Source organism: Limanda limanda, chromosome 1 (assembly GCF_963576545.1).
Source record: "Limanda limanda chromosome 1, fLimLim1.1, whole genome shotgun sequence".
Classification (NCBI taxonomy): domain Eukaryota; kingdom Metazoa; phylum Chordata; class Actinopteri; order Pleuronectiformes; family Pleuronectidae; genus Limanda; species Limanda limanda.
Genome location: NC_083636.1, coordinates 21,151,701 through 21,291,215, shown reverse-complemented (window position 1 = coordinate 21,291,215; position 139,515 = coordinate 21,151,701). Strand labels below are relative to the sequence as shown.

The 139,515-nt window shown below is 43.4% G+C and overlaps 5 protein-coding genes across 8 annotated transcripts in view; 2 read left to right on the top strand and 3 right to left on the bottom strand.

Moving 5' to 3' along the window:
- Positions 1–1,286: 1,286 nt before the first annotated feature.
- Positions 1,287–5,186, bottom strand: slc35e3 (solute carrier family 35 member E3). The gene is made up of 8 exons (XM_061087745.1): positions 4,974–5,186; positions 3,676–4,135; positions 3,450–3,560; positions 3,289–3,348; positions 2,938–3,036; positions 2,770–2,852; positions 2,493–2,577; positions 1,287–2,403 (listed from the first exon to the last, which is right to left on the bottom strand). Exons 2-8 carry the CDS (start codon positions 4,075–4,077, stop codon positions 2,302–2,304), a joined length of 942 nt encoding a protein of 313 aa, XP_060943728.1. The 5' UTR covers positions 4,078–4,135; positions 4,974–5,186; the 3' UTR covers positions 1,287–2,301.
- Positions 5,187–5,606: 420 nt separating this feature from the next.
- Positions 5,607–11,880, bottom strand: nup107 (nucleoporin 107). The gene is made up of 27 exons (XM_061070389.1): positions 11,813–11,880; positions 11,182–11,264; positions 10,938–11,030; positions 10,748–10,842; positions 10,508–10,643; positions 10,316–10,419; positions 10,045–10,160; positions 9,909–9,957; positions 9,676–9,747; positions 9,511–9,599; positions 9,326–9,401; positions 9,127–9,240; positions 8,947–9,037; positions 8,757–8,836; positions 8,602–8,661; positions 8,353–8,498; positions 8,159–8,207; positions 7,993–8,062; positions 7,779–7,894; positions 7,494–7,683; positions 7,318–7,424; positions 7,107–7,209; positions 6,719–6,876; positions 6,466–6,591; positions 6,223–6,336; positions 5,940–6,107; positions 5,607–5,819 (listed from the first exon to the last, which is right to left on the bottom strand). Exons 1-27 carry the CDS (start codon positions 11,818–11,820, stop codon positions 5,706–5,708), a joined length of 2,727 nt encoding a protein of 908 aa, XP_060926372.1. The 5' UTR covers positions 11,821–11,880; the 3' UTR covers positions 5,607–5,705.
- An 810-nt stretch (positions 11,881–12,690) lies between these two features.
- Positions 12,691–20,713, top strand: mdm2 (MDM2 proto-oncogene). Its single transcript, XM_061087844.1, has 13 exons — positions 12,691–12,794; positions 15,077–15,118; positions 15,920–15,987; positions 16,100–16,174; positions 16,359–16,492; positions 16,604–16,653; positions 16,789–16,847; positions 17,101–17,197; positions 17,283–17,476; positions 17,564–17,695; positions 17,830–17,901; positions 17,983–18,169; positions 18,279–20,713. Exons 3-13 carry the CDS (start codon positions 15,937–15,939, stop codon positions 18,728–18,730), a joined length of 1,503 nt encoding a protein of 500 aa, XP_060943827.1. The 5' UTR covers positions 12,691–12,794; positions 15,077–15,118; positions 15,920–15,936; the 3' UTR covers positions 18,731–20,713.
- A 3,048-nt stretch (positions 20,714–23,761) lies between these two features.
- LOC133006852 (plexin-B2-like) lies at positions 23,762–120,042 on the bottom strand. 3 transcript variants are annotated; one of them, XM_061075693.1, is made up of 43 exons: positions 119,839–120,042; positions 86,331–86,371; positions 75,737–75,789; positions 46,093–46,613; positions 45,675–46,001; positions 45,251–45,383; positions 44,115–44,254; positions 43,861–44,040; positions 42,521–42,655; positions 41,736–41,836; positions 41,318–41,444; positions 39,397–39,559; positions 38,483–38,594; positions 38,279–38,390; positions 37,847–37,948; positions 37,652–37,747; positions 36,908–36,995; positions 36,618–36,781; positions 35,882–36,030; positions 35,041–35,176; positions 32,435–32,571; positions 32,168–32,350; positions 31,909–32,017; positions 31,367–31,576; positions 31,208–31,291; positions 30,996–31,091; positions 30,575–30,711; positions 30,364–30,464; positions 30,028–30,257; positions 29,760–29,941; positions 29,475–29,541; positions 28,819–28,965; positions 28,651–28,728; positions 28,325–28,403; positions 28,100–28,200; positions 27,435–27,516; positions 27,132–27,283; positions 26,884–27,044; positions 26,062–26,209; positions 25,816–25,880; positions 25,440–25,515; positions 25,242–25,316; positions 23,762–25,132 (listed from the first exon to the last, which is right to left on the bottom strand). In XM_061075693.1, the coding sequence occupies exons 4-43, from the start codon at positions 46,609–46,611 to the stop codon at positions 25,028–25,030; spliced, it is 5,589 nt and encodes a 1,862-aa protein (XP_060931676.1). In that variant the 5' UTR covers positions 46,612–46,613; positions 75,737–75,789; positions 86,331–86,371; positions 119,839–120,042; the 3' UTR covers positions 23,762–25,027. The 3 variants fall into 3 exon arrangements, with proteins under 3 accessions (XP_060931676.1, XP_060931678.1, XP_060931677.1); XM_061075695.1 differs by lacking the exon at positions 119,839–120,042 and adding an exon at positions 119,257–119,274; XM_061075694.1 differs by lacking the exon at positions 75,737–75,789.
- Positions 120,043–130,898: 10,856 nt separating this feature from the next.
- Positions 130,899–139,515, top strand: part of abcc9 (ATP-binding cassette, sub-family C (CFTR/MRP), member 9) — a 28,823-nt gene continuing 20,206 nt past the window's right edge. The window contains exons 1-15 of one of the 2 annotated variants that reach the window (XM_061080382.1): positions 130,899–131,001; positions 133,596–133,764; positions 134,581–134,722; positions 134,884–135,005; positions 135,085–135,251; positions 135,359–135,460; positions 135,656–135,796; positions 135,873–136,055; positions 137,185–137,349; positions 137,471–137,626; positions 137,706–137,840; positions 138,147–138,309; positions 138,407–138,447; positions 138,540–138,682; positions 139,023–139,131. In XM_061080382.1, coding sequence (XP_060936365.1) covers positions 133,599–133,764; positions 134,581–134,722; positions 134,884–135,005; positions 135,085–135,251; positions 135,359–135,460; positions 135,656–135,796; positions 135,873–136,055; positions 137,185–137,349; positions 137,471–137,626; positions 137,706–137,840; positions 138,147–138,309; positions 138,407–138,447; positions 138,540–138,682; positions 139,023–139,131 — 1,935 coding nt within the window. In that variant the 5' untranslated portion in view covers positions 130,899–131,001; positions 133,596–133,598. Of the gene's footprint in view, positions 131,002–132,834; positions 132,899–133,595; positions 133,765–134,580; positions 134,723–134,883; positions 135,006–135,084; positions 135,252–135,358; positions 135,461–135,655; positions 135,797–135,872; positions 136,056–137,184; positions 137,350–137,470; positions 137,627–137,705; positions 137,841–138,146; positions 138,310–138,406; positions 138,448–138,539; positions 138,683–139,022; positions 139,132–139,515 lie in introns of those variants that run through there. The other variant, XM_061080383.1, reaches the window with a different exon arrangement.

The following is a 139,515-nucleotide window of genomic DNA, read 5'->3' as shown; positions in this document are numbered from 1 at the left end:
GCACGAGTTTTAATAATCAAAGTAACTATAGTACTTTGAAGTTCCTTTGATAATAATGTGTGATCCTTACACTGTAATATAGCATTTTTAAACGTAGCATATTTACTTGTAAGAGAGTATTTTTACTCAATAGCAAGCTATTGAGTTTATCTATTGGTATAGGATTTTAAATCAGAGGATTGTTGGTTTTGGGGTTTGTAACTTTAATCAATAAACGAGGCAGCTGCACTGATTTAATTTGTTAAAGCTGTATATTAAAACCAAAGCAAACCTGTGTAGTTGAACTGAAAACAGTTTGACCTTCAGTAGAAACAACAGACTCTTTGTGCGTTTTACAGCAGCTCTCACATTTTCCATCTGAGACGACAGACACGCTCTGTTTCTAAACTCATACATTCAGCTGAAAGGTTCGCAGCCCAGCCGCTCTCCTGAGATCTTGTGGGTGTGTGTGTGTGTGTGTGTGTGTGTGTGTGTGTGTGTGTGTGTGTGTGTGTGTGTGTGTGTGTGTTAAAGTGCACCAGTGTTGCTGCAGGAGCTATGTTGACACAAGGTGGGTGGTGGCAGTTCAGAGCTCTGAGCCACAGAGAAGCTGCTGTTCACAGGAAAATATTTTATATTTAAGGTGCATGAATATAATGAATCGATCTGATTTACTGATGTGTTTCTGCTGCAGTTTATCTCAAAGTTAAGATCCTGTTGTCATTCGCTGCCACTCAACTGCTCTATTTGCTCTATTTTTCTTGAGCTTGAGCTGTATAAATATATTTTTTAGATATATACATTTTATTTTCTATTTTAAATTTTTGATATTCTATTTTATACTATTTCTATTTTTTTTGGTTGTAATTACCTGAGCATTGCTGGAAGAGAGCCTGTGACTCAAGCATTTCATTGCCAGCGTCTGCTTAATGTTATTGTTGTGCATTTGATAATAAAAATCTTGAATCTTGAACTCCTAAGTACCTGCTGTATTACCTCTTGTCACTAGTTACTTTACAAACTTGTAAATGATTAATGATCAAATACATTGCCTGAGATTAAACAAGTGGTTTGTTGTTTTAGCTATTGATTATTAACATGATTAACTGATAGCTGACCAGAAATTATGAAACATCTCTGGTGAAGTCTACAACCCAAACATATTAAATAGGACTAGAAAAACCACTTCATTTACCAAATGAAAACCTGAAACCAGATGATGAAAGAAACTTTAGTGTTATTAGTATTTAAAATAACTGTATGAGGCCCAAAGAGCTAAAACTCTAATAAACCATTGGAAACAGCTGTAAAGTCACTAAATCAGTTTTATTCAGCAGACAGAACAATTGCAACACATGAGAAATAAAAAACAGTGAATCTGTCATGATTCAATCAGACAATCATGACAAGGCAGCGTTACATCACAGAGACATTGTCCAGACAATATAAAGACACTTCTTGTAATGATTATCACTGTTGAAGCAGAATAGTTGAGTTTTAATTCAGAAGTAAAATCACTGACTTGAGTCAACCCTTTTTAAATATTAAATACACAACAGACGTCAAACTTGTGATCGGAGGTCGACGCTTGCATCTGAAATGTTTTCACCAGAGGAAAAAAGTAGAAATCTGTCTGTCACAGTAAAGTGTGTGAAGAAGCTCATCACAATAAAATTTAATACTATAGATTCTAAAAAAAAATTATACAAAATACTGAAAAATTTAAATAAATTAACTAACACTGAATGAGACTAAGAGCAGAAAACAAAACTAGAATCTGAAATTCAGTTGAGAATTAACACTTAGTTTAAAATAAGACTTGAATGCGACTGGATGTGGTTTCTGTTCCTGCTGCTTCATAAAGGCTCGGTTTAAAAAGGCTTAGTCATCTTCTCAAATGTAAAATGTTGCAATAAAATCAGTCGACTCATGAGAGTGAAGAAGTGAGAAGATGATTCATGTGATTTCAACCTTTAGGGACAAACACAAGAAAATGTCTTCTGGACAAATTTTTAAAAAGCAGGAGAAATGACAATAGTTATTTGACTCATATCATTAACATGATTATAATATTGTTTTCATGGCGGTGCCTGTCTCCAGAAGCAGATGAAGGTTTGATGCCTTGCTCGACGGGTCTTTCCCAATTCTTTCACTCAGCCCACCTAAAGTGTCGTCGTGCACATTTACTCCCATCTGGGAACCACCATGATGTTACTTACTCTCTTGAAAAAATACTCATAATAAAATATTTGTATATAAAAAGGAGCCTCTGCCCCCAGCCAATGGCAGGAGGCTGTGCACTTGATTGACAGGTAAATCCCCCTATGGTCTTTGAGCCAGGCGGCTTTTCCCCTCCTCCTGTTCGGCCAGCTTGAAGTGAGTGTAAGACAGGATTCCTGCCAGCGTGCACAGGATCCCTAAAGCCTGAGGGGGGGGGAAGAGAGACGGGCAGAGAAAACAGGTTTTAGAGAAAATAAAAGGTTTGAATCCCAAAGCAGCACTGTGAGACTCACCTGGTTGAGTGACAGCGGGTCGTTGAAGAGCAGGTATCCTCCAATCAGGGTGATGCAGAATTTAAAATGACCAAACATGTTGTAGCTGAGAACGAGATTAAGGAAAACAATGACCGATCGATAGGCTGGGCCCTGCAACTCTCCCACAAACAGGAACAGAGAAGAGCTCCTAACAAGCTCCTTAAACCTGGAACTTTACAGACTAGAAATCTGATAAACACTCCAAAACCCTTCAGACCCTCCATGGCCTTTTTGAGCCCCTGTTATTTAAGGATACGTGACAGCTGAAGTATTTCCAATGATCCAGTAGATGGACAGGTTGACCAGGAATGCCACCACACCTGAGAACAGCACGGTCATCTATAAAGGAAACAGACGACACTGTTACCTGAATATTCAGTGTGAGGGAGTTTTGTGAGTCTGTGTCTTTTGTGTTGAGTTTTACCAGAGCAGGCAGAGACCAGGGTCCAAAAATTCCTCCATCTCCAACCACCGGCTCAAAAAAAGGAACGACACAGAGCAGGAAGCCTGACGACAGAGGAGCCTGACAGGATAGAGATCAGAGGTCAGAGATGATACCATATCATGTTTCCTTCTCAATCAAGAATCCTGGACTTTGCTCATCAGCCAATACGACTGTCCAAGGTTAAGGCCTTGGACAATAAACCAGTTCCTCAAGGCAGTGTACAGGCAGTTACTGTTATAGTCACAGTGTTAGTATTCTAATAAATTGTTGTTCAACATCAAACTACAAAGTGGTACCACTAGTGTTTGTGTCTCTGGAGAGGAGTTTTACCTGATGGTACAGAAGCTGCATGGAATTCACCTGCAGCTCATGTTGTTTAGCTCCGACCCACTGACAACACAAGAGACAGGGAGAGAGTTTAACAGTCATTCATTTTATTTCTGACAATTTGACAAAAAACAAAAGTTTCATTTCAGTGTATATTTACTCACAACTTGGTAAAGCGATGTCACCAGAACTCCAAGTGATGCAAACACTGTCCCCAGCAGGTTGAACCGCACATCGTAATAAGAGTTCAGTATCACCCCCAACGTGATGGGAACCTGGAGACAGACAGGGGAGGAACCAGACAGGAAGGAGTTCAAAACAGACTGTGGTCACTGCTTCAGCCTCATGTCAAATGAATGTTAAGATGGGATGAACTCAAGCTCTCCTCACCAGTGTGAGTTTGATCTTGGTGGAGAAGGTCTTCTTGTAGTAGGTGGTCTGGATGAGGATGATGACGGGCGTGGTCATTGTTTTAGCCAGCTGGTACGTTCCTATGGAGTTGTTCTGCAGGGAGAGGTTGGTGAAGGCCACAAACCCACAGAAGCTCAGGGCCAGCCACACAATCCTGCGAACCGGGAGGCTCTTTGGACAGAACATGTCCATTTGGTGGCAGATGAAGAGTCCGAGCCACGTGACCACAAAGTGAACCAGGGTCAAGGTCATGTTGGGGAAGCCGTAGGTTACGTAGATCCACTTGTTGATAAAGACGATGCAGATGGATGACAGCAGGTTGACCAGCAGCCCGGCAATCAGGCGCCTGTTGGCGAATAATCCAAACAGCATCTCTGCCATGGTTCCAGATATTCCTGAGCTGAGCTGCGACTTGACTTCACTGAGGTCGAGGTTCACACTGGAGACAAAACAGAGAAGCTGAACGTTAGAAAGTCTGAGATCTCAGAGAACAGATGATTCTATTCACAGACAGGATTAGTGTATAGTGAATAAACTGACCATGCATCTTTAGATTCTATGTAAAACTAATTCTTGATTGAAGGCAATTTGAAGCACAATATATTTGGTTGTATTTGTGTTTTCTTTTATTTATAGTTATTTCTTATAAAATTCATAGTTAAATTGTAAATTATCAAAACAAATTACATTTAAAACGAGGTGGAACAATGTAGCCTAAAATAAAACTGTAATAACCAAGTAAAGTATCCCAAATTAATACTTCTATAAAATGTATTTGATTACTTTAATCACTGTTTTCACAATTAAGTCAAAACAAATCAACACCCATCATTTAACCTGCAATTCACTGTTGATCTAATTATTTGAAGTCATTTGAAAAATCCACTTCCTGTCACTCTAACCTGTGCGTTTTGACTTCAATTAGTTTTAGAAATCAATTAGTGACTCAAGGTCTGTGCTTCAGTCCTCAATGGAGTAACTGTAATCGATTACTCTCCTCCACTACTATCAGCATTAAAGGAAATTTACATATAAAAATAAGCGTTTTTTAAAATAAAGTTTGGCCTGATTCTCTGATTATTGACTTAAAACCTCAATGATGCAAGTTTAACATTAATGATTAAATGACATGTGTTGTTATTTAACATGCAACAGATTTAAGATGAAGCTTTACATGTCACTACCTGCCTTAGTGTGTCTGTGTGTGTAATTGTGTGTCTGTGTGTGTGTGCATGTTTGTAGTTGTGTGTTTGTGCCACGCGTGTAGAAAACTTTACCTGTGGTCTCCATCTGTTCTGTCCCACTCTTCTTCTCTCACTTGAGCCACAGCTTCCGGCCTGTGTCCGCTCCTCTCCCCGGCTGTCAGGCCTCCTCACTCGGCCTCACCACTGACGAAGCTCCGCTGCGGCTGCACAGGGAGGATTTTTCCTTTGGGCAGATTTTTCTTCCACAGGTTCGATTCCTGCTGAATTAAAACCCGCCCCGCGTTTCCGGTTTCCTCCAAGTCTATCGACGGGTGGTGGGAAAGAGCGACCCCTAACGGACTGGAGGAGGAACAGGAAATCTCAATAATACAAATAATGAAAAAATAAATAAATGGAGCCCGTTGCTGCAAGTGGGTGTATTAAATAAATATATATTTAGCAAAATCCACACACACTATCTCAAGGCACTTTATGGTATTTTAAATATATGAGGGAAAGAAGGAAAAAATAACTGACCTTGTTACTGTATATTATATTAGAATCACTGAAGCTGCAACTTGGTTGAAGTTATTTTATCATAAGACTAAATGAATTTCTCTTTCTGTATGTAATAAAAGAATATAAAACTAGTAGATTACATGACTAAACCTGCAAACATGACCCACATCAATTGGCAGCTCAAATAAAGTTTACACAACAACAGTACAAGAAACAGGCTTTTATTTTGCAAAAACAAGATGAACAGAGCTCAAAAAGACAACAATTCAAACTGTGTGAGTGTGTGTGTGTGTATGTGTATGTGTATTAAGTTGATGGCTGTAACTCGTAGCCCAGCGGGTCCAGTCCTCGGTCCAACAGAGAGAGAGACGACTCCCTCAGCTTCTGCAGGAACCTCCTCAGCTCCTCTTTGGAGAAGACCTGCATTTGAGGAGAGAAACAGAATAAGAAGAGAATTTTTCAGTATTTTAACTTGAAAAAATATTAAATATAATATTGATCTATTTAGGCAGCCTGTGTTCGTTTTTCTACGGTCTTTACCTGGTAGAGACGGTGCTGGTCAGACGAGATGATGTCAGCTAGACGCAGCGCCTCCTGGTGTCTGGTGGAGTTCTGCAGCACGCTGAGCAACAGGAAGCTGAGACGAGGAAGACACAGAGAACGCAACACCACCATCTGGTGACTGCGTTCCGAGTCCTGCTCTGAATCCTGAAAACACACAACAACAATAAGCTGGAAGGACTTTTCAAGAACAACTTTAAGATCAGAGTTAGTTTGTAAAGTTTCCTAAATGAACAATTCATAGATCCTCGTTAACAGTTACCTGTCTGTTGTCAACCATCCATCCTCCATCGACGAACAGCAGCACATTGTAGATTCTTTCTTTCACGTCTTCAGTCAGGACGTCCAGGCGACAGGACCAGGAGGAGAAAGACGACTGGAAGACACAAAATGACAAATGACGTGGATGTAAATCCTGAATCAAGAGCATTTAGTTGGATGAGCATTTTCACACTGACCGTGGAGGGTTTGTTTTAAAGTAACAGTCTATAGAAGGTGTGTGTACCTCGTACTCCTTCTCTCTCATCTCATTGGCGACCCTCTCTGTGAATTTGGCCTCTGGCACTGGTGCCGGCTTCTGGGGGGCGGAGCTGCTGTGAGTGAACCAGTCAGTGAACGCCTCATGAGCTTCCTGTGAGACAATAAGAAGATCAAGATCAGATCATTCAACCTTATTGATCATACAATCAATATTAAATCACAGATACGTCCAAATCAGTCTTGATATTTAAACATTGAAACGGAGACTGGAAACACACCAGGTAGGCTCTGATACACAAGTGTTCTCTGATGGCGTTCTCATCCTCGGCGGGTAAGGTGGCCTGACCGATGCCCGCCCACTGGCAACAGATCTCCTTCATCGAGTCCTCTGGAACTTTAGAGAACACGGCCTTCGCTGCATCGTGTTTCTGCAAAGCTGAGAGAGAGAGAGACAGAGAATAACTGCATCATGGTCCTCACTGGCGGCAAATTGTTACAGGGAAAACCTAAAGCCATTATTTAGTTATTTGTGTCTTGTTGATTTCAATGTTCGCAATAAAAAACGACTGTTGAAATAAACAATAATAGAAATCTCCCTCTAATTATTTCTTATAGTAGTTAGTCAGTTATTGGATAAATAAATAACACATAACAAAAAAAATGTACCCAGAAACTTCCTCATGATGGCGTTGGACTGTTTAAGGGCTTCGGCTCGATGGGCGGGGTCAAACAGCAGCCAATCGATGACTTCGATCTTCCTTTGGTCCTCCTATCAAATCACAGTATTAACATAACTCCACTCAGTTTAATTTTTTTTACTTTTCATTCATGCATCTAAACAAACATTGTTTTGTACAGTTAGATTAGTCCTCTATACCTTTGTAGTTGCCGTCTCCAGCGTCTGGCTGTGATGTGTAAACACTGTGTCGTCTCTCTCCCTCACAGTTTCCACCACCAGCTTAGTGATCGCAGCGACGTCCAGGCCTACAAACACAATCATTCAGATTACTCTCAGTGATAATGTTTTTTTACGTTTCAGTTTTTCCTTCTCACCTGCTTCAGTGGCGAGCTCCAGACAGCGTGGGCGGAGCTCCGCCTGGGTGACGGTCTCCAAGAAGGCGGCGTAGTGAACTGTGCCGAGCTCGGCCGGGAGCTGGCCGACGTAACTCGCCACAAGGTCGTTCTGCTGATCCTGAATCAGAAGTGAAACGTACGCCTTCAACACGTCCACACACAGCTCCTCCTAAGAGAGAAAGGGGGCGAGGGGGGGCAAACAGGTCAGCAACTTCATCATGATGAATCTCAAAACTACAAATAAAGTGAAATAATAAGAATTACCTTCAGTGCCAAACCAAGAGAGCGGAAAAACAGCAGGAGGTGAGACATGAACCGCAGCAGGTGGGAGGGGAGGGGCCTAGAGGACTTCAGCCAATCAGAAAACTCCTCCAACAGACCTGAGAGAGACACGAAGAGGTTGAGAGTCATGTTTTAGATTAAGAATAATATATTCTATCTTGAAATGAAGGTGTTGCGGGGGGGGGGGGGGGGTTACCGTCCAGGTCTCCCAGGATAGCAAACTTCTGGATGACGTGGTAATGCTCTCCCGTCTCCTCCAACACCCGCTGCACGCACAAACAACAAGCAGCTTGGATTATACTCCATCCAGTCATGTGACGTTAACATTCACCGATCACATCGAGTCTGTTTGAGAGTCTCACCTTCGATTCGGAGGCTTGAAGCTCCTCAAACACCTTTTCCATTGTCCAGCTGAGGAAACGCACACAAACATTACTCACAATGAAGGTGTTTCAATGAAAAACAGCCACAGTGACACATTAAATATGATTATATGTGTATTATATTCAGGCTAATATGGTATTTCTCTGTGTGTACGTGCTCGTGTGGGTCATACTTCGCCTCCAGGTATTCTCGCGGCAGTGACTCCACTTCCTGGTGGGCCATACCCGATGACATCAGATCCTTTTCCACCAGCGAGTCAACCATCACCCTGAAGTACGCCCACACGCAGTCCTCCCATGACTCACACACTGCCAGGAGCTGACACACACACACAAACGATCAACAGCTGGATCTCTACATGCAAATTCGCAGGCCGATTATTTAATTCGTATTATTGCAACCTATGAACATATGATTGTACCGGTTTGAGGTTTCCACTCAGGCTGGCGTAGATCGCTCTCTCATATCTGTTTAACTGCTCCTGAAATACACAAAGCAGGTTTAACATTGTGGGATGTCCTGAGACTATTATCATGACCCGACAGGGATCAGCTCTCCACTGAGTGTTTGTCATACCTCCTCAGCCATTCTCCAACAGCAGGCCTTCCAGATTCCTCTCTGAGGGTTTCCTTCCACGGGCTGCAGCTCGATACCGCCTGCAGACAATGGAGGAACAGACGGAGAGTGAGAAGTCTTCAGAGCCGTAGCGATGAGAAAGTGACAATTATAAATTACAAAATTAATTCAGTCTTTAGTAAGATTTTACCTGAGGTCATGTTGGGATCGTGGTAAAGTTTCCATCCTTCCAGAGTTGCTGCTCTCCAGGCCTGACCACAGCGTTTACACAGCCTCTGAGCCTGAACACACACACACACCATAACTTTAAATACAGTATGAACCAAACATAGTGTTGTCTCTCTCTCTCCCTGTCTGAATGTCTCTTCACCTCCTCCGTCATCCCCGCTCTGATCAGGGTGAACAGATTCTTCAGCAGCCGGGCGTCGTCCTCTCTGTCCAGATCAGCCAGGGGGCGCTGCTGCCGGAGAGGAGCGTCTGGGTCCTGGACACAAAAACACACTTAATATATGTGTATCTAGTAACACCAGAATTGAGGATGTGTGTGTTGTCATGGCAACAGGCCTCACCAGCTCAGTGACCAGAGGAACCGTGAAGGCAGCGCCGCTCTTCCTCCTCATCTTCAGCGCATGAAGAGTGTTCTCCCTGAGACAGACAGACACACACTTAACAGAGGCACTCCCAGGATCCCACTTGTTATTAACACATGATTCTGGACATGACAATTAAAAAAAAGAGACAGACATGAACTCACCAGCAGACATTTTTGGCATAATATTCTATATTATCAGAAAAATCTCCGATCTGATCCTTGGCAATGCACTCGAGCCAATCGACAACCAGCTGCAACACAGTAACCAGACAGTGAATGAATAGCAGTGAGTCGGGTTTGCTTCCTGCTTGTGTGTGAGGTTGTTACCTGACTCTGTCGAATAACAGCATCTCGCTGAAAGAGCTGCTCCACCACAACCTTCTCACTCTCACTTGGAACCTACAAACACAAAGAGGCAAACAGAATTAGATCTGGACCAGTCTCTACAAGTCTGTGTTTTGTGCTTCTGTGTATTCATCAAGGCTGAGGATTAATGTGTGTGTGTTTTGTTTTGAAAGAAACCAAAATGAAAATCAGTTTGTGTCCACACTGTTACTTACAGTGTCCGACATGGTGATGTCATTTTCCAGAGCCAACTGGACCCGATCCCTGCAGAGAGAGAAGTGATCGATGAGATACAAGCAGACAGACAGATAACGGCCAGACACACAGACAGTCCTCCAAGACGACAGTTACCTGTAGAGTGAGGTGATGAGTCTCCAGGAGCTGCTCTCCTGCAGCAGCAGCCAGCGGACTCCTGCTGTTTTACTGTTCTGACCTGCTCTGAGGACCACGGACTGCAGCACGTCCACCTTGATCATGGTGCGGGAGGGAAAGTGAGTAATTCAGCTGCAGCAGTCATAGTAATTCAGCGTTAGAATTCAAACTACTATAATAAACTCCTGCAGTTGGTCTGCTTTACTTTCACACCACAAACAGATTAGATAAGCACACAAACAGAACCTACTTTCTCCTGGCAGAGTGTCTGATAATCCTCCAACAGCTCAAACACTGCAGAGGAAGAGTGTTTCAGGAAAGATGCAAAGAACTCTGGGAAAAGACTGGCAGCCGCTGAAAAGATGAAAAACAGCAGCATTAAGACATAAAAGTGTTTTAAACTATCAATGCTGAGTAACTGGGGTGCGATTGTTTCACTCACCGGCTTCTCCTGGGTCGTCCTCCTTTAGCAGGGCTGAGCTGAGGTTGCCGAAGTCCTCTGTGAAAAAGCTGGTGTTCTCCAGACCGGTAAGAGGGGACGTGAACATGCTGTGGGTCCAGTCACTGTCATCCAGATTCTAGATACATATACACACACCATCAGTATTCATGGATTATTGTGTCGCTATGCTAGTGAGTGTTGGAGTCCCTCTATGGAGGAACCAGTGTTATTATGTCCTACCTGACTGCCGAGTGTGTTTCTGGGCGTGTGTGTGTATCGAGGAGTTCGACCCCCTGGAGCCAAAATGGAGGAAACATCTGGAACCCTGGGAGTTACTGAGACAGAGATGAGGCAGATGAAAGAAATGGTATAAGGTTAGACGATCGTCGGTGTGGAATCAGGCTTAATAGCGGCAGTGTCTGTTTCTTACCAGTCTGTCTGAACAGGGAAGCAGGAGTGTTCCGCAGGGAGCGGGCTGGTGTTACCGCGGAAAAGACGGGGCTGCCTCCGCCGGGTGACGGGACTGAGAACAACAGTTAAGACAACAACACTGACAAATCTGACATTATGAAATATACTAGTGATAGAGCAGCATTTTTTTTTTTCCACTAAAACCATGACTGAGCACCAGGTCTGCCTGACGCCGGGCCCACCAGTGACACATGGGAGGATACAGGCCACCTTCTTTCTTCTCCTGCGGGCAGCGACCGTCACCTCGTCATCTCGCACCACAGGAGACGGTAGCTCACTCTGACCCCTGGAGGAAAACACAATACAAACATATGTTCACTGACACGACCCAAGAGGGAATGAGGTTTTGGTGCAGCTCCAGATCCGGGAGCAGATATTCACTTTCTTTACATTGCAACATAGGGCCGCCGTGATTAAAGGACTGATAGAGTAAAGACTAATGCAATTACATTATAGTGAAATCTATTTCACTATAACCTTCATGTCCACTTCATTTCCAGACTTTTGCATTATAACTACCGCTACTTCAGTCTGAGGCAGATGCAGCTAATGAATAAGAGTATAAAGCACTTTAATATTAACAGGAGACAGTTTACTGCACTAAGTATTTATTCCTGACATTTACTTCGTTACTATGTCGAGAGCCAACATGTCAACATTAGCCTGTTAGCACCATCAGAGTGTTAGCATGGTTAGCCTCAGCTAGCTCGGTGCACTCAGAGCAGCGGGCTAAACAACCAGCTGACGTCGAGATGCGCGTTTGAAGATCAGAACTAATAATAAAGAGACTTAAAGGTTATAAAGTGTTTAAAGATGTGAGAGAGTGAAAGTTACCAGTTCATGTTTGCGAGCTGTCAACTCCCGCTTCACGAGGTTCAACCGCGGCGTCTTCTTCGTGGGCCTTACTCCTCTTCTTCGTTTGTTTGACTTTCAGGCAGATTGGATGCGTGGATGCGCACTGCTGCCCCCTGTGGCTCAGTTTGACATTGGATTTTTACTTTTACTGGTTCGGTTCTAACGTTTTGTAAATATAGATTCATCAAGACTTAATTTTAAACTTTTAAGAAATAATGAAGAGTTACCATTGTGAATAAATAGTCAAGCCCAACATTATTTGTATGAAAAAACCCTGAGTTGTTTTAAACTGGCTTAAAATACATAAACAGTTTCTATTTGTAATCAGAGGGTAGACAAAGACAGTGACACATGGTTTTTAATCATTTTGTCATCTCATTTATGTCACTTTATATATATTAACATACATGTTATCACTCTGTTTCTATGTAACAATTAATTGTAGTTGTTTTATATATCTGGTAAGTAAAATTTTCCATCTTTTTTAAATCTTTAACTTTACAAGAAAAAATGACTGACAACAGAAAAGAAAGAAAGTGATATGAATTATAATAGGGTACGCGTTCGATCTAGTGAAAGGCTGAAGTAAAGAGAAAAGTTTTATGTTTTCCTTTGAAGACTTTTACTGAACTAAAACTTCTTTGGTCTTTTCCACAACTTAATTTACAGAAGCTGCATCTCCCATTTCTTTCAGCTGTTGTTGGTTCATGAAAAATAATAAATGATATGAAATAATGACATAATAACAATAACATGTTATTTAAATGTTTACTGTAAGTCAGTCACAGTTCATTATGTCCACAGTGCAGTGTCGGTGCTGCTCCATCAGGGGCGCTGCACCTGTGACCCTCGCACCAGTATAGTAAACACACCGATGCTCCGGTAGCATCGCTAGTTCTTCGCTTACCCGCTGGATTGACGTCTCTGTGGGACTTTATAACAACTAAACTAACTGGAAGAGGTAAGTTAGTAATGGTTAAACTCAACTGGGGTAAAGTTTGGTGCGGTAACCAGCAGGTTAGCGCGTGTTAGCAGGTGGTTAGCATTGTGTTAGCAGAGAGTTAGCATCGTGCTAGCAGGCCGCGGAGCCTCGGGGTTTCCTGGCTGAGCCACGCCGCCTGGCGGGTCTTGTCGGCCGGATTCATGCTGAACGAGATGATTAAAAACGTTTCATTAAAGCCGTGATAACTTTAAACTGTCGCTGTTTAGCTTTTCACCACAGCTCGGTTATCGTTTAAGTGTTAGTCCGTTTCTTTGCTAACATTTCAAAGAGGAAGTGAAGTTTCTGTTAGCATCCAGCGGCTAATGCTAACGGTTGTAAACACTCAGATTTTGCACGTAGCGAGAGGTGATGGTGACTTTACACGTTTTCGTGCATGTGTTTGGTGAATTAACGCTAAAACGTGCACGTGGCTGTTTTTATCGTGATGACTTACTAATTAGTATTTGGAGAATCGACAGCTGCCACGTGCATTGAGCAGAAATGTGAAGCGAACACAACTCAATGTGCAAACTACACAATTCACCCTTATTTTATTGTTTTAATGTTAGTGAACTCAGGTGTTGTGTTGTTGTGTCCTGGTCCTGCAGGGGTTCTGTGCGTCTGTGACTGTGTTATTGTGACGTGTCTGTGATGTTGTCTGTGAGCTGGGACATGTCCGGGCATATCTCCTCTGCACGCGTGTTGTTAGGGGAACAGCTGACTCATGTTGTGTGTCAGCTGCTGGTGGACTGTCCGGACACATCAACCCACTGTTCCCAGCAAGGTGAACATGTGTGGGCAGGTTTCACGTGTCTACTGCTGCGCTAATGAGGCTTTCAGCGTTAATTATTCACTATTGGATTAATTGTTAAACATCATTTGTACCAGAGAACTGTTTTAAAAAAACCAATCACAGTTTAAATTAACATTTGAATTTGACTAATGTCAAAACATTACATTTGAGAAACTTAAACAAGACAATATTTGGAATTTTATTACTTTTTAATGATTTAAATCATCTGTTGTCCGCAGTACCTTTTCTGTGGAGGAATTTATTGGTGAGAAAAATTCAAATTCACGTAGTTTCGGATATTATTTATATCAACACTTATTTCATCTTATTTTGTTATCTATACTTGTCTACTTTAATCTTAATATTCATGGTTTTATTAGAACTTGGTTTCAGTTTTGTTTTTACTCTTCAGACCTGTCGTTTAATCTTATCAGGTGAACTCGTGTGTTATGAGGAGTTATGAGCTGCTGTTTTAGTCGTAAACAGTAAAATGATAAAACAGCCTCTTTCATTAGATGTGATAATAATAATCCAAGATAAACTCTAAACTAAATGATTTTATAATAATCTAATCATCCATTTGATTAGATTACGGCTGCATTTAACATTTTAATTATAGATTTAAACCTTTGATGAGTTTCTTGATTAATTGATTTTATATGAAATCTCGACCTCTGACCTCTATAAATTAAGATAATCGATTTGTTTTTTCACTAACTGTTCAAAAACCTAAATTATTTCATTTAATATCAGATGAGACCAAAAAGTGAGCGGAAGATCTGTTTGAGAAGCTTTGACAAGCAACATGTAAATATTATATTTAGATCAGGTTGAAGTATTTCCCTTTTTGATATTATACAATTAAAACAAATTTTCGTGATTTTGACTCTTGACGTCTGATCCCTGCTGCAGACAAAAACAGTACATTATGTACAAGTACAAATTATTCGAGGAGGACGGTGGTAAATTGAGTTTCATATGTGAAAATGATGCCAGACTGAAGTTTTATCCTCTTCCACTTGATTCCCCAGTGAACCAGTAGACTGGGACTGGGGAAACCCACTCAGGCCACTGTCATGTTAATGTTAGATCCCTGATGACCCTGGTCACCACTGGTTACCCGGGTCACCACTGGTTAGCCTGGTTAGTCTAGTTACTGCTGGTTAGCCTGGTTAAGGTTAGCCTGGTTAGCATGTTCCTCTGAGGGATGAGTCATCCTGGACTAGTCTCAGCATGTCTCCATCAAGCTGTGAGTGAATCAGCTGGTAGAGTCAGTTAGAACATGAACATACAACACACGCTGCTGCAGCTGACTCAGCCCTGATAGGCCCTGGATGGCCCTGATAGGCCCCAGTCAGGCTAGACCAGGCCACTGGGGCTGGTCTAGTCCTGACATGTCTGAGCTGCTTTATAAGAGGCTGCAGCTTGGCTCTGTTCTCACTGCACTTTATCTGCTCTACTTGCACAGGATGGACAGCTGCTGACACTCCCCCCCCCTCTGTATATACAGGTAAGACTTTCCTTCACATCTGATTAACATGCTGTTTATATTCTCAATTATTCATCTAACAATTTGGTCTGTAAGGTTTCTTACATCTGACAAATGGTAAGAAATATATATAAATATGTATTATTATTTTTTTACCTGTATCATGATTTCAATTTCAGTTGTATCGTCCCATGTAAAACTGTTCAGACAATATTTGGTAAAACTGAAATACTTAGAATTAATTTCAATGACCAACTGAATATTACCTGAGTATCTGAATAAGTGTTGATGCTGTCAGAGGATTTCTCCTGTAGAGTTAAAGTAAGTCGTGGTTACAAAAGGATAAACTGACAGCTGACAACCAAAGTTTGATTTGCTCTGGTTCAGGATTGAGTCACATCTTGTTTAAACACCTTTAGTCCTCACACACACATTATAGATCAGGAAATACGGACTTGTGTGAACAGATGTTCAGAACAGAAGTCCGGTTACATTTCTAACTCGTCCCAGTTTGTGCTTTCACGTATGAGCAGAAATTCAAGTTACTGAGCCAGTCACAGTTTTCTCTAAAAGATAATAAAGTGTTGATGTGAGGAGCTGTAGCCTCCTCCCACTGACCAGTCACATGCAGCTATTCAGAAATCAGACATAAAGGTCCATCAGTTCCTGCTGTTATTTCATTGGGTCACAACAATCAATGATCAATGTCTCAGCTGATTAGACTTCTCATCGATCAACAACTGATCCAAACTTGTCTTATACTCATCTATATCTTGATCATTTACTTGATAAATGTTAAGCTGGATCTGTGTTTATGTGCAGGAACGTTCAGCTTCACGATGTCGGCTGACGGTGAGCTCAGCACCGACACCAGTGACGACAACAAACTGGTGAGAGCTGACTCCTTCACTGACTGTTCCCTCCTCACTGGCTTTATTTCCTGTGACTTAACAATTTCCTGTGTGTATATTTGTTGTGTGTTGTGTGTGTCTGTGTGTTTAGGTCAGACCAAAAGTAGAGTTCCGCTCTCTGCTGCAACATGCAGGAGCCACAAAAGATGTTTTCACAATGAAGGAGGTAAAACATGTCTCCTATTTTAGAACTGAGAGGAAGAAACTGTAGTTGTAGTGAAACTAGCTACTTAAGATGCATTCTGACTCATTACACATGACCGGGTTTAGAACTACTTCTGCATAATGATTGGAAAGAACAACTAAATCCTTTTGAAAGCCTCATTTATCCTGTGATGTCGGTCCTGCAGGTGATGTTCTACCTGGGTCAGTACATCATCCAGAACCAGCTGTACGACCAGAAGCAGCAGCACATCGTCCACTGCTCCCATGATGCATTGGGGCGTGTGCTGGGAGTCGACAGCTTCTCCGTGAAAGAGCCACGGTGAGAAAAGAAGAGAGATGAAGGTTTATTCTTTAGATTCCGTTTGTCAGTTAAAGTGTTGAATGCAAATAAAATGTTGCAGTGAGGTAATAAAACGTTTTCATGTTTCAGAGTTCTGTTTGCAATGATCACCAAGAACCTGTTGGCTGTGAAGAATCAAGGTACGTTTTCATCTTCTTATGTTTCACCTTCATCGGGCTCTTAACCATCACATCTGTAAAATGATTGATTGTGACCCGTGTAATTAGAAAGAAACTGTAATGTATTAATATTCCTTGTTTCTCTCTGTTTCTCAGATTCTCCCCCCAGCGAGAACGAACCAAACGGCAACAGTCCGACAGACCGAGGGACAGAGGTGAGACACGCAGCTGGTTACACACATGTTCTTTATCATAACTCACAGCCTACTTGATGGTTCTGACAGATTATAGCTTCTTTAGTAATAATCACAACACAGAGAATTTCATTTTCAATCTTACTTTGATGCTGAATTTATGAGAAACCAATAAAACATGAGAACATGTAGCAGCTGGTTCTTATGGGCTTTTATAAAGGTGGAGAACGAGTTTGGTTACAAGTTCTAAATCAACATGTGTTTGTGTCACTAGGAGGCAGAATCAGAAAGCCGCTCTTCATCACCAGACAGGAGGAAGAGGAAAAGAAGGAGGAGGAGGAGAAGGAGGAGCTGCAGGAGTAATGAACCAGGTGAGTAACTCCTGAGGCAACACCATCTACCTGGTGCTCACACACGTCATGTGACCTAACGCTCCCACCACCTTGTTCTCCTCAGGCCCCTCCCACAGTGCCGAGGAAGATGAAGACGAGGAGGAGTCAGAGGGGGAGGAGGAAGAAGAGGGGGCGAAGAGGAGGAGGTCTGACAGCTTCTCCCTCACCTTCGATGACAGCTTGTCCTGGTGTGTGATTGGTGGACTGGGAGGCAGGCGGGACAGACACAGCAGCCAATCATCAGAATCGCACAGCACAGTGAGTATCACACACAAACACACACAGGCTTTGTGTGTAGAGTTGTTGTATTGGTTTCTAACACTGACTCTGTGTGTGTGTGTTTAGTCTGGGAGGTCAGAGGTCACGGTTCCAGCCTCAGACTCAGAAAGCGACAACTTCAGCGTCGAGTTCGAGGTCGAGTCGGCAGATTCAGACGATTACAACGAAGACGACGCTTCTCTGTCGGCCGACGACCAGGTAAACATACGGTTACATACGGCACGGCGGCCATTAATGAGTTCTGATGCAGTTAATGTCTTGAACACCTGGAAATCCATTGGTCAGAATTCAAACCATAACCCCGCCCCTGCCATGTGTGTGTGTGTGACCAGGTGTACGAGGTCACCATCTTTGAGAAAGAAGAAGAAGACTCCTTCGACGAAGACACAGAAATCTCTGAAGCTGTGAGTCTTCACACAAACACACACATGAAACACACACTTTGTCATGTCCGTCTCACAGTGTGTGTGTGTTTTCTCTCTCAGGATTACTGGCGCTGTGTGAAGTGTGACGAGTTGAACCCCCCCCTCCCAAGAAACTGCCTCCGCTGTTGGACGATGCGACACGATTGGCTGCCGGACGAGTCCCTCAATGCTGCTAACTCCTCCCCCTCCAGTCCTAAAGCTCTGCCCAAAAAGCCAACCGACCAATCGGCAGCCAAAGAACCTTCAGGTAACTCTGAGTTTCAGGTCACATGGTCCATCAGTAGTTTGGAGAGGGAGTTTGTTTTAGTTTTAAAAAGAAAATGGATTTAACCTCTGTTGGATTTTGTCTCCTGAAGGTTCTGATGTCGAGGAAAACGAAGGAGTCGATGTTCCAGATGGGAAACGGGCGAAAACTCTTGTTCTGTCGCAGTGTCTCTCCGACTGCACCTCCTCTGCTACCGAGTCCCAGGAACTCATCTCCTCCTCCCAGCCCTCCTCCTCCTACTCCTCCTCCCTGGACTCCCAGGAGCTTCTTCAGTCCTCCCTCACTTCTTCACCTGCACCTCCTCCTGGTCCCGCGGTCCCGGAGCTGGAACGCAGCTTGTCGGAGGAGTGGCGTTTGCCCGAGTCGTGCCTCGACCCTTGCCTCATCTGTCAGTCCCGGCCCAAGAACGGCTGCATCGTCCACGGACGAACGGGACACCTGATGTCCTGCTACGTCTGCGCCAGGAAGCTGAAGAAGAGGAACAAGCTGTGTCCCGTCTGCAGGCTGCCCATCCAGTCTGTGGTCCTCACCTACCTCAGCTGAGACTCCCGTCCGTCCCGTCCCGTCTCCTGTGCTCACCTACCTCAGCTGAGACTCCCGTCCCCTGTCCTCACCAACATCAACTGAGACTCATCCTCTTTCCTCACCTCACTCTATGCTTAGCCACCATGTCTCACCCCCTCTGTCCTCACCCTCTTCACATTTAGGCCTTTGCCACCACAGGCACTTAAAGACACGTATGTTCAGGTGTTGCTCTCGTCATAGCTGGAATCTTATAACATGTTCAGTAGTGAGTGATTTGTCTTCACTTAGTCAGTTATTCATCAACTATTTGTGATAATCTATAGCTCGTCTTCATCGTCCTCTGGTTGCAGCTTCTCTTCATCATTGGTTGGTGAAATAAAACAAAAAACATCCAGATATGACATCTTGGGCTTTGGTAAATTAACACTAGAATAATTCCCTCTTAATTTCCTGACCTTCTGAATCTTTAGTTCAGTGCGATCGAACATCACATCCTCCACTTCTTCCATTTATTGAATTAATTTAGTTATGTAAATGTCAGATTATCAGTCACATCATAAATGTTCTGATTGGTTGATCACATTTGAAAATAAGACAACCTAGAACGTTATGGTTTCTTCTTAGTTCAGGTTCTACGTCATTAAGTACCTTTTAGTAGAAAAGAAGTCAACGCATCACAAGAGTAAACAAAGATCTTAACAAATCATCTTCAAACGTCTGGTTTTGTCAGAATAACTTTAAAACTCAACGAAGAATTTCCATTCACAGAATATTTAAATGATTGATTTCATTGTGTTTTTCTTTCAATGATCTCAAACACTTCCTGGACACAGGAAGACGCTCGTCAGACAAACAGGTTACACTTAACTTCACATTTTGTATTATATGGACACTTCAAATTTTTTCAAAGATAAAAAAATCTTATCTGCAGTATTTATTTGGAAAGAGGAAACTATCGAAAGTTTGGCATTCTTTCCTTTTTGGAACAATTGTTTAAACAGTTCCTAGATATTTAAAAAAAATCTAAAGTAAGAGGAGAAACTGGTGCATTTACTGGAAACTATTTCACAATGTAATGCAGTAATATCATTCTATTTATGGCAGTAGGAGGATGTACCTACTAACAGAGTTTTAGTACATTCGTCACCAAACTCGTCTTTTTAAAAATACACTTAAACATCAACATGATTTCATTCTCCTTCATCTGCTTGTGTCCTGATCCCTTGTTGTCACTCGCCTCAGCTGATCCCTCTGACGCTTTAAACAAACTCTCCTTCTTACACAGTCAGCTCGATGTCGGGTTTGATTCCCTTTCGAGTGGAACCTGCTCTGTTGCTGCATCTGATTTGTTTCTTCAACATTTTATTTTACTGGTCTATAATTCCCTGGAAAGAATTCTGTCGTTTGCATAGAAATTAATATTTATTTACTGTCCAGTTATTGTAAATTTTCCTCCAGAGACAGAAAATTTGACAAAAACTTCTCTAGTTTACAGCTGCATTTATTTTTCGATATAAATTACAATTGCATGGTTCTTTCTGGGGAAACTTTATTGTAAATAATTAGCAAATAGTTTTTTAATATTATGCACCAGTGAAATAAATGTCATCTTCTCATCGTAAGTTTCCTGGAAAGACGTTTAATATTTTCCTGAGAGGAAAACTTCATTTGACTTCTTCACAGATTCATAACTTTAGACAGTGAAACTTTATTCCATTGTTTAGTTTTTTGCTGTCCCGGCTGCGCACTGACTCTTAAAGCCGCTGGTAACCATCACTGCACCAGTTCAATCGTTCTTTCCAGGAAACTTGAAACATGAGGAAAGATGTGGCTCCATTATAAAAAGTGTTGATAACATCCCTGATATTTATTTGTGTATTTAAGATGCTTGGAAGTTTATTTTAACAGACACTTTTCTATGAGCTCTTTAAATAATAAGATGAATCTAGTGAGATGTTTAATTTCTGTGAACTGAATAAAGTTTAACTTGTCTGATCAAAAGTCTGTTTTCTGAATCAACACCTAATACACTGAACTTCTAATGGAGGAATTCTTCGGCAGATCTTTAATGACAATAAACCAGTTTATTTTATTTTGCTTGTGTGAGTCCCGGTTTTGTTGTGTTGGTTTGTGATTGATTTATGACGTCATCGATATAAAACAACTGGGAAACATGAAATAAATGTCAATTATTAATGAATTAATTTCTTTTTAAACATTAAACCTAGTCCCAACATTCATGAATCAGTGATGAATAAAATGAACCTAAAGATATTAATATGTAAAGTATTAATGACTCGTCTTACTTTTATAGATACTCAATTATTTACTACTGAAGTGTTTACAAGTGTAGTTCTTCCTTTAAACCACAGAGGGGCAGTGTGCTCATGTTTTTATCTACATTTTTTATTACCTGCATCATAATCAGAGCAAGACTTAAAAAACATCAGATTTGATTATTGTTATTGTCAAGATTTACTGGGTCTAGAAAATCTAGAAATTAGTACATAAAGCATTAAGTAGTCAAAAGGCACTTCTGGCAAGAGTGTTATAATATGGGAAATATATTTAAGTGTGTATTTACAGACGTCAGTATTCATGATTGAAAATCAACAATTACTAAATATTATATCACCCCAATATTAACAGCTATGTACCACTTCAGATTGTCCAAACTGATATTTTGATTTAACATTTATGTTATGAGAGATTTGTGCAGAATTTGTATTCTACTAATCGTCCCATTTGTGTTATTTTAATGTTTAAGGTCGGCACCAGAAATGGACACAGGAAATATGCAGCTGTTTTGTTGTGATGTATATTAATAATAATAATAATAATAATAATAATGAACAATAAGAATACTTTAACCAAAATGTACCAGGAGATATTTGGTGAACATCTTCCCACATTCGTCTGGTGAAAGTTCTGCAGAAACAACGAACAGTAAAATCAGAGTCACTGTTTGAAAAGTTTCAACAAACAGTCGTTTGACTTTCTCCTGAAGATTGAACTCTACCTCCGCTTCCAGCTCTGAGCGACAGAGAGAGAAGAAGTGAAGAAGTGAGATCCTCTCCTGAATCCTGAGCAGGAGGCTCAGTGTCCTTGCCTCAGGCGGCCGGAGGTGTTCAGTTAGTTAAACACACTTTGAAAACATGAGCTGAATATTTGCTTCACACCTTCTACACGCTGCTCTTTATGGAAAATAAAAAGTTTAAACGTGTGTAATTGCTCTCATCTGCTGGAAATAAAAATGTTCCCACACAGGAGAGTAGTTTTGGTCCAGATTTGTACTATACAAAGACTAAAAAAACCATTTTATTGTAATTCCGTGTACATTTCTCACATTTAATTGGCAAAACAATTAATTGGATAATCCTGGAAAGAATTTGCAGATGAACAACTTAAAAGATAACGGATGTGTGTTCATATGGTGATGTAAACAAGGCTCAATCTGAACTCGGCTCTTACCTGCACGTGAGCTGTGTTCGTGTCTGATGCAGTGAAACGCACACATGGCTCCTCACAAGTTTCAACACAAATCCACTTTATTTGGATTTTAGAATTAGTCTGAGTTCGGGAACTACATTCCAGAACAACAAGGTTAATCATAGAGATGCTGCGACCTTCTGAGCCGTTAACAGAACCAACGAGTGCCTCTAAAATACACAGATACACACAAACACGTACTGTTCTCCTCCGGTTGAGAACCACACACATGCAGTGAACCTACTCTATGTGCTTCGACGCTCTTTTTGGCTTTTCCTCGCGGATCTACTTTCAGCTCGACTCTTTAAGGCACGTGGCTGGTGGCTGAAAGAAGGCAGAAAGAAGCCCGAAGAGACACAGACACACACAGGAAGTTATTGTTTCTCAACACGAATCTGACGTCTTTCACAGTTCACACACTTTATCCATATAAAGAGACTGCTTGTGCTCTCAGGTCAGTTTTCAGATTCAGGTAAAGATCTAAAACATCACAGACAAACGTGGCAGTTTACGTTGAAAAGCTGCCGCATCTGAACATGGAAACATCGTTCGAAAAAGTTCCACCAGAGAATTTAATACACAATTCTTCTGTTACCCTTGTTTCTCTCATCAAACTCTGACCACAGTCCAAACCGTGGAGATTTCTCACAGTACAACACACACACACACAGTTTCGTGAAGTTATTTGGCACCAAGCAGGTTTTCATGAGCACGTTTCTGAGACTAATGCTCAGAAGGAAGCTGATGAAAAGTGTCTTGAGTAAAAGGATGGATTCATTTCAGTCTGTGCACGTGGAGGACATGTGGTGAAAGTCTGGTCTAGACCGAGTGTCCGTTCACAGCAGGAGGACTAAAGACACAGAACCGGCCTGACGCTCGTATTGCTTGAGAATCTAAAGACTTGAAAACTCAGAGGAATCGATGATTCCAGTTTTCACCTGAAATCAAACCAACAAATCACTTTGAGAAGAGCAGGCATGAGGTTTAGCATCCGACGATGTATTAAATCTTTGATACGAACTCAAGCTCCACATCAAACACGTCGTCTGGAGGAAAAGAAGAACGCAAATATATGACGTTTCAATGGCGCCGATTAATAATGTTTAGAAGATATATGAGTTCAATTAAACTTCAGAGCTTGAACGGAGCTTAGACCCGAAGACTGTCGCAGACTTTCTGAGACCTGGCTCCAGAGCGCGGGGGTTGGGGGGGGATCCATTCACATGTCCACCTTGTACATTATGAGACATTTAACAGACAGAATAAGGAGCATGATCCTGTGCAGATAAAACAAGTGATCACATGAAGCAGTGAAATATGTGCATTTCTGTCCTAATCCAAACAAACATGAACATCATTGAACAGTTTTTCACTTTAGCATCAATTTCCAATCCAAAATGTCTGTTTCATGAATTTTTAAAACTCAGATGTGATAAAGACGCTTTAAAACAAATGCACTGACTGGGAATGTAAATTGAGTAAAGTCAAACTCTCTCAGTAAAAGTATTTCTTGCAGTTCAGTCCTATAATAACTGGATTGAATAGATTTCAACACGTCACCTTGATTCTGGATTTATTTTCAGCATTATTTGAACAATTCGTACGCAGCCGGTCTTCAGAAGACACTTAAATCACTTCCTCTCATGTGCAGAAAAACAAAAACAAAAAATTAAAACGCAGCAAATATCTATGAAGTGTGTTTTTACAAAAGAAATAAAATCATACACTGTAAAAAACAAATTGAAAGTCACTTAAAGGGTCGGGCTGTGCAGACCACATGATTAGGCAGCCGTGATTCTTCACAGGTAGTAAAAACAAGCTGGTCGCTCACTCAAACAGGATATGACATCACAAAGCAACCTGATTAACTCAATAAAAACTAAGTGGCACGTGTCAGTCCATTAAAATGAAGAATTTCATGTCATGTAAGCAAATGAAAAGCTTCTGCTCAGAGCCTCACACACAAAGAATAATACTCCACTGGATCGTGAGCGTAGAAACTAGTATAGTGGGATTTAGCCTGTTACTGGTTTGTGGTTTAACTTTACTCATCGTACCCTGAATTTCCTCTGGTGCCGCAAGGACCAGACCAAGAGCCCTGATTGGCCAGTGGTATGTACCGTAGTGGGTTTTCATTGATCGATTTTTTTTAGTTGAGTGTTTTCACACGTTTTGGATGAAGGCTCCTCCCTGTTGAACGGAAACAGACAAACTGACCTCAGATCAGCCGTTAGAGGCAAATTCAACTCAAAGTCTACAGATGGACAAATGGTCACAAAGCGTCCGGCGGCTGAGAAACGTCCACGAGGGAGTGAACACTCGTTTCTCTTCTTCACTTCAAGTCTTCGTCCCTCTTAAAAATCTTCATCGTCTTCTTCTTCTTCTTGAGTCTTTATAAAGTAAAGTGTAGAGAAGCCAAACACAGACGTTGGGTTGCCAGGTCTGCAGATCACAGATCAGTCCCGGCTTCCATTATAAAAATAACCCTTTGATTTCAAAGAGCGCCGTCTGAGGCCGTGTCGCCGTCGCCATTTTGCATCCCCCCCCGGTGCTCTTTCAGGGATGCCAAGTTGAAGGACGCCCAATCAAATCCTCCGTCTCATTTCAACACTTAATTAGTCCCACGTATCCATGCCTGGATCCCAGAACTCCTCCCCTTTAGTACTTATATGGTCCGCAGCTTCCTGCGGCGGCACTAGCCCCTCCCCCTGCAGTCCTCACACAAGTCTGTGAGCTCCTCCTCTTTTGAGTCTTTAAATGGAAAACAACATCCTGTGCGTCACAAGCCACTGGCTCCTCGCCCCGACCCCTTTTCCAGGTCAGAGGTCAGAGGTCAGTGACCTTGTTCTCCAGGGCGGCAGCGATCTGCTGGAGGCGGAGCGTGAGCTGCTTATTCTGAGCGGCCGGGTCCTCGTCCAACGATTGGATGATCTGAAAAAGAAACATTAATTTTAATTTATTAAGACTGTTGGATTCTGTTACTGTAATAAAAACATGTCTAGAACATCGGTGTGGGATCTGATCCAAACTGGTTCCTCACCACGTCGTAGTACTTGCTGGCGTACTGGTACAGCTCGTGTAAGGCCAACTGGGGGTTCAGCTTCTCTGTGTGTTCCTACCAAGAGGAAACAAAGGTTCAATGTTAAAACTCTTAAAGTCCTCGAACACACACACACACACACACACACACACAGACACACAGACACACACACACAAAGACACACACGGTGGCTCGTACCCTGGACACCTCAGCGAGGTGTGTGTTCATGTCCTGGTCACTGACGGGAACCATCTGTCTGATGCCTTTATAGTAACTACAGGAGAAAACACACACAAATCATCACTTTATGACAGCAAATCAATAAAAACAGATTAATAAACAGTTTTAATACAAATGTCTTCAGATTGATGATTAATGAGAACGTGTCAGTGAAGCGTTGAAAACCTTCATGACTTCCAGAACCAGCAGAAACACTGAAGATCATCTTTTATTTGATAAATTATATCTGTATTCATTTAAATTTACTAAATCGTTCTAACATTCACGTTTTATTTGTACTTATTTACCAGTTTTTCCAAAGTTCTAATAAATAAACTTATTTAAATAAACTCACTCATCCACCATCTTCTTGTACGTGGAAATCTCTTTTGCATAGAGCAGCTTGTTGCTGGGAGACTCCTGCAGACAGGGAGAGAGAGTTAGTGTGTTTGTGTGTGTCTGTGTGTGTCTGTGTGTGTGTGTGTGTGTGTGTGTGTGTGTGTGTGTGTGTGTGTGTGTGTGTGTGTGTGTGTGTGTTTGTGTGTGTGTGTGTGTGTGTGTGTGTGTGTGTGTGTCTGTGTGCGTTTGTGTGAGAACTGACTCTGCTGAGTTTGTGCTCCGTCTTGGTGCAGGCATCGATGAACGTCTGGGAGATGACGTGCAGCGAAGCGTCCACCACCTCCGTCACGTGCACGTCGAAGATGTAGTGGGGGTTCTTCAGGATGGTCACCCAGTAACGCATCGGCAGGCTGAGGACACACACACACACCGGAGTCAGGACTGTAACACCATGCTGGGTTCTTCACATCAAACTTAAGAGTCACACAAGAGTTTCCTGAATGATCCAATAATACATTTTATTAATTCACAAAGCATCAGAGTATGTATTTATAAACACTCATTTCTGGTCAGTTTGTGATTTTGCTGTCACTCTTCTTCCTCCTCCTCCTCCTCCTCCTCCTCCCTCCACCTCCATAACCCTCGTTAATAATTCACTTGTGATGAATATTTCATCGTCCGACTTGTTTATGTGGGAGTGTCTTCATGATGATTGACAGGCCCAGTTCTTGGCCAGTTTGAAAATAGACACGTTGAATAAAAAGCGTTGCTGCTCAATCTGTCTCCATTTCCTCTTTTCTTCTTCCTCCTCCTCCTCTTCATCATTCATCCGTCCTGATAACAACCTGCCAATTAAAGCTCACACTTCCATGTGGTCGACTGCCTGGTTTAGCGATAACAAGAAGATAATTAGCTCAGCTGATGAGGTGCCCCCCCCCAGACACACACACACGCTTTAATGATTTCTCTTAGTGACTTTTCGTCTCCAGCTGAGATTCACAGAAGCTTTGAAGAGAAGCTCACACATGTCGAGTCACAACCAATCAGAGTCGTCGTTTTACAGGATCATTTTTTATATTTCTACCTGTTGGTCTTCCAGATGTGCAGCGTCTCCTCGTCCACGTTGTCGTGTCTCAGCGCCTGCTCGTCCAGGAAGTCAAAGAAGTACTTGACGGCCGGAGGGACGACGGAGCCCGAGCACAACACGCTGCGGAAGAAGTCGTCCACGAACTGCTGCAGCGTCCCCTGAGACACGGAAAGAAAGAACCAGAAAAATGTAAGTACTGAGTACTACATATAATGTACAGAGTGTGAGTGAAAGTACTCAGTTACCTTGACGGACAGCAGCCTGGTCAGGTAGATCTCAGTGATGGCCTTGGTCATGGCCTTGTCCTTCATGCTGCCTCTCTTGGACTTCCCCTCGTCTAGCTCGTCCGCCGGCCGCACCAGGTGGAAAGTGTTGTCGTCCTCCAGCAGAGCGTTTTCTGTCAGACACAAAGAGACGAGAGCGTTTAGAGAATCGATGATCCAAGTTTCCAACGACATCGTCAGCCGAGTTCATGAGTTAATCTCAGTTTCAGAAGAGTTTTCCTCAGGATTGTGTGTGTCTGTGTGTGTGTGTGTGTGTGTACATACTCTCTTCCTGACTGTCTTGGTGCTGATGGAACGCCTGTGTGTGTAGAACTCTGGACAGAACCAATGTGGCGTTATCACGAACCTGAAAGACAAGTGGAAAAGACGAGTCAATAGATGTGATGGACTGGTTCTCAGTGTTTCTGCCTCGGAGCAGATTCCTTCCTCTAATCGTCCGAGAGGAGAAACTACAGGAGTTTGACTTTCTGTTGGTTTTCCTGCAGAATGAAAAGAAAGTCTCTGTGCTGTTTTATTCCTGTTTATAATAAAATAAACTGTAAATCTTAAAATCTCAAATAAAAGCTGCAGTAGAGTTGAACTTTACTCTCAAAGCTGTATATTCTCAGATATCGCTCCACTGCACCGACGACAGTTCCTCTCAACAATTAGTGAATAAAGCTTTGAGAAATAAAGGGAAGTTAATTACGCTCCATTCAGACGGGATTATCATTACAGGAGGAGACGGGGGAATTCAATATTCCCCTCGCTGCTCGTAATTAAACTCATCCTTCTGCAGTTCTGAGTTCTACCCGCTGGGGAACGACAGGATCTGGTTTCTAATGGACTGAGGAGAGGGAAGGACGGCTGAAGGGGAAGCGGAGAGGAGGCGTGACGTGAATCTGAGTGAACGCAGAGAGAGAGCAGAGGAAGAAAAGCGTCCTGCTCACGTTGTAATGAGCCAGAGTGTTGAGCTTCTTCCAGCGTCCTTCTTTCTGAGAGGTCAGGTCCAGGTCGGACAGGATCTGACCCGTGGAGCCGGGGCGCCACTCTGTGTACACACGGGGAAATTAATGGGTGAGTTTTATGTGACGAGAGGAAGAGGAAGAGAAAGAGGAAGAGGAAGAAAACATGACAAAAAGTTCAGAAAAACTAAATACAAAGATGTTTCTTACCCAGAGCGACACTCTCCACCTTCGGTCTCTGTGAGTACGGAAGGTTCCTGTAAACCTGATCGATGATCTTCTCTTTCACCTGCAGGGCAGAACATGCAGATTTTAATTTATTAAATGTATGATAACATGATATTTCACTCCCGTTAATACTTCACATGGAGTTTTACACCTGATTCAGACACATTTTAATGTTTTGTGTAACTTTGTCCTTGTTTCTCAACTGTTTGGTGAAATCTGGATCTAAAAAAATATCATATACGCCACAAAAACTCTGATATTATTAAAAACAAAGTGAATTTGTCTCCTGAGTTCAACAAGAAACGAACCTGTGTGATGCTGTCACAGCTCAACACCTTCACTGGAGTTACGTCTGGTCCCTCCCCGTGCACCAGCACCTGTAGAGTCTGACACCACACACACACACACGTCAATCACACACTGATCCTCAGCACACACACACACACACACACACAAACACACGCACACACACTCACCAGCACAGAGTACTCCACGTCGTCTCCCAGCAGCCCCGTGTCGTTCAGCGTGTACTTGGCTTTCTTCATCTTGGCGTCCACAGGTCCTTTCTCCACCTGGTGCTTCAACGCCTTGAACAGTTTGTACAGAGGTTCTCCTGCCGTGTCCTACCCACACACACACACACACAGCCGCTATAAAAAGAGTGTAAAGATGATCTAAAGTGTCGTTGTCCTCATATCAAACAAAACAATCGTAATCGCCTCCTTGTTTTCTAAGTTTTACAGAGTTTTAGTTTCCTACAGCTGAACTTTCAGAAGCTGTCGGGCTTCTGCTGATCACAACCAGAACAACAACAACAGCAGAAATGTGAAGCTGAAGTGTGAGAACAACACAACTCAGTGTGTGACAAAGTTAAATCAGAGAAACATCCGCTGCTGTCTTCACTTTCAAATTCTCAAATAAACAAAACACACAAAGCTAAACAGAAATAATAGGTTCACTGAGCGAGTTTCAGAGTTTTCTCCAGGCAATTATAAGTGAAGGAACAGGAGGAGGAGGAGGGGAGGAGGAGGAGTAAGAGGAGGAGGAGGAGCAGGAAGAGAAACAGATGGAAGAGAAAAGAAAGTGAAAACAAATGGAAACCACGTAGAATAAGTGAAAGACTTTGTGTTACCCTGAGGAACTGATAGAGACAGATGGACATCCAGTTACACAGCATCCTCTCCACCACCGTCTCCGACCTGCACACAGACACACACACAAACAGACACACAAAGACACACAAGGACACACACACACACCAAACATTAGAACTGTACACATAATTTCTTCCTCTTCTTCTTATATTTTGTGATTGTGAACATTTCACAATCATAAACGGTACATAAATAGGCATGTGTGTGTAAAGAAAATAATTATAGAGAGAAATAATAATGTGTGAGTCCCCCCCCCCCCTCACCTGCGGAGCATCAGTTTTGGGTGTTTGCTCTGCACGTGCTCGTCCATCAGCTCCAGCAGCAGCGTCCTCATGATTTCGGTGTAATACTCCAGTTTGCCGTGCAGCGCCACCGTCAGGAGGGAGGCGAAATAACCACGGGACCGAGCGTTGAAGTCCGGCCGACTCTCCAGCGTGTGGATGAACTGGAGCCGCAGAGAACCAGGGGATTTCAAAAACGGCAAATTTGATGAGGACCATGATTAAAAAATTCTTCGAGGTTGAAACTCACGTTGATGAGGAAGGTTTTGCTGTTCAGCAGGTGGGAGAACTGGGTCAGCGCCTGAGCCACGATGGCCTTGCGGGCTTCTGGGATCTGGATCTGTCCTGTGATCATGGCGTCGTTGACTCCGTCCTTCGACGGCAGGAAGAAGTTCCGGTCGGTGTAGGTCTTGTAGTCGAGGAAGGGGATCCGGGCCTCGCTCAGCTCGCTGGTGTGGTCCTCCATCTCAATCATCAGGTCTGAGGGAGACACACAAACATCTCATCACCATCTTTACACCATATTCTCCAGATTCAGTCGTGTGACTTCTCAGCGTGCGGTCATGTGACGTTCAGGTGAGCGTACCCGTGAACTCTTTCTTGCAGCGATCTCGGACACTCTCCTCCAGATTCTCCAGCTGGTGTTTGACCTTCTCGTATTCCCGCTCCGCCTGCCGACTCTTCCTCCTGTGACACACACAGACACACACAGACAGAAGAAGGGTTTGAAACATATCTATGATATATAAAACTGGTCTCTCTGTGCCGGTATCTTAAATATCTTTTGCTGATCAGACCTGTAGCAGTAGACGGACACGGCGATGAAGAGGAGCATGGGCAGGATGACGGCCGGGATGATTATAGCCAGAGGAATGTCGTCTTTCCTGGCGTAGTACACGGAACCCACGAGCCACTCGCCGTGACCGAACTTCACCTGAATAGACGGAGACCGAACATGTGAGGAAGTTCAAGAGTTCAACACCATTTATAAAATATTCAAAGTATGTTAAATTATTTGGTAGAAGTTTGAGTCACTTTGAGTCTGAAGGAAACTTTAAAAACACAGGGAGGCGTCTGACTTTCTCTTTAGTCTTTGAGTTTGAATCCTGTAAATAACCTGACATTTAAGTCTCGAATGACGGAGTTAAATAACAGAGGGGCTCAGCAGACACTCCCCCCCCCCCCCCCCCCCTGTGACGTGATGGTTTGTATTTTTACCACAAGCTCTAGCAGGTCGTTGGTCGTGTCCCTGCGGTGGCGTTTGGATCGGGCATTGGGCTGCGTGGACGGCGCCTCCAGGATCAACTTGTCGTCCTGTTCAGAGTCGACAGAGAGAGGGAATGAGACGCTGAAGGAAGAGGTGGTCCTTCACAAGTCATACGGAAAGCGTGATAAACATCTGGAGCTTCACTTCTCTGCTCCGCGTTTACCTGCAGGATGTTAACGTGACAGGAGGCGTCTCCAACAAACGCCTGAGCCTCTTTGGCGCTCATCGCCTTGGAGAAGCCTCGACCCTGAGAAACAGAGAGGGATGGATTCAGACCCAGACACGAGGAGGGATGTTTCGATTTAAAATGTAAAAAACTCACAGTCACGATGATGATGCTGGTCTCCGTGATGACGTTCTTGACGAGGCCGTTGAAGCTGGGGTTGGGGTGGTAGACGAAGTTCTTCAGGTCCTCCGTCATGTTGTCCAGCTGCAGCGAGGTCCTGAGCACCTGCGTGTCCAGCGAGCTGTTCACCTTCGGAGAGAGGAACTGCAGGACGGTGTCGTTCTTACTCAGGAACTCCTGGACAAACTGATGGAGACACGGAGACGAGAGGATTTAACCTGAGGTGGTGTCACCAGGTCTGAGTGTCCGTGTGTGAGACAGCTGAGGACAACACAGTCACATAAACACTGGAGGAAGAGAAAGACTGGAGAGAGAGAAAAACTGGAGCTGAGGAGTGGAGGAGAAGAATCGATCTGTAGGAGCGATAAATGAAAACTAACTTTCTGCAGAGAAATGAAGCTGGAAAATAGAGGAAATGAAGGAGCACTTTGAAAGCACCGAAGAAGAAAACTCCATCAATCTGCCACTGCAGCAACACAACTTTCTGCACACGCACAGACACACACACAGAAACTTACCTCTTCCCGAGCGGCAGCCTGTGAGAACTCGTCAGTAGAGGCAACTTTGATCGCGGCTCTTTGGATCAAGTCAAAACCATTTCCCACGACCACGATCCTCCGACCACCACTACACACACACACACACACACAGATACACACACACTCCATATTTAGACTTTTGAACTGTGTACTGTAATTTTGTGTATTTCAGTGATCAGTGTGGAATTAAGAAAATAAAAATCTAAAGTGTGAGTGGCTGAATTAAAACCACACTCACCATAGGAAGCTTTCTTTGGGGTTATAGTCTGTGATCTTGGGGTTGTCAGAGTAAATGTACTTGACCAGGACGTCCTTGGTCGTGTTTCTTCCGTATTTCACCGTCACCGTTAACTCGTCGGAGGGAACCTTCTGTCCCCGGTACTTTCCCGTCTTACAGGTGATGACTTCGCCGAAGGAAAGACTGCAGAGACGCAGGAGGACACAGACCGTTAACATCCGTCAGGAAGACGAAGAACAAACACACACATGATCAGGTGTAACTCACATTTCACAGGGAACTCCTCCCACAGTGACGGCGATGTCGTCTTTACTCGCCGTGTTCAGGTCGGTTCCCTTGATGGTGATCACGGTTCCTCCGGCTGCTGGACCCTTCACCGGCTCAACGGTTAAAGGTTTAGGATCCTGGACAGAAAATATACCAAGTTAGAAAGTTTGTACTTAAGAGGCTGATGAAGAGGAGGAGGAGGAGAAAGAGGAAGAGGAGGAGGATTAAACAGCTATATAGCAAATGACTTAAACTTCACCTGAGGAGATGAATAAATAATTTATCAGTTTAGGAAACTTTCACTATTTCACATTATAAGAAACAAGAATAGATGTCATATCTTCCTGTTTCCTGCCCCTTCAAGTGGTTTAATAACAAGTGACTGGAAGAAGAGCGCCACCAAGTGTCCATCTAATATACTCATCACAGCAGTGGATGGAGATCTGCATTAAATTAATTAATTCATTTTTTCCTTAGATTGCTTGAAGATAAATGGTGAACAGGTTTTTACAGTAACTTCTACCAGAATCTCAACTTGACAAATACTTTTTATTTCCTCAATTAGAACCGGTGAGAGTTTTTTTGTCCCCCAGTTATTTCTTCGGAGGAAACCGTGAACATGCTGCAAAGCTTTGGCATGAAAATAATCACAAGAACAAAAAAACAACAGGATCCATCGAACCAAAGAGACAAACACAAACAGAAGAATGTAACCAGGACAAGTTTGTTGTGTTCCAGACGGTGCCGAGGCTTTGATCACACCAAATCTAAAATATATTTAAAATTTCACAAAGCTGCAGAAGTCAGCGAGGTGCGACAGGGAGAAGTGGAACGTCACCGCGGGGGGGCGGGGGGTTTCATCAACTCGTGTGTTTGTAGAATATTGATAGAGACGGCAGCTGCAGACACACACCAGCTGGTCGTTTCCCGTTTGCTCTGGATCGTTCTGCACGGCGCCGACACGACGACAAACAAAACGAGTCGGGAGATTAACTCTCAGTGTCGCTGGAGGATGAAATGTAAGAAGTCAATCTGTGAGGAGCGAGCGGGGGGGAACGTCCTCGTGGTTGTTTTGGAGGAGAGGTGAAGGAATAAAGAATGAGAACATCAGAGAAGGTGTGAATCCAAAGTGTTTCTGCAGCTGCTGGGATGAACACAGGTGTTGGGGTTGTTGCGGTTTCAGATTTGTTCTCGAGCCACAAACAGAAGGAATCAAAATCCCTGGAGAGACGACAGCTCATCACAGCTCGGCCTAGACTGCACGATACACACAAACAGAGCCGCGGCGCAGGAGGAGGCAGCGGCTACTGAGATCTGGTCTGAGAGTCAAAGGAAGAACAGACGCTTCGATATCTCTCGGCTCCGGTGGGAAGAAAAAACAATAATGAAACCCAGAGATTCAGGATCAGATAAAACGACGAGCGGAAATATGAGAGCATCCATCTCTTTGCAGGAGGGAAAGAAAAACAACAAAACTTTCATCAGTTGCTGAACTGATCAATAACTTTATCACAGGCTCAGAGACACAGAGCGTTTTAGCCTCTTTCAGCTCATTGTTTTAGTCTTACGGTTCAATGAGTCGTTTCTCATCCTTCGTCATGTTTGCTCGTTGTGTTAGTTTGTGTTTGTGTAAATAAAGATGGACGACACATGTCCTCTTCCTCCCTGAAGCCAAAAGACCTCAGACGTGTGGCTGATGTTTTCAGACTTTTGGCAAAGACCCAAAATAACAAGTTAATCCTCTTACTGCTTAAATAAGTCACTTTTTAGTGACTGTCCCAGTTTCCCGATTGCATTTCATTGTAGACGAATCTACTGGACAGATTATAGAAGTTTTCAAATCTTTTAAACATTAATAAACAAAGGGCAGAGGTTGATAAATACAATAATTCCTATTTCTTAAGTCACTGATTCATCGTTTGGGCTGAAATGTCAGAAAATTAATCTTTAAATCCACATTTCTTGAAACAAACAAACGGAGAAGCTCAAATCCAAGACGCAGAGTGAACGGGTGAAGCTGCAGAAGCTGATCCGTCTGCAGTTTGCTTTAATTATTCGTTTGTCAGCTCTGCAGCGAGAAGCGTGTTCGACTCTCATCTGTAAACACCTGAGCCGTGTTCCAGGAAGGAAACAACAGCGGCTCAGAGTTATTTGTTGACGGTGCTTGTTTCTGTTTGTCCTGAGCAGGAGGAAGCGGCTGCAGGTTGAGCACAGTTTCATGCAGCTGTGAATTTGAATGTGGGGGATATTTTTATGCCTCGCTGCCTCTTCGGGGAGCAGATTTTTCCTGCAGCCGGCGCCAGAGAAAAAAGCTGCGTGACTTCACTTTGTTCCAAACCTTTTACTGCTGCGGGGATTTGTTCTGGTGGGTTTGAAGTGTCAGCGTTGTGAGTCTCCTGTGAGACTACCATGAGCTGTGTACTCGGAGTCGGCAGGTTTCACAACAACACGTTTAATCTATTTTAACAGATTCCAGCTCCTGAACCCAGATTCTTTTATTGAAAAAACAATAATTCAACTGTAACTTCTGACGAAATGGTGGCGGCGAAGGTGAAAGCAGATGTTTATGTTGTGTGTGTTACTGTTAAACATGTGTTCAGACGCACCCGGTAGGTGAAGATGACCTTAGACGTCCCTTTCCTCCCTCCCTCCACCTCGATCTCCACCGCTCCCTCGGTGGTCGGGACAAACGGGACGTCGGACGGGGGGGCTCGCTTCGCCGGGCCGATCTCACACACCACACTGCGGGGGGGGGGGGGGGGGGGGGAGAGGAAACATTCAAACATAACAATGGCTTCCAGGTTCAGCTGCAACTGATGTTTTATTTCTTGAATAATTGATGATTCAGTATAAAATGGGAAGAAATGAACATCGCAGGAGTCTTCAAATGTCAAGAATCCAAAGATATTCAGTTCACAGTGAGAAGACGATGGAAACCAGAAGAAAACAAAACACATTCGAGAAGCTGGAAACTTTTTTATGAAAAGCAAATGACTCTAATTGATTTATTGATAGTTAAATTGCTGCAGGAGCTTTAAGCAGGTTCAACAACAAACTAAGAATCTCGACATAGTATCCACTGACGCGTGTTTTCTGGAACTTTTAACCACATTAACGCCATCGTCCTCCGAGGCCGTGGACGTGTTGTGTTTTCAATCCAAGGTGGTTAAACCTGTTTTTCTTTACTTGTTTTATTGTCCCTGAAGCATAATTTCTGTTCCATAAAACACAAACACACTTTCTGCCAAACTACGTCTCATAAATCCTCCTAGAACAGTTTACATGAATGAAACATCAAAATATAAAACCTGAGAAGATTCTGGTCTTTAAACTGCTTTTCAGGTTCAGTGATTCAGATCAAACTGCTTCTTAACAAGTGGCCGAGGCTTTAAAACATCTGTTACATGTAAACATTGAAGATCTTCACGTGCACGTTAACGCTGTTACCTGGTGGAGACGGAGTATCGCTCCTCCTGGTGGACACAGTCCACTCCGGCCACCGTGATCTTCCTGATGTCCTCCTTCTTTATCCCCATGTTGGATCCCTTTATTGTGACGGAAATGCGACCGTTGAGAGGCCCGAAGCGAGGGATGATCTGAGGAGGAGAAGAGTCAGTGCATCAAACTTTCTCGTAGTTCTCTTTCCTGGTTTTTTTCTTTTCCTCGACTGTTTCCATGATGCCTCTTTCATCCCAAGGCCTCGATTTACATTGGATTTATTATTATTATGACATCAGATGTGTCTGAGTTAATTTAACAGATCTAAGTTAAAACTGAGAAACTTCTTGTTCCTGCGATGCAACATCAGAAAAACAATATTCACTGAAACATGAGACGCGTAAAAACGTTTTTTCATGGAGACAAACTGGAAAACAAGAGGCGGCCGACTGAGAGATCGTCTGTTTGGATTTCAGAAATGTAATTTGCTCTAAAGGAAGATGAATGAAATGAAAGAGGAAAGATTGGACATGTGAGGAAGAAGTGATGGATTCTGATTTCAGGTCATCCAATTAGATGCAGGGATTCTATTCTTCCTTTATCACTGATTTATGTTTCACATAAACATAGACAAGGTTTCATGAAGCAGGCGAATCACAGTGAATATGTTCACAAAACGTGTTTTACTCCAGAGTTTAAATATTTGAGACGATGAGATAGTGTAGCCGGAGTGTCTTTGACTCACATCAGTGATCTCGGGGGCGGGACACTGCGCCGGCTGCGGTGACGGGCACAGCTCTCGGTAAACACAGGAGTGAGAGGAGGAGCACCACACACACTGGTACTGGGCCTCGGCGTTTTTACACAAACTGCAGTCTGCTCTTCCCACTGAGCAGTTATACAGCACCACTGGAGGAGGAGGAGGAAGAGGAGGAGAGGAAGAGGTCAATAAGCATAATTCAGTAGTTTGACGACTGCTCTTCATCTTGATTTGTAACTATGTGTGTGTGTGTGTGTGTATAGTGACACACTTACCTGTCAACAAACTGTCAATCTTCCTCTCAGTGTCTCTTTCTTTGATGTGGAAGGAGATGTTCACCTCCTGCTGCTTGTCATAGGAAAACTACACACACACAGACACACACGCACACATGCACACACACACACAGAGACAAACAAACGCACACAAACAGATTTGCATTAACCCAAATACAAATACATTTCTACCTATTTAGAGCTCATCAATAAATTACCTTGAATCTACCTCACACACACACAAATAAATGACAAACTTGAAATTAATTAAACAAATATAAGATGTTAAATCAATGACACATAATGAAATTAAAATAATTAGAAGCTTTAAACCTTTTCTGACTAACATTTGAATCACTAAAGATTCACTGATTCTCTTATTATCATTAATGAGACAGTCGCTGACTCGTCTGACGTTCACACTTCAGCTTCTAAACATAAACAGGGAACATCTATTCTTTTTATAGACGACTATTCATGATCAGTTATCAAGTTAACTACATGGATCTAATCTAATTTTGAATGTGACCTCAGAGAGAAACAGACTGTTTTCTGCTTTTATCTGCTCAGCTGACCTCAGTTTAAAAGACAGTTACTTATATTTTGAGAAACAAAGTTTATTATCAACGGTGGCAGAGCTACAACCAATCAGAGTACAGAGACGTGTGACACAGTGACAGAGAAACAATATATTATATATATATTTTACTTTTCATTGATTCGTAGTTTTTCCTTAATACTGACCTCATAACCAGGGAATATGAACGTTGGCCTCTGGTCCTGATTGACCTCCTCGTCCCTGTGCTTCATCAGCTCAGTGCCGATGACCAACTTGCGACCCTGGAGACGACAGAAGGACAGGAGGTCAGATGCACTGAAACAGACTGAGCAGTTTGTGATTGGCTCCCGTGGACCCCCCCCTCACCTCACCCCCCTCACCTGGTAGATGTTGAGGTTTCTTCCCTGGAAGTTGATCGGGATCTTGACGCCGACGGGAATCAGCAGCGGCTCTGGAGACTCGAACTGAGGACAACTGGCCGACTGCGTCAGAGACACACAAACACAAGTCTGAGACACAATCATCCTTTCTATGTAATTAGGTTTTGCATTAGTTTTAAATACTCACGAATGTGTGATGTCTTTATGTATGTTATAATTACGTCTTTGAAACATCCTCAAAAAACGTTAAACTTCTACCTAAAGAGTATTGATTAATTGTAAATATTCTAAATTGTCTATGAGACTAATTAAAGCGGCAAATCTCCTTTTTCAGCTGCAGAAATCAGAAATCAAATTCTTTGCATCAATTGATAATTTAAACAGGTTCAGATTTTTATTATGACTTTCACACACAAACAGACTCACACTGACCTGTTGTGGTTTGATGATGTGATCGCTATCTGCAGCAGCGACGCTGTCAGTGCAGCTGTGATCCTGAGCGTTCCACTGACACCCCCACTCACTGGTCACACACGCTATGCACCTGAAAACACACAATGCACCAGTGTGTGATACCAGTGTGTGATACCAGTGTGTGTACTGTAGATCTTTGTGTTTGTGTGTTTTCTATCTTACGGTGTGTTTGGGTTCTTCCTGATTGTCGCAGCACAGTTGTAGAAGTGATACTTTCCAGACGTTACCTGGATTTTGTTGTTAACCACAACTTTCACCGGGACGGACACGTAGTCTAAACACACAAACACACACACACAGACACAAACAGAGACACACGCACACACAGGATAGAGGGAGAGACAGTAAAAATAAATATTATAAATGTGTTTATTAGTGATAACAATATTGTTCAAGACGAGTTGTTCCCTGAGTTTAGTTTGACAGGCTGTTTCGTCTCACGCCACTTTGCTTAGCTTAGCATAAAGACTGGGAACAGGGGGAAACAGCTAGCTTAGCTTTGTCCATTTACGTGCATTTCCTACATTTCACAAGTAACACGTCATATTAACATGAAAAGAACAAACTTTTGATGAAAACTCACAGTGAAAGTTGTATTTATTCTAAAGTATCTAAAGAATACCTGAACCATCTGATTTCTTGATGCCTTTTTGAGTAAAAGTAGAAAAAGAGCCATAATGTAAATGGTTAATATATATATAATTGTATAAAACCTTTCAACAACAAGGCTCAGGATGATTTGAATAAGACATAAAATGCACAAGGAGAAACAACAAGGACGTATAAAATGGACAAATATAATCAGGAGTTTGAAACAGCTAAATAAAAAACAGGCAAACTAATGTGAATAAAACATTAAACAGGAGAATATACAAATCAGAGTGCAGCCTAAGTAGATTTCACATTGAGTGGATCAGTTTTATGGCCTTTAACCATTTAGGCTTAACAGAATAAAAGTATTTCAAATTAAATTTCTGTGACACAAAGGAAACAAATACCGGGAACAACAGGGAACAACAAGTGGAATCGAGAAAGAAATGAGTGAATCCAGTGAACTTCCTAATGTGAGCCCCTACCCAGCTGCTCTGGAGTGGGGGGGATCTCGCCGGGGTTGGGCAGAGAACACTTGACCTGCACCGGACTGAAGCTCATCACGGCAGCGGTGTAGAAGTCGCCGAACCAACATTTCAGGGTGTCGTTCTGACTCAGCCGGGGGAGGGAGGGGATGCTGATGAGCACCTGGAGGGGGGGGGGGGGGGGGCGGACGAGGACAAGGAGGGGGTGAGTTAAATATGAGTTAAAGAGTGGAAAAAGGAGGGAGAAGGAGAGAATATTATCTTTCCATATTTATACTAAAAAAGGTATAAAAACAAATCCTTTATTTTCCTCCTCACATCTTTAGATCTACGATATTATTATTTTAGATAATTATCAGTTATTAATCCTGAAGTTCAGCACTAGAGCGTCTTCAGTGACTTCACAGGACCGATTAATGCAGAAATAGTTTACATTCACTGGTGAAACAGGGTCTGGAATATTCTACATTTTAGTTTTGGTCAATTACTTAAATACTTGACAAGGCAGTTTGTCATATAGACGCAAATATTCAGTGAATTCATCTTGGCCACAGAGCAGCTTTATTCACTAGGCAACAGTAAACAGCACAAGTGTAGAAACTGAGGTGTACGTGATAAAGTATCTGGAGGAAAACAGTGTGTGTGTGTCTGTGTGTGTCTGTGTGTAGAATAAGTAAGAAACCAAGCACAACTGGTTGACCTTGATAAATTGTGCACAAATGCAGGCGTGTGTGTGTGTGTGCATGTGTGTGTCTCAGTAATAATTACTATTCATCTGTGCAGTTCAAACAGCAGCTTCTCATTAGTCCTCACCGACCTCCATCGCTTTAATTTCACTGCTGGAGTTTTAATTTGTAACTTTCTGAACTTTTTTATCTCTGAGGCCGGAGACAAACTCACTGACTCACTTTGCATCTTTCTGAAGAAGGTGAAGCTGCAAGAGACAAAATTTTCCGACTGTCTTATCAGATTAAAATCACAAACTGTGCCCAGTGGCCCCAAACTCCCTGATTAGGATGCAGCAGATTCATGTGTGTGGTTAAACCCGGAGCCTTTTGTTCAGAGGAGGCTGCGTTCCCCTTCTCTGCACTGACACCGAATCATCTCTGAGGGAATAGAGTCCAGATTAAAACCTGCGCTGTGAAACAAACTGTGACACATGACGAACTAACACGAGCAGAGATGAGAGTGGATTCAAGCTCAGTCACTGAGGTGAAAACCCCCGAGAGCAGCTGACGTCCACAGCGTCCACACGTCTGGGAGAACAGCCTTAAATCCTGTGATCGACCACGTACACGAGACTTCAACAGCACCACGACACCAACGTTCGTAAGCTGCACTGGAGTCTGGACACGTTCCTGATCTGTTCTGGAGGGAAAGCAAATGTCTGACTCAGTCGCTCTGGATACCTTCTGGTACTTTTCCTGCCAGAGTGAGTCCATGTGAGAATAGAGCAGAAACACAGGAGACCAGTCATAAACCACGCAGACGAGGAGATTCCAGAGCTTCTAGTGCTAAAGGCCGGTGTGGGTGTGACAAACAGCCTGTGAAACAACAGTGTTATTGCTGAAGATAACTGAAAGAGGCTGTCGGTGAAGTTTCTCCTGAGATTCAGTGAAACTCGGCGTCATCATCAGTTTCTCACTGTGACACAACACTGAGCTGAATCAGCCTGTGAACGTGTTAAAGGACCTGTCAGCACAAACTGTTTCTACTCTGCATATCACACTGTTCATGATGCAACTGTAAATCATAGTGAAGCTTCTCTCTGACGCCCCCTGGAGGGCCCCCGGAGGGCCACAGACCAGAGGCTGAGAAGCTGCTGACCACAGACGCCGCCACTCTGTGACGGCTTCAGGAGCGTTCGAGTGGTTTGAGCTCGGCAGGCACCGAACCCGGCTCACAGGGGAGCAGCTCGTACCTGCTGCGTCTTCCTGCAGCTGAGGTTGGGCGGGTCGAAGGCCTCGATCTGTACGCACTTCTGATTGGGCGACCACAGCCAGGTGTTCGTCTCCGTGGACCTGCTGCACTCCTGCTTCCTGGTGCACCTGCCAGACGAGGAGGAGGGAATACAGTCAGACTAACTGTGATGGGGATTCAGCATCAGCAAACGAGTTAAAATGTTAAAAGTTAAAATTACGACACTGAGATTAAACTTCCATTTAAACCTTTTCGCTGTTTGTTCATAAATAGAAAATCAGGTCTTTTAATACTTTAAGTCAAATTATATCCCTTGAAGTTGAGTTTCAGTCCCACGCTTCCCACACGTCAGGATATATTCTTCCCATTGCACTTTCTTCTAATGTGTGACGCTCCCAGTGAAACCCAGAGCGACTCACCTTCCCTCCAGGACACACCAGCCACAGTACGGATCCTTCATGGAGACACAGGACTGACAGTCTGTCTTCAGGTGACAGGCCTGGACCGGAACCTTGGTGATCTGCATGTACACACACACACACACGTCAGGCTTTTATTATGGAGGAGCTGTTACCGTGAACAACATGCAGGACACACACAAACACACACACAACATGCATCTCTGCAAAGGTTGTTTGTAAATATATGCATATCTGATATCAATACATGTAATATAGTGATGAAGTGGCCAATCCCCGAATCTTCCAAACAGCCGTGGACATAATTCTCCCCCCCCGACAGGAAGAGTCTGGTCTAATAAATCTAAATGAGCAGATGGACCCGACTCCAAACTTGACTTGATTAAAGTGAATTGCCCTCTTGAAGTGCATTGTAATTAATTCATTTCTCGATCAATAACGTCAATTCCAGGCCGTCGCGGCGGCTGAGGAGCGATGGCGAGCGAGCGATGAAAGGACAACGCAAAGAAAGACAGATGACGAGAGGAGAGAGCGAAGAGGAAAACAAAGAGAGGGAGCGAATAAATCAGGGAGTGACTCCTGTGGGGTAATGTAGACGGATGTGCCGGCGTTCATCGCACCAACGAATAAATGATCAAATGAGACAGACCCAATAAATTACAGACTCGTTAAATCCCCGTCCTGATGCACGATGGGAAAAAGTAGAAGTAAGCACACGACTGAGTGTCTGACCTTCTTCGCGAGAATAAAAAAAAGAAAAAAGAATAATCAATCCAAGAATTGACCTTTTTCTCCGTGGTGATGTACAGGTGTTGGAGGCTGGAATCGAACAGCAGGTTCTTGTTGACCTTGTCTCCGGTGACGTCGCCCGGCGCTCGCCCGTACACCTCGGGTTGATCCGACAGATGCACCTTCAGCACCTGCTCAGTCACAGACACAGACACAGCGTTTAAATTAAGACCGCAGGCTTCTCTCCTCTAGAATTCAGCTTTTTCAGGACAAAACCAGATGACTCGGAGCTGAGAGGAAAGAAAAACAGCTTCCTTAAGTAAATATACTTCTAAGTTTTATAATCTTGTTATATCTTCGTTTGTTCGTCAACATTTCCTTCATAAGTTCAATGAAAAGTGTTTTAGTCTTAACGAACAAAGATTAAAGTTCAGAGACATTTTATAATGAGATTAATAAACTGTCCAAGTGGAATTTAATTGTTTATCTCTTATTAGAAACCTCACTGTCCATATTAAGATATATATTAGGAATGAGCGAGTACAGCATTATCTGTATCTGTATCTGTATCTGTTAACCATATGAATTATCCGTATCCGTACTCGGAGTGGGCGGTGCCTAACCCGGAAGTGGGTGTGATTTAACCCGGAAGTGGGCTGGTTCAACATAATTTTCTTTTTTAACTTGGAAATTTTTTTATGATTTTTTTATTTTTATTTTTTTTAAATTTATTTCCACACCAGGTGTGTGTGTGTGTGTGTGCGTGTGTGCGTGTGTGTGTGTGTGTGTGTGTGTGTGTGTGTGTGTGTGTGTGTGTGTGTGTGTGTGTGTGTGTGTGAGTGAGACGCGAGGGACGTTCACTGTCTCCCGGAGAAATGAACACTCTGTGTTTTTAGTTTAGAAAGACGTGAATTATATTCGTTCACAAGTCATACAGACTGGTTTTGATATTTTCACTTTACATTAACACTTAAAGTTTAGTGCAGTGTAATTGTTTAAGTTAAATTAAATAAACTTAACACAGAGTATTCATTTCTCCGGGAGACAGTGACTGTCCCTCGCATCTCCAGCGCTCCTCTACAAACGCATCATTTCTGCTTCCTTGACTGAGCCTATGGAACAGTCCCGATGCGCAGTGAACCTGAGTGACTGAGAAAAAGAGAGCTGTTCTGTGAGTGAGTGAGCAGAGCCGTGTGTGACGGGAGGAGCGCTGTGACGCTGTGTGAGGATTTTCATTCAGTCCGATCACAGATAATGACACCGATTACTCGTATAATAATCGTACTCGGCAAAAGTGCTTTATCCGTACCGGATACTCGTTTCAGCCGAGTATCCGGCTCATCTCTAATATATATGTATTAATATTTCCAGTAGAAGTCCACTGGCTAGTGGTTACCTCTCCGGTGGCGGTGCCCAGGAACGCCACAGTGTGTTCCATCTCCACGGCCACGGCCACGGCGGTCATGTGACCCTTCCGCACCAGCGAGATGTTTGAGGTCAAGGCGAACTCGGCCTTGCTGGCCAGCGGCGACGGCAGGAACTCCTCGCCGCAAGTGTACTTGTCGGCCATGTTGTTCTGAGGGAGCAGAGGAGAAATGAAAAACCTCTCTACTGTAAAAACATGAATATTAATGTGAATTCTCTCCTCACGTTATTGCTGGTGCACAGATAATCCGAGGAGGAGTAGGGAGAGAAGACGGCGGGCTTGTCGTCGATGAGGCCGTTGTTGTTGTAACAGGCGCTGATGATCTTCACCAGCTGCGTGTTGATGGAGCGCAGAGGAAACATACCTGCAGACAGAACAACATCTGATTACTTCACTTATTTCACACAGGAAACGGATAAACACACAATTTCAGTTAAACACAAAATCTGAAAAATAAAAGCAGCGAGAGGAGTCTGCAAAACTCCTAATTATCTTCGGTAACTTTCTCTTTTTGATGATAAAATCCGTAGCGCAGACATTCGCTCATTTGTGGCGACACAACTTGGGAAAATTATGGATTTGCATAAAGTTAAATAATTCAACATTTAAAGTTTTTTATTTTTTTCTGTGTTTAAAGTCGAGCAAACTGCAGCCGAGGGTGAAACAACTCAAAGTCCTGCCGAGCCACACGGAGCCAATTAGAGCTAACGATCGTTTCCCTCATCATCAATCTGCTGATCAATTTATTCATCTGCTCGTTGCTGCTCTTTCAGTTTGTTTCAAACTGGATCTTTATTATTTTGGAGACGTCGCGATAAATATCACAAAACTAATCGATTGTTGCCCCTTCAACATCTCCCTCAGAGAGAGCGAGAGAGAACTACAACTTCACGAAACTTTAAACTGCAACAAATGAGAATCATCATCTTTTTAAAATCTGTGTTTTGATTGGCGGCTCAGTCGTCACATGATCTTCACAGCCTGATGGGGGTTTTCTCCAACGCTATGGTGATGCAGATGTTTAAATTTCCATTTTGCTGAGCACTTTGAGTATGAAATCAAGAATTCACTTTGAATCGTGGCTGCGTCTGTTCATTAGGATCATTTGAAATGATCAAAAGCTGCAGAGGAGCCACTTAGTGTTTTCTCAGCTTGTTTCCATCGTCAGGAATTAAGCTTCAAAACTTTCTACTCAGATTTGTGCTGAACCAAAAGATCTGATGGGAAAAAAAGAAAATATTCAATAAAAATGATCCCTTTTCTTTTTCTGTTGTGATAAGAGTCTGGGAACCTGCCGACGGACGTCAGAAACGTGTGTTTTCATGTCAGAAACGTGTGTTGTCATTCACCCGACACCTACACATGGCTGAGGTGGACGGGTCCTCATCAGACGTGAAGGTGACAAACAGAACCTTGTCGGAGGCCCACACGGTTCCGTACTGCGCTGACAGGTCCAGAGCCAGCACAGCTCCTGGCGTCGCTACGTAAGCAGCCTGGGAGACGAGGGGGAGAAGGAAACGCTGAATATTAGAAGCTCTCAGTAAAGCTGTGATGTAACTGAGGCACAGTGAGAGGGAACACCTCGTAAATTGAAGCCATTGCAAGTTCAAGAGCACGTTAAATCCAATTTCTCAGCTTTGTCTGGGGTCAGTGTTCTCACAAAGGTTGCAATTTAAGACTAAATCATCCAAACGTAAAATGTCCAAATGTGTTTTTCCGACTCACTGCTGCCTTTTTAATAAAAACGCTGACTATCCAGCGTCTGGCGCCTCCACCGACGTTACCTGAACTTTGTTGTACTTGTTGTCCCTGCTGCAGTTCAGCTGCAGCTCCGTGTACGAGTAGTAACTCTGGTCGGTCTCACACAACCTGGAGATGAACGTGAAGTTCTTGGTGTCCTGCACTCCGAGCGTCCGCGAGAACAGGAAGTACACGTGGCCGGCGTCTTTGAAGGCGAAGCGGAAGTCGTGGAGGTAGCGCAGGACGAAGGGGTTGGCCTGGACCGCCGAGGCCTCGATGATGCTGTCGAACGTCCCCCAGTCCCGGTAATCCTTGAGGATGCGGGTGGAGATGAGCTTGGTGCTGTCGTGGCTGCCGTAGCCTTTACCGACCTGAGGAGAGACGAGGAATCCAACCACTAAGATTTAGACGACGTGTGTGTGTGTGTGTGTGTCTGTGTGTATGTGTGCGTTTCCTCCTCACCAGGAAAACGGTTAAGTTTTCTGTTTCCTTGTAGAAGTATGATGACATCACTCCCAGCACGGAGACGCCCTCCTCAGCGCTCGCCACGTACGACTTCTCTCCTTTAGTGTCGCTGAAGTAGATCAGCTGCTCCACGTCGCTCAGGTTCCTCAGCGAGCAGATGCCCCTGAAGACGCTGCCGCACACCACCAGCTGGTTTTCGGCGGCGTGCACCAGCAGCAGCTTGTTGTGGTTGTCGGTGTCCACGGCCTCGCTGCAGGATTCGCTGACGGGCGGCGTGCACTGTTTGTTGTCCCGCTTGGGTCCCGTCTCGGTGCGGCGCTCCACCTCCAGGTCGGGGCTCAGCTGGTAGAGGCGGTTGACGGCGCCGACGTACAGCCGGCCCGTGGCAGGGTTGGCCACCATGTTGTTGATCAGAGTGTCGGAGAGGAACTCTGTGTTCTTCCCATCGGAGGCGCTGAGGTCAATGGTTGCCAGGACGACCAGGGCAAACTGCCACGCCCACCACCGCTCCATCATGTCTGGAGGAAAAACAGAGGAAAGAGGGAGAATTTAAATAAACAGCAACAAAAACAACAAGAGCTGCTCTGAGATATTTATATAAATAACTTCAACAAACGCAGATGCCTGAAGTCGATCGTCAGGAATGAAAAAAAAATGAATTTTTTTTGCAAACTAAATTTTTCCTGCTTCAGAAACGGATTCAATTAATATTTGTAACTGTTAATTATCTTGGAAAGAGATTAAAACTAAATATGAATAGAATGTTAACAATACATTCGTTTCCAATGAACTTTTGAAATTGCTCACTTTAGTTTGGTTTCTTTTTGCTTAATTAATTTGAATGTTTTTCTTGTTGATGAATTTTCTGTTGATCTATGAAACGTTAAATCGACTCATCTAAAAATTCGGGGACAATTAGTTCTACAACGATCAATCAGTCCATCAGTGGAAAGAATAATCATCTTGATTATGGAACAGTAATGAAGCAGAAGAACATTGTTACTTTATCAGTTAGACCTCTTTTAATCAGAATCTGTGAGTTCTGGACAAAATAAGAAATAAAAACAACAGATATATTAAAGTATAATGGACAGAATCATTATTTAAAAGCTTGAACTCAGCTTCAAACAAACTGTCCTGAGAACAAACTCTCTGAACCCGAACCGTGAGTTCCCATCGTTTCCTGAACGAAGCAGAATGTGAACGATGCTCTGAGGCTTCGTCCGGCTCAGCAGCGACACAGCAGAAAAACAGAGGAGGAAACAGACGAGAGGAGCAATAACGAGGAGCGTCTCATTAAGGCATGCACTTACTTTACTGGAGGGGGAAGAGGAGGAGGAGGAGGAGGAGCAGGAGGAGGAGGAGGAGGAGCAAGAGGGAGAGGGGAGAGAGGAGGAGGAGGAGAGAGGAAGAAGAGGAGGAGGAGGAGAGAGGAAGAGAAGGAGGAAGAGGTGGAAGAGAGAGGAGGAGCAGGAGGAAGAAGAGAGAGGAGAGAGGAGGAAGAGAGTGGAGGAAGAAAGAGAAAGAGTAGGAGAAAGAGAGAGAGAGAAGGAAGAGGAGGAGGATGGGGGAAGAGGAGGAGGAAGAGTTGGAAGAGAGAGAGGAAGAGGAGGAAGAGAGGGGAGGAAGAAAGAGAATGAGTAGGAGAAAGAGAGAGAGGAGGAAGAGGAGGAAGAAGTGAAAGAGAGAGGAGGAGGAAGAGGAAAAAGAGAGAGGACAGAGGAAGAAGAGAGAGAAACAGGAGGAGGAGGAGGAAAAAGAGAGAGGAGAGAGGAAGAAGAGAGAGAAACAGGAGGAGGAGGAGGAGGGAGAGAGGACGAAGAAAGAGAAAGAGCAGGAGACACAGAGAGAAGGAGGAAGAGGAGGAGGAGAGAGGAGGAAGGAGAACAGGAGGAGGAGGAAGGAGAGGAGGAACAAAAAGAAAAAGGAGAGGAGAGGAGGAGGATAAAGAGACAGTAGGAGGAAGAAGAGGAGGAGTAGGAGAAAGAGAGAGAGGAGGACACTGCCTCAAAGTTTCTTAGCAAGATTAATTTACCAAAGACAAAAGCAGAAAGTGTCTGTGTGTGTGTGTGTGTGTGAGTGTCTCTGTGTGTGTGAGTGTAGTAATTACTTGTGTGACACACTGAGTGTCACCTCCCATTAGTCTAAATGTGTGTTTGATCACAGCCTGTAAAACAGAGGCCCTGTGTTCTGTCTCCATGACGACGTCTCTTGGCTCCGATCTGTTTACCGACCTCGCAGCTCGCGGATCGTCGTCCAGAGATTCACGTTCAAACTCTACGTTCATTTCTCCCTCGCTCCTCGATCTCAGCCGCTTGCGTCAGGAAAGTGTTTCTCGTCCTCGTCTCTGCTTCTGCACGATTACTCAAAGAGCTCGGAGTCACATCGTGTTCTGTTATTTACGCCTCCTCCATCGGGCGTCTCAGCGGCCAATCACGGCTTTTACTGGAGCTATCAGATGGTTCTGATTGGTGGTCAATTATCTGGTGGCTTCCTGTGTGATTTTACTCTCCGCCAAATTGAATTCACTTTAGTTCACTTCATTGCAAAGGGATTTATTAGTGTGAGAAGACTTATCTCTGCAGCCACCTGCTCGCCTGAATTACCCAACACACAGAAACCAGCTCCACCAGCACACAGGAGAAAACTGGAGAAAGTCCCAGAGGCTGAGGGACACGAATATCTGATGGATATTAACATCTGTTTATGAACTGTTTTCACTTCCTTTAACTGGAAACTACCTGCAAACCCTTTCCTCTTATGATTCATACGAGTTTCCACACTAAAGAAAAGGCTTTGTAAGGTTGAAAGTCTGTTTGGAAGTTTGACATCTAATAAAATAAGCTTTTGCATGATTGAAGATAAGTTTTAAAGCCATGCATACAGTTTTAATAGGGTGAAAAGCCAAATCTCTGCAAACATATTTGTGTTTTCCTTCTTCAGAACTGCAGCTCTCGCTTTAGTGTTTCATCGCGTCACAGTTTCACGTTTGAAACCTCGTCAATAAGAATCTAAAAGAGCAAAATCTGTATTTTTAAACTTTAAAACGCCTTTAAAGACCTAAATCTCCGTTTGTGTTTGGATGACAGGTTCAAGTGCAGAGGAAAAAGTTTGTTTTACTAAATGTTGGCATTATTGTGGATAAATGTGGATTCACAAGGAGAAAGTGGATCAATGAACTCTGAAGTTCAAACTTGTGGTCTGATGTCAGCAGTTGTTGTCACTATTCGACATTTATCGGAAATTACGAGATGAAAACATTCAAAAATATTTGAAACTTAATAAACTCTGTGGGTGCATGAACCCGTTTCCTGTTGAAAAATCTGCTTTGTGTATTTTCACTGTTGGATGAAGAGGAGGCTACACACAGCTCGTACCAGTCCTATAACACGGCTGCTTCACCTGTGTGTTAACCCCGTGTGTCTGTGTGTGTGTGTGTGTGTGTGTGTGTGTGTGTGTGTGTGTGTGTGTGTGTGTGTGTGTCCTCCTCTGTCATTAAATCCCACATCTCTCAGACGCCCACCTCACAATAAAAAGGGATAAAGATGGCGGCGGTGTCTGTTCTGTAGGTGAGCGTCTGCCACATCAAAGAAGATCATCTCTGTTTTTTTACTCACAGGATCAATGTCAGCGCTCCGTCAGCAGCTCACCTCTTCCTCTCCGCTTTATTCTCTCTCTCTCTTTCTCCTCTCTGCTTTATTCTCTTTCTTTTTAATATGACTGGTGTCAGCAGATGAATAAACTGTGAGTCAAAGACGTGCGTGTGTCTGTTTGTGTGTGAGATCAACAGTTTGACTTTTACAACTAAAGTTTTAGAAGATTTGATGGAGCGACTGTTGTTGGATCAACTATTCAAGTATCCATCGATCCAAGTATCTAAGTATCCATCCATCTTAAGTCTTGCACATGTATCCCTCTTGTTTTTTTCCACTCCTTTATTCACGTTCTTTCCATCTCTCACTCTCCTGTTTTACCTGGAGACAGATCTAAGCTCTGGCAGAGCCCGGTTCTGTCTGACAGAATTTATTCACACGTCTGCAACACGATTCTGTGTGTGAGTGTGTGTGTGTGTGTGTGTGAGTGTGTGTGTGTGTGAGTGAGAGAGATTACTGTGCACAGGCAACACGCAAGGTAGAGGACTGGTTACCAACAATGGAGGGATAAATGCTAATGTTGTAATGGAAAGTGAGAGTACACACAAACACACACACACACACACACACAGATCTGAGACTCATTAAAATCCTGAGTGCACGCTGTGTAAAAAGTCTCGAGCTCTGACCCTCTCTGCTAAAAAGTTTTGAGGGAAACTAAATCCAGGAATGTCTCCAGGAGCTGAAGCCAGGGGAATAAAGCCCGACTGACTTTCTCTCCCCGTCCAACCTCTCCAGAGTTTCTCTTTTGTAATTCACATCCCCCCCCCCCTTTCTGCATATAGAGCTGCTCTCAGACCTGCAGAGGAAAACAAATATCTCAGGATGAGGAAGAGGAGCCGTGCATGTAGAAGACGAAGACGTCAACTTGAAAAGACGAGGAGATTCCAGAGATTTTGGTGATGAGGGCCGATGCCGGTGTGGATTTACACGTCATGTCCGGCGTCCTGCAGGTTGCAGTTTGTCCTCTGACCCGGACAATGTCCTGCTGCTTCTTCACATGAGAAACACAAGCTCCAAAAAATGTCCAGACCCATTCATCCGGACATTTTCTGGATTTCACGTCTGAAAATGGCTTAAAAGACGCGCGTATTAAAGATGTTTTGAAAACTTTGTTTGAAGTTGAGGTAAAGTTGCAAACAGGAAGTCAAAACCAGCGCTCAGCACCAACTGCACGTTGCACGTTGAGGTATAACGTCCCGTTTCCTAATCATCGTGTTCTCTCCCTGGATCAACACGTCTCAGATTGTTTCAGTATCTTGAGTCAGGACTGATTCTCATATTCAGATGTTCGCTCTGATTGGATTCACGTCGGCTTCGTCTTCTCCTCGCTCCGAACAGCAAAAAGACTTTTTCTTATTCAACGCTGTAAAAAGCTGTGATATGATCTGATTTACATTCACGTCCACGACAGGGCGCCATTATCCATTCATGACACCGGGCTGGAGGAAACGCTGGAGCTGCTTGGCCGGGGCCTGCAGGGGATACGAGCGCTGTGATAGGCAGAGCCCGCGGGGAAATCCAGTTCTTATTGGTGGTAATGAAGAGACCTGGAGGAGACGTGTGGCTTAGACAAAGTGAGAATAGAACTAAAACAGAGCGGAGGACAGGGGACACGAAGACGCTGCAGCTCATCGATCAGCAGCTGAGACGCTGTCGGCTCGAGTCCCAGCAGGATTCCTCCTTCTGCCGCATAAACCAACACACAACAAATATCCTCATATCCATCAGAATCTCATTCTTCTCTTTTATTCATCAATCTCGGGATTTTCATACTTTGTCAAAAAGGTTGTCACAGTCAAAATGCTAATTTAGTTTAACCGTTGACCCATCAGCTCCCAACCTGAATCCTATGGATATAAAAGACGGGGGAATATTCCCTCTGTCTGGTGAAAATCCGTCCGTGCGTTGTTGAGTTATTTTGTAGGAAAGATGACAGACGTACAGACGGAGACAGAGTGAAGTGAAGAAAAGAACAACAGGAAGTCGTTTGTCCGGCGACATGAGCAGTTAGATAAAGCTCAGAGGATTCAAACGACACCAGTGACCCTGTTCTGTACGAACCTCGACGTGGACACGATTACACAACGACAAAACAAGAGCCTGTAATAAGTCGACCTTTGAGAAGAGGATTAGTCTTATGATAGAAGGTCTGACAGGTCAGCAGCTATTACAGAGACAGAGTGATTTACACACAGACACGCACAGACACACACAGACACCAGTACCACTTGGTAACGTCTCAGCAGGGCAGTGACACAGCGAGCGAGACAAAGAGGAACTGTGACGAGCGACAGAAGCACAGACTGTGAGCTCACACACTGAACACAGGAAACTAGATTATTACACGAACCAACAAACAAGACGGGTTTATAACTAAATCAGTTTTTAGCCTCGCATCAGGAAGTAGATGTTGACTTAGAAAATACTACAAATTTTAAAGAACAAATATATAGTCGAGAGGGGAATAAAAGTCAAGACGTCAATATCTACTTGAGTTTCTTTCTTTCCCTTCTGCATTTTCCTTTTACTCATTTCCCCTTAAACTTTGTATTAAATTACAGATAAATATGAGATCATTTTGACGGAATATTTGAGGAAAAAGCAGGAAAATACAGGACATGTTATATAACCTATAAAACCTATTGACATATTAACAAATAATCGTCTAACTTTGCTTTTCATTTGTGAAGGAAGACTGTTTCACCTTGCGTGTAAATGTTTTAAAAATGTCTCCACGAAAAACCCAACTTTGGCAAAATAATGTGGCGGCGAGGAGCGGTTCCCTGTAATGGATTACCAGCGTCTAGTAAAGTTTCCAGTCCGTGCAAATTTATTTTTCGCAGCACAAAGAGATGAAGAGAAATCCTCCGCCAGCCTGCGAGGTTGGAAAATCAATCTCCTAAAATAAACACGACTTCACGTCGATGCATCGGAAAGTTTCCTGCGAAGCTAAAGACGAAGGTAAAGAGAAGGATGAGAGACAAAGAGAGGAGGCAAAAAAACATGAGCCTATTTCCTGGAGGTAAACTCGGATTAATTCTGTATTATGCAAATGTAATTTAGTGGCTGTGTCCTCGGCGTTGGAGTGAGCGATTAACAACACGTCTGTGTCGCTACACCTTCCATTAATCGGACAATAACGCTCACTGATGAGAGCGTGTGTGTCCTTGTGTGGAAGTTCTCCTGCATTCATTAGCTCAAATCAGCAACTTTAAAAGTCAACACAACACTTGGCCTCCAAAGCAGTTCGAGTGTGGTCATTTCAAGTCAGAATTCACTGGTTGTCACTCACCTACTTCTACACCTGCTTCAAGGTTTTAAATCAAGCTGCTTGTTTACAGATGATTCTTCTTCAGTAAAAAGCCGTTGGTGGCTGCTGCTGTGCTCGTTACCCAAAGTGACCACACACACACACACAACAACAACACACTGATAATCACCGTGTGATGAAATGATTTATTCCATAGCCTCACGACTTGAACGGGGAATTAAAATCATTAGATGCAGGAAAACCAGGAGCTATTTGGAGAATTGGATTATAAAAAACCTTGTTATCGGATTAATTAGCTGCAGTCTGAGGAGCAGGTTGGAGAAAGTATAAAACTTTTTCACCATGTGAAGCAGAAATGACAGAAAGAGGGATTTGATTTATGACTAGAGCATTGCATGTTTTTACCAGAAAAGCTCCACCTTTGTTTTTTCGGGATATTTTGTCTACATTCTCAATTTTACAACTTCAGGCTCCCACCCACGGCCAGATGTGCTGCATCACTGGCCCACATCCGTATGACATCACATCGGAGATCAGAGGGGTTGCCATGGGAATGAAAGCACTGAGACGACAGAAGGCTCCTTCCAGTTCCACCACCGACGCTGCAGAGCGGAGCGGCGAGCAGCGTGTCACCGAGGTGCACAGCCCTCATCGCTGCAGAGTCATTACGTCTGGACGCCATCCAGCAGATTTACAGCCTCTCTCCACACAATGGAAATTAAACCCCACTCTATCTGCTCCACAGAGGAAGCGAGGGAGCGAGAGCTGGATGTAAAAGCACTTTATTAAAAACTGCTCGCCTCTCCAATGTCCTATCAGGAAATAATTAGCGCTCGCTGTAAACACGGAGCTCGGCCAGCAGCTCAGACTCTGAGTCCTGAGTCCTGAGACCTGTGTCCTGAATCCTGTGTCCTGAATCCTCGGAAAAAGTTCCCTCGTCTTTAAAACTCCTGAGAACCTTTACTCACACACACACATACGTATAAACACAGCTCTCAATTAACAAGGCCGGCTCTGTTTCTGCAGAGGTTTGTGTATAAGGGGGGGGGAGGGACAGAAGACAGAAGGGAGAGATTGTTCTTCGCAGCCAGAAGACAGATATACGGAGAGACAGAGAGACAGAGAGATCGCCTTCATTCCTCCTCAGATTAAAGGATTTAGAGCGAGAAGCCTTATTACAGACTTAGAGAAAAAGAACGAGGGAGAGCGTCCCCTCCTCTGCTCGATGTTCGGGGCTGATTAAAACACAGATAACTCTCCCTCCCAGGCCGAGAGCTGCTGGAAGCCAAGTCCACACACGCACACAGACACACACAGACACACACACGCAGACACACACATTAAAATCCAGACATAACAATGGTGTCTCTGAGTTTCAAAGGATTTCGCCTGTTGGACGACAAAACTTCATCTGCTCCACCTCTCTCCATCATCAATGAATTATTTTTATGTATTTACTTTGACATGAAGCTTTGCTGTTCGACTGATTCCAGAGTGAAGCTGAGAAAACGGAGCCCTTTTAAAAAGCAGCTTTCCCAACACACTGCCGCCTTTATGCTCGATTCCCAAGTGCCGATGGAGCTTGATTTGTTTCCGGGCAACTGTTCTTATCTATTTTACGGCGTAATCCAAACCCAGCACCTCCGTAAACTGACAGAGACGCCGGGCCGAGGGTAACGAGAGCAGACATCACACTCCACGTTGGTTTTGTACAGTTTGTACTCGGGGAGTTTGGGCGGAATTGAGGCGTCGCTTCGGATCAAGTCTGATTCTAAAGTGAAAAATCGTCCCCACGACAGCGGAGGGTCGAGCTGCACGAGCGCCCTTAATCATTTCCACACACGCTTCCTCTACGATGAAAACCTCTTTTATATTTCGACATATTTCACACACTGCTGTAGAGTCTGTTCTGGTTTGTTTGGGATGGACTGGTTACTGTGGGGATGCTGGTTGTAGTAAATAAAGAACCCACAGGACCTGAAGCAAAGTCGAGCTTTTCGCCGGTTTATTCAAAATTCAGCTCGACTCCAAACGCTGACCCTGAACTGGAGTCTGTGTCGTGATTGATTAAGTTGATGAGTCCCAGAGCGCCGGTCGCCTGTTTATTCACAGTTTATTTACATTGAACGAGTCCAAATCGCACCAGATCCACGGTTCTTTCAAGTGTGAAGCTGAGAAGATGAACAGTTTACAAGATGTGCGAGACACAGACAGACAGAGAGTTGGTGAATTAGAAGATAGACACCATAACCTTTGACCTCTAAAATCAAACCAATACATTTGTGAGTCACAAAGAACATTCGTATCAAATTTGAAAAAATTCCCTCAAGGTCTTTGAGCTTGAATTTTGACCTTGGACTCCCAAAATGGATCACTTCGTCCAATGAACATTTGAACCAAATTTGACTTTAACTTCTCCCAGTAGCAGCTGTGTTGATGGAGTGAGAGGATGTGGTGCAGACTGAACAACAAGCAGCAGAGCAGCTGGATGTGAAGCCGCTCGCTCTCTGATCCTCAGCCGGGTGTGAACGTTGGTGACGGCTGCAGCCTTTGGCAGAGCGGCGGCCGCAGAGCGTCATGGTGGCTCAGGCCTGAAAGAACGAGCCTCTGCTTTGCTGCTGCATGTTCATCCATCCATTCACAACCCTCCTTATCAACACACACACACACACACACAACACACAGCCTGCTGGAAAACACAGCCTCACCGGCATGTCACCAAACCAGAGGGAACACACTTAACGTACTTTTCTTATATTCCCTCCTGCCTGAAAACGTTCCCCCTCCTCAGAGCAGCAGCCGACTGGCTCTTCAAACTGTGATTCAAGGTAGTGAGCAAATTATTTATTTAACCGGAGACTCCGACGTCTGCAAGCTCGACCGAGATGCAGATGAAACGGAGCCGAGACGTACGAGGGACTCATGAACCCTCCAGTGTTTCAAACAAACGCTGCACAATTAACCGCAGTGTTTACCTCCAGGGTACACACACCTCATCCAGTGTGTGTGTGTGTGTGGAGGAAGTGCATATGGAAGTGAGAGGAGACAACAAAGAGGTAAAGAACGTGAAGCTATTTATGAGCCGGCGCGAGATAAAAGCAGGAGGAATGAGGAGTCAGAGAAGGAGGCAGATCACGCCGTCTCTAAGTCGCTGCGTTTAAGTTGTGAGGGGTGCATTCTGGGACACGGCAGGATCTAAGCCCTGATGAAAAGTAGACCGGGAAGACGGCGCTCGACTTTCTAACCGGAGACACGGTGCACACGAGGCAAGGAGCGGCGCCGCTGAGTCGTCTCTCTGCCACCGGAGGCAGATTTAATCCCTTCAAAGCTCCGTTTAATAAAGTTTATCATATCAACGTGCACACAAACCACTGAGATGTGGAAACATTGATATTATCGTCAGTTCCAATGAGAAGAAACATTTGAATCTGCAGCTCGAAGCAGATTTTTAACTTCAACACTTAATTCAATTATATAATTATTTACAGGCCTGTAACTAAAATATAATTAGTGTTTTTATTATATAACATATACAGCACAGATCCCTGAGCAATATCCTGTGTTTATATTTAATCTAATTTCCTTTTCTCATTTATTATTCATATCTTAATCTCTTATCTCCCTCATTCCAACTATATGCTGCTGTGATGAGTGAATTTCCTTAGCATGGGATCAATAAAGTTGATCTTATCCTATTATTATTATTGATAAATCTTCCAATTATTTTCTCAGTTAAATGTCAGATGACAGTAAAAGTGACGTGTCACAACAAGGCCTTTATATCTACATGAGTGTGTTGTTGGTTGCAGCTATTGGGGTCAATGGGGAGTTGGTAAGAACATGAAGTGAAGGTGGAGAGGCAAACACACACACACAGACACACACAGACACACTCACAGACACACACACACACACACACACACACACAGACACACTCACAGACACACACAAAGAGTGTGACCCAGCTTTAGAGCCAAGGAAAACCGAGAGGATTAGCAGGTATTGAAAAATACGCTCTGGCTCACACACTCACACCTGTACAGCTGAAGCATGCACACACACACACACACACACACACAGAGACACACAGACGCACACAGACACAAACAGACACACAGTCTGACAGTTTGACCCAGGTCATTATATGAGGGTGTTAGCAGGAAATCCACATTATTCATATGCAGGGTGAATTTGGAGGCTAATACCAGCTAAACACTTCTCTGCCAGACACTAAAGTGATTTCCTCTGTCTCATAAAGTGTCTGCCATATAAGTGGCTAAGACAGCAGAGTGTGTGTGTGTGTCTGTGCGTGTTTAGTACAAAACTTCCAGCAGCCTCTCAGTGAAAAGACAAGTAAACAAATGTTAGAGCAGCCTTGAGGTGTGTGTGTGTGTGTGTGTGTGTGTGTGAAGCAGCAGTAGTAGTCACTGTGGTATCAGTCAGAGACAGCCTGCTGCTGGAGAGTGATAGAGAGACCTTTAGTTTACATCTCTCTCCCTCAGCCCTCAGGATGTTTGTGCATGTGTTTGTTAACAGTGAACGCTGGGAGGAAACAATTACACAGCTGAAACACACACAGACACACTAAACTAGTTAATCAGTCGAGGAAAAGTGTGACTTGTGCTTTTGAGGAAACAGGGTCAGTGAGTGATTGTTGTTTAGTGGTTTGTTACACACAGGTTGTCGTCGTGCAGGTTTTCAGGTGAGAGGTTGTGTCTCCTGCTTCGAGGCTGAAGAGGAAACACGTGTGAGCCCGGATCAGCGTGACGCCGACGAGCTGCTCACGTCTCACCAGGCCAAACAGGTGAGTCTGTTCCAGTTCAAAATAAAGCTTGTGTTTAAAGTGAAGCTCTGCAGGTATTAGACGGCCCCGGTAATTAGAAGAGAGGAGCTGTAAAGGCTGATACTACGAGAGAAGACACCAATTATACAGACGCTTGTTACAGCCTCTGCAGGTAGAAACTAACTGCTCTGTAGCCATGAGAACCAGTGTGTGTGTCTGTGTCTGTGTGTGTGTTTGATCAGACCTGTGCTGGCTCTGCTATCTGACGGGGCAGATTGTGATTTTTCGCTGAGCAGCACTAATCTCTTGTTACAATATGAAGCGCTGATTACACCACTGCACTGTGGGAACCAGAGAGAGAGGGCGTGTGTGTGTCTGTGTGTGTGTGAGAGAGAATAAAAGGGCAGATGAAACAAGGTGAGGAGTGTGGGTATCTTAGGTTATAACACACACACACAGACACACACTTCTGTCTTGAAGTGTGTGGTTTATGCACACACACACACACGTACACACTGCACAGTATTTACAGATGGGATGTCGGGCTGTTATGAAAACCTTCCTCTATCCTGTTATGCTTGACCAGGGCTATTATACCCTCACTGTGTGTGTGTCTATGTGTGTGTGTCTGTGTGTGTTGACATAACAAGCTGCAGTTAGTACAGAGGCCTGGACAGGAAACTTGTGAATGAACTCGACAGTATGATCTACATTAAGCAAAGTTGATTCAATAAAATAACTAACGATGAGAGAGTTCTGAATAAAAACACAGATTCACATTCATCAATAAACGAAACAATCTGCTCATGTGCATCAATCTTTCTCACTTCTCCGCTGCCTATTTATCACGGCTGCAGAATATTGACATCTCCATTTTTAATCCTGCCCATAAAACTCTCATTGGTAGATTGTTTGGTCCAGTTGGCTGAAAAACTAAGAAGTACTGACGGCCTAATTCAGAGAGATGAAACCAGGTTCTGTCTCTATAGGAGTTCCACAGGGCTCAGTTCAGGGCACATTTTTATTCATTATCAGCTCTGATTTGTTAATCTTTTAACTGATTAATGCGATGACTACTTTATAAACTAATAGATTAAGTATTTGGTTGATAAAATATCAGAAAATAGTGAGAAATGGTCTTAAACTTTACAGAAAGAGCAATTTCTTGAGTGACTTTTAGACAGTTTTGCATAAAATACAAAAATCATATATTCTATATTGATGTTAATATGACTGCATTATATATTATCGCATTACCACCGATTCTCTACTCTTTGAATATTTACTTGTGAGATTTGATTTCTTATTTATCTCATAAATCACAAAAAGAACTAAAAAAACTAACAGATAACGTCAATTCAGATTCACAGAGAGAGGGAAGAGAACGAGGTCAGAGGAGTCTTTTCATTTGTCGTTGAGTAAAGACCAAAGAGGAGAAGGAGCTGCGAGCGACAGAGAACAGAGGAGGAGAGGGTGAGGGAACCTTTTCCTTTTAGGACCTCTGCTCCGGGAGGAGACAGGAGGAGAGAGGAGGAGACAGGAGGAGAGAGAGGAAGGTGATGAGTGACTGGGAGGAGAGAGGAGGAGAGAGGAGCTCAGTGACCGCTGCTGTGGAAGCTTCTGAGAGAAGCAGGCGGGAAAACAGGCCTCATAAAGTATGAATAAAATATGAAGCAGTGTGGTATTTCTGTCAGAGCGGATTTTTAGAGGTTAGAGAGCGAGAACTGTGATAAACAAAAATACAGCCACTGTCCTCAGGAGGAAACTTCACAAGCAAAGATGGAAAAGACTCAAAGATGTGACTGAGCTGAGAGAGAAGAGGCAGCGACTGCAAAACACCTCCTGGTTCTCAAAACATCAACTAAACGTTCAGCAAAACAGACGAGAGCAACTCTTACAAATGATAATATAATATATAAGATTAAATCTCATCACATTTGAATCTTGATTTTGCTTGTAGATGCTTTGTCGCTTTTTAATAATCGGCAGTTGTATTATTGAGCAGGTTTCTGTTGGAATATGAAGTGAGATATTGACACAAAGCGCCGCAGGGTCTTTTAATATAAAGTTTCTCCTTCATTTCTCCTCCACAACTTGGCAGGAGATAACAGCTGGGTATGAGTTTCCTGCTGAGGATTTCATATATCACATCATTACCGCCCCTCGCTTATCCCACTATTATCTTCAATATGAGCCATTATATAATATCTCGTAGAGGAACTGACTGGAGTGAGCTGCTTTCTCATTTCTGTCTTGATCCCTCTTCTCCGCCACGCTCCAGCACGGTCTCAGCATCACGCTCCCTGAATGATCGGGTTCTTTGAGCTGATATCCCAGATTCTTAAAATCAGAAACAACACGTGCACACATCCTGATTCCAGCAGGATTGTGTAGGTGTAGAGACTGAAACTGAAAGTAAATGCATGAGAAGCACCGGATCTTCAGAAAACGTAACATTGGGTGGATTCTCATGAGGTTTAATATGATCCTTGTCGTCAGAGGATGAACCCTGATGTTTCCTAAAGCATAAATGAGCCTGAAGGACGTCCCATCATTCTCAGCTGGGCTTTGTTATTTGTGCTAACTGGTGAATATTACACCTGCTCGGCTGCTCCACATCTGCATTCGCTCTATTTAATTAGCTTGTTAGCTCGGCAGCGTTGGAGCCGCTCACCTCAGAGGTCGGATACTTTTCTTGGTTTGAGGCTGAACTGCTTCCTCCAAACAAAACCTCCTTAATAATTTACTTTCAACAGACAAAAGTTAAAGAAACGATCAGGAGGTTTAAAATCCTGCGTGTGTGAATAATTTAAAGTTGCGGAACATCTGCGACACTCCCCCCTAAAAAACGAGCTAATGAGACTCATTCATCGCACCTCGGGCCCGACTGAGCCGGTGAAGACGACTCCACCAGGAACTTCACCAGCTTTTTTGTTGCTAATGATGTTTTTGCAGCAGTTCCTGGATTTTTTAAAACGTTTCCCAAAAGGAACAACCTGAAGTTAAGAAGTTCTCTGGTGCTGTAAATACTCTGTTATTCAAGGGAGAGCAACGGTTCGTGAGAAAATACTTGAACAAGGTTAAAGAAAAAGTCAAATTTCTATAAAACAATCCAGGATCTGCAGCAGAAGTGAATCATAGCAGCTCAGCTTCCTCGTCTTCATCATCTTCACGTATCTCAGGAATTCAGTATTAAACTAAACGTAAGTCTGGTGCTCTGTTGAATTTCACACGCAGATGTAATTAGAGCCGAGGGCTGCAGGGGACGAAGTAATGAGTCACACTTTGTACAAAGTGACTCTCAGCACTATATGATAATACTCAGCAAAAAAGACAAAACACTCACATGATGTTTTTTCTACGAGAGTGAAGATAAACGAGACGATAACAGAAGAATCATCAGATCACGTTTAGAGGCTGAAGTTCAGTTCAGGAAACATTTATGGACATGAGAACAAAACACCTCCAGCTACGACTGTAAATGACAGTGTGTAACGACTGTGAGTCAGTGTTGTGAACTTTTCAACTGTGTGTGTGTGTGTGGGGGGGGGTTGGTCATTTTCTCGAGGCTCTATCTGATCTATCGTCTCGAGAGGTGGAACAGGAGACACACACACACACACACAGACAGACACACACAAAGCAGAAAGTCAGAATCCAATTATGGAAGTAGAAGTAGCTGCAGGAAAAGGTTACTCCTCCCTCCCTCTCTCTCTCTCCTTCTACATCCTTTCTCTTCTTCTGCTCTTTTTTCTCTTTGTCTCTCTGCTTCAAACACTCTGTGACTTTTTGACTCTGTCGTCCTTCTTCTCTCCGTTGTCCCCGTAAAGAGGGAGAGAAACAGAGACCAGGGTGGAAAAATGAAACTAACTAAAATATATGTTCATATGTTTAGTCGTGAATTTGTTTTTTTAATTTGACTGATTCAAGTTTTGTTACAGACAAACCTACGAAAGAATGAATAGTTAAATATCCAAACACAAGCAGCTTTGAATGAATTAAATTGTGAACATGTTTTTGTGAAACTTATAAGACTTATACATGGATGATAAAATCACTCAACTGTTTTTTTAAGTTAATCTTGTGCTTTAATGAAAAGAAAAGCAGAATCATCCATCACATCAGGTCCACGTGTGATTTTTAATAAAACAGCAGCTTCTTCTGATTTAATTTACTTTCCCTCCTCTTCTCCTCTCTCAGCCTGAAACCTCATCTCTCCGTCCCTCCAACTCGTTTTCTCTCCTCCTCCTCCTCTCTGTCTGACTTTCATACTTTCTCAATCTGGGTTTAATTTCAGTTCGTCCTTGGCCTTTCTTTCCATCTCACCCTTTTCGTTATCTCTCACCATCTTTCCCGCTCACATTCTGAATCTCATTCCTCCTCCTCCTCTCATTCCTCTCAGGTTACCGTCAGAGCAACCGGAGCGAGGCCGGCAGATGGGAACAAGGGATAAGAAGGTGATGGACAAGTCAGATGGAAAGATAAAGCAGAGGAGGCTGCAGCGGTGAGAGAACTGATTTCTGTTCTCCAGGAGAACTCAGGGGCAGTGGTGCTTTGCCCTGGGTCCTGTCTGTCAGGCTGCACACTGGCTGTCCCACCTTGTTGTCTGCAGCCTGAAACTAATTCCTGCAGACAGAACTCAGGGCAAAGATGATAATAATAACTAGATGTTTATGGTTAAAAAATCAATTGAATCTAAGTTTTCATTTACAGTTAGTTCCCCACCAAATCACGATAAGGTAAAAGGGACCTAAAAGAGATTTTAAGTGACATAAAGTTATCTTATGTTGTCTCATCTACCATACAAAATAAATTACAACAGTTTAATGTTGTGTTGATGAATCGTGTTGTTACCTGACAAATCAATCACAGTTACACAAACGGGTCAAATGGAACAAAGCACCATTTCCCTCCGTTAACAGTCCGACGCCTGGAGACGCTCTCTTCCCGCAGCATCGACTGCCAACAACTTCCTGTTCGTTCCCGAGGCGACGCCTCCTCGCCGGCCGGGGTCACGACCTCTGGAAGAGCGGCGTCCTCTCTCTCTCTCTGATCTTAGCGACAACCGCTCTTACTTGTGTGGGTGTGTCTGCTGTGGAGATGAAGGAGCTCACAACGTCACTGTGAACCCACCTGACACTTTGACAGAACTTAGAGCCGACGCAGGAGAGAACTTTGAAACTCACGACTTCAAAGTCTTGTACTTCCATCGACGCATCTCCAAACATCATTAAGAGCAAAAAGCTGAGTCAGATTCTGTTGGTGAGGCTTTTGAATGATTCACAGCAAACAGCTCGTCTCTCTGATCTCGGACTTTTAGGAAACATCTTCCTGTTTGTTGCAGATCCACTGAATTAACTCAGTTTATTTTCTGAAGCCTTTCACCTCATTGCTCTGAACTGAGGTCAGAAACAAAGGGTATTTTTTAAAGTCACAGATAATAAAAAGAAAGTTGCTTGTTGTGTAAATGCTTTGTGCAGTGATGTCACTTTGAGCGACGCCCTGCAGGAACCAGGGGATCTGATCTGCTGCTCGGCGGCAGAGAGAAGGAGCTGGCGAGCGCAGGAGCAGAGGTCGTGTTGTGGTTCGGTTCGTTAACGGGACGTTTTCAACGAGTTGAAACAAGAGGTCAGAGGTCACAGTTTATTATACAGAGGCTGTCGGCGACTCAGCGGGTTCTTTACTCTTCACTAAACCACCGTGTGACACATCTGACATCGAGAATGTGCCTTTGGAGAATGTTTTGTCTCGCTGCCTTTACTTTTGTCTCCCTGTCCATCAGTGTAACATGCCTGAAGATATTGTGTGTTTGTGTGGGTGTGTGCGGTTGGCTTCTGCGGAAATTCAGGACGATGACAAAATGACGTATAAAGCTGACAAACCAGTGAACACACAGACACACACAAGTGTCTTGTTGGCATTTCTTATCACTTGTGACACGTCTGACAGCCGCAGAGGAAGAGACATATGAAACGAGAGACTCACGGCAGTAAATACCAAAGACGCAGAAGAGACAGTGATGGACGGAGAAAAGGTAAGAATGACAGAGGACTGAGAGAGAAACCGACCAGCAAGTTTCTCCAGGACGTGAAACCGGATCAAACATTAACAGAGATTCAGTCTGTGATCGGCGTGGACATGGAGACACCCAGGCAGGGGGCGCTAGACAGCTGAGGAGAGCAGGTCAAGGTCCTACGTGAGGTGTAAATCTAATCCTAACCCAAAGGTCGTAACTCTGTGTGACCTCCTGGGGGATTCATCATCAGGTGAGACAACAACACAACTAACGAGGGCTTCAGTGTCTACACCTCTGACTGTTCACGTCTTCTAAATGTGGATGAAGCTCAGCTTATTATTGGCAACGACTGCGGTGAACGTGCACACGACACACAGCCGAGGAGGAGGAGGAGGAGGAGGAGGAGGAGGTTTTCACAACAACATATTTTTAATGACAACGATTCAAGTGAATTGGCAGCAAAAATGTAAACTTTTTTAAAAGGTCAAATTTCCGTCATCCACAGAAAAACTTCTCTGACACTTTCCTGATAAAGTTCTTTGCTCCGAAGTCCAAAGGAACATTCGGCTTTTTTCCACTGACCCAGTTTTCTGCTGATTCCCACTTAGCATGTGCAGCCAGTTTTCTGTGTGTGTGTGCGCGTGTGTTTTGTTTGTCCATCCTGTGCCCCCCCAATAAGGGTTCCTAATGACCAATTTACATAATTAACACACTAAGACATGGCAGCATGCCTCCGCCTCTGTCACACACACACACTAACACAGAAACACACACACGGCTTTAGTGAACTTGACTCGAGGCCAAGAAGCTAAATCCTTTCTCAACTTGTATTCATCCAAGTTCTCTGAACTTCTCTCACTCTTATTGGAGATATTCTACTAATTCACTCTGTGTCTGTCTGTATTTCCACATTAGGTTTTAATATTTGATCTTTATAAATCAGTAAAATCCCATAGAGGTATTTAGGTTTGGAACAAAAATCCCCAAAAATTCTAGTGGCACTAGTGCCGTGTCCTGCTGGGTTTGAAAGGGGAAACCATATTTTCAGCTCTGTGCACATTGTTTAATACCAGACAGGATGGACAGGACGGATTAATCCACCCCAGACAGTGAAAGGCTAAATCCATCATGAGGATTAGATAGGAAAAATGATATTTACCCAATCAGTCCAATCTGAGACTCTGCAGCAGAGAATAAATATGATTTCCACACGAATAATAAATATGTAGAGCATTAGTTCAGCCGACTGAAATGTTCCGATGTTGGTTTGGGAAACGGACATTTATTCAACGTATTTCTGAACCATTTTGTGTCATTTTAAAAAGACGAGAGCTTGTTTAAACCATAGATTATGAAGGTTGGATGTTTTTAAACACTCAGACATTCCTGTGAAATTACTGATTTCCACAGGTTGCTTGGTTTTTCATGCTGGTCGACTTTAAAGCAGCTATTATCAGTACTTCATATAAAAAATTGGTCACTCTGTGACAACAGGAATCGGTCACTGGTGGTGATTCTGCAGAATTTAAAGCCTTTCAGTTAATCACTTTGTTTTAAGTTGCTGAAACACGTTTGTCGCCTTTATCGAGGAGATTCTGTTCGTTACCGCTTGTTGTTTGTTTGTTTGTCTGATGGATCCTTCGTTTTCCTCCTACGCTTCTAAAGGAAAGTTGTGTTCAAGGCCTGATCCTCCGCCGAGTTTATGCTTCTTCTATCTCGTGCAATGACATCTATACTGGGAATTCCTCATCGACTGCATCTGACAATCACATATGTCACTTGTAGTTCAAGTCTGTGTCTATGTGTACTTACAAACATTGTTACTTTACTTTATAAACATTAATGTCCTCGGGGATGAGTGAAGTGTTTATCCATCTACCAGCCTGTCTTTTGATAAATCTATGTTCTAAGTTTGTTTCTTAGCACAGAAACAAACAGTTACCCATCATCCCTGTGACTCCTTCATTCACGCTTGTACTTCATGTCTCGCTGCCGCTCTTCAAAATCCAATCACGTCTTTAATCTGCTGCTTCAACTCTGTCTCGAGTGTCGTTCTGTCAAAGAGCTGAATTCAGATCAGGCCTCCGTCATCAGCTCCTCCGGCTCAGAGTTTATGAAAAGGGAACCGGCACCGAGGCTCCGCCAACGCAAACACGATGCAGTGTGGAGGAGAAGAAAGGGAACGCTAATGCTAATGAGGGTGTGTGTGTGTGCGTGTGCGTGTGTGTTTGTGTGTGTGTGTGTGTATTGACTCTCACAGTGAGGGGTGTGCCTGGTGTAGTATTTCCAATCTGTGGCCTGAATAGTGGGTCCGAGAACACACTTGACTGTGGTAATAAGGTGCGTATCTGTGAGTGTGTGTGTGTATGTGTGTGTGTGTGTGCGTGTATGTGTAAGCAAACAAGAGCATTATGGGTACAAAGGGAGGAGAGAAAGAGAGAGTGAAGAAAAGAGATGAAAGTAAGAAAAACTCCTGAAAGAGGAACAAGAATCCCGGCGTTCCTCCCCCTCCTCCTCTCCCTTTTATTCCTCCTCTCTCGCCTGTACAAATATGCACCTTCCCCTCCTCCCCCCTCTTCATCCCGCCTCCCCTCTTTATCTCCCCTCTTCCTCCTCATCTTTCTCTCCGCTGAAACACAAAACCCTTGTAATCCTCATGATCCCGGGTCTGTCCGGAGGGGAGAGGGAGAGACATGAGCGAGACTCAGCTTCTGAAGAGGGTGAGGGAGAGAGGGAGGGAGAGAGGGAGGGAGAGAAGGTGAAGGAGGGTGAGAGAGAGAGAGAGAGAGAGAGAGAGAGAAATGCTGACAAAATAACTAACAAAATAATTCAGCATCTCTACGAACTCCTGCAAATCGCCCTTTTCTTCTATTAAGCTTCTGCTAAAACTACTCTTCCTGTTGCTGCTTCACAATTAAACCTTTCCTCCATTAAACCACACTAGATATTTAATTGTGAAGCAGCTGCAGCTTCCTGTGGAACCTTCAAATTGTATTTCTTTTAAACAATTGGGTAAATAAAACCAAATCATGTCAAACCTCTACGTTGAAAACGATTTGGGTGTTTAACATAAGAACTAGATTAGTTTTAAGATAGAAACAATGGACAAAACTACCAAATTAAGATGCAAGTGGAAAAATAAACGATCAATAGGATCCGTTTCAAGCAAAAGTCGAAGAGGCCACAGAGAGATAAAGACGCCCTCGCTCACACTTCACAATTACACTTCCACCTGCAGACACATTTTCTGAATCTCAATCTTTGGCGTCTCCATCCTGAGCTCTGAACTCAACAAAGAATCCGTCAAAGCAAACGAGGTGTGAAAGCAGCAGAGGCCTCTTACGCAACCGTGCGCCACAGCGTTCATGTTTAATGGAGGTCCTGCCCAGAGAGATGAGAGCTGATGAGCTGGGATTCAGACAGAAGAACACAGGCGTCTCTTCCTCGACATCAGAGAGGCTTTGAACAGCGAGGAGACGCACAACCAAGCCCTCCTACTTTACCCTGCAATTTATTCCAGGGGGGGAAAGTGGCCGGGTGTTTGGCGGCAGACAGAAACCAATCAGAGCGTAGCTATCAGGTGGCTGCAGGACACACACTCACCCTCACACTCACTGTCATCTACTGTGTCGCCGATAATAAGAGTCTGTTAGCAGCACAGCCTTCTCTCAATCCAATCACGGCTCGATTCGAAGGCAGCAAAGCGTCTCAGGCGACTAAAACTATTTACATCACATTTTCTGCCGGGTTTCGCCGCCGCGTGTGTTCACCGAGCTGCCGGTGTGTTTCCTACACGGCCGAGCAGACGCCTCCGGGAGACGGAGCTCTGCTGGAGAACCGGGAGTTTAAGAACCGACATCTTAATCTGAGAATGAATTCACTCCTGGTGCAGCAGAGGAGGGAATTTCACTTTCGGCTGCGGACGGGTTTTTAAGATTAGAAAATATATTAAGAAAAAAGGCAAAAGTAGAAAAGAAAACAAAGTGGATCCGGAAGAAAAATCTATTTAATACAAAAAGAAATTTGGATAAACACAAAATAATGTGAAGCATTTCTCTTATTGTTATTTATTAGTTGGTTGGTTTGTTATTTAAGGAAAATTACACAAAACCTACTTGATTGATTATCATGAAACCTTGTGAACAGGATTTTTACAAATGAATTTCGGGAACTAGACGAGTTTCTTAAAGACACTTTGACCTTTCACCTTTGAATTCTACTCATTTCATGAGGACAGCGAATATCACACCAGAAACTTTGTGTGGAGCCGAACTCGCCTTCTGTCCAACGTCTCTTCCTCCGTCCCTGATGTTCGGAGACGTTTACGCTTCAGTTTGATCCGTGTAATAACAAAAAAGCCTGTTTCAACACGACTTGGGAAGTAATGACGGCATTTCACTGTTATAAAGAACACGAGTTTCATAGGAGACGAACAGCCCATGACTGGTAAAACTGACTTTTACAACCTAAAAGACTCAGTGTAACTGTGCCCACGAGATTTAAGAGCCCGGAGTTAGTCGTCAAAGACTTTTAAAGACTTTCTCAGGGACCTTCCAACTCGCTAATGGACAAAACACAAAGAGAAGGAGCGGGGGGGGGGCACTTTCAGTTTGAAAATAAGTGTTTCTGTGTGAACAATGCAAGAAAATAAAAAAGAAACTGACAAGGAACGCCGTCACAGCAGAAGACGGAGAAACGGTTTAATTCAAAACGATGACAGCGAGTGATTCAGGAGATCAAAATGATCCAGGAGATTAAAAATCAAGCCAGTGGCAAAAACGGGGGTGATGCAGAAATATGAAAATCTTTAGAAAGTAGTTTCATTATCTTACTCAATCCTTCCTGAAGCTTGTTGCGGGGGGGGGGTTTCAATGGTTGAAAAGGAGGAAGCAGACGCTCGCTCTCACGCAGAGAAATGTCTCCGAGGGACGAGAATCTGTGAAGACTAATTTAGTTCTAACGTTAAATCCTCACCAACGCTTCAGAAGAAAATCTGAATGAGCCGAGAAGAAGAAAAACTAAACAAGAAGAAACGCTCCGCACACCGGCGGCGTTCACGCTTCCTGAAGAAGAACGAGACTCTCATTTGTCACGGGCCACAGCATCCACACACACACACACACACACACACACACACACACACACACACACACACACACACACACACACACACACACACACACACACACACACACACACACACACACACACACACACACACACACACACACACACACACACACACACACACACACACACACACACACTACAGATGGCAAACGTCTCCTCAGAGCTGCCAGAACTCAGTGTGTGTCCATCTTTTTCATTATATCGCCTAAATCAACTCATTAATTTAAAACTGTAACGAGGAAGGAAGGAAAGAAGGGTGGTGGGGGGGGGGGGGGGGGGGGGAGTAAAAAGAGGGAGGGAGGGTGGATGAAAGGTGGGAAGGAGGGAGGGAGGGTGGATGAAAGGTGGGAAGGAGGGAAGGAGTGAAGGAACTAAGGGAGGGAGGGACAGAATAAGGAAAGAAGGTAGGAAATAATATATCTGTCTATCTATTATTCTACTGTCCAAAACTTATTCCCTCCTTCCTTCTTTGCCTTCTTCCCGCCCTTCTTTCCTTCCTTCCTCGCCGTGGCTATAAATTAATAAACAAGATAAAGGAGGGACGGGTCAGAGGAAGGATGGGAGGGAGGAAGAGAAGGACGGGGTGAAGGAGTCGTGGACACCATGATGACGAATGGATGATGAAGGACTGTTGTTCAAAAATGTCCCAAAAAAAACGATGAGGAGATCTGGAAAAACTGTGAAACTTATGGGACGACGCCAGGATGGATAAAAGCTGCAGAAAGAAAGGAAAGAGGAAAGAAAGAAAGAAAGAAAGAAAGAAAGAAAGAAAGAAAGAAAGAAAGACGGAGTGAAAGTGGACTCAGTGAGAGCGATGGAGAAAGAGACTTAGAAGGCAAGGTTGACGACTCGGAGCAGACTTTTATCAGCTGCCAACTGGTGTGTGTGTGATTGAATAGTTTCAGGCTCATTGCCTTCACTTCAGTGTGTGTGTGTGTATGTGTGTGTATGTGTGTGTGTGTGTGTGTGTGTGTGTGTGTGTTTTCTCTGGCCTCCGTCACTCCTCCGCTGTTTAAAGCTTTATGCTGGTTTCTTTCAGTTGCTCTGGTTTGGCTCAGAGAAGACGAAGCAGAAGAAGAAACGTTGCTCTGCAGCTTGTTTGCTTTTCACTCCGAGCTTCTGCACATTCATGATTTAGTCGTTCTTCTAAGTCGTATGTTTGTGCACATCTGTTTCATTCAGCTGGTTTGTGTTCACGTCAGTGGGAGGACGTCTGATCTGATCCACGGTTCAGAGCAGCTGACGGGTTCCTGCAGCGTTTAGCAACAAGGAGGCGACGATGGAAAACACAGTTGCAATTGACGTTGTCTGTTTATACTGGTTTCTCAGTGGGAGAAAATGTCCCTAAAAGAGCAGGAGCTCTTATAAATAATTCCCCTAAAAACCCAGAAAGAGTAGAAGTCCTCACTTCCTGTTTCCCTCAGTGGCTGAAGTATCTGTGTGGGTTAATAGAGACAAGATGTCTTCACTGTTTGTGTCCGACCCTGGGACTCATATTAGACTCATGGGGATTCACCAGTCATCTGTTTTTATCACGAGAAACTAAAGAGGACGAGCTCAGCATTTATCATATTGTTACTTATCATCATTTCTCATAATAATAAGAATCAGCACTTCCTATTTTTGGATCTTTTCCTGAATTTAAGTGGATATTTTTAACGTCTGTGTTGTTTCTTCTTCTCTTGTGTTGAGCTGGTCCGTTGTCGACCCGTGTGCTCCTCACGTGTCCGTCCTTATGATATGGTTATATGTATTTACTGGTGGACCAGCGTGTGCGTTCCGTTCCCAGCGGCGCTTTGTTGTTACGCAGCAGGAGTCGACCGTTTGCGTTGCTTTGATTCCTTCTGTGTTTGATCACAGAAGTTGCTAAATCAGGGAAACCCGCAGCTCGTCTTTTATTGTACATGAAGTTTGAAACGCTGCCGAGCGGTGGGGGTGGGGGAGGAGGAGGAGGAGAGAAGGTAGTGAAGCCGACTCTCTGTTACATTAAAGCTTTTATTGTCGACAGCAGGGTCCCTCTCTGCTTCTGATGGGTTTAACAGCTGATACTTCACTGCTCTGCACAGCCCACTTCTCTATTATTCTCCTCACTTCTTACTTTACAAATGGACTCTGTGTGTGTGTGTGTGTGTGTGTGTGTGTGTGTGTGTGTGTGTGTGTGTGTGTGTGTGTGTGTGTGTGTGTGTGTGTGTGTGTGTGTGTGTGTGTGCTCCATAGCAACAGGTTCAGCTTTAATGTTTTCCACATATGGTAAAGATCTCAGGAGCTTCACTGACTCACAGCGATTCAGTAAATAACCAGAGACGTTACTGCTTCTCTCTCACACAAATGTGGTTTGTGTTCGTGTGTGTGTGTGTGTGTGTCTGTGCGTTTTTAGTTCGTGACAAACTCTTAAACAAACTTGTGTGAAAAAACTGAATTTGCTGCTTTAACAAGGCGTTAACAATCTTCCTATAAAGTTCTCGAGTGACATGTTGTCGTCAACAGTTTGTAATTTGCTCTCGTATTTTTGCACAGATGTTTACATTTATTGAATCATTTTCAGTTTTCCTCCCGGATTCGAGGAAGCTGCTGAGATCGAATTCAGTTCTTTAACCAGAGAATTTAAATTTATCTCCAGGAGTCTTTATTTCTTCAGTCCCAGTCGAACAAGTTTTTGTATAAAACCGTTTAAACAATATCTTCAGAGTCTAATGGTTTGTAGACGAAACAAGAAATCAACTGATGATAATTGATGATAAATATAATCGTTAGTCGTAATCAGTTTATGTTTTTATAGCAGCCGAGCGATGGTGGTCACAGCCTCACACACACACACACAGACACACACACACACATACAGTCTGGGATGAGTGCATGTAGTGTTGTTGTTTTTGCAGCACCATCACACTTGATGATGTGGGATGTCACTGCACAGAGACATGACGGAGAAAACACACTCCACACACAGACGAACATGCACACAAAAACCACACACACACACACACTGACCCATGTAATGAAAGAGCACAGACAAACAATGTGAGTTGATATGGAAAGCATCAGGATAATTACAAACACACAAATCTGTCAGTCAGCACTGGTTTTCCCTCCAGAACACTTCCCTGTGTGCATGTGTGTGTGTGTGGTTGTGTGTGTGCGTGCATACTTGAATGCGCCGAGAGACAAAAATGGACCCAGGACAGACCCACACACCTCAAATTTCACGCAGTGATACAATTCTAGGAGTAAACCCAAACCCAACAACCAGCTACACACACACACAAACACTCACACGAACACACATACACACACACACTACAGCTGTAGTTGCAGACACAGTACAGAAAAGCTTGTCTCACAGAAAAAAAGGCGCCATGATGAAACTTCTGTCTGATGTTCATACGTCTTATATGTTGTTCCAAACACAAACACACACACAGAAACACACACAGACACACACACAAACCCCTGTATACCGTGTTAGAGCTGAAATGAATCATTCACTGCAGATTGACTGATGTGGCTCGGAGAAGGTCACCATTGATATTTTCTGAGCTGAATGTGCTGAGAGCCCCGATTTCCAAGTGATGGTCAATATTTAAACAACAGTGTCTGCACTCGTCTTATTTCACAAACTTCTTAAATACTTATGAGAACAAATCAATAATGAAAAAAGTTTACTGACAGAAGGTGCACGCCTCTAAATCCTTAAACTTTCAACGTGCTGCTGGTTTGTCCTGAACGTCTTTGACACAGTATTCCAGGATTAAAGCTGCTCAGATAAAATACTTCTTTTTATTGTTTGTAATTCTGGTTAAAACCTGGAGAATTTGGCTCTTTACCGTGAAAACGAACACGTCAGCAATTATAAAATGATTTTTGCCTTCAGACGTCAATGAGGCTCTTCATCTCAACCTTTGAAAGAACAACAAATAAAAACTGAAATTTTGTGTAAGTGTGACCTTTAAACTAAAAAGAGTGTTGTTGTACAGAACTATTGCTGTTTTCTTTCACAAGTATGTTTAACATAACGGCAAATCTGCATATTAATGATATTCTGCTTTTCGTTTGCATCACAGCTTCACAGGGAAAATACGATTACTTTCCTGGGGCATGTATTGTTTCAGTAGCTGATGCTGCAGCGTGGGGCCCCTGTGAAGCTCCCCGAGGCCCCTGGTGGTGACCTCAGCCAGGGAGGGGCCCTTATCTAGGCCCCCCCACCCCCCCCCCCACCCTGCTGGAACCATCTGCTGGGCTAGTGTGTGGCAGACGGCCCCAGGAAACACAGCACAGCAGGGGGCCGACGGGAAAAGATTCACTGTGATGTTTGTTTTTTTAGTGTTACTCGAAAAGTCAGTTTGTTTATTTTAGGGAAACATTGTAATTTTTGTTTTGTTTGCGTCACTTTTCAATCTGAAGGAAAAACCATAATATTTAGAACATTCATTCTTTTTGCACCAGGAAGCCGAAGCCTCGGTCTTCTCCTCCTCATGCGTGTGCTTCTGATGACAATTCAGTACTTATGGTGCTAAACATGTTGATTTAGTGCAGTGGTGCCAGACTACAGGGGTTTAATAATATTAATAAGAAGCTGAAGTTTGCAGATGGGATGTGACCTTAGTTTCTAATCTTTGGAATCGTTCGGGTTTCTGTCGTCTGAGGTCGAAACGAGTCCAACTGAAATATCAGGTCCCAGGTGTCGTCTCAAGTCAGTTTTCAAATGAGCGAAGTCAAATATCAAGTTTCCGAGTTAAGTCAGTGTTTATTAAACTTCTGGGTTCTATAATATTTACGTTGGAGTAGATTTATATTTAATAGTTATGAACCCAGTTGAGGTTCAGGGATGATTGAAGACAAAATAACATGTTTCTACTGTGTAACCTCAAATATCAGAGTTTGGATAAGAGATATCTCAGAGCTCAGCCAACACACACACACACACACACAAAGACACACACACAGAAACACACACAGACCCTTGTATTTGCTTTCATAAGATTGGAGAGAATGACAAGCTACAAGCTCCCATGAAGGCTGAGAAAATGAAGCAGTTTATGGGAACAAGAAGAACCATTTAAAAAAAATACAAGGGAGGAGAGAGAGTGAAAACATGGAGGGAAACAATGATGGATGGAGGACAGAGGGGAAACACACACACACAAACACACACAGACAGACACACACTGCTGTGTCACACTTTAATGCGAGTTGGCAGAGTGTGAGCGGACAGAAGCAGATCATAGAAACCAGTCATTCAGATCAGACGACCATTAAAAATCAAGCAGTCACACTGGAAGGTTTCATTTCAGACCAGGATGAGAATCTGAGGCAAAAAAACATCTCAGTGTTTTTTAATCTGAGGTTATGAACTGAGAGAGAATGTTAAATAATAAACCTGCTGCAGGAAAAGAGACGAGGGTCTTAGTCAGAGGGAAAAGAACAAGATGGACGTGACAATTATAAATACCCTGAAAGCAGATTTGAGGTATCAAGAGAACAACAATTGTTTTGTGAGGCCCTTGTGACCTTTGACCACCCAAATGGAATCAGGTCATACTTGAGTCCAACTGACCACTTGTTGCAAATTTGAAGAAATTCCATCCAGGCGATCTTGAGATAGCACGTTCACAATGGGACGAATAACCAGAAAACGTAACATGTCCGTCCACTGGGTGTCGCCAGAGCTGAGGCATAAACACACGAGTTGTGCGACCATGATGACATCATTAGATTGCGTCACATGAGGAAAAGAAGAGTCTCTGCAGGATCTGCTATTAAAATACTGAATCCTCTGCAGTGATCGTGAGTTTTGGTTCAAACTGGGACGAACAACTTCTGTTCAAAGATCTGACTTTTAGTCGATCGGTACAAACTCACGATATTCAGCCAAACGTCCTTTACAAATCTAGAGGAAATCCCGAATCTTCCAAAGAAATCAATCATGTCGAGGCTGAGATTCTGGGAAATGAGTGTAAAATTATGCTCAAAGCCTCCAACATATTTCCATTTGATGAGATGGTTCCGCCATGAAAAGAATAACTGAGAAAAACTGTGAGGCCAAAAGGCAAAGCTGAGACGGAGGAGACGCGTCGTCCAACACGATGAAGCAGCCAAAACTCATCAGAAGACACGGAGTCCTCATCCCGACAGTGGGGGAGGGTTTTTTGTTGTGCTACAGTAACTCTGTGGAAACCAGTACCAGCTTCAGACTTTCTACTTCTACTGAATTTGATTTAAACTTACACATATTCAGATTAAGGTTTTAAGTTGATGAGGCTCATTCTAATCAGGAACTATTTTTCAGTGTAAGACTCAAACATCGATGTAAGAATATTATGTTGATCTGCATTCGTATTAAACTTATTACTATTATTAAACAGAAAATCTATGTAGTAAGAGACAGACAGGTGTGTGTGTGTGTGTGTGTGTGTGTATCTGTGTGTGTGAGGGGAGTGTCAGTAATTGTCTGATATGTGAGAAGAATGTTTGTTTGAGACTCAGTGAGAATTAATTTCTTTAAAACGGCCCCAAGCCTCCAATTAACCCCTTAACCCACCCACCCATCGCCCAGGCACGCACGCACGCACGCACGCACGCACGCACGCACGCACGCACGCACACACACACATTGCAGAAGCCACCACAATAAACAGTCAAAAGCTTCATGGGAACCTTCAGAGTTTTCTAACGACAGCACGGGAGCAAAGCCTGAATAATTAGTTGGAGATAACGATGGACGGAGTGAAACACATGTGGAAACAGAGAGAAAACAGTGAGAGGATTTCAGAATACCGGTTTGTTACCTGCTCAGCGTTCAGGTCTGTTGATCTGTGATGACATCCACCTCCTCGGTCTCCTACAGGAGATTGGTTTTCCACTTGCATTTAAATAACCAGTGAATATAAGAGCTCGGCCAGAATTAAATACCAGGAAGTGCCTTTGGATCAAAGTGAACCTGGCTCAACCTCACAGCACGGACACGTTAATTAAACACAATTCATTCACAGAAATGTGGCCTCGTCCATCAAGAGAAAAACGCACATTACTGCCTGGAATAATAACGTCAAGCCTGGAGATCTCCCTGGGTTTAAATAGAGCCCTTCATCACGACGTGAATTACACTAAAGGCGTTTTAATTTGTGATAATACGAGGGGGAGCGCCTCAGTTTTACTCTCCCCGTGATAACATTAACTCTTATAGGCACGGCGGGCTCAGACGGAGAGGGATTCTTTTAACCAAGAAGATAAAAGAGAGAATCAATTTGAGGAGTAATCTTCATAATGAGACAAGCAAACAGACAGAAAGCGACTGGCAGCCTTAGCGTTTATATAACGAACAAAGAGCGGCCGCCGCCCAGGTGCTGCGGAACGAGCCACTGGTAACTCACTTCACAGGTTTCTTCACTTTCATTTCACACTGGTGGACGCAGCCCAGCGTAAACTAAACGAAGCTCGCCCATGCTGCCTTTCACTCCTCATCGAAACGAGCAGGCAAGAAGTGAGGCGTGCGTGTGTGTGTGTGTGTGTGAGGGGGTGAAGTTTGTTTGGCAGCACTTCTAACAATGTCGAGGCCCTCGGTGCTATCCAACAGAACGGCCAAGTCTGTCTCCACTCTATCTCAAAGAACCATATGCTTCTCGATAGCAGCGCCGACTCCTGAGTGTGAGTGTGAGTGTGAGTGTGTGTGTGTGTGTGTATGTATGTGTGTGTGTGTATGTGTGTGTCCATATGTTCGAGTCCTCTAACATCCAACATCTAAACATCCAGATGGCGAAGCATCAGTCGACACAATGTTTCCTTCCATCATCAGGAAACCGCACGAAAAAACCCATAAAAGACAATAAATATTCATCGCCCGGCTTCAGGGAGCGACCGCACCGCTCTCCTCAACTTATGATTAGATGTGAAACTAATCTTAAAATATGATTTCTGTTTGTAACAATAACCAGACGGAGGATGATGCACAGAGCAAGCTGAGGTCTAAACAACCTGAGGGACCAGATCAAATGAACGAGGAAACTAAAGCTGAAAACAAATCTGGTCCTTCTAATTTGTTTGTGCAGCTTTTATCAGCTGGATTTATGTCCTCAGAGTGGACGAGTGATGGTGAAAACAAAAATCACTGCAACTTATTCAAACAGGAACAAATCACAGTTCTGCTGTCGTATGTCATACGGCTGCTGTTCTGTTTCAGACATGAACTCTGAGTATTTTCTGGAGTTTGTCTTTTATCGTATGAAGAACGCAGCAGCAGGAGATTCTCCAGGTCAGTGATGTTCACAACTCCTTTACACGACCAGCAGCTACAGAGCAACGTTGATTTTCGGTTGAGGTCATATTTGTGTCCACATGATGATCCAACTACCTCATTACTCTCTTTTGGCTCCAGTTTTGGTCTCCACCACCTCCTGTTTATTCTTGTTGTAAGTTGTGAATAAATAACTCTCTAATTGAATGATTTTCTTATCAATGTGAAATTCAGATAATACGTTTCTTATAGTGACAAAGATCCTAAACCATGATTCTGAGATCCGAATCACAAGAAACCAATGATAAAGATCCAGTGACATTATTTATTTTCCTCGTCTGAGCCCTGAAATGTTCTGGAACATCTGAATCTTAAAATATGTGCAATATTTCCATGGGTTTCATTAAATTTTCACAAGGCCATTGTGGATTCTTCTCCCAGCTCAGCCTGCCTGACCTCTCCTCTTCCTCCCTCTCCTCTTCCTCCCTCACTTCCAATCTCCGCCTCAGAATGATTCTACCAGCGCCTCTGCTCTGAATCAGCAAAACGAAGAATCAAGGCCACGGCTTCATTTTGTTTTCTTCTGATTTTTTTTATATATTAAGAAACAGTATGTTTATTATTATTATAATATATATTTATAACACTCATATACACGTTTTTAATTGGAGTGTAAAATAATAGTTGAGGCAGACTGAGGACAGACACACACAGCAGGTCCAGATTGTAGCACTGTGCTCCCTGTCTGACCTCTACGCCAACACACACACACACACAACGTGGGTAATGTGCCAAGAGACACAGACGAACAATGGCAGCCACATCCACAGACAAAGATGCCAAACACACTTTCTCTAATGAGCATACACACACAGGTTTATTCCCTAACGCTTCATTTTTGTGCAATTAAATACTAACACACACACAGACACAAATAAAGTAGTGATAAAGAAAATGAAATTCCCTGACACACCAAAGGTTTCAAAGTAAAAGAGAAACAGACGGACTGACAGAGATTTAAATAGATTAATCGGCCACACGTCTTTTACAGCTGAGGTCGTTTAAGTTACCACTTTCAGTCCGTCTATGAAGCCCGACCAGTCTGAAGTAAGAACATTTAAATCAGACGCTGGGCGTAGAAGTGAGAAACGTCCAGAAGGAGAAACAACACAGCAGCACCTCAGCGTCTGGTCTGCGAGTCCAGACGGACCTGAGGCCTCTGCTCAGTGGAAACCACATGAAAGCTCTGGATCGACTCTGAAGACTGTGAGAAACACGAGGCTGATGAAACCAGGCCTGAAGTGTTTGGCCTCAGCTCTGATGTCACGTCTGGAGGGAACTACAACAACACGCAGGACGGATCAGACACGAGATGAAAAACACGTTCCACCGTAAATAACCTGGATTCTTTGATTTCATTGAATAAAAGCAGACAGAGCACCTCCCTCCTGGAAGTGCACAGGCCCAACACAGCTGCAAGTTTGTGATTTAAAGCTAGAAAGAAAATGTGCAGATTTAATAACTTAATTCCAGACCATTGTCGTCATTACTGGGCGAAACCATCAAACCCACATCATGTTGAAAACAGTGAATGACTCAGACCGATACTTTTTTCCTGCTCTGTGTCACAGCAGAGTTCCACTTTTTTAAAGTTGGATCTGCACCAAATATCACGTACAACAAATAATATCAGTCCTCTAAACAAGCAAGAGTTACGGTAAGAGGAAATGAAAATGAATTTCTGGATCATCATCAGAGTTCTTTCCTGACCGACACCACATCCTTCCACCTTGTTCAGACGCTGAAGTCACAAGACACCGACACGTTCTGCTCAGCAAATATTGAATACGCTGAACTTTACCGGAATACGACTTTTAACTTTGAGAAGGCGACGTGAGAACAGTCCGATTTAAAACCAGCGTTAATATTCATCAGGTGCAACAGGAACGCGTCCGCTAATGAATTCCAATGCTGCGTATATACGTCTGCTGGATATGTAACTAAGCAACAGCTTGTTAACACACAAGCCGTGGCAAAGACAAGGACGAAGAAAGTGAGAAGGAAACGTGGAGGATGAAGAAAACGAAGGGATGAGGAGGAAAGTGTGTGAAGAAGATAAATGAGGATTCTTCTTCAAACCAGATAATGAATGTTAAAACTATGCAAATGAAAAAAGTGTCTGCAGAAGTCCTTTATAAACATAGCATGTGGAAATGATTCAGTGTGTGTGCATTCATGAATGTGAGTGTGTGTGTATAATGTGTGTGAGTGTGTGTGTGTGCGTAGGCTTATTTGTGTAGGATTTTAAGCAATTAGGACAGGAAACAGAGGCTGTTGCTTTGGCTTCCCTGTGGAATTAAGTTATGCACCATCAACACACACACACACACACACACACACACACACACACACACACACACACACACACACACACACACACACACACACACACACACACACACACACACACACACACACACACACACACACACACACACACACACACACACACACACACACACACACACACACACACACACACAGCACATTCCCACACTGACCAACAACACAGTCTCAGCTGTGACACGTCACGTACACACACACAAACAAACACACTTAAAAGCACACTCAACTTCCTCTTGACCCATTTCCCAAACACAAACACACCACATCTCTCTCTTTTTCATCCCTCTATCTCCCCCCCTCTTCATCTGCTGGAAGCAAAGCCACTTCTGGTTTGTGTCACGAGATCAGACACACAAACACACACGTACACACACACGCGCACACACAGTTAATCAGTTTGTTTATGAGGCCATTGGCATGCAGGGTAAAATCCTTCTATAAACTGAACTGTACTGAGTGTTTATGTAAGTGCTGCTCGGCTTCAGGTTCGGACTCTGTCCCAACAGACACTTTAACCTTTGCCTGATCGATTAATTATTCATTACAGAACTGATGAGGACAAATTGCCTTATTTGTGCAGTTTAAACCAGCAGACCCTTGATCTGTGGTCATCTCAGCTGCCTGCACAATTCTATATTTGGGCTAGGAGTCAAACTTTCGTTTCCGTTTCTGGGACTTTTAAAATCCATTTTCCTTGCATTGCGAAAGAATCCGCCGGAGTTACTTCCTGTTCAGGTTTTTCTGACACGTGACGTGAAACTGGAAGAAACTGATATCTCAGGATGAAGAATAGGAGCCGCACACGTAGAAGAGGAAGAAGCCAGGCTGGAAAGACTCATGGATTTTGTCTGTTTGCATTGTTTATTTTAACTTAATTTACAGAACAAACACAAGACTAAATGGAAATTTGTAAATATTAGGAGTAAGTTGATCATAATAACCACTAATTGAATGCAGAAGAAAAGGTCATAACGAGATGATGTAATTTAAAGATTGACAATCAAACCTCAAATCAAGGATTAACCACAAATTTATTAACGTGATGGACGTTGTTTTTCCTCATCGATCCACACATACCAGATATTTTCATCTGCAGCAATTTAACATCTCTGCTGGAGCAGAAGTTTAACTGACCTTTTATTTTTTAATACCTGAATCTGAACTTTTCCACATCTCAAGCGCAATCTCTCAAGAATTACAAACAGCTCTGTGGTTGAACTCCTCCCGATACGAGGAATTGTGGACGAAGAGCAAGTGAAGCAGATGAGTGTTCACTCAACCTTTCCCGGGGAAATAAACACTTTTGTTGAAAGATAATGCAACTTTTTAAATCCTTAGAAAATACTTTTTCGTAGGGAGACAGAAGTGGGAGGAGGAGATAATGCAGGGAGAGAAGAGCGGGAGCATGAGAAAGGAAAGATCCACACAAACAATCTCAAATATTGGTTTTTCTGTTCGCTGCATTTTAGATTCATCTTCCCTCTCCACACGTTTCTCTGTAAACAAAAGAAATTCCTCCACCAACACGGATCCGTTTAACTTCCTCTTCATCTCAGAGGCGCTCGGTCTCGGCCGCCGTGATCAGAGCGAGTTGATGGAGCCGGATTTAAAACTTCCTGTCGCACAGTTAAACTGACTCAGCTTCACTTGTTTCTCCTCCGTCTTCTTCTCTACTTCCTCAGTTCATCTCATCTTCTTTCTGCAAATCTTCATGCAGGTTTGTTTTCTTATTATTGTGTCCAATCATGTGTGTGTCTGCCTTCGTCTTCGTCGGCTTCTCTTCTTCATCCTGAGCTATTTGTATTCTTCCAATTTTCGGATGAGCAGCAAATTGATTGTTAACATTATTGGCAGTTAATTTGTGTAATCGTGTTAAAACAAATCTATTTTTTCCCTCTAATGCCAGATTTGATCACACATTTCCCATCTAGTGAGAAATAAAAACTCCTGTAATGCTGCGTAACATGATCTAAAACAGTGGTTCTTAACCTTATTGGAGGTACTGAACCCTGCAAGCTTCATCAGTGCATTCACCGAACCCTTCGTAATTTCTTCAAAACATAGGTATATAATTTGTTAGTGCACAAAATGAACCATGCATCAGTTGCACACAAAATCAATGTGTTCAAAGAACAAAACCAACCATAAAAACCAACAAAAACATAACTCAATGACTATTTACTGCAAATCAATGTGACTTTTGCTGTTGCCTTTCAGATACAAGTTCAGGAATGCGCGGCTTCACCTTGGCAAGTTCCACTTTCATATCATTTTCGCAACAAAGTCTGTTCCTTTTCTTAATTTTCATGTCTACTATCAAAAAGGATTGCTCGCACAAATACGTTGTAACAAACAGTGTGAGTATCTCAAGGGCAATAAGGGGGTGTGGTACGATTTGGTGACACCAAAACGTTGAGAGCGTTGTTGTTCTGAAGAGTTGCTGTTGAAGCTGGCTCTGCTGAATGACGTACAATCAGAACAGCCACAAGTTGACTACTGAGCGCACCAAGCAGCACAGATATCAAAGATAAGCAATGTGGCGTGATCAGCTGCAACCAGCTTAATCACTGCGGAGTGTGACGTCATGAATAATACGAGTAGCCTGAATTTCTTTTGTGTAACACACTTTTACTAAGCAACAAAATGTTTGCAATCTGACACGGCGAAAAAAAATTGTGTGTTACCAAATTGTGGGCAGCCAATTTTTTGACGGCCGACAAAAATGGCCAGACATTGCTAGTGTGAACCGGGCTATACTGTGTGTGTTTTGACCCCTGCCGAACCCCTGAGAGTGACTCACCGAACCCCTGGGGTTCGATCGAACCCAGGTTAAGAACCACTGATCTAAAATCTAATGATCCACTCAGAGTGCCGTTTTTGCAGCTTTCCAGCAACAGAAGATTATTTTTGTAACATAAGTGAAAGTCGGTCTTTAAACTCACATGAGACAGAGCTGCTGTGTTAGGGAGTGAGGGAGTGAGGGGTGGAGGGGTGGAGGGATGGAGGGATGGAGGGATGGAGGGATGGAGGGGCGAACACATCTGGTTCTCCTCAACGTGATGGTCATTCCTCAGGGAAGAGGGAGTCGGAGGAGAGCTGGTAACGAACCGGAGCTTTACACCGACGTCAGCCTCGTCAAACCCTCTCCCCACGGACGTCTCCGCAGATCAGAGGCACGAGGTGTCGGCCGTGTAAACACAATCCCCCCGACGTCCATTCTGCGCCCCTCAAGGGTGTGGGAAGTGAGCGGACGCCGGGGCCTTCGGGTAAATATACGACTTTTCCTTGGCTGCCTCGGTCTGGAGGACTCCGGTGACCTCAGCGGATAGAAATGTTCTCTCCTGGTTTGTTACTGAAGTTTTTAGGGCGGAATCAATTGGAAAAGAAATCGGACTTGAGAAGAAAAAGCAGCCTCTTCATTTACAGGATGAAGACGAGGTGCTGATGTAGACGAAGCAGCCACAGAGAGGAAGGTTCGGCCCGAGAAAGATAAAGCTGAACTCAGGGTCAACTTTCTGTAAAGTGTCAAGCTGCACAGCGTTGGTCCGTTAACTACGTGGAAGCACATGTTCCCGACTCATTCTGCAGTTAAACCAGTTGAGCCTTGACAGGAATTAAACTAATTAAACTAAAGCTTGAGTTTTAAATAAAAGTTGACAACCCTTGTACTCTACATTTCCTCGACCTTCTGACCTGCGGCTACTTCTTCATAAACACGACTACAAGCCCACGAATCTGGTCTCAAACAGCTGCTTCAGTTTGATTTCTCCTAATTGCACACATCAAGTTTTCAGTGGTAAATAACCCCCCATACACACACAGGGTTTAATCAAGCAGCGGTGCAATATGAAAAAATGAATATTCCACAAAACACACAATCAGACTGTGGTGAAAAGACACAACACCCAGCGACACCGCGGCAGCAGAGTCACAACTCGAGTCTCTGTGCATCAGAAAATGAAATGCCAAGCTCGGCTAAGGACATAATGAAAAAGCTATTATCAGCGTGAGCTTTCATCAGCGCCGCATTCAACCGTGTTCAATACAAACTGATTCTCTCGTCTGGTGCTGTACCCGTGTGAACGCTGGGATATAATAAAGGAGAGGAGATAAGAAAGAGGAGAGAGAGAGAGTGATCACCCCCCCCCCCAGCTGAAGAAGCGCATCAGCACATTTACAGAAGTTTTCGTGAGCGACACACGAACCACGTCCGCCCTCGCAGAGGCCGATCAGCCCGTCACAGTGGGTTACGCAGATACATTCAAACCATCCTTCGAGTCTGCACGTGGATCTACAACCTCTCTTCTTCTCCATTATACCTCCTCTATCTGTGACTATTCATCTGTCGCGCTTTTCATATCCCTGCGTTATGGCGCCTTGATGTATTCATCCTCCATCCATCCTCAAGCCCCTGCGTCCCCGGCTCAGAGCTGAGATACAGCTGCTTCATGCACAATTCAATGAAATATTGAATTAAATATACCATACAGTATTCAAAAATATATCCAGCATCAGGTCTAACGAGGAGCAGCTCATGAACCAGAATCTGGATATCCTCCCTTTTGCCGGAGTAGAACTGGGGTGATTTCAGACTTGACTTGATTACCGTGTCAAAGTCATTTATGAGGAAAAATGAGACAAAGTAAATAAATAAGATTGAGCAATAATATTAATATGTTGCACCGGAAGCACCGACACACCCCATGTTGTGTCCTTCTGGACGACAGCTCCTTCACAGACTCCTACAGCAACACTACGCTTCCTGTTTATAAGCAGGAGCAACATGGTCGTCTGGATGGAGCTGAGATGTAAACGTTCAGTCTCCGTGTGGTCCAGGTGGATGTCCTGCTGGAAGGTGAACTTCAGTCTCCGGAGCAGGTTCTGCAAGGTCCGGACTGAATTCATCTGAAATCAAACCAGTCGTCCTCTCGTCCCTGAGACGACACATCACTGGTTCACATCCCCTGGTTTTATCCATGACTCGGCTTTTGTCCTCGCATTCACTGTGAATCATGGGACTTTTCATACACAAGCCTGTGCTTTTGCCAAACGTCCAATCAATTCAATTTGCCACAGACGGACTCCATTCAAGGATGCATAAAGGAAACCGGAAGAACCGAACCACAGCCGAATGTCTGAGGTCAGTTTGTAGTTTTAATAAATCACCAAACGTGTGTAAAAATCATTTTGACTTTGTCATTATGGGTCATTGAGTTTAGACGGATGTTGAAAATAAACAAAGCTACAAGACATGAAGTGAAAAGTGTCGGAGTGTTGAAGTCACTGAGCAGCACTGAGACTCAGTCACTGCAGCCGAAGAAGGAGACTGTTCTGGGGCAGGAAAGAGATGTTACATTTGTTGTCATTACTAAAGGCAGTCCCTGTCTTCTGTACTGTGTGTGTGTGTGTGCGTGGGTATGTGTGTGTGTGATTTGTGACTGTGCGAGTTGGAGTTTACATTTTTGAGCCAGCCTTCACAGCTGCAGCTCCCCTCCGAGACGCACAAACACCCACACACACACATGAAGACACGCTGAACCTCCTCGTGCAACACAAACCAGAGCTTTCCTGTAGCCTCCCCCAGGAAAGTCTGTGTGTGTCTGTGTGTGTCTGTATGTGTGTCTGTTTGTGATTTGTATGTTTTTTTAAACCTGTATCTCAAAAATAAGCAGATGTGATGAGATACAACAGAAGTGGGCTGGATGGGAAATCACCAATTCAGCTTATTTTCATTGACCGGCTTTATTGTCAGATGTCGATTTGTTTGTGTTGTACGATCACGACCTCAGACTGTAAATAAAGATGGACGAAGCATCTTCTCTTCCTCGCTTTGGACAGAAATTGGACAGTAGGAGGAAGTGGAGATGTGTCGTCCATCTTTATTTTTCGTATCTGTGTTTGACCCCCCCCCCCCCTGTCCGGATTGACACTGGATAATGGGGTGTGAGCCCAGCGTCGCCGTGTGTTGACGCAGCAGCTCGGGTTTAATGAACTGCTTTCAGGAGAATTTTATACCGAGAGAGAAAGAAGCAAGAGCTCTTTATCAATGACGTTATCAATAAAACAACACAACGCAGCCACGGCCCCACGAGGCCCAGAGCTCCCCCCGCCACAACAAAAAACTAACAAGGAAAACAAAAAGACGACTTTGCCTCTGAAGTTTTTTAGAGGAAATCTAATGTTCCCTAACGAAAAAAGGTCTGTGGTCAATTTCGGGCTGTGATCCAGCAGCAGGCCTCTGATCACTGAACGATGCAGGATCAACTTTACATGACTTGTTTATACAACCTGGAATTTAACAGATCCAACCCTTTGTCGTGACCTATTAAAGTGGAAATTACATAAATCCAGAGATGCAGTTAACCCATTTAAATCAGATGCAACACTTGCAAGTATTCACAGGAGAGTTTATACTTTGTTTTTGCTCGTCTCCTGCAAATCAAGTTTTAAAAGTTGCGTTTTAGACGATCAGACGATGTTCACGAAGTTTAGGGAAACAACAAACAAATGCTTCAGCGATCAAATCTTTTTTATTTCAACTCTTCATCCGATTCAGAGGCTGAAGGTTTTGTGAACGTCTGTAATTCTGTCACTTTTAGGTGCTGAAGGTTTCAGAGTGAAGAGGTTTTATTCAGCCCCTGAGCTGCTAAAGGCTTAAACACGATGATCACACAGTTGAAGGTGTAAACGTAGAATTTATGTCATAAAGTTAGAAAACACAACAAATTAGAAAGTTTCCTCACCTGCTCAGTGTTCGGTGTTGAACTCTGATGTCATGAAGCTCCTGCACAAAACACAAGAATAACACTCGTTAGCCTGACGTTGTCGTTTCAATTTTCCTTATGCAAATACAGAAATTAATTCAATACTTTATATAAACTTAACAAGATTTCCACAGTTTCCGAATGTACAAAGAACTTTATTAACACCGACGCAGAACATATTGCCGAGGAGACGAGAGCAGCAGCCGCCGGGACATTAAACACATCACTGCCGTTCTCCCGTGGGTTGTTGTAAAGAGTTTCATCAGCTGCGCCGTCAATTAAAGCTCAAACATGTAAATTAACAGAGAAACAACTGAAGCGCTGAGGTGAGAAGTGACGTTTGAAGAAGGTTAATTATGAGGAGAAACACGGAAAATCAGAGGAGATGGAAACAGCGAAGCTTCAGAGGAGACGACTCCCACACAGCATCTCTGCCGAAAGAGAGACGGAGCGGGAGGGTACTCGACAAAGTAGGACACACACACACACACACACAGACAGACACACACAGACACACACAGACACACACAGACACACTAAGATGCTAATTGCACCTAATAGAGGCAACACTCAGACTTCTCCTCTGACTCAGACTAATCAGACCCATGTGACCTGGTCCAGACTAATCAGACCGTTCACCACCGGTCCTCCATGAGTCTGATTAACACACAGTTCAACAATTAAATACAAACGATGAAACCCATTCTGTGGATTCGTGGTGAAAACATCCAGATGCAAACCCTTCACACGACGGGATCAGAGTCCGACGGTTGATAAAAATATATACGGCTCATATTGCTGTTTCCCCTCCTCTTCATTACAGAGCGTTTTCCAGTTTGAGAGCAGATTGATTTCACGTTGGCTCAAATCCCTGCACTCACTCAAATATAACCTGCTTGTGCTTGGATCTTCTCTGTCCGTGCGCCTGCAATCAAATCTCCTGCGCTCCAGCTTCAGCTCTTCTCCTGTTCATATGTCGCTGGGCAACGTGGAGGCGACACCAAGGATCGGAGTTGTTTCTTTTACCCCCCTGTAGTTTATGTTTTTTCATTTCAAAGCAAAAGAAAATGAAATCAGGTAATATTCAATTACTGAAGCTTCAAATATTGACTGGACTGACCTGAGCTACAGGGGTGTTGTTTCATCACCTGTTTCAGTCCAGACACAAATTATTTAGGTTAAAATGAGAAAAACTGTGAAACCTTGCATTGTTTTCTTATTTATTAACAACAAAGATGAATCAACCATCATGTAGATTAATTTCCTGGAGTTTGACTTCACCATTAAACTCAACAAATGAACTCGAGCATCGATCCTCTTTCGTCTCCGGTGCAGAACCGTTTGTTCCACTTAGAGTCAACGCTACTGGGTAAAAGGTTGGAAGGGTTTTTAAAGCGTCAACTCTTTAATTAACTGGATATTATGCATTCAACCAACCGTCTGCCGATCGATCCTGCATCTCTCCCGTGGTAAACACAACCTTCACCAGGTCACCGCTTCTCACTAAACTATTCAACAGCAGACGCTTTATCTCATTAGCCTGAATTTTACTTTGTAAAGTCACAAGAAGCGTTTGTTTCCTACAGCAGATCTATTTATACGTTTCCACGTGAGAGTCCCACATGGGAAAGATTTGAGGTTTTTCATTATAATAACTGCAGCAGTAATTTCTTTCCTTTATGAAATAGTCTATAACAAAGGACAGGATGACAGGATGATTACATCTTTGAGATATTTACAGCCTTTGTTTTATGTAACACATCATTAAATTCTCTTCTCCTACGCCCCTTTAAAGTTTTCACCCGGGTTGTTTTTTAGTGCAGAGTTAATGATTTAATGATGCTCTTCCCCAGAAATGAGCTGACAAAAGAAAAACCTACATTCAGAGGATCTGGTGGAAAACAGACTATTTAAACCTTTTTAATTCAACCCAGAAACAGGAAATTCTCCATCTGTGTCAACAACAGCACAGAAAACCTGCTAAACAACATTTTACTTCGGCTTCGTCTGAACTAATGTGTTCACGTCAAGACGAGTGTAATAGTTCTGTGATCGTGCACATGAACACGCCTGAGAAAATGTGACTGATAAAGACCAATCAGGCGGAGAACGTGGGCGTCTGCGTCATCGTCTACAAAAGTTTCAGTTTCAGTTCGTCCAGACTCAAACCCCAGAGGTTTCAAACTGAAACGAGACCAGCCGCGTTTACACAAGTCTCTGATTTACGGGATTAAAAACGGCGTAAAGTGGACGACAGACGTAACCGTAGAAGAACCAGCTAAGAGCTCGTTTTTATCTCCGTCCAGACAAGAACATAAAAACGACTACAAACACTCAAACAAACAAACCAGGCCTGGTTACACAAAGCAACCAGGGGCATGCGCAAAGTGAGCTGAGACTTGTTGATGGGTACAGACTCAAACTTTCATGACAGCTTTACTGTCATTCGAAGCAGCAGCTAAAGAGTCTGATATTTCCCATGAGGAGGTGGTGGAGACCAAAAATGGAGCTAAAAGCCTGTAAATGTTGCACTGGAGACACAAATGTGACTTAAAGTGATTATTAAAGTTTCTCTGTAACTGCAGGTTGTGTAAATACGCAGATGTTTGCTTACAGGAGACGTTTCCTCAGGGTGTGGCCTTACACTGCGACTCCAGCGTGTCGGCTGAGGTCAGAGCTGAAACTCGAACACTTTCCAGCCTCTAAAGACGCTCTAAAAACCAAGAGTATTGTGAAAAGCCCCAGTGACTGAACATCCAATAATAGAAGCAGTTAACGCTGGCGTTCTTGGAATTCCCCGCCCCTGGAATATTGACGCCTGTATCAAATCACCACGGTGGAAAGAAAGGAGGCGCGGGAGCGAGGTGAATGTGCGAGGCCTCTAAGCTGCAGGAACATCGGGGAAGAAACACAATACACAACCTGCAGGAGAAAGCTCTTTGTACGTGTACAAACACACAAACACACACACACCTCTGCTGTATGACAGATGGAGAACGAGGCTTGAACGCTGTGATGTGATTTGCAGCCTGATGTGTTTTTGCTGGCAGAGTATTTCCAGATAGTTTATTACACTCGGAGTCTTTTAAATCAACACACAGACACACACACTCACACAGACTTGCAGGGGGGGAGGAGAGGGGCCGTGTAAATCAGTTTTCGCCGGGTGGGTCTTATCAGAGAAACGCCAGCTCTGAGAGCGGGCGGTGCAGCGAGCTGACGGCGCTGCAGCTGAGCTCTCCTCCGCCTCTAATGACTCGTGTGGAGTCGCTGCCTCATTGAGCAGCAGGCGGAGGAAGCGTCGAGCAGCTGCCGGGTCGAGGTAAGTACGGAAGGCAAGGCGCGCAATTAATGATGAAACGTCGTGAAACCGAACCGTCTGTTTGAACACCGGTTGTAAAGAGGAGTTCTGTCAAAGTGAGCGAGTCGCCACTGAACTGGTTACACCGGTTATCTGCTGACCTAGTTCCAGAAATAAAGCCGAGTGGTGGGACAGCGATAGGGACAGATGTTAGACAGACGCCTGGTTCACTGTGGACCTGAGAGACACTGTTCCACTCAGTGAGGCACGTTCCAATGAGAGGCCGCGGTCTTCAGGGCTCCACCGGTGAAAAGCCTGTTCCACTGAAGTCAACCAATCTCCACCCGGGGGACGGATGAACTGGGTGGCACCGCACAAACACACTTTCAGCTGGTTTCCAGTAGGACACAATCTGATAAATGCTGAATCACTGATCATGCAGCTGCACACGTGTTGTGGTGTGGTGCTCATTTGTCTTCTTCTCATTTGCCGGGTTTGTAATTTTATCCCAACAACGTATTGTGAACTTGTTCAATTAGAAAAATCCAAACCAAAGACAGGGATTGTAAATAAGCCTCAGCTACAAATCCTACAACCACGGCGTCCTGCATCTCGTCAATGTTTCATCTGGATCGCCCCCTGGTGGCTGGCAGCAGTACAAGTCAAAAACCCAGCCTCCTACATGTTAGTGAACGAGACCAAAGAAGCGGAGACAAGTCGGCCATCTTTAGATACATCGACCAGCACATGATGTCGATATAAAAACACAATAATGCTCATTAACAGGTGAAGATACATTAGTAAGAACATAATGAATATTGTTACTTGATTTCAGATGATAGATCTTGGACCTCTATCTGTGAACAAGCAGCTCACATAACCCGAGGATCTGTGACCTGCTAAATAATCAACGTAGCTGAGTTGGAATAAAAAGCTTTTCCCTGTCAACATTAAACTCTCTCGCTCTCGTTCTGGTTCATGCCTCGTTTTTCACTCTGAATCTCTCCTTCACAGCCTCAGTGTTACTGCTCACACTGTGTGGTTAATCCACTGTGGCACGGTGGAGGCTTTACACACTCACAGACACACACAGACTCACACTCTCACACACACAGGTCTGTTCCTGCAGTGGAAGCCTTGCAGACATGGGATTTCCTTTCACATCCAATTGAGACCAAAGAAACTTGGTGAGAAGAGCATGAAAAAGATAAGCTGTGCAAACACACACAGACACACACACAGACAAACAAACATCTGTGTAAATATTATACCAGCTTCACACACTTGCATCAATAGCCTGAACACAATGTTAACGTGATACAACATGCAGCTTATAAAAGACCCCAAAGAGACATCAACTGAACACACAACAACACACACACAGACACACACTCCTTCTGTATGTAGGCAGGAATTTGTTGAGACATAATTACAATGTGTCGTCTGAACAGCATCCGATTAAGATCCTGAGGTTTTATGGCGAGTCTTTGAAGAGCGGAGTAAAGTGGCTCAACCTGGTTCAGCCAACCAGACGACACACACACACACACACACACAAACACACACATGCAAAAACACACACACGCCCAAATGTGATGCTTCCTGTGCAAACCAGTTTCCCAGTTAAAAGCAAACTATGACTTCTTAGGGAATCAACCACCAACTACCAATACTGACACACACCCTCGGGGACCTGATACACAAACACAGAAAACAACAGAAAGTAGACAAAGTGTTTGTTGGTAGAATATGAACATCAGGAGGCTTCTATCGGCCGCTGTGTTTTCATTATGATCCTTCAGATACCGGAGCACGGAGATACACGGAGGGAGGAGAAAGACGATATGCACCTCAGATACAAGATGGTATCAGGACGCAGAATATTGTGACCACATGGACGGACCCACGATGCATCAGAACTACGAGGAGGAAACATGACCGATCAACAATGACCGATGTTTATACGTCAACGGAAGATCAAATATCCGAGGAGGTTTGTTTGTTTGTCTGCAGGATTATTAAAAATCTACTGAAGCAGGAGATGTTGTGGTCAGATGGGAAGTGACATCCTGAAATATGGAGGAAATCTGGATAAATGGGATGATCCAGTAATTTAATTTCCTCTTTATTTGATAAGGTGACATGGGCCTTGACCTTGGTGAAGGTATGAACTCTCAAAGCTCACAAAATAGAATAGAAGAGAATAATCTGATTTACCAGAGTTTCATAATGATTTGAAAATTGGTAACAGTCCTCCGACTAAATTTGCCAGTAGCCTTTCACAGATGTACTGCATCAGTGTGAATATTTGCTTGTATGCAGGATCACAGATGTCATTTCCAACAGCTGGAAGCTTCAGGTCTTACAAACCTGCTCGGCACCAAAAAAAGATCACTTGCAGCAGCAAAGATGTTTTTCTGAAGAATCCTTCAAGCGAGCACGTTGAACCTGAGGTCACGGCACAACTCCAGTTTCCTCCAGAGACAATTTTATTAAATAAATCACCACAACACTCCTGAAAATGATCCATTATCAACACAATCCTTACGTTCTTCAGTTCAATGTGTTCAGTCGCACAAACTTCTGTGAGCATCGATGCATTCTCACCACCTGCAGCCAAACAATCTGCGTCTTTGACAAATAATCTCTGCAGAGTTTGAGACACGTCCTTACAACTTTATGCTTTATTGGCTTATCAGGCGTCAGGGCTCAGGTTCCCATGAAGAGTGAGTGGCAAGAACGAGCTAATCTCATCAGCTCGGAACTTTCCACGAGCTTCTATTGATTTTCTCTGCTGAGGAAAAAGTTCAGAAAAGTTTAGAACCAGAACTGGTGAAATAAACAAAGCAAAGAATCTTTGTATTTTAGAGTAAACAAGTGAAGATGTTGATTCGTGTTTTAGACACTGAAACTGGATGTGCGTGAATAATATAGGAATACATCAATAAAGAAACTTTGAGCGTCTGCAGTGAGTCACACAAACAAACTGTCTCATCCGGGAAAACAAACACAGATCTATTTTAATTCTCTTAATAAATAATGTCCGTTAGTTGCTTATGAATCAAAATCATCACTCAAAGCAAAGGTCCTATGAACGATAAATGACTAAAACCTAAAAGGCATCAAGAAGCATTTATTATTTCTCAGACTAAAAGACTTCCCGATCAGTAAAGATCCTGGAGTGATTAGTTTCCACAGATCTGATCCTGAACTTCTTCTCTGTGATGATAAAGAAAACAAATTAACTTCCCACTGAACAGTCGTCGTCTGTTCTCCGCTGGCAAACAGTTGCATGCCAACGTGAAAACAAAGACTTTTTGTCTGTCGTGCAAAACAAAAAAACAAAAAAAAGAGGCCGCCATTAAGACCGTTTCCCGAGGGGGAGAATGAGGATTTTTTAAAAACAAACTCTTCTCTTTCAGACATGAAAGCCTCAGAGTTGAAGCGGGAACAAGCGGCAGTGTCATCAGAAACGTGACGTCCGACGTTCCATCGCATGCTGCACGTTCACGGCCCAGACTCCAATCCTGCTGCTCTCGGTGCTGCGTTTCATCGAGTCCGCCGAGAAACAGCAAATCCCATAATCCTCGGACAGAGAAGCAATAAACAAAGTGGCAGCGCGAGCAGAGGCCTGCGATGAGTCAGCAGAGGTGAGCAGCTACAGGAGGCGTTCGTCTCTCGTGCTCCTCAGACAGCACGGATCCTCGGAGGAGAGGGAAGGAGCAGCTGCTGGATCTGGGTCAGACTAGGAGGTGCACACTCCATTTAGAGCACAGTTTAATAAAAAGAGATGAGAGGGGTGACATCACCACGACAGGGATTTTGCAAAACCATCAAGTTTCTCACATGGAAGCTTTGGTTTAGAGGATTTCAGGTTTGAACGCAGCTTTTTCACAATCACAATGTAAGACTGGAATATTTCTGATTTCAAATCAAAGTCTGAATGAAGTCACAACCCGAGACTTTTGTGTCTCTGGCGAAAGTTGATCATTAACAAAAACGTTTGTACAATTAGAAACATGCTCCGAAATCCCATGATAGCCAAAATGAACGACTTTTCCATCATCACATTAGTTGTAAAAATAATGTTAAAGAGAAAATTCTGTCAAAGAATTAAGACAAATGAAGAAAGGAAAGTTTCTACAGAGGTCATTCGTCCTTCAGTCGCACAGAGAACCACGTCTGGTTTGAATTAACTCTCACTACGTTTTATATCACAGCCGTGCTCTTCTCCTCAGGGACCAGCGGGAACTTCCCTTTTCTCAGAGTCAGAACAGAGGACGTCCAGAGAAGTTCCGAAACCAAACATGAAGAAATAAAACAAAGCAGACGAGCGAGAAAAAACTTCCACAACAAAGAAACCTTCAATTAAAACTTGAATTATGTCCCAGAGCAAACATTCAACAGCTTAAAGTAATGTGTTGATCATCTGCCACCAGAATCATGTGTTTAAATTAACTTCACATTAAATGTAGTTCAATGCAATAATTACAAAACACTTAATATTGGACAAAGTGTTGAATTGTTTCTGCTGTTAAACTTAGAAAATTACTAAATCAATTAGGAAAACAGCTGAATTCAATTTGGGGCGATTTACTAATCAATTAATCAACGAATCATTTGCAGCTCGAGACCAAAAATCCCCCAAATGTAAGAAAAGCAGCAAATCCTTTAATTTCAGAGACTGTGAATATTATCTTACATTTTCTTAAATGGTTTATCAATTCTATATAAAATAATTGGCTTGTACATTTTAGCTCTATAAATACATTAATCCTACAGGAGCAAATTTGGGTTTTGTGTGGGACTATTTCCAGTGGTGGATTAATCCGTGTATCTGGAGCAGGAGGACGGAGTCTGACGTGGGCGCGAGTCAGAAGAAACCAAAGTACATGTGTGTTCATGGTGATAAAAAAAAAAATGTTTCAACAGACGCTTTATCAAAGTGTTAAAGTCCAACTACCAAACTGAGAATAAAGGAAATACAGCCCCACCTTATTCACTGCATTTCAGATCCAAACATAACAACTTTAAAAACCAACAACACAGTATAAATACTTTTCACAAAGCAACACCGCTGCTGGTGAACAAATAAAACCACTGACGACACGTCGACCCTCCGAGTTTACGACTCTACACGGGTTCCACTTGTTGACAAGAGGGAAACATGTCCGAGCGTTATCCGGGAGACAAAGCGATCACAGTGAAACGACTCCAGGGATCAGAGGGGGGGTCGTCCAAGGGTCACGACCCTGCACTCGCACAGGGGCCGGAGCAGAGGTCAAATGTCAACTGACAGGAGAGTCTTGTAAAGAACAAGAGAATTTTGTCCATATTTAAAGAAGTAGTTTGTTTGTTGGATTAAATAAAAGACGTTTTAACTTTTAAAAGATCGCCAGGTCAGAGACTCTGGGACTAAACTTCCGTTTTAGCAAGTTAACTTGTACACAGTGTTTCTAAGCAGAGCTCGACCAGCGGTTTGAGGCTGAAATAAACGATGGAGAATAATATCACACAGCTCTTATTGCGACAGGTCTGGTTCTGCACAATGACGGACGAATGGACACACACACAAACACACATGTACCGACAGACAAACAAACACAGCCAAGCAATCAGAAATAAAAACCTATTTCCATAATGAGGTTCAGGAGGTGAAACAACCTCTTCATCGGCGTGTGTGTGTCGCTGGTCGTTTTGTAGCGTCTCCGTGTGTGAGACCTCATCTTCCCTCCGGCCGCTCAGAATCTCATTAGACGGCCGGCAGCAGAACGTCTGCGCTCTTTAATTCATCTCTCCGCTTGTCAATACGTCTCCTGAGCGTATTTCTCAAAACTCAACACGGCACTGGACGGTTTTTAATATCAGATAATCGATGCTGATCCACGGGGAGAATCAAGAGAAAGCTGTTAACGAGTTACGAGTTGACTTGGAGCTCAGCTGTGATCTGGCACTGGAGAGAGGAGATGGAGAAATGAACGGCCTCAGTCCCAGTGAGCTGAGACAAAAGAGACAGAGGAGCAGCTGAAATTCAGTTTCAAATTATTCAAACGTGATGAAATGAATCCACCAACTGTCTGAAACCTGTTTAACCAACAGGACTGAAGATGGAACACGTTTCATTCTTATTATAAACTCCTGTTTCATATTTTCTCAGTCCTATGAAGTGCTGGCCGAGCCATTTTAAAACACAGGAGCCTTTTCCTTCCTCCTCTGTTCACTTATTTATGATTCCAAATAAAAAACAAAGCCGTGACTCTTGCAGTTTATTTTGCCTCCGTCCTTTTCCCTTGGTTCGGGCTGAGTCAGAAACACGGAGGGATTCTGCTCCAGTTCTCTGACTGAAGCTTCTGCTTTGTGCTAAATGTTCATTTAATGACTGAGCGGTTTACAGACGGGGACGCAACATATATCAGAAAGACGCCCGTCATCTTTAAAAGGGGCAATAACAGACTTCTGCCCAACCTCCACACAGCAGAGAAATTACCTCCATATATCTGCTGAGGTTCAGAGGGTTGTTGATCAATAACAGCGGCTCGACCATTACTCAGTCTGCGTGAGAAGACTTTGGCTTTCGACACTCCAATTTCAAGCTGTCCCCTGTTTTGGAACAAAAACCCCACTGGACTTTGGAGAAACTCCCAAAAGTCATAAATTATTTGGCACCTTTAGTCACAGAAGAGCTGGACGGTGCATCTCCGCTGGGGTTTCAGGGCAGAAGCTGCGTAAAGGCAAAGAGAGCCGGTGGATAAATATATCCAGGATATTAACGGGAACATTTCAGAGCAGCAGCACGACGCAGGCTGGTTTCTCCAAAACTCAGGAACCCTGCTGGAGCTTTATCATCGCAATTATAGAGTTTATTCACTTCGAGACAACTTCAAAAAGGTTCATGTCAAATGTCACCACGCTGCACTTTTATTCATTCCTGAACAAGATAAGAGTTATTCCACATTTTCATAATTTCCCACAGAAAATAAATCTGTGTTTCCTCGTCTTTTTTATTCCATCTTTCAGCAGACAGACGGTATATCCCTCCTCCTTCCCCTTTAAAGCTTCTCTTAATCACTTGTTTGGTAGAAGACGCTAACAGCTGTTTTCACCGTGAATCGACATTGTTTAAGTTTAAAGCTGCTCTCCGCTGTAATCTAGTTGCCTGGCGCAGCTCTCCATCACAGCTCAGCTCCCGTGGGACCTGGAACGGCGCCGTTTCAGAACAATTAGAGCAGAGGAGCAGCAGAGGAGGAGCAGAGGAGGAGCAGAGGAGGAGCCGGGCGACGCTGCACAGTCAGATGCACCGTAGCAAAAGAGCCATAATAACAATTACGCTAACTCATTCATCCATCTCGCCGCAGTTTACCGCCGAATGCTCTGGAGGTTTGTGCCACTAATTCAGTGAGTTGTGTGTGACTGGAGATGGACGCTTTTTTAATCTTTCGCCTCCAGGTCTTTTCTTCGGCCTCAGAGAAAAACAAGCAGCGAGGTTCTCTGTGTTTTCTGAGGACGTCTCCGACTCAACACAACGTCTCCTCCTTTGTTCCTGCTCCGTCATGCTGGCTTCATACAGCCCCCCCCCCCCCACAAACAGCTGACATGCTGCGCTGGGGCCGGATGTGGCCGATAAGGAGCAGCATTGTGGTCTGAACTCAGAGCTCGCTGCTGGTATCAATCACTGCCAAGAGGCTTCAAACCCACTAAAGCTCCTGTTCTCATGGGTTCCTGAAGATCACAGGCTGGAAGTCGTCTGAAGAGCCGGACGTGATCCGATAAAGACCTTCGCTGTCTGCTCTCGTTTCCCCAAACAGCCTGAGAGACGATCCTCTGTACATCATCACGTCCTGCACAAAAATCCCAAGTATGCAGAGTTTACTGCAGGTCGTCATTACAAGAAGTGGCTGATCAGGTTTTAATGATTTCCTCAACTAACCACCAGGAAACACTTTCTCTACATCCTCAGGATTTCAATAAATCATCAAAGTATTGTCCAACAAAGTTCTGGAGAGAAAACTTCAGGTTTCAGCCTGTACTTCAACTTTGTGTGTTTAAATGTATTTAAATACTAAAAATGAAGATGTTCCAAAAGCAGCATCCACATTGTACAGAGGCCAAAACCAGTTGTGTTGGTTTAATGTTGACTAGTTGTTGTGGGACACATGGTTTGAAATGGCTGTCTTCTCATTTAGGTGAAATATGTAATAGTGTAATCTACCATATTAAAAGGGCAGATCAAGAACAGTAATAAATAAAAGTCTGAGGTTTTACTTCCACTTCACTACGTTCTCAGAGGGAGACATTAAACGTTTACCTCCTCTACAGCCCAAGCTGCTTTACAAATCAAGACTTTACACAAAGATATCCTTTGAATTGAACTTCAAACTGTGTCCACAGCTGAATGGATGTCGGGTAAATCGCTGTGGAAAACTCACAAATCTCTCTGACATGTAAGGCTAAGAAACTGTCGGGCTGCCGGCTGCGTCTCAACCCATCATCTCTCTCTTATTTCCCAACCTGAGGCTGACGACTGGAAATCCGACTCATCCTCCCTCCTGTTTAACATCACTGCTTGAATCTCTCTCTCTCGTCTTTCTCCTTTCATCCACTTCTGTGAATCTGTTCCACGTCCTAATTGCTCCTTCTTACATCAGCAGCCTCCGTTTTCCCTCTTCACCCGTTCTGACACCTTACGTTTCCGTTTCACCTGCTCGCTGACCCTTGAACAAACCACTTCCCTCGGATGTGCGTACAGTTCCTGCATATGTCCGTCTGTCAGTCGGTGTGTGTTTGAATCAGTGAGAGTGGATGGACACACACCACTGAGCACGAGGAGAGTCGACACTCCAGCGCTCACACGCTCAGGATGTAACCTAATCTCTTCGGACTCTCCGAGGCTTCTGGTGGATTCAACGAGCTATGAGCTGCTCTATGATGGCAACCGAGAGGACGGAGACACTTCACGTGTTGGGAGACGCAGAGCGAGGCTGATGGGAGGAAAACGACTCATCCTGTCCGGTGTCACTTGTTGTTCGTCGTCTGCTCACGGCAACTTAACACGACAGTTTATCTACACTTTTGACTCGAAAAAACCTTAAAAGAAAGTGAGAGCTTACACACACATGCTGCAGGAGGAGGTGCATGTGAGGAAAGATCAGTATCACCAAAAGCTCTTGAATGAAGTTGGCTTCTCAGTATCCTACGTGTAAAACATATTGTTATGGATGGCACCTAAGACGTAGGGTGAGGAGTTCGGACATCCGGGGGGAGCTCAGTTGAGTCTAGTCAGGATCGTCCTTCTATTGGAGATTTCACATGGACACCCCAACTGGGAGGAGAACCCCTAGGTAGACCCGGAACTAATTGGGTGGATTACATATCCCATCAGGCCTGGGTGAACCTCAGGATCGTGAGGAGGAAGGTGGGGAGTGTCACTGGGGAGAGGGACGTGAGGAAGAGGATGGACAGACAGACGGAGAGAAACTGATGCAGCCTGTTGATTTTGTCACGACCCGGCTCATGGTCGGACAAATAAAAGGAACTGCGCAGGTAAAAGTAACAAAAGGATAATTTATTTCCCTAACACAAGGGACCAAAATGACGACAAAGCAAACCAAGAGAACACAATAGAAAACGAGGGGCTGCGGCGGAGCGGCACACCGCTCTCCCTCCGGAGCCAGGCGATGTCAGGAAGAGAGCAGAGGCTGGAGGAAGGACCAGCTTAACACAGGTTTGGGAATTGGCCACGCCCACCAGCTCATCACCTGCAGCTTGACAAAGCAGAGGCCACCATACACGCATACACACATCCACAGGCAGGAGGCCGTCACAATTTAAACCCACTCAGGAAAATGTCCGTCTCCCATTTGGAAATCACACTGGAGGATCTGCCTCGTATTTCACGCAGCTGTTAATATTCTGCTCATTGACTCTACGTGACCCTAATTAATAGCAATCATCCTGAAGAGAGAAGGAAAATATCCCTAAATAAGTTTCTGATCCCGCACACGTCTTTGTTGTCTAATAAACTACTAATGCTGGAGGTTAATGGGAATTCACCAAGCAGCTCATTCCGGTGGTTAATGGGAATTCGACAAAATGAGTCGGACTCAAGGTTAATGGGGATTCAGAGCCAGGGCTGCAAACACCTGAGAGGACAAATTGGGAAATTTGCTGGGGAGGAAATTACAGTTGGAAAGGCGCTGAACCGAAGAGTTTTTAATATCACCTGAGAATGAATTTAAAGAGCAATTTAACAACAGTAATGATGAAAACAAAGCTGCTCCATCAGCCTGTTTCCTTATTGAACATAACTAATGGCTGATTTTATACGGCAACACGAGCGTTCAGGGATTCTGACCCACATCTATGAAAACAGAGGATACATCCGCTCCCTTATCTCTCTGGCTTTTTATAAAGAAGAGCGTGTTAAAGGATTTGATTTAGATCATTCGTTGTGTGTTTTCTGACCAACAACAAATCTGCTCTGCGAGGAAGGAAGCAGCGTCTATAAATAATGTTAAACACACAAACATTCGACGCACACAAATCCACCTGCTGCCAAATGCCTCCTCCTGCTCCCAGTTAAACTCATCAGATGAAGAACTCCCAACAAGAAACACATAGGAAATGTCAGAACACACACATACACACATACACAGTACGTGTGCATGCAGGAGCGTGCACGTAAACCACCTCGGGAGGCCTTCTCATCACCGCTCAGGCTGTCAAACCCTGACAGAGAGAGAGACACACACTGTGTCTTTGTGTGCGAGTGTGGAGACAAACTGTGAGCTGCTGGGAATCAAACTACACAAACATCCGCTCCAATATCACCAACTGGATTCTATTATACAGGTTCCTGAAACCAGATAGAAAGGATTTATTTTGCTTAGAGTAAACTTTTCTCCACTTTTCTCTGGATTGTTGTGAAACCGCTCCGTTGAGTTTGTGGCTGTGATTTGCAGGTCTGGATATTTCTGGGTTATATTGAACCTGCAGCTTAAGACCATATTTAAAAAGGTCTAGACAAATGAACGCTCACTGTGATTTTACCCAGAATTACCCTCATGTGCTTGTGTGGAAAACAAGTTGACATCCTCAATTACACTAATAACAGACACTTAGGGAGTGAGCAGAGGTTTAATCAGGCTGCAGGTGAAACAGAGGAGATCGGTTCAGAGGAGAAACTCTGTATTGATTTCAGACTCTCAGGAGGTTTTATCGATAATAAATGATGTTTTAACATCAGTTTGACCTTTTTCATTCATGACCGTTTCATTGTTGATTGTTTTATCTTCATGAAGTAGAAACTAAACAAGGATGAAGTAAAGATGTTGCATATGTCAGTAGATTTAAAGGATACAGATTGTTGACAACTTTAAAAGGTTAATATTGGTCAAATATCTAGTTAAGAATATTCTTGGGTTTTTGTTATAAACACAATCAGAACAGATTCTCCTGCTGCTGCTTTCATAAGTGACTGGAAAACTGGACAAAGTCTGGACGTCCTTCTGTGGATATATTCTAGAGTTCATGTCTGAAAACAGCATAAAAGACCTTGGATTTCAACTCTAAATACAGTGATTTATTAAAACTTGACAGACATGGAGCCGAAGCTACAACGATATGACCTGAGATGTAATAAACTAAAATCACACTTTAACACACGTTGAGTTTTCTTGGAATCATCAGTTCTGGGGATGATGGTGAAAATCCTGCATCGGTCTAAACTCGGCGTCGACTTCTCTCTCCGCCCGACTCGTTCTCTGTCTGACAGGCTACACGTCTGGTAATTAACATCAACGCCTTATCTGTCAGCTGCACACTCGGACGAGCGACACTGACTGTCAGTGAGACAAAAGGGGAGAGAGAGAGAGAGAGAGAGAGAGAGAGAGAGAGAGAGAGAGAGAGAGAGAGAGAGAGAGAGAGAGAGAGAGAGAGAGAGAGAGAGAGAGAGAGAGAGAGAGAGAGAGAGAGAGAGAGAGAGAGAGAGAGAGAGAGAGAGAGAGAGAGAGAGAGAGAGAGAGAGAGAGAGAGAGAGAGAGAGCTGTGACTCAGCTCCGCCATCTCTATCTTTAAACTACTGATAGAGGTTCAGCAGATAAGACTTCATAGTTAAAACCAGAAGCAACAGACGTCTGTCAAAACTCAGCGTGTGTGTGTGTGTGTTTTTGTGTGTGTATCCGTGTGTGTTTGCATGTGTGTGTGGTGTCTGGGTCTTTCAAAGGAATTAATTTCCAATATACGGCCTGCTGAGGGTCCAATTTCCTGACCGGGCTAGTGGGCGCTCCGTCTGAGACGTGTGTGTGTGTTTCTATCTTTGTCAGGACCAATTTGAGTTTTTACACCTTGAAAGTCAGGACATTTTGAACAAACGCTCACAGAGATGCTGGATTAAAACTCACAGGGTTAAAGTTAGAGTCAGAATTCATGTTCGGACTTAACTTTCATGTGTGGAAATGGTGTCCTTACAATAACAGAAGTAAAAACTTAGGCTTGTGTGTCTATCACAGCGAGCCAGAGTTCTAAACTCAGCAGCAGCAACCAAGCGAGGGATGAGCATCGCTGGGGAAAAGAGACGGAAAAACAGAAACAATGAGACGCAGAGGGAGAGAGGGAGAGAGAGCGAGAGAGCGAGAGAGCGAGAGAGAGAGGACAGTGTGTTTAATGGAAGTGAGAAAAGCCTGTATACCTACAAATCACTACACACCCTTAACCACCACATTTAAATCACAAACCCTTATCTTAACCCTCAAACAGGCCTATGATGTGACGAGGATCCACTCGTCCAACATGTCCCAGAACACACAACAAGACGCAGCAACAAGGGACAAGCCGGTGACGGGGACCTGTCTCATATCGCTCGTCCCTCGTGGTCTCATTGACGAATTGGGACACGGCTCCTATCGTCAACATCAAAACTTTACACCTGGTTCATGTTCTTTGTAACGTTATTTTTCTAAAGCACTGAATTCTCACAGGTTAATTTTACTCCCAACGTTCCCAGCGGCTCTACTTCCTGGATAGCGGCTCGGACCTGCAGGGATCTGAGGGTTTAAAAGGTAAATCCGGGACAAAGTTCTCCGACATCTGCTCCTGACTGCAGAGGATGAAGCTCTTGACACTTTGCCCGGAGTGTCTTACACTGAACAATCGTACATAAATGTTTTGGCATGAGAATCGTTTCATTCAAAGCCAAAAGAGAAAATCCAGACTGTCAGCATCAGGGTTGGAACCTTCACTTCGATCAAACACGTCGCTCTGACCTCCGCTGCCTCCCTTCTTATCTCGTGTGTGTCGCTGTCGTCACGCCGTCGCCCTGTCCCGAGGATTCTATCTCTCGACACGACTCTTTCCTCCGTGACTGCTCTGATCGGTTTGCTGGCATTAACAGCAGCTGAGTGCACATCAAATACATGAAGCGCTTGGAGATCTCTCAGAGCCGGCGTCTGGAAAGATAAATCAAACCACGACTAGAAAGATATGGGCTTTGAAGGCAGATTTTTATTTATATAATTTCCTTTGGTAAAGCCGGGTACGTATACTTCGTCCAAATAGAGGAATGTAACCATATAATCGCTTTAGAAATCATGGAAACTCATTTCAAAGTTGAAGTGTTTAATGTGCTTCCTAGATTTTATCTAATTAAATTAACCAACCTTACAAAAGCTCAATTTAGAAGGCACTTCTCCAACAATTAATATTGAATAGTGAATATTAAACAGCACAAAAGACTGGAAACTGTACAAAACAAAATCAACCTGCCAAGAAATGAAACAGAAACATTTATTTAACGTGTACTTTGTTTTTTTGTTTAGGTCCCATCTGCTAACATGGAGGAGGCAGGGCTTATGAACTGAGGGTGACACTTTGGCTTCACTTTCAGGAGCCGTCAGGTCGTCCATCTTTATCTGTGCTTTAATACCAATTATACGACATGAGATCCTTATTTTAATTAGAGTTTTAAAGTTTCTCAAATGTGATGATTTGCTGCTTTTCTTGGTTTTATCTGATACTAAACTGAACTTCTGGGACTTTAAAACTTTAAAATCAGCAGAAAATAACCAATTGGTGGCTGCAGACTTCATCAAAACGTAAAAGGCGAGTTTTGACTCAACTGTGCTGCATTACTGTGACTCAGATCCACTATAGTTGAAAGTGTAAAATTGTCAGAAGTCTCTCTGAGATGTTTGTTTGTTTGACAGTTTTCCTGCAGGAAAAGGTTAAAAAGGACTTTTCCCATGTCGGTGGTCACAGCGACCTGATAAGAGACGGATCAGTCACACACACACACACGCACGCACGCGTTAGACGATTAGCAGCATTTACGAGTCCATGACCTTGAGAAATAACCCTGAACTGAGTGTTATGAGTTTGTTTCTGTTGTTGGCATTGACGTCCTCCTGTTTGGCAGCTCACACACACAAACACACACACACACACACACGTTGATGAGATGCAGCTCTATGCCATGTCTGCCTCCCGTGGCGTGGCACACACGCTACACACTTGGAGCTGATCCCTCTCACAACATTTCCATTTCAAAACCTGTGACTTTCACGAGACCTTGAAATCGCTGATCCTAGAAAATGTTGTTGATTTTTTTCATGCTAATCACTCGTCAAACTCACGACAGTTAATGATGTTGGATCAAAGTGAGATTTCCAGCTGAGACACAACTTGTATATATCAGGAGGACGTGGGGGGGGGGGGACTACATTCGTTAATATGCTTAACATCAGATTCACTTTTTAAGTTCTCTCCTCAGTCCTTCAGTTTGTCCTTGTGGCGTGAAGCCGGCTGCTGGTTCTCCTGCTGCATTCACACATGAGCATTGGAGGAAAGAAATTGTTTCTGCTGTCGTTGACTTTGCATTTCGACAATTTGCTTCGTCATTAATAGAAAAGCAGTTTCTCTGCATGTTTTTCATTACTCTGCACACGTCTGACCTTGTGTCTCCTCCCCCCTCTAATTAATTAGATAATCCTCCTCTGGTCCAGTGAAGCCTAACATCTAATGATGATATCCCAGAGCACAAGAGCACGAGGGGGCGTTATTAAAACGTCTTTGCATTGTCAGACCAACAGTCCGAAACACCGTCAAATTAGATTTACTGTTTCGTGAGACAAAGAGAGGCAGCAGATTCCGTGAGGACCTGGAAACATAAAAAAACGACTTTGATAAAGAGGCTGAGGTTTTCTGGATTAATCAACTGATCAGTGGAGGAAAATAAACAACTTTCAAGATAGTCCAATGAAAGAGAGACGTCTCCACTTCATCTGTATAAAAGAAAAAGTACAAACATCTGAAACACAAGTGCGGCCATCTTCGTCTTCATCACTTAACAAGGTCAATTTCATCCTGTTTTTATATCATCAAATAACTCACTTCACTTTAACAAACATCAGTATGATAAGTGATGAGCTGAAATGACAGAAACCATCTGAACTTTTTAGTTTGGTCCATGTCCCATCTGCTAACATGGAGGAGGGGGGGCTTATGATTTACAATACAGCTCCCCACCAGGGGGCGTGTTTGCAACATGAGAAGTTGCATACGACCAGACTCAGCTGTTTTTAAAGAGTATTCCTCATCGAAACATCCGGTGGTTCGATGCCTGTGTTTCATTAAGTCGCTGTCCCAGCTCAGAATTACCCATAATCCCCGTGTTCTGACTCCTGACACGTCCGAGTCGTCCCCACATTCCTACAAAATCAAAGCTGTGGACACGAAATGTAAACAGTCAGCCGGCCGCTGTGTTTATCTCCTAACCGACCATCCTCTCCCCGCCCCCCCCCCTATTGGCTATTTATCAGTCAAAGTTAAAAACAACTGGTTAATCTATTACTCATGTTTGTTAATCTATGACTCTTTGTTGTGATTAATGCAACATGTGTTCCTTGGAGGTGAAACTACAACAAAACCATTTTCTTCGTTGGATGGGACGGGCAGAACCGTTTTGTCATCCTCTCTGAACACGAAGAAAAACATTAGCGAGGGAGGAGGAAAGAAAATGATAATACAGAAGGAACATCTAAAAAAAAAGAGAAGAAAGGCGACCGGCTGGAAAGTTGAAGAGGAATGAAAAGAATGCGAGAGGGAGGAAAGGTGAGGAGGAAAAGAAACGGCAATAAAACGAGAGCAAATAGGGGAATGAAAGAGGAGGAGGGAGAAAATTAAAGAGAGAAAAAAGACGAGGGGAGAAGCTGAGGGAGAGAGAGAGGGGCGTTCTTGGCAGCGAGCAGTTTCCATTACTGGCAAAATAAACTGATACCATATGACTAATCACCTCATAACTGCAGCAGGAATTTACTACCACACACACACGCACGCACACACACAAAGACACACACACACACAAACAGAATCTCACTGCGAGAGGGACGGACGGCCGAAGACGGAAAAACGGAGAAACGGGGCACGAAAGTGAAAGAGAGGAACGAGCGGAGGGGTCGAGTTCCCTCGCTCCAGACAAACGCACCTCCAGGAAATGCCGACAGATGAGAGGAATCCCAACAACAAGACCGGGAGAGAACTAAGAGCTGCACCAGGATCGGCCTTCCGCTAATAAACAAAACATGTGACAGGAAGAGAGCAGCGATCTGTCAGCAGATACTCGAGAGACGAGGAGCTCTGAACTTTTCCATGACACGGCGGTTATTAGAGGAAAACCGCTGATTGTTTGTTGTTTATTAAACGTGAAACAGATGATGACATATTTAATGTGTCCGGGAAAAACTACGCGGGAAACTGTTGTTGATATTGATTTGAGTTTCCAGAGGCCAGCGACCTTGTTCACCTCATGTGACTTTAACAACTCCACTGTTATCTGACGCCTCAGTTCTCTGGTTTATGGCCTCGTCCGTGATCCTCCATGGTTTATTAGGATCCAGCTACAGATGTGGTGGAGGGGGGTGTCCAGGCACAAATCCTCCGCCTCAGATCTCAGCCAGCGATACGTCGCCGAATGAAACGTGGGTCGAATTAATTCAACGCACATAAAACACACTGTCGCACATTATTATAAATGTCAACGTGGATATCAGCGTTCAAACAGAGATTAATGCACGGCGACAATTACCGGCACCGATCTGCACAAGACAAGAAATGAGAGGCAAGCTATTATGGAAACACACACACACACACAGAGACACACACACACAGCTGGATCAGAGATGAATGTCCTGACCTTCCCACAGAGTTTCCTGTCTGTTTCTATACCGCTGGTAATTACTGCTGAGATGCCGCAATGATCTAACACACAAAAACACAAACACACACCGTAACACAGTCTATAACACACACACACACACAAACACACACTATGAACTGATGCACACACCATCAGATGGAACATGTATTTGCCAGAAAGTTGGATATTTATATGGAGACAGATCCATTTGGTTTCATTTAGCAGAAACAATGTGACTCTAAATGAGTTCAGCACTTTTCTTCCACTGCTGAGTGAGTGTGTGACAAAGAGAAATAAACAGAGACAAATAGAAACAGACACACACCAGCTCTGCTCTGGTCTCTAGTCCTGAGGTTCTCGCTCAGATTTGTAAAGTTCAGTTTCCAACAAATTAAAACTTTAATCATCTCGCTCGACAACTGGAACGTATTGAACCCATAATTTGAGTTCCACCTCATAAATAATAGGTTCCTCATGATTCCTGTTACGTAAAGTTGTTCCTGTTTGGTTCCGACCTTCAGACTTTTCAGTTAAGTGTGAACCTAAAAAAAGTTCCAGAGAGTTCAGACTTTGGACCAATTGTAGAACTGCAGGAATTAATCATTTCATGTTCAGATTTCGTAACGCTTGCACTCAAAAACCCTGCGCTTGCACTCAAACCACGCCTGCTTGTTGCCCCAAAACTCCAGAAGTGCAGAGGAGAAATCAGATTGCAGATGTTTCATGCAAGCACAGAAGCAGCTTGAGCGTGGGAACAGCTGGAAGCAGGAAATCCATCCAAGCAACCAAATATCCGAGTGCAAGCACACGGCCTGAGCTCAAGCAGAGTGAATCCAAGCACAAGCAGAAGCTATAACAGTCTGAATGAGCAGTCAAATGCTCTACTGAAATAATGACCTATAAACTATTAGTTTAATAGGTAGGTATCTCATAGTCACATGATACCCAACATTACTTCACTCAAGTGTTTCACATTAAAAGCTTTCAAAGGAGCTGTTGGTGTTACGCCCCCCTTCAACCACTTAAAGGCTTTTAATTTGAAGCATCTGCAGGAAACGCTGAAACAACAAGAAATCCCCAGTAAACAGGAGGAGACGAAAAATAAAACGTGACACAATAGAAAGCTAAAAAAAACTATAGAGTAAAGATCTGTGTCTGGTTTCAGTCGTTGAGGCCAGGGGCTGAAATTTCTGCATTTAAACTGTTTTGGATGCAGATTCTTTTCAAAGTAAAAGTCTGGACTTTGTGAATTGGCTTTGTGGATGTTTCCAGAAACAACAAGGAGACGTGAGGAGGGAGAGGAAAGAGAGAAAGTAAGAGGGAGCCAAATCATGCAGGGTCAAACAGGCAGCAGGCCAACATACAGGAAGTGGAGCGCACACACACACACAGCAACCCACACTCAAACCAACACAATCTAAATATAAAGACGTGACAGACTCACAAAGCTTTGATGGTGATCATGTGATGCTGATGAATTCACCATGACTCAGTCTCCAAGAACTCAGGGTCGAGGTCGACTCGCCTTCGAAAAACAAAACTTTAAAAACACACACACGGCTCCAGAAGAAGAAGAAGGAACAAAACGTTCAGGACTAGAAAGTCTAATTTCTGACATTTTAATAAAAACATATTCAAACTGCTTTAATGGATGTAATAGAGATTTCTTTATGACTCAGGGGCAGAAGTTCCAATAAATTATGTCCCGATAAAGTTGTGATGTTAACATGTCGGGGGTTAACGATCCTTTCAGTTTGAGTTGAAGATGTTCTGTAAGTCTGGTTGGCATAGCAACCCAATAGGGTCAATGTCCTTTTGTGTCCTGTCATTTTCACAGCTGCTCTCTGACACAAACATAATGACTTAAAGCTGAGGTCATGAAATAAAAGATGAGAAACTACAAACAGAAAACTAAAAGTCAAACGTCGAGTGTTTGCACCTGAACAAAGAAGTTTTAAAGAAAGTGGACGACAACAGCGAGATCTTTCAGAAGGCAAACTCAACGAGAAGCAGACTTGAACAGATGCTCACCCAGCAGGTTAATGGTGTAGGACCACACACACACACACACACACACACACACACACACACACACACACACACACACACACACACACACACACACACACACACACACACACACACACACACACACACACACACACACACACACACACACACACACACACACACACACACACACACACACACACACACACACACACACACACACACACCTTGCACTGTGTCAACAGCTACTGCAACTCTGTTAAACTGGTTTATTCATGGGTAACGCCGTGTCACATTCAGTGAAGGGTACTGACTGTCACTGATTAGAGCTTGTGTGTGTGCGTGTGGGTGTGCGTGTGTCCACCCCCTCCCCTGATGCAGCCAAATGTGAAGCACTTGACAAACATTACTGAGACGTTCCACAGAGAAGCAGCCGTTCAGCTTCATCCCTGATTTACCTCAGATCCAACGTTGATTTAAAGTTTCATCCAAAGCGAATCAGACTGTTATTTAGAGGGGAAGGTAAAAAAAATAAAAATAATCACACCGTCACATTGAATGAAAAATGTTGACAGTTACAAAACGTGATAAAGTGGTTCGGTTTTCTCGTTTCAATACGTTTCTTCACCCCAACTTCATCACAGATACTTTGGTATCACGTACAAATCGTCAAAATAAAAAAAGGTATTATTCATTTAAGATGATTAAAAGCTATTCTTGACCGTATTTTTAGCTATTACAGTTCCAAAAGCAAAAAATAAAAGAGTAAAATTAGAATAATCATTAGCCCCCTGATTGTCTTGCCATAGCCCTTATTCGGTGTCCACTTGACTATGAGACATTAGAAACAGAATTCAGTTTACAGCAGCAAAGGAAAGATTACAACATGTGCACGTACGTGATATAAGAACTAGCTCAACTAAATATCTGTGGGACAATGGGAGTTGCATTTAAAGATGGAGCCTTCGGTTTTTACATTGAAACAATACTAAGACGTTCTGAACCTCCTCCGACACCAACAACGTTTGTTCTGTCCCCTGCAGCTCTTCCCTTTCAACCTAACATAAACACAACGTTAACCCCGGCATTCACCCCGACGACAAAGAAAAATAATATCAAGTAACGCTGCTGATTGCCACTTTGAGATGTGCAATCAGCAGCGTGTGCGTTCTTGATTACCATCGCTGCATGAACCGTGGCTTATAGATTGCAACAAACAGTGCATACGCTTAATCGTAAGAGCACCTTTCCACATGAATTCACGTGGAAACTATTCCTAAGCAGGAACAAAAGCAACATTTAGGTAAGAAAATGTTAAATAGTGAAGAAAAGAAATGAAAGATCCAGAAAGACATGTGGGAAAGTCGGCAAATTAAGTAATAAAATCTAGACTGAGAGAAAATAGCGGAAGAAAAAACATTGGAGGAGAGGATTGAGGTTTTGGAGTTTCCTGTGGTGGAGACCAGAGGTCAAACTGCAGCCATGAACACACACACACACAAGTATATATATACTTTATTTTTCAGTCTCATGAAGTTAAGAGACAGCATCTGTGTATGTGTGGCTGTTCAACCAATCACCACCCGTCTTTCTACAAGTTCTGCAAAAGACATAACACCTCTGATCAGTCTGACACTGACACACACACACACACACACACACACACACACACACACACACACACACACACACACACACACACACACACACACACACACACACACACACACACACACACACACACACACACACACACACACACACACACACACACACACACACACACACACACACACACACGCGCACGCACACACACACACGCGTCAAAGTAACCGTGTGATCACACGCCACCAAAACACGCATGTGATGACGCAGGCAGATCTGAAATTGCCACTCAAACTGCTTGATGTACTTTCTAAGCCGTCCCTGAAATAAACAAATTGAATATATTAAAGCTTGTGCGGTGGAAAGAGTTTCTCAAAAAACACTGACGCACAGCTGACACAACACAGACTAACGCAAAGAAGCATCGGTACTAGTCCTGGAGACGATTCAACGAAACTAAACCAGTTGATTTTAGGGCTTTTTAACTACAATCTGACGTCTTAACCAAATTCTCACTGGTTGGACAATCGCAGGCTTTACAAACATAAGAGAAAAGAAAAGCATTAAAAAGCCTTTCAGGATTAATCTGACAGATTTGATTCCAGAAGAGACTTCAGAGAATTAGCTCCACGCTCTGTCTTTTGACTTTGTCTTTCCTACATGAACTCAGACGTTTTCACAACACAGAAAATCTCGTCTTTTTGTTTACATCACATCACCAATGACTCTTATCATCAGAAGCTCTCTGGACATGTTGGGTCTGTGTCTGCTACGTGTGTGGCTGCTTGTTTTGAACGTCATCATCATGGCCACAGTTTTTATCAGTGAATCACGCTTCCTGCTGAGAGCAAAGCATGAAACGACAACATGGACTTTGGTGGTGGAGCTGCTGCTAGTCAGATGTCACATCCAGCTTCTTCACAGCCCGTAAACCAGAGAGCGCTTCCTGCTCTCGAGCTGCAGCACAGCCGACGCCACACTCCTGGTGTGAAAGGGCTTTTAATTACAGCCCACACACAGTGAGAGGGAGAGGGAGAGAGAGAGAGGGGGGGGGGAAGAGACGGAGAGAGAGACGGAGAGAGAGAGGGGGAGAGAGAGGGAGAGAGGTAGTTTTCCACCATGAGGAACGTTCTTCCTCAAACATCTCGTAAAATGCAAAAAAAGTCACAATAAAGCTTTAAATCTTTTGTTCCCTTTCTTTTTATTGTATTGATTTTAATAAAAGATCAACATCGTGATGATGTCATCCGTCGCACAGTGAACTCTGGGCCAGCGGCTCTTTGTTGAATAAACGTATAAATTAAACTAAACTTCTGTGAAATGAAGCCACCGTCCACCAGCAGCACCACAGACCAAAATAACACAGCGGGGATTCCCAACGCCAAAGATCACATTCGTGCTCCGCTCCTGCCTCCACTCAGAAATCCCCATGTGGAGAAACCAAAACTGAATGTGGTGCGGACGCTGCCGGGATCAGTGTCAAACAAGATGGGATGTATTGAACACACATACACACAGACACACACAGAGATTTTAGACGACTGTAAAAGATAGAACTCTTTGGGAAACAACTTTCAAACTTTTTTTAAACGTTAATTTAGCAGCTGTTATAATAATCTCTTTGGAAACCATTAGTTTGGCTTAGCTACACTAATGTTTTCATGTTATTATATATATAAATAAAGGTTATTTCAGATTTAATTATATAATATTAAGTCTAAATCTTAGTAACTTTATAAAGTTGTCCCACTGTGCGTTCACATGACTTGATCCCAAAACTCTCCATATTTATTCACCTCACAGAACTTGACCTGTTTCAGATTAATCCTACATTTCCCATAAGATGACTCAGAAACATAGGTCACAGTAAATGCTCCTAAAAGCTTCTTACAACAGATGTCATCACACAAAGTTCTTCATACATGGAGTTAAACTCCTAAACCAAACCTCGTGTGTACAGTCAGAGAAAAGTTCGACACAAGACTAAACAATTTGTAGAAATGCACATTTCCCCGTCTGTTCATGTTAAAAACATGTCAAACATGCCATGTGGAATGTAAAGTAGACTGCTCACATGCAGGCTCGCAGGTTAAATCAGAAAGTATGTGACGGGCCGTGCAGATTGTGAACCGTGAAGCCAGTGAGTCAGAGACTAACAGCAAAAACAAACGGCGGCCGAGAACAATGTGGCCGAGGCCTGAACCCACAGCAGCGAGGATAAAGAGCCGGGGAAGTGATGGTGAAGCAGATTGATCCGACTGATGTGAACGTGACCGAGGGGATGAAGTGACACAGCAAGAAGGAAACCACAGGACGGACAAACCATTAGATCCAGTGGAAAAACCATCAAAAAACTAGCTGTGGGACATATATTTATCTACATGTTTGATTATATCCCCAGAGGAGAAGTCATTTTCTTAATAATCTTAAATAAAAACCTGTGGACAGACTCAAACCTGGTTTCGAAAGAGAAAGTGCGACAGGTATCTTTCCCTGTATCTGCTGCACCAGTCTGAACAAACACAAAGATACAACACACACACACACACACCTGCGACTGTGTCCACTGCAAACACAACCTTCGCTCCCTGAAGTCCAAACACAGATTAGACTCATGCTCCGTTGCTAATGGACAAACACAAACGCACAACCCAACGCACACACATGCTATCACATGTAAATCAACCTGCTTCCGGACACAAACACAGGTCATGAGGTCGTTTCTCTTCTCGTTTCCAGCCGTAAAAAGGCAACAATACCCACATGACACTATAATCCACAACAGGAGGTTTTATCTCTCATTCCCACTAACGGATTTAATTATTATTAGCCTGAGCAGGTTTTCAGAGCCTCAGATTAACGTTCCCAAACCCAAAGATATGATATTTACAATTGTTTGAAGTAATAAACAAAGCAGTAAATCTATACTTGGGGATGTATTACAGGGAAATATTCATCAAACACGTGTTTTTTCATGTACAATCCAACCAGCAGCAGCTTAAAGACGCACGTGTTCCTCAGTCGTTGATTACTTATTACATCTTATTGTTTCTGGATATTTCTTTTGTCTGCTCTTCTTTTGGAGTTAAAACAAAACCGACCGACACAATTCCAGAGTTCCAACGCTCAAGTGATGCAACATCAGCATAAGCAGCAGTAACTCAGCTCATGATGATTTCAGACAAAGCATTCCTTTGGTTTTTTGGCTTTTGGCTGATGGCAGAGGGGAGATTTGGCTGATTCATTAGATGCAGGGACTTTGTTGTGGCTTAGCGATCTTACACCACCACTGTTTTAAATTAGAGCCACAGCTTAAGTGTCATTTAAGCAGGTTTCATGGCTGAAGAGGGCCAGTAAATCACGAGTGTTTGAAGCTTACAGCACTGGAAACCATTTCACAATCGCTGCAAGTGGGAAGCACTGGTTTCAGATCGTTTCAGGACGTGAGTAAGAATCCACTTGTGGAGAAGTTGCTCAACATAGACAAGCTGAGCTCAGCAGAGAAACGGGCAAAGGGCAAAGGGCGCGTCATCAGAGCAGCCAGCAACAATATCTGGATTTTTTCCAAAACAAAACTGCGGAACATTTGCTAGTTAAAGCTTCTTCTTCACTGACTTATTTTTTTAGAGATTAACCGTTTATTTGAGTGAATAATCAGCACAATGATCAATAATGAAAGTAAGCACTTTGTAGATATTTGGCTGGTCCATGCAAACCCTCTGGTGAAGTCCTGTAAGATCACAAACCTCTATGAAGGAGAAACACTCCACTGAACACTGGTGAGAACAGGACTGACGTGCATGCGTCTCTCAGTATAATGAACCTCCAGCTCTCCTGTAATAAGTCCACACAATAGACTTACACAACCAGAATAGCAAGTAATTAGAGGCATTGTATGAAATTAAATGGGAATAAAAAAAAGATGGCTGGAATCATTAGACAGGGGGCCACTGGAGCTCTCCTCCCCCGATCCTTTTTGTCTTTGCGTCTCTTTTCATGTTTTCTATTCTTCGCCGAGCCAGCGGCGGCCTTTTATTCATTTAATGATTACGCTGTCTTTCTGGAGAGCGACGTCTCACATCTCCGAAACAGACTGACTGACGTGACCCTGAATTACCAGAGAGGGAGAAAGACACAGCCAGAAACACCCGGGTTACTAAGTGGTCGTCCACGCCCCCAGTTCTTTACTCAGCAGAGAAATACCCATCATCACAAACCCGTGTGGAGACGCACAGAGATGGAGTGTGTGTGTATGTTAAGTTAAAGGGCGTCTGGGGGATCATAAATGACGGCGGATGGTTCGGCTGCGTGCAGATATTTCACTCTTGGGAGTTTTGCAGAGGAAACCGACTTACGAATTGTACCATCAGCGAGACGATGTGATCGGACTTGATGTGGTGATTCTTACGGCTTCTCTCGCTGAGACTCAATCAGGAAACAACAGGAGCAATTTAACAAAATGTCCTCAAACCACGGAAATCCTATCTTTGGCGAAATGCTCATTTACATTTCTGCATCTCTCAACTTCAGCTCAGAAAACGTTCAAAAACAAAAGTGACGGCTGCTGATCACATGATAACAAGTCTCCTGTTATTCCCATGATCCTCTTTCTGTGTGCAGAGACGGTTTCATTATGTTCACAATCACAACAATCTCTCTGTAGGATTCTTGGGGATTTGTTTGCTTTTGTCTATTTTAAACTCAAACTAGAAATACAGCACTGTGGTTGTATGCTTCAGATTTCAACATCTGACTTTACAAAACCACCCTGTATGAAAAGTAATGAAGGAAAATCAAGTCGAAGTGAACCCAGGTCCACGGTCATCAATCACTAGTTTCTTCACAAAGCTCAGGATTGATTCATCACCATGTGTCACAGTGATTGAGCGACAGGGTGATGATTTGTTGCGGCTCCACTTTGGGTTCACGTCTGCTCGCAGCTCAAGGGCAGAAGCAGAACGCACCGAGGATTGTTCTTCTCTTGGATTGCGTTTTTTTATTTCACTCTCTCTTCTTTGAACGTTTGATTAAAAGTCTGAATAAAAATGCCACAATGATGAAATCGCGCACAACCGGGAAAAAAACTGACTTCCTTAATTGGACGTGAACGCAGAGCAGAGTTTTCCAGCCGGCTCTTGAGCAGGATTTATTCTCTGTCTGAGCTGCATGTCGGGTGGTCCGGGAGCCTGCGAGTGCAAAACCCTGTGAACGTCTTCCTGGAGAGGCGGATCTAAAAATATACAACGTTATTCCCCCTTCCATCCATCAGGGAGGCTTTCTAACGCTGGAGATATGACAGGATACTGTTTACTCTGGACTGAACTTTGGGAAAACAAGCTGCTGAAGCTCGTCAAGACCAAATTCACAAGTTGTTTAGCAATGCAACATGGGAAGGCTGAGAAACTTAAACATAACACCAAAGGAACCGACAGCGTTTTAGAAGTTCTCCGTTTTCCGAATTCATAGATTCAAATACTGAAAGAGTAGCTTAGTTTAAAACTCCACAAAGATCAACATTTACAAAGCAAATCCACGAAGATCAAGTCGAGACGAGAGCAGGTCAGAAATCAGACGCTTCTCAAACCTCAACTCTTCACTCCGAGGTTCAGACAACGAGACGACACATTCCCAGCTGGTCACACAACACGTCTGCAGAGGTTAATACATTAAACTGACCTGTTTAGCTTCTGTCTCAGGGTTTAAAATGCACTTAATGCAGCTTAATGCAGAAAGGTTCAAACATTTAATATGCTCTTCTGTAGCTGATCCAATTCAGGCAAACTGTCCTGCTGTTTTCCACACCTGCCTCCTCGTCACGCAGCCGGCTCAGCACACAGAGAATCACAGAAAGACATTAAAGACTTTTAAAAAGCTTTTTAAAAAGCTGCTGGAATTGGTTCTGAACTTTTGAGAGGACATGAGAGGAGACAGACGGCAGCAGATGGACTATTTAAGGACGTTAAGGACTCACAAGGCCTCCTTTCAATTCAAATCTATTTCATTTTTTGCCTTTTCCATCTGTTTTGGAAGTGCAGTGCTCCACTGTAACGACTGTATCTCATTCATGAAAGCTCCTCTGCTGTTGTTAACACCTACACACACCTGCTGCATTTTAAAATAAAATGACAGGAGTGGATGAGGAGCAGAGACGTGTTTATCACCTTGTGACTCACCGTCTTCGTTATAATGTCCAGGACGTGAGAGACAAACGATGCAACGAGCGTATTTTTATCCAAGGTGTCGCAAAAAAACAGACAGCTTGTTTTTTCAAGTTAAATAAAGTTAAACTTGAAGAAGTTTTTAGCTGTTTTAATAGGAAAGTGTTCCCTATCATATCTTTACTACATCTTCATGGCCTGAAAGGCTTGAACTGCGACACAAATATTTAAATAATTCAAAGTGGAAAATAACTGCCAGCGAGAGTAGAAACACACACACACACAGTTGTATGAAAATCACAAACGGAATATACACCGATGAACGAGCAAAGTAATTAAAAACACACTTTCACAAATCTGCAGCTGTAAAGTGTGTGGCTCTCCCGGCCTCTGGCCTCTGTGACCTCCGACCTCTGAGGACGAGCGGCTCCTTCCGGTGTTAAATCACCTCGACATGGACGAAGCAGAACGGTTTCCCTCTCAGTCTCCGTCTCCTCTCGCTGCCAAGTTATGAAGCATAATTTAATTTCAGGCTTTGAGGTTAAAACATGTGTTTTTCAACCGAGTGATGAGACGTAATTCAATGTTTTGACACGGCAGCTCCAGCAGATCAGGGATGAAAACAACCACGAGGTTCCAATAGAGACGGGACAAGGCTAATTCCCTGAACTGCTGTTTGGAACAAACTATTAAATGTGATAAAAAGAGGAGAATCAACACATTCTGTAAAGTTTGGCTGCAACTTTTTACACTTTAAAAGTGTAAAATTGAGACAAGACAGAAGTCCTCTCCATGAATATACATCATTTCACACTGTAACGTCACATTCTGTCGATATCCTTGAAACGCGCAAAGTAAAAAAATATATTTGTCACAATATGTCAGATTAACAACATTCACTAGTTTCTCTGATTTCAAGTACAAACATGTCATCAACTTACACAACATGATGCATTGACTAAGTGGCTGAACAGACCTGAAGTTACACAACAGGTTTTATCAGAACTTCACATATTGAACTTTGTCCTGTAATAAACCGGAAGAGCCTCTTACTCATTTTGAGTTGTATAATTACCTCAACAACTGATTCCCCTGTTTACTTCTATATATGAGGGATTAGAAGTGTGACTCTTCTTCACCTCTCGGCCACGAGGCTGTGACAGTAGCTGAGTTACTCAACCGCTCATCTGCATTCCTCTCAAACAGGTTTCTGATGGTCTTCAATAATCTACAGTTTAACCCACAGACGACAACATGTCTCTCTGTCTGTGGCTGGTGAGAAAGGTCAGTGGTTCTGTGAAGGGCGGAATCATTCTGCCACGGTCGTACTAGATACAGGAAGTTAAACAAAAGCTTATTGGACTCGTCTAAACTGACATGACACGGTTGAAGGACAATAAATATAAGTATTATCTTTAGAAAACACCCAGCTCACTGTAACTTAACAGGTTTAAACAGATGATGACACTAATTATGGGTTGCAGACCCTTGTTATTATTGTGTCGCCTGTTTCCTCTCTCGAAAGTCACCTGTTCTTGCTTTAAGGAAGGAGAGAAAGGAAACCTGAGGCGGGAACTCAACACCCGCAGCTCCACCTGCATCGTCTGGGTTTCACCACAACATACCTCATCCCATTGGTGATGGGACTGAATCTCCAGATCAGAGTAAAGTCCAGTGAAATAACACAAAGAGAAGAAAGTGACGAGATGCTGCTGAGTTTAAAAACAAGTCGAGCTGAACCATGTTGAAACCTGCTGACCCTCAAATATCCTGTATGTCATATAAGGATAATATCCTTTCATTTTCCTTCTTAGTAGATTATCAAACCGAAACTGAAACTCGATGCCCAATAACCGACCAGCCAGGGGATGTTGACACCTTCCTAAGTCTCCGTGCTCCGTTTCCATATCGGACAATAACGTGAGACACTGTTCACTTTGTCCTGAAGGCTGTTTGACCGCAGAGCTCAACCGCTCACTGACTCATTTTGAAACGTCAAAGATGACAAGATAGCGTTTGTGTTGTGTCGTGTGTGGCTGTGATGGTTTTACAGCCTCCGAGTGTGGAGGCTATTCTAATCCATTAACTGACACCGGGGACAATTACCCCCCCCCCCCCCCCCCCATCATCATCATCATCATGTACAGCAATGTGTTGAAGCGGATGTCACAGAGATTCATGGTTCCACATGTAGGAAGAAGGGAAGGGGTTGATTTCACATGAGAAGTTGAGACAGCATGAAACAATAGAAGAAGAAGAAGAAGAAGAAGAAGAAGAAGGCGTGTGTGGTAGTCAACGACCACGACGTCCATTTTGAAGGGATCAATACCGTTAACGTATTAAAGTGGCCCAACGCCCGGCTACAGACCAATCAGAGTCAAGTACAGGTAGACCCCGCCCACGCAAGACAAAATACTTCAGTCCCTAAATTACAATGTCAAACAAACTACCAGATCAGATTAAACTGTGGAACAAACACGTGAAGCCTGGTTCCGACCCTGAGGAGAGAAATGTACCTTGAAGACATTTGGTCCAAAGACTTGGTGAAAAGGGTTTTATCACCTGGAAACATCTGGTCACAACAAACCAGATGATACACAAGAGACATCTATCTTTTTAGGATCCGTGCGTGGGTCTGATACCTACGTGCACTGTGCAGGTCGTGCGTGTCAGGGTGTGAAGTGAACACTGCCCCCCCCCCCCACTCACTGAGGCTCCAGATGTTCCTCTGCCTGTTGATTAGTCCACGCGCACGCGCCTGACCCGGGTTAAACTAAATGAAGATCCCCCCCTCGTCCAGGAGAGAATTCCAGAGAACAGCACGAGTTGGTCTGATCCGGATCGACTCGTCACGGACCAGGATTCACTCCGGTTTACATTCAAAACAATGTAAACCCCCCCCCCCGACTCGACCCAACCTCGCTTCACTTATTCAAATCCAGTTTGTCTCGTTACATCGCGACCCTAGCGAAGCGGCTCCGGAGCCGAATCCCGGACCGCAGCGTGCTACACGGAGAACAGCGCAGACTGCGTCATATTACGCGTTTGCTTTTGCCTAATACTCGATACATTGTATCGGTTTGACGTTTTATGAACCATGTAACTTTCCCTGCTGCAGCGCGTCGCCTCGTCAATGTGTCACATCCTGCTCCGAAGGTAAAGAACTTTTGCGTGAAGAACTGAAGAAGTAAGAAAACAAGTAAAACACGCAGACATGTCGCAGCTCACCTCTGGATCCACCGCTGCTGCTGCTTCTTTTTTTCTCGGTTTTTCCCCAAAGAACTGAAGAAGTCTGAGAAATTAAAAAGTCCTCGATCCTTAAAAAAACAGGAAAAGTTCCCACGTTTACATCCTGCACGAGAAGAAGAAGAAGAAGTGCGCAAGAAGCAGCGCGTGAAGTTCCTGAGCGACAGATTCCCACGAAGCAGCTCCGTGGGCTCAGGTGCAAGTCATGACAACACGCACTATCACGCACGCATGTAGCTCCTAATGGCAGGAGCGTGCATGGGGAGCGTGCACATCCAGCAGCAGCTCCACGCTGAAATGAGGCGTGTGCGTGAGGGTGATGATTTTCCTCCTCCTCCCTTCAACACGTCCATCAAGTTACAGAGAGTCACATGCACGAGCACCGGATGTGACACATCTGCAGTTTTTATTCAAAAGAAAAGCACTGACTTCATAAATAAAGTCAAACTTTTTTGATATTTATATAAGAGACAATACGAAATCAAAGAATCTAAGATACAAACAGGGAACACATTGTAAACAAAATTTAATTCAGACTACATTTACATATTAATTTGTTCTATTCTTACTTTATTCTCACGTTTTATTCCATGACAGTCTGTTTTTCTTATCATTGTTGTTGTTCTGTCTTTTCTGTGTAAATACTTTATGTGTAAGTACATGAATGATGAAGTTATAGATTCAATCTGACACAGTTTATTATGATATTTAACTTTCAGAGCTGAAAGCAAAGTCAGCAGGAAGAAGAACACAGATGAATGCTCACATCTGAAATCATCTTTTACTGACTATTTTTTATTCTTCACTTTCTTTTGTTGCCTTTATATATTCATGTTTTGCTCTTTGAATTGTTTAACAAAGATGAAGTAATAGAACATTTAATTTGCACGGCAGCATGAACACACATGGAAATCAAATGTGCTGATGTTTTTATATTTTAAATTATTAAATCATTATTAATGATGTGGTCAAAAACTCCCTTTGAGATCCTGCTGAAAGACTTTTATTTTGAAACGTTTATCAGGAAAGCACCCCCTCCATTCTTCAGACTTGACACTGCAAGATTAAACTCAGCTCCATTCTGAGCAAATAAGAGAAAACTAAAACATGTATTTTTAATAACAAAGTGATGAGGATAACAAATATTTCCTTTAATAATTTATAATAATAATAATAAAACTCCACACACAGGAAGCAGAATCCCTCTGGAGAGGTTGATTCGTCTGACAGATGTTTCATGTGCTGAACTTTATAATCCACAGACTTCAGATTGAGCTTCACTTTAAACAGATTACGCTCAGTTTAATTTACATTAACAGTAATCTGTTTAGACTCCCGGCTGCGTCGATTGGATTTATTTTTTCATTTGTATCCATACATCTCCTCCCCGGTTTCACTCTTTAATTCAGATGGAAGTGATTCTCCTGCGAGGTCTGGGAGAGTGGTGGCGCTGTCAAGCCCAGTTAAGCGTGCAGTTGCCCCCGCTGCTAATTCAAGGGCCGGCCGGGGCACAATGGAGCCTTTGTTGCAGGAGAATTTGTCTCAGAAGTAATCCTTGACACTGGGCCACTCAGGGGCCGGACCTTTTGTTTCATAAGTCTGCTGAACGTTACAGTCGGCATCCAGAGTGCTGGAGCAACTTGAGGCCGTGCACGTCGCCTGGTGATTCATGGAGGGTGTGTGAGAGTGTGTGTTTTGCAGGAGTTGGGTTTGGAAAGGTCAAGGGTCACGATCTGGGAATGATGAGGGAGCTTTAATACAAACACACACACGCTCACACACACTTTTGCTCTTTAAGAATACGTCAAATCCCTCGAAAAGTGCAAATATTCAGATTTGGATTTGAGTGAACTCTCACATTAAGCTGGTAAACTAAAGATGATGAGTTTTGAGTCTTCAGCCAACGTACAGGACCCATGGACGTATGTGGGCAGTGATGGTTCCATCATTTGAGAGGGACGGAGAATAAATGAGCCTGATTGCACTTAGAACGTTTGTCACATGACCCTTCACACACAGCGGTCATGCACATGCTGGTGTAACCAGGACGTAGATCAGCTGTGTCCCAGTTCAGGGGCTGCGTCCTTCAGAGGACGAGAATCAGAGGCTCTGAGGATTTCCTAGGTTGTTCCGCCAATTACTGTTGCATCATTAGCTACACAGACACACAGACACACACATACACAGACACACACACACAGTGAGTGGTAGCATGTGTCAGTCATGTTGTGCTGATCCACTCATCAAGTGTGTAAATCACTGACAGACGAGTTGACTAGTCCTGCTGATTGACTCTTCATCTGACTGGATGTGTGTGTGTGTGCGTGTGTGTGTGTGTGTGTGTGTGTGTGTGTGAGAGAGTATGTGTGTGTGTGTGTTTGCACTGTCTCCTTAAACAAGGCACATGCAAATACCACCACACACTCCTGCGTACACACTCTTTCATTTGTGTCAGAGACAACCCAAGGCCCGACAATACATTGTTTAGACCTCGGTACACACACGCACACACTCACACACGCACACATGCACGCACGCACACACGCACGCATGCACGCACGCACATACACACACACACACGAGGTTGAGGTTCACAGGTTTTGTAAAATCTTCACTTTCCATCGTATCTGTGTGACAGCTGTGGTTTGATGAGGTTGGTGGTAATGGTTTAATAAATGAGATGTGGTAAAGACAATATTATTAAAGATAATAGTCGACAAATTAAATCCTGTCTTTAACGTCCCCTCTCATCTGCTCTCTGTTTTCTCGTCCTCTTGTTTTTTCAGATGTCTGTTTGTCTCTCGCTCTTTAAGCTCGTCAAGCTCCTCGCTGCCCTCACTCAAAGCCTGTCTTTGACCTCTGACCTTTGACTCCATGCGTCTGCTCACCTTTCCACATGCCAGCGTGTCGGGTCGGTCAGCCGGGGATAATACGCTCTCGCTAACTGCTCGTCTCGCTGTTTCTCACAGATGATCAACAGAGAAAATTCTCCTTAGGGTCCCAACTGATTTCTCTATATGTTTCTACGTCAGTTCTTTATATAATTTTTTTTTCTATTATCTCGGGAACTTCCTTGTCAAATAAAGGACAAATTAACTAAAACGTCCAGGTCTCAGTCCGACTCTGTTTTCATCTGTTTATTCACCCAAACTGGAGAATGTGGAATTTTTTCAGAGATGAAACTTCAAACACCTCATTATTACAATGCCCACAGGTATGTGTGTGTGTGTGTGTGTGTGTTTATGTGTGTGTGTGTGTGTGTGTGTGTGTGTGTGTGTGTGTGTGTGTGTGTGTGTGTGTGTGTGTGTGTGGGTGCGTGTTCAGTTTTGCTCTTCACTGTCCTTCAACAGCTCAACAACCTAATTTACATACTCATAAATCATTCACGTCTGACATCTCAGTCACACACACACACACACAGGCACACACACACAAACACACACACGCACACACACACACACACACACACACACACACACACACACACACACACACACACACACAATATCCTGCCCTGTCGGAGCTGCCAATCTCAAACTCAGTTTATTCTCCATTTTAAACGTGCGGCGAACACGAGCCAATAAAAAACCCTCATCATTGAAAGGAACTGTTTTGGTGACAGTCAGACGGCAGCTGCATTTAAATTAAGTAATTTCCAGAAAACAATGAAGATGCTGAGGTGCCATCGGCTCCACGGCCTCATTTCACATTTAAACACAGATTTCTAGTGTCGCTGTGGTTGTGTGACGTCAGTTTGACTTTAAAACTCCAATATATATATATTTATGTGAAATATTTATATTTCTTTGTGTATTTACGCGCTTTTAGAGCTTGTTCCGAATCAAACTGGACCACTAATGACCTCAAATAGACTTGGAAGCGATCCACGATCACCACCCTGACTCCAAATGACGTCAAAAAAAACAAGATGGCAGCGTTCGTATCCCGGACAATTTAACTTAATTTATGTACAACGTGCGGCGGCTGAGAGGCGTCGTCCATCTTTGTTTACAGTCCATCGCCTCGAAGGTGACTGTGAAGTTCTGCCAACGACCGACACTCATTCATTCACGTTTGGAAAAGTCTCTGTTTTCTGCAGGCGGACAAATATAATGTCATGAAAAGCTTCAGACTAAATCAGGTGGCGAAGAAGAAAAATGCATTTTCAACTCCACCCTTAGCGAGAGGCAGGCCGGTGAATTCCTCTCAGGTCCGTTAACGTCCTGTAACGCTGTCGGAGAGTCTGGTTTCACTGCAGATGAGAAGAGAACCTCCCGCCTTATATTTAAGGTTAGATATTGGCCCCTTAAATCATCCCACCAATATAGAGTCCATCGATCTGAGCCGGCCGAGTTGTCACACAGAGACAGGATGAAAATATCCAGGTTCAGTGGATGTAAAGTGTAACACAGAGCGTTCAGGGTGTTATTCATAATCCTCCATTCACTCCCTGCTGGTGTAATGAAGCTGTGTTACTGCAGTGCCGCCTCACACTTCATTTCTCTCTGTGTCAAATCTGCTCATAGTCTCTGTAATGAAGAGATGGGAGAAGTGTTTCATAAAAAAAGATAAAAAAGGAAAACCTTCAACTGCCTTTAAGTACAGAAATGAGACTTATTTTTATTTATTACTGATATAAGAGGGTTTAATTTGATTACTTCTCTGATGCACATGTTTACATTCGGTTCCTGTTTGGATACAAGCAGATTGAAGAGTGAGTATTGATCCGTTCATATACAACCGGGTTCATCTTCTCCGCAATTATGGACGAAGCAAATTGAACGATTCCTCGTGTCCATTAAGGACCAAATAGAAAACCTCACTTACATCGATACAGGACTTGTTAACAGCACGACCCACGAGCCACGAAAGATGAATCGCTTCGCACTTTAAATGGCCGCCAACGCTCAATTTACTCTATGAGCGCAGCCAACTGTTGAGAAAGAGAACTGCTGCTGATGACACTTTTTATCCATAATGTAGTCTGAGTGGTAGATGTAGTAGTAACAGCACAACAGAGGTGCATTGAATCATAAGGACTTTAAATATCTGCAGCAAACGACAAGACGATGCAACAAACAATGAAAGACCTACGAAGATGTCAAGAGAGTTTGTGGTGATAAGATGCACGTGAGAGAGAAAACCTCTTCAGAGAGTCCGCACCCAATTCTCTGGAATTCCTCCGGAGGTCATGTCTGAAACGCCCCCCCCCACACACACACACACTTCTCGAACTGCTGAATTCCTCCTTAAGACTCATGTCTCTGCTGCTTGAGGACTTACTCACTGAAGACGCCCTAATCAGGAGGGGGAACCTCTAACCTGGGTCGTGTTAGTGCCTTGCTCCACGCACCGACCCACACCTCGACAGGGACGACACAATGTGACCATGCGAGCAGAGTGTGTGAGTCTGTGTGTGTGTTGAAAATGCAGAGGGCTGCAGACAAAGAGCGAGCAGGTAGATTGATGATTGATTAGCTGAGGCTGTCTGGCTGACTGAGACTCATTGGCACCCGTCACTTTGATGAATTACCACTGAGGAAAACACACTGCACTCTGATTACTGCCTGGACGACTAGTGTGTGTCTGTGTGTGTGTGTGTGTGTGTGCTGAAGGCTGTATACATCCTCTGTTAGGGGTTGTAAAGTACTTGTATGTGTGTGTGGATGCTGACATGTGTGTGATTGTCTTTGCAGCCTCCAGTTGATGCTCCTCGTGTAGTTTTCATGTTAATCCTCCACCAGAGGACGTGAAACATCTGCCCCAGGTTCCTTCATCCACTCGTAAACAAAGGCTGATTTGTCCGTATTTAACAAGATGGATGACAGACCCGTTGGTATTTGTTGTCCCTCAGCTCCACCTGTCACGGGAACATGCTGAATAATTGATGCTGATAAAGGCCACGTGGAGTCTTCTGAACCCGGAGACTTGACTGAAGCATTAAAATAATGGGCAACTTATTTAATAACAGAGTGGGGGAGCGGACGCCGGGTCGGACCTACATCAGAGTGTGAAGGCTGGAAGTGATGTGAGCGCAGTGAAGCTGCTGACGGCTGCGGTTTGGAGCTGGAGGTGTTTTTTAAACGAGCACATGTTTAATGCAAGAAAGCGAGTTTCATTATAAAAAGAGACTGTGGCTGTTACGGCTCATATCTTTCATCCAGATCTCTGAACATCACACGTTTCTTCCTTGTGTACAGAACATTGTATTTATGGAGTTTTCATACCGACATCGTTTGGTGCTGGGCAGGGCCGGCCCTGGCAATGTTGGCACCCTAGGTGAGATTTCAAATTGGCGCCCCCCAACATACACACGCACACTGTCATGCATCCACAATAACTTTTGGACTGTATACAGATGCACACACAGGCAGACAAAACTGTAAGCTATAAAAAAACAATAAAAATATATAACAAAAAATATAAAGAGTCTGAAATCAGCTGTACTGATAGCATATCATGTCATGTCGACAAAAATAAACATTAATGATGTTCACAATCGGGGTGATTCTTACCTCTATATTGTTCTTTCTGAATTGTGCACCTGATAATTTAATCTTTTTTTGATTCATCTTTGACTCTAACCGCAGTCTGTCACCGCAGCGTGTCTGTTCACACAGGGAGCCCATCCAAGAGGATGTTTTAGATGCTGGCTTGCCTGTCCACGGAGCCACGGATGGTGACATCAGCAAATGTCCCCACTATGCTGCCAAAATGAGTAGGTTTTTATACTTCTCTTTGTATGCATCATGCTGCTATGAGGGACTGTTGTGAGGTTGTTGTTGTCAAGGTTTGTTTTTCTCTTTTTGTGCATCCAGTAACTTTTAAGTAAGGTAGTAAAGTAGAAAATATTTTTTCTGTGGTGTGTGTAAAAAGCAGCATAGAATGAAACGGACACACACACACGATAATCTTCTTAAAGTGCTTAGTTCCTAACTAGAGTCGGCAGGCGGTTTGGCCTAGTGGGTAGAGTGGTCATTCTTCAACATGAAGGTCGTGGGTTTGAACTCCAAGCTTTCTTATCTTCATGCCAGATATATACTGAACTCTTAAAATTGGCAGGATTTCAATCGCCTACTAATTGCCAAATATATTATACTATGAACATTGAAATTATGGATTTGCGCAGTAGATTTCTGCGCATGGGCTTCTGCGCAGGATCTGGCAATGGTCTTCTGCCCAGGATATGCGTTCTTTTAGTTTTTTTAAAAATTTAATTTAATTTAATTTTTTTTATTTAATTTAATTAATTTTTTTTTAAATAGATTTAATTTGAAATGGTTATGGTTCATTTTTGTTTTTAAATGTACATATTATTAGATATTGTGCAATGAATAGGTGGTTGAAGTCCTGCCAACACGACAGCCTGCCAAACGTACCCATGAGTTCGGACCCAGCTCCTGTGTCCACTGGTGTCCTGGTTCCACCCATGGCAGCGTAGTGGCCTGAATTCAGTCTCTTGTGCCGCCCTCTCGACATTTTTCACCCTAGGCAACCGCCTATGTCGCCCCTGATTCTGAGCTTCAGACTTTTCAGTTTGTTCTGAACCTAAATATCAGGTGTGAAAGGTTCCTCTGACAGAATTTCCGTGTCCTAGCAACAGATCTGCATCCTGACACGACAAGAAGGATTTAGTACATTTGTTTATTTATTTTACCATGTGTACCGTTTGATGTTCGGTTGATTTAGAGCTTCATACTCAACCATTGTACGTCTCATCGCTTGCCGTGGCCATTAACTCCTTGAAAAATGGTTTGTCACTGAATACCTTCATCTGTAAATAAATTTTTAACACGAATACAAATCTGAAATGGCTGCTCCACCTCCTCCGTCATTGGTGGATTCTGACTTGGACACCCGGAGACGTGTGAACGCAGAACGTCCTGTCTGATCATATTTTTGCACAAGGCTGAAAAGTGAGAAGCTCGATCAGCTCAGTTTCCCAAAGAAATAAGAATCTGTACGTGTGATGTTACAGTAGCTGTGGATTTCATCTGTGATCAACACACTGAGGCCAGAGAAACACAACACACTAAATGATGTTTGTTTCCTGGTTAGTTTAACACAAACTACAAGTTTCATTCTGTTGGAGTGTGTGAGTTGCTTGTGTCTGTGACAACTGTCAATCAAATACAACAACAGTTTAACAAAGTGATTAAAAATCTTATTTGCCCACAAATGTGATGATATGGTTTAAAGAAACATTAAAGGGTCATAAAGACTTTTACTTTACTCTAACATGTGACTTAAAGTAAAAGTGTGAAGACTCTGATCAAAGGGGTGACATCACTTCAAGTGACCACTGGCACACCTGTACGTCCTTTACACTGATTACGCAAGGTGCGTATGTACAGTCTATGTGAGTAATGCGTTTACTCGTCGAGCTGAAATCAAGAAGAAGAAGAAGAAGAAGAAGAAGAAGAAGAAGAAGAAGAAGAAGAAGAAGAAGAAGAAGAAGAAGAAGAAGAAGAAGAAGAAGAAGTCCATCATGAGAGTGACCCCTGCAGGAGGAGGAGGAGAAGAAGAAGATGAAGATGGAGGAGGAGGAGGAGAAGAAGATGATGATGAAGATGAAGAAGGAGTCAGAGGAGGAGTCAGGTGCGGTTCTCTGTGAGTTTAAAATCAGTAAATAACTTCCACTGCAGCTCTATCGTGTCACTAACTTGCCCTGAGGTCTGTTCTCTGTCTGTTATGCTGCTTTTCCACCCAATTTACTGAAGGTATATAGCGGTGGTTGAAGTGCACATCAGGTAAACAGGCCACATAAGAGTGAAAACTAGCTGCACATACAAATAAATGGAAATTTGTTCTATAGAATATTTGAACTTAACAAATCAGGTTTATTTAAAGAACATATTTCATCTGACGAGCATTGACTCAATGTGGCTCAAAAGATTTAAATCAAAGATGTGACTAAACATATGAATTGAAAATATTAGGAAGATATTTTAAAATATATAAGATGATAACAAAAAAGGGAACATTTAAAATAAGTACATTTTATAAAATGAGACCATTGGTGGAGATAATTATCTTCATGTCTCTTTACATTTAATATCTTCTACGTCAAACCTCAACGTCACATTGACCTTCAGGTGTCACAGGAAATCAGGCTCTGAGCAGGATGATGATGATGATGATGAAGACTTCACACGATGAAGATGAATTTAGTTTATTAAAGTTTATTTTAAAAGTTTGAGTTATTGTGACGCAGCAGCAGGTGAAGAAACTGTTTGACGTCAGTGTCAGCCAGTGTCCAGAGGGGGGCAGTAGAGACTAATGGCTCATCTGTGTGTGTGTGTTGGTCTCTTCCACCTTTGTGAGGACCACTCACATAGTGAGTGTAGAGACTTTTTGAGGAAAATTATTTAAAAAAAATTGTTTCTTTCTTTTCAAAATGTCTTCACTTTATTATGTTTATTATAAAACTGTGGATATCTTTACAAACTGAGGCAGTTTTTTTTAAAACAAGGACAATTTTCAGAGAAAAATATTAAGAGAAAGTCAGAATTTTTCTTTGATGATGCTGAAGACATCTTAAATTAACAATTTTGAAAAAACAGTGACTTTGTTAGACTTATGATTCAAAAAATCAGTAGAATGAGTTATAGGTTCATGTTGAGCTGTGAGTTATAATTAGGACGTCATGTTTTTCACATTGAAACAGTTCCTCGTGTGTGTGTGTGTGTGTGTGTGTGTGTGTGTGTGTGTGTGTGTGTGTGTGTGTGTGTGTGTGTGTGTGTGTGTGTGTGTGTCCTAGAAAGAGGGGAACGCTCCCCACTTCCTGTTCTGGGGCGGCGTGTCGGTCAAACACTAACCTCATGAGAGAGCTTTCTCACGCTGTGGAGGACAAACACACACACACACATCTCATGGATGCAGGACAACACACAAACACGCAAACAACAAAGTAATCAATGGTCACACAAGTTAAACCCCTCTCATCTCATATCTACGTCATGTTTAATGTGATCAGGTTAATATAGTTCACAAGATGAATTATTCTCAATCATGACTCCATCCGATGATGGTCGTGTGTGTGTGTGTATGTTAAGGGTTAAAGGTCAAGTTCTTCCCAGGGTTCTTCTTCATCAGGCAGCTTCTCAAAAACGAGATGCCTCCTCTAACTGGTGTGTCTGCTGCGGGCGTCCGTAGCAACATGGTGACGTGTCGTTGTGGTGAAGATATTTACACATATATATAAAGCTCATTGTACCGTAACTAAAACATCCGACTTACTACACAGTATTATAACGTAGATATGAGAATTATATCACACTTTTTCAAAGAGGGAATTCTACACACTGCACCTTTAATATTTATTACTATCGTATTGGAAAAAAGTCATAGTGATAATAATGTTAATATTAAGAATCTTAGTATTAAGATTCTTGATATTAATATTCTAAATATTAATATTCTTAAAACCTCAAGAATGTGACTTTTGGCTCGATTTTCAATCTCCAGGGTCTGAAGCTCATTTTGAGAGTTTTTGAATGAACAGCGCCCCCTTCCTGTTTGCAGCTGTAAATAAATCAAATGTGCTTCACAATAAATGCAGCTCAGGTTCGAAGGGGTTTTAATAGAAACAATTTGTCAAATATATTATATTTCTAAGCTGCACCTGTTAGAAGAAACCGTCTCAATCATCTGAAAGATCTAGAAATAGACGTGTGTCACATTTGATATTAAAATGCATTGAGGTCATTCTGCAGAATCTTGGATGTTCAGCCTGTGACTCTTCTCCAGTTCAGATCCTCAGATGATATTTCATTGATTTATATTGAAAAGGCTCCTCACACAGTTTCTGCTGCAGCTGCCCGAGTCTCACTGTACATTTAGAAAATACAAGCTCAGTTCTGCTATTCGGCTTTAATTTGACCTACATTCCCCTCTTGATGTTTTCATGCATGAAGAGAAATGTGTCTGGATACAGCCTCCAGATCCGTGCGTGTGCGTGTGTTTGTGTGGGTGTGTGTGTGTGTAGCTGCAGCACCATATCACCACATCTGACGTGAGGACACTCCATGTGTTTCTCGGTGTCTCCTGTCCCCGGTCCTTCAGTCGAAACCTGCACCGGAGACAAGAGTCGACCAGCGGACGTTTGACCGGAGGACAAGCCGAGCTCCGTGCACCACAGGCCGGGTAAGGCATCTCCTCCTCCCCCCCCTCTCTCTCCTACACAACCAGGCGACAGCATCTCGGCGACGTTGTCAGTTCGGTGCCCTCCATGTGAAAGACACGGAGCCCGAACCAGACAGTTTTCATCATTAAAAATGCGACTTAATGTTAAATACGAATCGACAAAAGATAAATCCACACTTCGGCTTTAACTAAACCCACCGTGCAAGTGGATTTTTATCAAAACACGAGCTTGATTGACGTTGGTCTATGTCGCGGTTAACGAAGGATGTGGTCGCCTGTGGTGGAATGAAGCTGCTGAAATGTAGGCGGAACAGTTCAAAAAGTTGAAAGTTAAACTGGATTATAACCTCTTACGTTCTTCTTGTGTGTGCCGAATACAAGAGTTGAGTCTCGCTTATTTCATTTAATACATTGAGAGACGTGTCACGAGTATTTACATTTGTCTACACGTGTAAAAATCTTTAATATACTTGTTTGCTAATGGAGTTTTGTTTACCACAATCCAAGGTGACAATCACAGTGTAGATCCTGGATGTGTGAAAAGCACCAGATCGGTTTATTATTGCTTCATTGATTCTTTATTAATATTTTTGAGTTGCATCATATAACAATGACAACACATGCAGCTGTGCAGGATCGTGCTCGTTCCAGGTTTTTAAATGCAGAAAAAACAAAGCGCGTTCACGTGACAACCCTTCATCCTCTGTGATGGTTTTAGGTTCGTGAATGAAATCTGCTCCAGAGACTGTAAATCTGTTCAAATATTAATACACGTGTGAAACTGTTATTTTCAAAAACAAGCATTGTTTAATATGCATTAATAATAAAAAAGTGTTATAAATATAACCGTCTCTTTAAATATTTAAAAGCTTCAATCCTGAGTCATGTCTTGTAAAATATTGATCATCAGACTCATTAAATACATTTTATTGTATTCTGCTTTTAAAAAACATTCAATCTTCAAAAGTTGAAATCTTGAAAGTGATGAGGTCACAGGGGGAGGTCATGACGTCAGAGCTGTGACCAGATGAGGTAACTTGTATGTCAGTGACATGTCAGTTGGGGAAGGAGACCATAATAAACCTCCTCCTCTTCCTCCTCCTCCTCCTCTTCCTCCTCTTCACTGGTACAAGTTTGGAAATATGAGAAGAGTGTTGGATAAAGTTTCACAAGCTGTTACCGGAATAAATAACTTTCATACTTTCAAAATAAAGTACTTTTTCTTTGGGACGAGGGAGAAAACGCAGTCATGTGAAAAAACGATAGAAGGCAAGCAAAGGAGGATTGGGTTCAAAATAAATAAAAATAAAATAAGGTATTATTTAAGTTCACAATAAGTTCACATGCAACATAAGTAACACAACATGTAAGTAAGTAAGCAACATAGTGCAGTCAAAGGTACAAGGTAGACAGGATACTGGTATTTTGATTGATTGATGAAATATTAACTGACATCTTTTTTAAAGTACTGCTGATTTTTTACTTCATTTTCTGACGTGTAAAGATTGACATTAAATTAATTAACAACCTCATAATGTCCGTCAATTGATATGTTATGATAAAAATGCTTGTTCATACCAGTTACTTGGAGGGTGTATTCTGCATTTAATAATCTTAGAGCTGCACTTTAATTTTACTCAGTAAAACTCTGTGTGAGTGTTTTATTGTGAAGAGCTCAGCGGAAGCCTGCTGTCTCGTTCTCTGCAGTTTCACCTGATGTGGCAGCAGAATGCAGAGCAGCTGATTCTGTTACGAGGCTAAAAATAATTCACTTTTCTCTGCTCACTTCTTCTCACTGTAAAATTCTTTCTTTACTCCTCTTCCTCCTTCTCTCTGTTTTCTGAAGAAAAAACGTTTTTGAGGAATGAGTCACTAAGGATTATTACTTTTCTCTGAGGTGAGAAACTTCATGTTGTCAATTTAAATTGAACTTAACAACTCATTTTAACTTGTGTGTGAATGAGTTTAACGTCTGTGTGAGCCACCTGTTTTAAAATGTTTTTATTTTGGCAGTTGTTGTTTTAGTAAAAGCTTAGAGAACATTTATCTTTTTTCATTTTCATTTTAGTTGTAGCATCAAATCCATGTTTCCACCAGTTTTAGATCAAACTAAATTATCAACATTTTTGCTGAAATTGAAGATATTGAAACAAAAAAATCCGATGTCAATAAAATAAGTATTTATAAGATGTTTCAGAGTTGGAATCAGAAAATCTTTACTCCCAAGTATTGGCATTGGCCTCAAATATCAGTCGGGCTCTCGTAGAGAATCATTGATTTTGTAAAAGGACAGATTCATATTTTCAGATCATGATGTTGCTGTTTGAAGCTTCTCCCTTGAACAGTTGGAACGAGAACTTCTGACTTTCAGCTCATCTCGTCCGTCTGTGACGTTAGAATCAGCTCTGAGCTCTGAACAGTTCATTAAAGATCAACCTGAGCTCGAGTCTCTGCTTCGTAACAACTGTTAATGACTTGTTTCCCTTCCACACACGCATGTTCACCTGAATGCATCATGAGCTCGGGGCTGAATTCATATCCAGTTCTTTTGATTTCTGAGAATAATGGTGAATGAATGTGTGTTTTCCCTGGAGGTCATGGAGCGACCGGAGGACGAGGGCTTGTCGTTTTGCGGCAACAACGTCAGTGTTGATGCCTACAGCGTGAGGGGGGGTGTGTTGAACAATGGCTGCTTCGTGGACGCTCTCAACCTGGTTCCTCATGTGTTCCTGCTCTTCATCACCTTCCCCATCCTCTTCATCGGTGAGTAAGAGCATAAAACATGCACAAACATTTTGAGTTTGCTTCTTGGTTTCGAGGTTTAGCGCAGAAGTTATTAATTGGGAACCTGGGATCAGATTGTTGTTCTGACCAGCTGCTGTAGGTGGATCAGTGTGTTATGGATCAGAACAAAGTTCACAGAGGAGTTTGTGTGTCTTTCATGACTCAGTCTGTGTTGTGTGTCTGTTCTGACAGACGTTTAGTGTTTCCTGCTTAAGCCTCTGCTGGAGAGTCTCAGACGGGAGCGCAGCTGTCGGACTAATGCAGAGTTCAGGATCTTTACTCATGAATTTTTTAATACAAGTAATTATCAAATATCGGGAGTAGTGCACTTGGTTTTCTGTTTGTTTGTGTTCTGGCTCAGTAACCAGAGCCGAGGCTGCCCCAGTGCATGCTGGGATAGACTGCAGCCCTGTGTGATGAGAGTAGAAGACGGATGGATAATAGTTCTGCTGTTTCTCTATATGAGTTAGTTAACAACATTCATTTCATAAGGGATTATTATTCAAGAAAATACATTTAAACAACAAAAACAGCAGAAATCATGTGACCGACTGGTGAACGAAGAAGATGTGTTACTCACACACACACACACACTCTTCCAGTGTGAACATTAAGCAGCTTTGAGGAGCAGTTAAGTTTGGATTAGTGAGTTCAGAGATCTATCTAGCGATCTCTCAGTGAAATACTTCCTTCTTAATCCGTCATCGCTGTTTTATTTTGAAGAGACTGATTGTATTTCTCCGTGCCGGTGACAGCCAGCGGCCAGAGGCAGAAACATTATGGTCTGTTTGTCAGGTTGGGGAAGTCAAAGCTCGAAGGTCCAGATCCATCACAACACGTGGCTTCATTTCCCCGGACACAACATGAGATGGATCCTCACCTTCTCGCTGCTGTTCGTCCACGTCTGCGAGTTCGCAGAAGGCATCGTCTCTACCAAGTGAGCCCCCCCCCCCCCCCGATACATGTTTTATTTACACAGTATTATGTTATTTTATGTGTTATTAGAAGTATTTTCACCTGTTATTCACTGAGTTCCTGTAATGTGTTGTCTTGTCTTGTCATTTTTCACATCATCTCTGGTTTTTGTTTTGTCTGTAGGACGATGGAAACAAACAACCTGCATCTGTACATGCCTGCGTTCATGGGTTTTGTAGCGGCGACAACGTCTGTGGTTTATTACCACAACATAGAGACGTCCAACTTTCCCAAACTGCTGCTTTGTGAGTGTTTAATTACTTTATCTCAGGTTTTTTGTAACATTCAACTTCACATTATTTAAGGTGTGTTTTCCCCGGACAGTTCTTTTCATTTACTGGGTGCTGGCGTTCATCAGCAAGACAATCAAGCTGGTGAAGTATGCAGAGTACAACGTGGGACCACGGCACCTGAGGTTCTGTATCACAGCCCTGTTTGTGATCCTGTACGGACTCCTGATGGCCGTGGAGATCAACGTCATCAGAGTCAGGGTGAGTGAACCTGAATAAACTCAAATGTGTTGAATGCAGCAGGAGGAATAATGCCAGTGCTTGTGAACTAATAGATGATTCTCATGTCTCCTTGTGTCTCGCTGTAGAAATACGTGTTCTTCGCCAACCCTCAAAAGGTGAAGCCACCAGAAGATTTGCAGGATTTGGGCGTTCGCTTCCTGCAGCCGTTTGTCAACTTGCTCTCCAAGGTACTGTAAACATTTTTAACATCCTGCGTCGACAGGTCGAAAATATGAGTCTTAAAGAGCGAATTTCAATTATTTATGTGACTTATTTCCAACAGCCAAACCTAATGTTAATGTCTCAAAAAGAACTTTGGCTGTGACTATGGTTTTTAGAGCGATTCCTTGTAAAAATAATCCGAATTCTTGGCACATTTTTAGGCGACATATTGGTGGATGAACCCTCTCATCATGGGAGCCCATAAAAGGCCGATAGAGCTGAGGAAGATCGGCAAGCTGCCCATCGCCATGAGAGCGCTCACCAACTACCTGCGGCTCAAAGACGCCTACGAGGACCAGAAGGTGAGCAGGTGGAGACAATCACCTGATCTCCCTCCAGCTCCAGCTTCATGTTTTCAGCTTCTCTCTCTCCACGCAGACAGCGGAGGATCCGAATCGATCCCCGTCGATCTGGCGCTCTGTGTACCGGGCGTTCGGACGTCCCATCCTGCTCAGCAGCACCTTCCGCTACCTGGCCGACCTGCTGGGCTTCGCCGGGCCACTCTGCATCGCCGGCATTGTGAAGAACATGGAGGGCGACAACACCACGTCACAAATGACGGTACCACAGTGTTTACATTCGATAATTTTATTATAGTTTAACCGCAAATTAGTACAACGTCATCTGACACACACACATACACACACACAGATTTGTTTTCTGCCTGTTAGTGATGATGTCAGGATCCAGCCGATCAATGACTCACTCCCAGTGTGATGTTACCAAGGCGTTGGTCACAATCATCATGTCAACACCTGTGTGTGTGTGTCTGAGCGAGTGTGTCTGTGTGTGTGTGTGAAGGAGAAGCTGTATCTGACGTGATAATATGCCTGTAATGTCGTAATGCGCTGGGTGTTGACATCACGCACACAGGACACATACAGGCGTCGGACACGCCCACAGTCGAGCATTAACACACGTGTGGGTCCTGCAAATCAAACGTGTGCTTTATAAATAACTATACGTTTTGTATATGGACTAAATTCATCAGCGTTGATTTGGCTCAACATCAAAGTTCAAAACCGACTCTTCAGGGTCATAGAGCAACATTTGAATCATCACTCATTTGTCTTCTAATAGAGAGGGTGAGTGAGACGGAGAGAGAACAGACACGTTTACACACAAGGTCCATTTGGCAGCAGAACAGACGCTGGCAGAGCCGATCTCAAACATCCACTGGTCTCAGACCCGTTCTCCTCAAGAGGCAGAGCAGCTGCCCCCCCCCCCCCCCCCCCCCCCCCCCACCGCCCAGACGTGGCTCCGGATGATGTTGAGTGCGAGCTGTTGTCGGCTGCGTGCGTCTGGTAAAGTGGACTTAATGGGCAGCGGAGAGACAGAGCAGAGCCCGGCTGCATTTCTCAGTGACACGGAAAAGTTTCCAATCGCTTCACACTCTGGGTCCGATGAGAACAGAGGGAGGCCCTGCTGAGCGTCACAACCACAGTGTGTGTGTGTGTGTGTGTGTGTTTTATCATATACATATAATATGTTTATGTATATATTCATATATAGAGCGACCATTGGGATATAGGGAACTGGAACACATCAAAAATATGTTTTTGCCTTGTGAACACAACATCTCCGGGGCCCTGTGAGGAAATCCTTTAAAATATGGGACAAATTGTCACTAGGACTCACAGATGAACTGATTAGATTTATGTATTCCACGTGTTTTCTGTGTGTTTTGTAGGAAATCCACTTCGGCGTCCCCTTCTTGTCCTCCGCTAAGCTGCTGCAGAACCCGTCCGTCCTGGCCGTCCTCCTCTTCCTGGCTTTAATCCTGCAGAGGACCTTCTTACAGGCCTCGTACTACGTCAGCATAGAAACAGGCATCAACCTGCGCGGAGCCCTGCTGGTGAGTGAAACATATAAGGGGGGTTGTGTCGCCCCCTGTGGGCACATGTACGTGTTCTTTCTTAACCCAGCTCTAATAATAATAATGTGTTCTTGTATTCTCCTATTTTCTCATTGATCAGGCGATGATTTACAACAAAATCCTGCGTCTGTCCACCTCCAACTTGTCCATGGGCGAGATGACGCTCGGGCAGATCAACAACCTGGTTGCTATAGAGACCAACCAGCTAATGTGGTTCCTCTTCCTCTGCCCAAACCTTTGGGCCATGCCCGTTCAGGTGGGAGTTCATTTTAAATCTCCTAATGCACCGAAGGGATGTTTGTGTGAAGACTTATTTCCTCTCCCCTCTGCTGCAGATTGTGATGGGAGTGATCCTGCTCTACTATTTACTGGGCTGGAGTGCGCTGGTGGGCGCGGCCGTCATAGTTCTGCTGGCTCCGATACAATACCTCATCGCCACCAAGCTGGCCGACACACAGAAAACCACACTAGTAAGAAGTATAGCAACATTGTTTTGATATACATCATATCTCCTGGTTGGTGGTCAAAGGTCAAGGTTACGAAGACCTCATGTAACTTCATGTTTTTCTGCCTTGTGAACATGTTATTTTAAGAATGCCTCAATAAGAACGTGTCAATAAGAACGCCTCAATAAGGAAGCCTCAATAACAACGCCTAGTCTTGAACACGATATCTCAAGTCTCAACATTTTTACCAGATGTCACTTAGAGTTGAAGATGAATGGATTAGATTTCAGTGGTTAAAGGGGAAAGTGACCTCGTATGAATCTCTTTCAGGATCACTCGACCGATCGTCTGAAGAAGACCACAGAGATCCTGAAGGGTATAAAGCTGCTGAAGCTCTACGCCTGGGAGAACATCTTCTCTGACAGTGTGGAGGAGACCAGAGGCAAAGAGCTCACCAGCCTCAGGACCTTCGCTTTCTACACGTCCATGTCCAGTAGGATGGAAATTGTCACATTCGTCTGGAGTTATACTTTATTATCTCCCTGGTAAAATGTGAAAGTAAAATAAAAAACGTTTTTCCCTGTGTGCAGTTTTCATGAATGCTGCGATCCCCATTGCTGCCGTTCTATCGGTAGGACAGTTTTACTTGTTGTACTCATATCTAACTCATATCTAACTTTTTGCTTTCTTAAACCACAATGTAACGTTTAAATCCTGTTGTAGACGTTTGTGACTCATCAGTACCTGAATAAAACCGTTCCCGGTCCTTCTGAGGCCTTCGCAGCCCTGGCGCTGTTCCACATCCTGGTCACTCCGCTCTTCCTGCTCTCCACCGTGGTCCGGTTCGCTGTGAAGGCTCTGGTCAGGTGAGTGCTGGTGGAGGAGTACGTCTCAAAATAACCTCTGTACAAGCTGCTGTGTCTTTTTGTGTCGATTCTTACTGTAAATTGCCAAACTCTTAATGGTAAAGCTGTTCTGAGAGAGAGAGAGAGGGGGAGAGCGAGAGAGAGAGAGAAAGAATATGGATCTGACTAAACAAGGAAAGTGGATGAGACTCTAAATCTAATTAAAGGAACATGGAACAAACTTGACGGCAGTGAAGAGAAACTTTAAACTCCTCAGAGATTACTGGTATCGTCACAATTACACTTATCTGTGTGTATGTGTCTGTGTGTGTCTGTGTGTGTGTGTGTGTGTGCGTTGCAGTGTCGAGAAGCTCGGTGAGTTTCTTCAGAGCGACGAAATTGGAGACGACAGCTGGAGAAATGGAGACATGTCCGTTTCCTTTGAAGCAGGAAAAAAGAACCTCGGGATGGTGAGTCTCGCTGATTCCAGATCAATCGACAAAACTGAGGAATGATCATTTTTATTGTAGAATGAATCATCAGGTTTCATTTTACAGCAAATTTAGGTGAGACATGCTTAGAAGCAGCAGTTACCCTGAACACACGAACCCTTATCCACAAATGATTTTCACATTCACTAGAGGCAAATATTGTCGACAGGAAGTCAACATTTCTCCTCAAAACATCAAACATCTCACCCTAATTTCGATCGAATATGCTGTATAAATTAATTTTCCTCACTCGAGGAGTGAATGACGAGCTGTTTACAGACGTCACATTAAATCACATCTGGCTTGTTCAGACCTTTTTAAAGTGTAAAAAAAAAGAAGATCCAAACATTTATCCTGAATTTA

Excerpts from the sequence above, each read along its gene's own strand:
- mdm2 (XM_061087844.1), top strand. The coding sequence starts at position 15,937 with ATGTCGGCTGACGGTGAGCTCAGCACCGACACCAGTGACGACAACAAA. Across the intron at positions 17,198-17,282 it reads CTGCAGGAGTAATGAACCAG|GCCCCTCCCACAGTGCCGAG; the intron begins GTGAGTAACTCC and ends TGTTCTCCTCAG. Across the intron at positions 17,477-17,563 it reads CATCAGAATCGCACAGCACA|TCTGGGAGGTCAGAGGTCAC; the intron begins GTGAGTATCACA and ends GTGTGTGTTTAG.
- LOC133006852 (XM_061075693.1), bottom strand. The coding sequence starts at position 46,611 with ATGATGGAGCGGTGGTGGGCGTGGCAGTTTGCCCTGGTCGTCCTGGCA. Across the intron at positions 37,748-37,846 it reads GAAACCTCAACATCTACCAG|GGTCGCAAGTTGGTCATCGG; the intron begins GTGAGGGGGGTG and ends TGTCGTCTCCAG. Across the intron at positions 29,942-30,027 it reads GCAAAACCTTCCTCATCAAC|TTCATCCACACGCTGGAGAG; the intron begins GTGAGTTTCAAC and ends CTGCGGCTCCAG.
- nup107 (XM_061070389.1), bottom strand. Across the intron at positions 10,161-10,315 it reads AGACACTCTGCCAGGAGAAA|GTGGACGTGCTGCAGTCCGT; the intron begins GTAGGTTCTGTT and ends ACCATGATCAAG. Across the intron at positions 7,684-7,778 it reads CTCTTGGTTTGGCACTGAAG|GAGGAGCTGTGTGTGGACGT; the intron begins GTAATTCTTATT and ends TTTCTCTCTTAG.
- slc35e3 (XM_061087745.1), bottom strand. The coding sequence starts at position 4,077 with ATGGCAGAGATGCTGTTTGGATTATTCGCCAACAGGCGCCTGATTGCC. Across the intron at positions 3,349-3,449 it reads TGACATCGCTTTACCAAGTT|TGGGTCGGAGCTAAACAACA; the intron begins GTGAGTAAATAT and ends TTGTGTTGTCAG. Across the intron at positions 2,853-2,937 it reads CCTGGTCTCTGCCTGCTCTG|ATGACCGTGCTGTTCTCAGG; the intron begins GTAAAACTCAAC and ends TTTCCTTTATAG.